The following is a 144,179-nucleotide window of genomic DNA, read 5'->3' as shown; positions in this document are numbered from 1 at the left end:
GTTGGAAGGATCATCAAATAAGGCCATATGGCTTGAATTGAAGAACAAAAAAGGAGCGATCACTGCTACTGTACTATAGACCCCCAAACAGTCAGCAGGAGATAGAAGAGCAAATATTTAGGCACATTTCTGAGATGTGCAAAAACAATAGGGCAGTAATAGTCGGGGAATTCAATTCATCATCATAGTGAGACCCTCGGAATCGAGGAGGACTTGCTTCCACTCCCAAAGTGAGTTCTTTAATGGCTGAACAGTCCGATATGAGAGCCACAGACCTTGTTACAGGTAGGACAGACAGTCGTCAAGGGATGGGGTGGGTGGGGCTGGTTTGCCATGCGCTCCTTCCGCTGCCTGCGCTTGACCTCTTCGTGCTCTTTGCGTTGAGACTCGCGCCCTCCCGGATGGACTTTCTCCACCACAGGCGGTCTGCGGCCAGGGTCTCCCAGGTGTCAGTGGTGATGTCGCACTTTACCACGAGGCTTTGAGGGTGTCCTTATAACGTTTCCGCTGTCCTCCTTTGGCTCGTTTACCATGAAGGAGCTCCGCATAAAGCATTTGCTTAGGGAATCTCGTATCTGGCATGCGTACTATGTGGCCTGCCCAGCGAAGCTGATCGAGTGTGATTAGTGCTTCAATACTGGGGATGTTAGCCTGGTCGAGGACACTGATGTTGGTGCACCTGTCGTCCCAAGAGATTTGTAGGATCTTGCGGAGACATCGTTGGTGATATATCTCCAGCGATTTGAGGTGCCTTCTATACATCGTCCATGCCTCAGATCCATACAGGAGGGCGGGTATTACTACAGCCTTGTAGACCATGAGTTTGGTGGTAGATTTGAGGGCCTGGTCTTTAAACACTTTTCCTCAGATGGCCGAAGGCTGCGCTGGCGCACTGGAGGCGATGCTGAATCTCCGCATCAATGTCTGTCTTTGTTGATAAGAGACTCCCGAGATGTGGGAAGTGGTCCACGTTGTCCAGGGCCGCGCCGTGGATCTTGACGATTGGAGGACAGTGCTGTGCGGCGATGACAGGCTGGTGGAGGACCTTTGTCTTACGGATGTTAAGCATAAGGCCCATGCTTTCATGTGCCTCAGTGAATATATCCTGGAGTTCAGCCTCTGAACTACACTAATAATAACTGGGATAAAATTAGTGGGAATGTTATAGACGGAGCGGAATTTCTAAATTGGATTCAGGAGAACTTTTTTAACCAGTATGTAACAAGGGAGGGGACGGTACTGGACTTAGTTATAGGGAATGAAGCTGGGCAGGTGGAAGGGGTATCAGTAGGAGAGCATTCTGGTGCTCATGATTATAATACAGTTAGATTTAGGGTAGTTATGGAAAAAGGCAAAGATCGATCAGGAATAAAAGTACTCAATTGGGGAAAAGCCAACTTTTCTAAGCTGGGATGGGATTTGGCCAAAGTGGACTGGAAACGGCTACTTGATGGTAAATCAGTGTCAGAATAGTGAGAGGCATTCAAGGAGGAGATCCTGAGGGTACATGGCAAGTATGTTCTCTGAAAGGAAAAGGATGGGATAACAAATCTGGAGCCCCTTGGATGTCAAGGGACATACAGAGTAGAATAAAGAAAAAAAGGGAGGCTTATGCCTGATACCGAGGGCTCAATACTGCAGAAACTCTAGAGGAGTATAGAAAGTGCAGGGGTGCAATTAAAAACGATATTAGGAAAGCAAAGAGAGAGCATGAAAAAATGTTGCAATTAAAATCAAGGAAAATCCAAAGATGTTTTATAAATACATTAAGAGTAAGAGGATAACTAGAGAAAGAGTGAGGGCTATTAGAAACCATTAGGTAATCTGTGTGTAGAGGAAGAAGACGTGGGTATGATTCTTAATGAATACTTTGCATCTGTTTTCACAAGAGAAGGGCGATGTAGACATTGTAATCAGGGAGGAGGAGTGTGAAATATTAAATTAAGTAAACATAGTGAGAGATGAAGTATTAAGGGGCTTAGAATCTTTTGAAAATGGATAAATCCCCAAGCCTGGATGAAATGTATCCGATGCTGTTAAGTGAAACAAAAGAGAAAATAGCAGAGGCTCAAACCATCATTTTCCAATCTTCTCTGGCTGCAGGTGTTGAGCCAGAGGACCGGATGACTGCCATTGTTGTACCTTTGTTTAACAAAGGCGAAATGGATAGACCAAGTAATTATAGGCCAGTCAGCCTAACCTCAGTGGTGGAAAATTATTGGAAAAAAATTCTGAGGCACGGGATAAATCTACATTTAGAAAGGCACGGTTTATTCAAGGACAGTCAGCATGGATTTGTTAAGGGAAGGTCGTGTCTGATTAACGTATTGAATTTTTTGAGGAGGAGTGTGTTTGATGTAGTGTATATAGATTTTAACAAGACTTTTGGTAAGGTCCCACATGGCAGACCGGTCACGAAAGCAAATGTCCATGGGATCCAGGGCAAAGTGGCAAGTTGGATCCAAAATTGTCTCAGAGCCAGGAAGCAAAGGGGAATGATTGATGGGTGTTTTTGTGACTGGAAAGCTGTTTCCAGTGGGGTTCCACAGGGCTCAGTCATAGCTCACTTGCTTTTTGTGCTATATATCAAGGATTTAGATTTGAATGTAGGGGGTATGATTAAGAAGTTTGCAGATGATACTAACGTCGGCTGTGTGGTTGATAATGAAGAAAAAAGCTGTAGTCTGCAGGAAGATATCAATGTACTGGTCAGGTGGGCAGAACAGTGGCAAATGGAATTTAATCTGGAGAAGTGTGAGGTAATGCAATTGGGGAGGGCTAACAAGGCAAGGGAATACACATTAAATGGTAAGACACAGAGTGTAGAGGAACAAAAGGACAATGGAGTGCAGGTCCACAGATTCCTGAAGGTAGCAGGCCAGGTAGATAAGGTGGTTAAGAAGGCATATGGAAAACTTTCCTTTATTAGCCGAGGCATAGAATACAAGAGCAGGGAGGTTATGCTTGAACTGTATAAAACACTAGTTAGACCACAGCTAGAGTATTGCATGCTGTTCTGGTCACCACTTTATAGGAAATATGTGATTACACTCGAGAGGGTACAGAGGAGATTTATGAGGATGTTGCCTGGACAGAAGAATTTTGGCTATGAGGAAAGATTGGATAGGCTGGGTTTGTTTTCTTTGGAACAGAGGAGGCTGAGGGAAGAACTTATTGAGGTGTATAAAATTATGAGGGGCCTAGTTGGAGTGGAAAGGAAGGACCTAGTTCCCTCAGCATAGGGGTCAGCAACCAGAGGGCATAGATTTAAAGTAATTGGTAGGAGGTTTAGAGGAGATATAAGGGGAAATGTCTTCATCCAGAGGGTGGTGGGGTTCTGGATTTCACTGCATGAAAGGGTGAAAGAGGCAGAAACTCTCACCACATTTAAAAAGTACTTGGATGTGCACTTGAAATGCCATAACCTATAGGGCTACGGACCAAGAGCTGGAAAGTGGGATTAGACTGGATAGCTCTTTGTCGGCCGGTGCAGATACGATGGGCCAAAATGGCCTCCTTCCGTTCTGTAAATTTCTATGATTCTATGATTGAAAAATTGGCGCTGGCAACTAATTAACTACCCCAGCGCTAAACTCACTGTGCAATGCCATCCTGGTGGTGTTCATCCTGACACAAGGCCCCAATATAGAGTAGCATCGCCATAGCCTCATTGCAGTTTGCTTTGAAAGTGAGGCAGTCATTTCAGAAGGCAGTTCGACCTCGTAAAGGGGAACTGTCTTCTGAAATGAAAAAAATTAAAATCATGTAAAAATAGGCAGTTTTTACCCCTTACAGCTCAACTGCCTTCAGAAAAAAATTCACAAATAGGAGTCTTCAGCTCTTAAAGCTGAATTGCCTTACGCACCTTTTAAAAAAAAAAATCAGAAAAGTACTTCAGCAATAGCACAAATGGCTCAACAAGCCAGGGGAGGGTTACCCACGGTCTCATACACAGCTTTGTGCAGAGGGTCAACACTGCAAGAGAGATTGTCTACTCACAGGGGCCAGAAGACCCTCCAGAAAGAAGGATGTGGAACCAGATCACTGAAGCCGCCACTGCTAATTGTGTCAGCCTCACGACCTGGCTCCAGTGCTCAAAGAAGCTTCATGACCTCAGACCGGTGGATGCATCTTCAAGAACCATCTCCTATGAACCACACCACTAGTTTGACACACTGCTCATGCATGACCATGCTGCGACCTCCCCCTCCCCCCACCCCGCCTCCCCCCCCCCAATCACTCACCTACCAACAACCTGTACGAAACACGAGGCTCATTTCCCATTCCTAGCTTTGTATCACCTCCATGGACAGAGCTGGCGATTCTTGGCAGGGGCATGGCAGAGCCCTTGGATAGTGGTGGGCTGAAAGGATAGAGGATACTGGTATCCTCGTACATTATCCTATTTATTGCATATTGTGTTCCTAACACAGATGAGGCTGCACACAGGGAGGTTAAAGTAACAGTGACCTCAGTTTTTAATAAGACACTCCAGAGTGAGGAACAGGCCTTCGGGGCCATCTTAGATACAGTCCTCCCAAGCGATGCTGGGATCCCTTGGGACTTCAGAGGATGAGCTCCCTGGTGGCGGAACATGGGAGTGCATGCTTTACAGATACACAACATTGCATGCACCTCTTGCTTTCCCACCCTCCCCTCACCACAACTCCACCCTTGTGTCTTCTTCATTTCACACACCCAAGAAATGGAGTTGCTCAGCCAATGGTTGACAAGTAAAGGAAGAGGAGAGTGAAGGAGAAGAAACACCGTCACTTGATTTCACACACCCAGCCACCAACTCCTCAATGTCGAGTAGCAAAGCCATTTGCAGTCAGCGGATGCTGTAAATCTGAAAATCAGTAGCCTTCCACCAGCCATGCTGCAGCCACTGGTATAGCACTGCATGACAACAGTAGGATAGGCAAAGTCACAGAGTACAGTCACTAAGGGAATGCATAAGGGTGATGAGCTGATTTCTTGATGTTATGTTGGATGGATAGATGTATAAAGTTGGATTGGAAAGTTTGCTTTGTGGTGGCTTTTATTTCAGCTTTGTGGCCAAGAGAACACTGAGATGGACAGTTAGAGAGAAGGTAAGGTGTGGGACAAATGCTGAAAGGGGAATTGGGGTTGTGGTCACTGGTACTGCAGGTGGATGATTCCATCCAAGATATCCTAGCCAGAAAAAGGCTGTCTGGGTTACATCCTCCCTTCTGCTTCCTCCTTTTCTGCTTTCTCTTCTATGTTTTCCTCTTCCCTCTGTAAGCGGATGTTGTAAATCTGAAATAAAAGCAGAAAATGCTGAAAATACTCAGCAGGTCAGGCAGCATATTGACCTCAGACATGAAGTATGTTTCTCTCTCCATGGATGGTGCCTGACCTGCTGAGTATTTCCAGCATTTTCTGTCTTCTCAGAGGCCTTTTTTGACCATGCAAGGCCTTGCAAGTGTCCAGCAGCAGTCCCTCCACTCCCTGCACACTTAAAAGCTTTTAACATGTATTGCACCAAGCTGCTAATTCAATCAAATAAAAACAAATCCAGTCCAAAATCTGAAATGCAAACTTACCTTTAAGAAATGTCTCTGCCACTCTGCTGAATGTTCGCTTTTCAGAGCAAGCTTAGGACCCAGACTACGACCGAAGTTCGCAGACTGGGCTACAAACCTTACGTCACGCTCTCCCCATTTGTATCTCCAGGACCAACGCTGCTATCGGTTGCACTAAGGCTCTCACCAAAATGATGGCTGCCGAGTCCCGTGCTAGAGAAGGGTGCTAAAGTGGTATCTGCCATTTTTCGCCAGTACAGTGGCACAAACGGGTGATGGTTAGCTGCCCAATTTCTCGGCCTAGGAATATAGTTAGTCAAACTATGGGGTAGGAATATAGTTCGTCAAATCATGTGGTAGGAATATGGTTAGTCAAACTATGGAGTAGGAATATAGTTAGTCAGGCAACAGAGTAGCAGTAGAGTCAAATCTTTAAGTACAGATACAAATTAAAAAACTGTATTGACTGTTCTCAAAGCACATAAACTGTGCAATATACATAGAAGCAAAATCCTTCGACACAGCAGCAAGTACTGTGGTCAAATATTGAGCGAAACCTTCAGTTATAAAGAATTTGATCAATCTTTACTTAATTAAAGGTTATCATTTATTCATGAAAAAAATTAAATAACCACCTTTTTAATCTAAGTAAAGACTAACTATTGCTTTCTTTTTCCTTACTCTCTCTTATCTTCCATTTAGAAGTTTTACTCATGCAACAACGTTCCTGGTTACAACATTAAAGTTATTTATTAGCTCCCTGTTTTCTGTTTTATTTCCCTAATCACAAACATTCTCTTTGGTCTTGGCTCGTTCTCAGGCACTCTCCTATAAAAGCTCATGTTTCCTTTAGGGCCTGGGGCTGGCTTCTTAACCTTTGTCTTTGATTTCTGGTTGTATGTGTTGGATTTTTGGTTCCCTTCTTCTGGTTTGTTTTATTTACTGCCTCCATGTCCTGATAATTCTGTTTAAGATTTTAGTATGTTTCCTTCATTTCTTTCTTTCTAACCTGTTCACTTAATGGGCCACTGTTAAGAAACTAAGACAGGAAAACATACCATCGAGCTTATTTCCTCAAGAGATCACCCACATACCTTATCACATACTCTACTCAAACCACTCATCCTATTCCTAAGCAAGGCCGTCAGTTACAAGAAAAAGTTTCAAGAAGATGAAGCTCAATGAAATTTCTCTCCAAAACCTAAAGGCCAACAACTGAGACTCCAAATGTTAATCCAATCGAACTGCCAATATTATTCAACTCATTAATCAGTTGCTTTCCACAAATGGTGCATTCAGCAAGAAATAAACCATTAGGACAATTTGAACTCCGTCCATCCAATGGGATTGGGATTGCAGCGCATCAAAAATCATGGCCATACACTTCCCGCCCTGTTTTTACTTCCCACCTGCCACCATTTTCCTGGTACCCACCGAATTCTAATATGCAAATCGAGATTTTATGATGTACAAAGGACCCCAACACAATTTTACGGTAAAAATAGGCGGAGCATGTGCCACTCATGGTGCATGTATTGGTATCAGGTGTTGAACAGCTTAATCTTCCTCAAAGGGACTGCTTCAGACCCCTCCAAATCCAGGTATCTCCTCCAGCCCCCACACAAATCATGACACCTGCTGCCAGCCAGTCTGAACCCCTCTTAGTGAGTGCTGTAAAGAAAAAAAGAAAGACTTCCATTTATATAGCACCTTTCACAACCACCAGACACCCCAAAGCGCTTTACAGCCAATGAAGTACTTTTTGAAGTGTAGTCACTGTTGTCATGTAGGAAATGTAACCGTCAATTTGCACACATCAAACTCCCACATACGGCAATGAGGTAATGACCTGATAATCTGCTTTAGTGATGTTGGTTGAGGAATAAATATTGGCCAGGACACCGGGGATAATTCCCCTGCTCTTCTTAGAAATAGTGCCATGTGTTATGTTACGTTCGCCTGCGCAGGCAGACAAATAACATCTCATCCAAACGATGGAAGCTCTGACCTCAGTACTGCACTAAAGTGTCAGCCTAGTTTTTTGTGTTCAAATCCTGGAGTGGGACTTGAACCCACAACCTTCTGACACAAAGGTGAGGGTGCTACTAATTGAGCCACTGACTAACACATGCCATTTCCCCTATCCCTTGCAAATGGGAACCCTTGAAAAACCGCTGGATTTCCCAACCAGCCCTATCACCAAGCTGCCCGGGATCACTGGTTCAGTTCACGGATCAATCATAAATGGGGCCAAGCTCTCAAAACGACTCAGGCCTCATGCTGAGAAGTCATGTGGGTGGCTTGATCACACCACCAGCTGCCTTCCTGATGTCCACTCAGGGTTAAAATCAACCCCATTGTATTCTGTGAAGATTCTGATTTTTTATTTCTGTCCTTTCAATCTACAATTCCATTCTTAATCAGATATCAGTTCATCACTTGTAGCATTACCCCTACATTAAAAGAAAATCTTCCTACTTTTTAATTTTTTCTGTGAATTGCTGTTTTTCTGTTTGTTTTCTATTTTTTTTCACTCTCTATATGGCTTTCACACAGTTATGTCTGTATCTCTCTTTGTCCCTGACTCATGCTCTTTTTCTCTCACTGAAAGTGTCTCCTTCCTTCTGTCTCCTCTCTCCTGTAAATCTCTGAAATGGGCCTGAGATCACTTGTTGAGATCTGGGGCTACTCAGATAGACTGGAGAAGCTGGGGTTGTTCTCCTTAGAGCAGAGAAGATTGAGAGGAGATTTAATTAGGTGTTCAAGATCATAAGGGGTCTGGATAGAGTAGATAGAAAGACATTGTTCCCATTGGCAGAAGGGTCGAGAACCAGAGGACACAGATTTAAGGTGATTGACAAAAGAACCCAAGGCAACATAAGAAAAAACTTTTTTATGCAGTAAGTGGTTATGATCTGGAATGCACTGCCCGAAAGGGTTGTGGAGGCAGACTCAATCACTGCCTTCGAAAGGGAGTTGGATAAGTACCTGAAGGAAAAAAAATTGCAGGGCTACGGGGAAAGGGTGGGGGAGTAGGACTAGCTGAGGTGCTCTTACAGAGAGCCGGCAGGGCTCGACGGGCCAAATGGCCTTCTTCCATGCAATAACCATTCTATGATTCTATCACTAGACTCTGGCCACACTGCAAGGGATGAAATCTGGGGAACCAGAGAAACTCTACTCTGGAAGAAATAGGGGTGGCTGAGGTTTGGGAGCACAGTGGGTCTGGATTAAGATAACTGGAAGCAGCTGTGATCAGAGAGCATGAGAGCAGTGGTGGAGCCAGTGGGTGGGGAGGGGAGGACAGCTGTGAGGTAATTACCAATCCTTTGACCTGTCCTTGCATGAGGGACTGGGGTCTGGGCACACTCGGAAGAGTTGAAGCCTAGGAATTGTCAATATGGTAGCTAGAGTACAGAGGATTTGTGTAGAGAACACAAAGAATGGTCAGTATCAGTGAGGGTAGCACAGAGGGCACCTGTGGCTGCCGAGCACTATACAAGAGACTGGCCATGAAGTTGGGATCACAGAAGGTGGTGCTAGCAACAGAGGGCAGTTGCTGTCATTGGTTACTGTTCCACATATCTATTACTCTGTGGGGAAAATATCTAATAAAAGGGGTTAATCATTTTGTACATGTCTTCTAGCTTGGAATTCACAGTTCAAGTTAAATACAATGCTTTTATTTACATTATCTAAATTGTGTGATGTATTTATGTGTTTATTAGTGATGATTCCACAATCTGGCACTTTGCAAGATACACTAGCTTGTGTTTTCCAAGAAGCACTTCCTGTGAGCATTGCTGACAGCACTGGATTGCAGAATCATCTCTATTGTATTCGGTTTACATTTCTGATGTTCTTTTCAGTTCATCAGCATGTTTACAGCTTCATCGAATTTGCTGTCATAGCCGTTCTATGGTTGTTTTTGTTCCAATTGAAGCACCTTTACACTTTTGATAAATTGACAAGATTAAAGAAATCAGCTTCAGAAGAATGTTGTTTTGTGTTTTTATATATATATATATATATAATATATATATATATATATATATAATATATAAAATATATATATATATATATATATATAAAATATATATAATATACTTCAACACTTCAATTATATATATATAATTGAAGTGTTGAAGTCACATATTGAAGTGGTAAAATTGAATAACTTTAACTAACATTTAGTTGCACATCTTACAGTTAGTTAGTGGTAAGTTCATGTAAGTGTACCTACTTACCTCTACATTTCTAAATTTCTCCCAGACCTCAGAGCCACAAGGGCCATAAGGGCCACATCTAACTCCCTTTTGAATATATCTAACGAACTGGCCTCAACAACTTCTGTGGTCGAGAATTCCACATGCTCACAGCTCTCTGAGCCATGATCATATTGAATGGCAATGCAGGCTCGAAGGGCCAAATGGCCCACAGCTGCACTTATTTTCTATGTTTTCCAGTGGTCTTGACCAGGATACCAAGACCATTCCCCTACTCCTCTTTGAATAGTACCATTGAATCTTTTACATTCACTTGAGAGTGCAAATGGGGCCTCAGTTTAATGTCTTGTCCAATAGATGGCACTTCCCACATTGCAGCACCCCTCAGCACTGTCCTTAAGTGTCCGCCTAGATTATGCATCCACATGTATGGAGTGGGATTTGAAACCATTCCCTCCTGTCTCGAATAATGGAGTACAGGCAACTCTCGATTATCCAGGTCCCTCGGGGATTGGGTTATTCCGGGTAAACGATTTTTCCGTTAGGGTGAGTCTACATTTTAAAGTTGAAACTTTAATGAATAAATACAATCGTTAGGGCGAGTTTAGATTTATAAGTTAAAACTTTAATGAATTAATACAAACAGTAACAAAAGATGGACATTACCAGCATGCATGTACAGGTTCTGTGCCTGGAACCCGGTGCCGGCACTGCCCCCGTTCCAAAAGTCAGCAGCGGCCTTGAGAGACCGCGGCTGCAACAGCGCACACACACACACACCAGCAAAGCAAGGGCAGAGGAGGGTGATTTTTATGGTGACAGTGAGAGAGTGTGAGAGAGAGAGAGAATGAGCAAATACAAATGAGAACTGTGTTTGGAAGGCAATTTTTCCAAATTATTTGGAGCTGTCTTTTCACTTGTTAGCAACAGAATTTTAAATCCCATTACAATGGTTTCCCATTGGATCTGTGTATGGATAATCGAGAGTTGCCTATGCTACTACTGTGCCAAGGCTCACATCTCTCAACTAAATAGGATCATTCTTCCATTTTATCAGTGTCACCATGAAAGTTCCAGGTCATTTATTGCTGTTAGGTTCAGAGCAAAACTGTCCTTTTTTGTTCACAACAAGGGTAAAATGGTGTGCTTTAGACCCAAGTTGAGAAGAGCATCCTCTACTGCACATCAAAAACATACCACAGAAATATATTTATTTTAAATATTTAAGTACTAAGCTATATTATAACATTTGCAGAAAAAATCTCTTCAACTACCCAAAGAAAAATGATCAACGTCATTTTTTTCCCCAAAATATTAACTTTTCTTCAACATAGAAACATAGAAAATAGGTGCAGGAGTAGGCCATTCGGCCCTTCGAGCTTGCACCACAAATCAATAAGATCATGGCTGATCATTCACCTATAAAAGGCACAGCTGGTGCAGGTGCAGCAGGGTGAGAAGGCAAAAAACGAAGTAGAAAGAAATTGAAAGGTAACGTCACAGCCAAGGGGGTAAGTGATTGGCTGGAGATTGGTAAGTAGTTTTTCTTTTTCTTTTCTTTATCAGTAATTAACATTTTGCATTGTTGTTGCCAAATTAAGTTTATCTAGGGATTAAGTCATGACAGGAGAGCTTAGACACGTGTGCTATGTGGGAAATCAGGGATGCTTCTGGTGTCCCTGACCACTATGTGTGCGGGAAGTGCATCCACCTGCAGCTCCTGACAGACCGTATTGTGGCACTGGAGCTGAGAATGCTGAGAATTACGTGAATAGCACATTTAGTGAGTTGATCTTACCGCAGGTAAAGGGTACTCAGCCAGATAGGGAATGGGTGACCAACAGGAAGAGCAGTGCAAGGAAGGTAGTGCAGGGGTCCCCTGCGGTCATCCCCCAACAAAACAGATACACTGCTTTGGGTACTGTTGGGGGGGATGATACATCAGGGAAGGAGCAGCAGCAGCCAAGTTCATGGCACCGTGGGTGGCTCTGCTGCACAGGAGGGTAAGAAAAAGAGTGGGAGAGCTATAGTGATAGAGGATTCAATTTTAAGGGGAAAAGATATACATTTCTGCGGCCGCAACCGAGACTCCAGGATGGTATGTTGCCTCCCTGGTGCAAGGGTCAAGGATGTCTTGGAGCGGTTGCAGGGCATTCTGAAAAGGGAGGGTGAACAGCCAGTTGTCATGGTGCATATAGGTACCAACGATATAGGTAAAAAAATGGGATGAGGTCCTACAAGGTGAATTTAGGGAGATAGGAGCTAAATTACAAAGTAGGACCTCAAAAGTAGTAATCTCAGGATTGCTACCAGTGCCACATGCTAGTCAGAGTAAGAATCGCAGGATAGCTCAGATGAATACGTGCCTTGAGGAGTGATGCAGAAGGGAGGGATTCAAATTCCTGGGACAATGGAACCGGTTCTGGGGGAGGTGGGACCAGTACAAACTGGACGGTCTGCACCTGGGCAGGACCAGAACCAATGTCCTCGGGGTAGTGTTTGCTAGTGCTGTTGGGGAGGAGTTAAACGAATATGGCAGGGGAACCTATGCAGGGAATCAGAGGGAAGTAGAATGGGGGCAGAAGCAAAAGATAGAAAGAAGAAAAGTAAAAGTGGAGGGCACAGAAACCTAAGGCAAAAAGCAAAAAGGGCCACATTACAGCAAAATTCTAAGGGGGCAAAGTGTGTTAGAAAGACAAGCCTGAGGGCTCTGTGCCTCAATGCGAGGAGTATTCAGAATAATAAGGTGGATGAATTAACTGCGCAAATAGCAGTTAACAGGTATGATGTGATTGGCATCACGGAGACATGGCTCCAGGGTGACCAAGGCTGGGAACTCAACGTCCAGGGTATTCAACATTTAGGAAGGATAGACAGAAAGGAAAAGGAGGCGGGGTGGCATTGCTGGTTAAAGAGGAAATTAATGGAATATTAAGAAAGGACATTAGCTTGGATGATGTGCAATTGGTATGGGTGGAGCTACGGAATGCCAAAGGCAGAAAACGCTAGTGGGAGTTGTGTACAGACCACCAAACAGTAGTAGTGAGTTTGGGGACAGCATCAAACAAGAAATTAGGGATGCATGCAATAAAGGTACAGCAGTTATCATGGGTGACTTTAATCTACATATTGATTGGGCTAACCAAACTGGTAGCAATGCGGTGGAGGAGGATTTCCTGGAGTATATTGGGGATGGTTTTCTAGATCAATATGTCGAGGAACCAACTAGAGAGCTGGCCATCCTAGACTGGGTGATGTGTAATGAGAAAGGACTAATTAGCAATTCTGTTGTGCGAGGCCCCTTGGGGAAGAGTGACCATAACATGGTAGAATTCTTTATTAAGATGGAGAGTGAAGCGGTTAATTCAGAAACTAAGATCCTGAACTTAAGGAACGGTAACGTCGATGGTTTGAGGCGTGATTTGGCTAGAATAGACCGGCAAATGATACTTAAAGAGTTGATGGTGGCTAGGCATTGGCAAACATTTAAAGATCACATGGATGAACTTCAGCAATTATACATTCCTGTCTGGAGTAAAAATAAAACGGGGAAGGTGGCTCAAGAAGGGAAATTAAGGAAATCCAAGGAAGAGGCATATAAATTGGCCAGAAAAAGCAGCAAACCTGAGGACTGGGAGAAATTTAGAATTCAGCAGAGGAGGACAAAGGGTTTAATTAGGTGGGGAAAAATAGAGTACGAGAAGAAGCTTGCCGGAAACATAAAACCTGACTGCAAAAGCTTCTATAGATATGTGAAGAGAAAAAGATTAGTGAAGACAAACGTAGGGCCCTTGCAGTCGGATTCAGGTGAATTTATAATGGGGAATAAAGAAATGGCAGACCAATTGAACAAATATTTTTGTTCTGTCTTCATGAAGGAAGACACAAATAACCTTCCGGAAGTACTAGGGAACTGAGGGTCTCGTGAAAAGGAGGAACTGAAGGATGTCCTTATTAGGTGGGAAATTGTGTTTGGGAAATTGATGGGATTGAAGGCCGATAAATCCCCGGGGCCTGATAGTCTGCATCCCAGAGTATTTAAGGAAGTGGCCCGAGAAATAGTGGATGCATTTGGTGATCATTTTCCAACAGTCTATCAACTCTGGATCAATTCCTATGGACTGGAGGGTAGTTAATGTAACACCACTTTTTAAAAAAGGAGGGAGAGAGAAAGCGGGTAATTATAGAATGGTTGGCCTGACATCAGTAGTGGGGAAAATGTTGGAAACAATTATTAAGGATGAAATAGCAGCGCATTTGGAAAGCAGTGACGGGATCGATCCAAGTCAGTATGGATTTATGAAGGGGAAATCATGCTTGACAAATCTTCTGAAATTTTTTGAGGATGTAACTAATAGAGTGGACAAGGGAAAACCAGTGGATGTAGTGTATTTGGACTTTCAAAAGGCTTTTGACAAGGTCCCACACAAGAGATTGGTGTGCAAAATCAAAGCACATGGTATTGGGGTAACATACTGAAGTAGATAGAGAACTGGTTGGCAGACAGGAAGCAGCGAGTCGGAATAAACGAGTCCTTTTCAGAATGGCAGGCAGTGACTTGTGGAGTACCGCAGGGCTCAGTACATGGACCCCACCTCTTTACAATATACATCAATGATTTAGATGAAGGAATTGAGTGTGATATCTCCAAGTATGCAGATGACACTAAACTGGGTGGTGGTGTGAGCTGTGAAGGGGACGCTAAGAGGCTGCAGGGTGACTTGGACAGGTTAGGTGAGTGGGCAAATGCATGGCAGATGCAGCATAATGTGGATAAATGAGAGGTTATCCACTTTGGGGGCAAAAATTCGAAGACAGAATATTATCTGAAAGGCGGCAGATTAGGAAAAGGGGAGGTGCAATGAGACCTGGGTGTCATGGTTCATCAGTCATTGAAAGTTGGCATGCAGGTACAGCAGGCGGTGAAGAAAGCAAATGGTATGTTGGCCTTCATAGCTAGGGGATTTGAATATAGGAGCAGGGAGGTCTTACTGCAGTTGTACAGGGCCTTGGTGCGACCTCACCTGGAATATTGTGTTCAGTTTTGGTCTCCTAATCTGAGGAATGACATTCTTGCTATTGAGGGAGTGCAGCGAAGGTTCATCAGACTGATTCCCGGGATGGCTGGACTGACATATGAGGAGAGACCGGATCAACTGGGCCTCTATACGTTGGAGTTTAGAAGAATGAGAGGGGATCTCATAGAAACATATAAGATTCTGACGGGACGGGACAGGTTAGATGCGGGTAGAACGTTCCCAATGTTGGGGAAGTCCAGAAACAGGGGACACAGTATTCGGATAAGGGGTCGGCCATTTAGGACTGAGATGAGGAGAAACTTCTTCACTCAGAGAGTTATTAACCTGTGGAATTCCCTGCCGCAGAGAGTTGTTGATACCAGTTTATTGGATATATTGAAGAGGGAGTTAGATATGGCCCTTACGGCTAAAGAGATCAAGGGGTATGGAGAGAAAGCAGGAAAGGTGTACTGAGGAATGATCAGCCATGATCTTATTCAATGGTGGTGCAGGCTCAAAGGGCCGAATGGCCTACTCCTGCACCTATTTTCTATGTTTCTCTGTTTCACCTCAGTATCCCTTTCCTGCTTTCTCTTCATACCCCTTGATCCCTTTAGCCGTAAGGTACAAAGGAAGCTGATGACAAGTGCAATTTTTAAAGCCTTTCTCAGATTAACAATGTTATGCCAATTTATAGGCAATTTTGTGCTGTGGTCTTGTACCTTGGCCCACACCCATGTCCAACCTCATGTTACATAGTGATCCTTCCCTGGATGAGAGAGGAAACCTTCACCCCATCGGTCTGAACTGGATTCAAACTTGGGACACAGAAGCAAAAGGGCAATGTACTGACCTATAGTCCCACTTAGTTCCCTGAATTTAATTTAAAATATCTACTAGGCACAAGTCAGGAGTGTGCTGGAATACTCTCCACTTGCTTGGATGAGTGCAGCTCCAACAACACTCAAGAAGCCCGACACCATCCAGGACAAAGCAGCCCGCTTGACTGGCACCCCATCCACCATCTTAAACATTCACTCCCTCCATTACAGGTGTACCGTGGCTGCAATGTGTAGCATCTACAAGATGCACTTCAGTAACTCCCAAACCCCTCTACTACCTATAAGGACAAGGGCAACACCTCTAACAGATCAGCATTCCCTCAGTACTGCTCTGAAGTGTCAGCTTTGGTCAGAATGGGAGCTGAACCCATAAATTTCTAACACACTAAACCAAGCTGATAGTTACACCAACATCCTAAACCAACTATACTTGTGGGATAGCTAAGTAAGACTGACAATGTAATAATAATTAGTGCTGAATCAAAGGTAATTTTGCACTATAGAATCCAGGATTATAGGAACTCAATTAGATTAAGGGGTCGAAATTGCCCCTTTGCGCAGGGCCAGTTAATGCCTATGCCTGGCACAAACGGAGTGGTAATGAGTTATCATGCTGGCGCAGTGGTCACATCAACTCGTGCAGAATTGTGCACCTCTTCGCCGATGGTGCTACGGCTTTGCGCCCCGCTCCGGCGTCCCTTGCGACGCTCCTCTGCGCACAACGATGATGAGGTAATCACTGTGCGCTTCGCCTCATGCCCGCCCGGAAGATTAAATCACCCCGCACTCTTCTACCTAGTGATAGGCACGCTGTTCGAAATATTTTTTGATCAGCCAAATTCTCCCCCAGGTTGCAGCTATTTTGTTTTTTGGTTCTGCCACCACCATCATTGATTGCTGGCCCGCAGTTTCCTTTGCCTTCCATCGGTCTCCCTGTTTTCGTCAGCTCCATTTGGAGAGAACAACATTCTTTTCCAATCATGGGCTCAGTGTTGGCAGTGGACCACCTCCTCCAACTTTACCATTGGAGGACGTTTCGCAGAAGATAACGATGCCGTCATTTAGCCAGGCAGAGGCATTGGGAGAGAGAAAACAAAAGGGTTCCCACTGGGAGAGGGACCTGCACTGGGAGAGGCCCATTCTCCGAGGATCAGGGAGATGAACAGGGAGAGGAAGAGGGACAGGGAGAGGCTGATGGAAAGGAGCAGCGAGAGGCAAAGGGAGCAAGAGCAGCAGGCAGAGGCACAGCAGCAGCAGGATGAAGAGGTCCATGAAGATGTGGGCAGAGGCAGACACTTACACAGATGTACGCACCCAGGGTGTTTCGCCAACAGTTTTCCTACGTGCACTTCTCTCAGGAGCAGTGTGTGTGAAGGCTGCACTTTACAAAAGACATGGTGACGGAGCTGTGCCATCTACTGCAGCCAAACCTTGAGCCTCAAACAAGGCTGAGGACGGCTCTCTCAGTGGCAGTGAAGGTCACCATCGCCCTCAATTTCTATGCAAATGGATTGTTTCAGGGAGCCACAGCAGACATCTCGAACATCTCCCACTTTTCCATCCATTACTCCATGCGTGACATCACAGACGCTTTGTACAGGAGGAGGATGGAATACATCTCATTTCCGATGAGACAGAAGCAGCTGGAGCAGTCAACTGGCTTTGTCACAGTGACACGCTTCCCCATGGTGCAGGGTGCCATAGACTGCACACACTTTGCCTTGAAGGCTCCACACCACAATCCTGAGATCTTTCAAAACCGAAAAGGACACCACTCACTCAATGTCCAGTTGGTGTGCAACCATAGATGCACAATACTGGTTATTCATGCCCACTATCCAGGCAGCAGCCACAATGCCTTCATCCTGCGTCAGACCTGTATGCCAGCACTGTTCCAGCCACACAATGCAGCTCCTGGCTGATTCCTTGAAGACAAAGGCTACCCGCTGTGCACCTGGTGCATGACTCCCCTCTGCAATCCCACCACTCCTGCCCAGCACTCTAACAATGACAGTCATGCAGCCACTAGGAGCACCATTGAACAGACCATCGGAGTGCTGAAGCAATGGTTCTGTTGCCTTGACCACTCAGGCGGAGTCCTGCAGTATTCACCTGACCAGGTGTCCCTCTTCATCATCGTTTGCTGCATGCTTCACAACCTGGTAATCATGAGGGCACTGCCGTTGCCCGAAGACATAGCCGTTGCACCTCGGGATGAGGAGGAGCAGGAGGAGGAGGCACAGCCAGCAGGCAGGACGCGCCAACACTGTCCCGAGACTGCAAGGGAGGTCTGACACCATCTCATAAGATCTCGGTTCCAATAGGGCCCTCGCAACTCACCACTTCCTTTGTACCTCCCTGTAAACACATCAATGGCCCCTTCCTTCCATACCACATGCCCAACACTGAAATGTGGTACAAGACCAAACAGTAAAGATGAGTATCAACATTTATGTGTAACAAGTGTAACATCAACATAACATATATCATTCACTCTTGTGCATCTCCTTACATCCCCTTTTATGTAAACCTACTCTACTACTAAGCCGCAGTATCTCTCCTATGGCTGCAGCATGGCTGGTGGAAGGCTGCTGTGTTTCCAAGCCAGAGACTACAGATGGTCTTCTAGGATGCCCTCGACCAGCTCTGGGCCTGGAAGGCCGGGTTGCAGACTGAAGTACCACAGGCTGGGCTGCGGCAGTCTGGACTGGCTGAGTGACAGCCGTGGATAATTGCAATGGCAGAGTAGCAGTGGTGGGATCAGAAATGCTGTTGTCCTGACAGAGAACAGCAGGTTCCTGCTCCACTGACCCAGTGCCACTCCCCTGGGGCAGCACCTCAGCCACAGCACCAATGTGATAGAGCACAGATTGCTGGGCTGCTGCGGCACTGTGTGATCCCCAGTGAACTGTGATGGACACAGCGGTGATGATAGCAGTCCCTCGCTGAGACCGCATGACATCACCAAGATGTTGCGTGGCATCATGCTGAGACTGCATGAGATCAGTCTGAGCATCCATGCAAGCAACCATTGACTATTGCAGCACCAAGATGTTGCGTTGCTTCCGCCTGTGCCCCAATAGTCGCTGCCACATCACCCATGAGACACCTCATGAGGTCTGGATCCGCAATGTCCGTCTGGGAGTCCACCATTGCCTTCACACTGGCAATGATGGGCTCTATGGTGTGCACAGAGCTGTCTATAATGCAGGAGGCAGACTCCTCCATGCTACTTACCACTTGTTACAGGCTCCCGAGCACATTTGCCACTGCCCCTATCCTGCCGGAGTGCAAGGCCACTGCCCTTTTTCAAACGCCTCACTAATGAGGTCCTCATCTGAGTCCTGTGGAGCAGAACTCCTGCTCCGGGGAACTGGCTCTCGAGCTTGTCTTACTTCTTGACCCTGCTGCAGCCCGCTAGGCCCCAGTGCATCACCCAGTGCAGACCTCTTTCCTAAGCTCAACTGCAATGACTGCATACTCTCAGTATCTGAGTTCGTGCGTGCGAGTGTGAGAAGCAGTGACTCAGTGTCCTCTTCCTCCTCCTCCTCCCCCTCCACCATTTCTTCTCCCTGCAGACTGGATTGCGGGGGCTCAGGCATTGTCTGAAAGCACAAATAGCATAAGAGTGGCGTTAAGGTGAGGGAAGGGGGGCAGGCATGCAAGAAGAAAGGTGGTCAGAATGTGGTGCGCCTAAATGATAAGGCCTTCTGCTTAAAATGAAAGGGTTTCACTTAACAATGTTCGGGCTCGACGGTCCCCACTGTCACAGGGATGGCCACCTGTGGGCCAGTAAGGCAAAGTACTCGCTCCTCCAGGTCTGTGAGCTGGCGCAGTTCAGGCTCCCCTCCTCCTGTTTGATGCTGCTGCAGCCTGTTATGTGCCATCTTGGCCTGCAAAAGAAAGGAAGCTTAGTGAGTAACTGCAGTTATGTATGTGGAAGAAATGCCTGGGCAGCTTAAGCAGCAGTGATTCTAAGCAAAGCATCAAATGAGGCATTAACTGAGTAGGCACACATCCTGAGTTAAATGCTGGTTTACTGTATCTGCACAGTGGCTGCCTTGTAAGAGTTATGGAAATAGACAGAGGCTCACAGGTACATAGGTACGGGTTGGGTGAGCATGTACTCACTTTGACCAGACGAGTGAGATTGCAGAACTTCTTGCGACACTGAGTGAGTGTGCACTGAGGTCTGAGAATCTGTGAGTGGACCTCCCAGCTGGAGAGAAAAGGATGCACCACCTGTCCTCCACTGCCCCCACCACTGTCTCCAACTTGGCATCTGAGAACCCCGCATCGCCCTTGTACTGCCTCTCCCAGCTGCCATGATGGCCCTCAAAAAGCAGCTTCTCAACTGTGAAGAAGACGAGAATTAGCAGAAAGAAGCCCAATGACCAGGTGACTTGTTATGAGTGAATGAAACTCACATGAAATTGACTACACATTTCCACCACTGCCCCTGCAGCGCCCTCCAGTGGGGTCCATTTAACGCTCCAACAACACTTCTCTCAGACTTGCGAAACAAAGTGTCGAATTTAAAAACTTCCTCGTGCCCATCTTGACAATGGCAATGCTTTTGGGGAACATGAGGGCTTGCAACAAATCAGATACTAGCTGTTTATGAGATATCTCATTCCCCTGTGAGGTTAGGAATCCCCTATTTTTCCATAATTGTCCGAAATCATGGGCCACCTCAAAGGCATACCTAGAGTCGGTATAGATATTGACTTTGAGATCTTTGGCCAAGATACAGGCTCGGGTGAGGGCGAATTGTTCAGCTTGTTGAGCAGAATAGGCAGTTTCAAAAAGCGGGAGATTCCAAGACCTGATTCTCCTGGTTTACTATGGCGTATCCTGAGATTCGTGTACCTTCTGGATTAATTCCGTCAACATACATAATACAGTCTGGATCTTCAATTGGTACATCAACAAAATCTTCCCTGACTGATGTGGCCTCTTAAATTAAAGATAAACAATCATGACTGGGTTCTTCCTCATCTTGGGGTGGCTCAGTAAGAAAACAGGCCGGATTAATTGCAGTACAGTGCCGAAAGGTCAGCTTAGGATTGTTTAGTAAGTAGATCTCATATCTGCTTTGCCTGGCCATGGTAAGGTGTTGAGTCTGCAGTTGGCCCAGGAGGGCAGCTACGGAGTGAGATGTGTTAAGACAACGGTAGCACAGTCTTTCAGAATTGTACAATACAGTTGAAAGGGCCGGTCATAGAGGGGCCGGCCCAAAGCCGGAGCTTGCAGCAGGGCTGTCTTTAGTTCCTTAAAGGCTTGGACATCTACGGTTTCTATTTGTATACGGGGTGAGGTGCTTAGTCATCAGGGCAACATTAGGGATCCAGGATCTGCAGTAATTGATCATCCTCAAACACTGTCGCATTTGTTTAGCCGTGCTAGGGACTGGAAACTGGCAAATTGGTTCGACTCGGCTAGCCTCCAAAGCTCGGTGGATACTCGTTATTGCCTGTGATAACCCACTTGGGAGGGGTCCTCTGCCCACACATGAGGATCCACATAGTCAGGTATGTCAGAGCCAGTATGATGCTGCAGAGACGTTAAGACCTTCTCGGGGTCCCCGTGGAATTTGCACATCCCGGCTGGTAGGGTCAGCCTCGTCTATAGCCTGGCGCACCATAACTCCCAAATCTTTAGCGTGGTGGGGAGGTAATAATTCACGAGTAATATGTGGTGCCACCGTTGGGGGCTGTCCATTTCCACAAAATCTGCCTTCCCTTCCGGTCCAGTCACTCTAGCCCTTAATAGAATTTCCTTCATTTCCCCTTCGTGATCCTGATAAAAGTTCTGCAGGTCCTGATTCTTTCCACTGGGATCGTATGCTAGGGTCACGTGATAGGGTGCCTGCGGCAGGTCCAGAGACCACCACTGAGGGGTTCTAGTGGTATAATACTGCCGCTTAAGGGTTCCCTGTTTTACAATAATCCCATCATCTCCACACTCCAAATGCAACTGGAATAATTTGCAGTGGAGGTCTCTAGCCATCAAGTTACAGTCCAGATTGGTTGTGATAACAACTCGATGTTCCACCGATTCTTCCTGGTAACCCATTTTAACCGGTTCTGACACTGGGAATGTCGAGATTTGTCCCAGGAATCCTGAAAGTTCCTGTGTTTCAGTAGAGGCAGGGAGTTTAAGCTTTGATTGTACAGAAGACATGAAGGCTCCCGTATCTATCAAAAAGGGTTGCCACTCATTCAGAATTTTTAACAATATCATTGGTTCGTCGTCCGGGGAGGATCCCTGCACACTCAAGCTGCATAGTCAATCGGGGGACAATTGACCAAAGGGGTTGTTCTGGGAGAAGTTAATATAAGATCCTCCTCTCCCCCCTTGCCCCCCTCCTCTTCCTCCTCTTCCTTTTCCATGCTGACGGTAGGGGCAATTTTTATTCCAATGTCCTTCCTGCCCACAATTAAAACAGTCAATTCCTCTTACCCAGTCCATGCCGGGGACAATAGGGAGGTTTATTAGCAGGGCTCGGGCCGTTTGGTTGTTTAGTATAACTGTATCCTTGCTTATCCATCCAATCCTGTATGCAACACTGCGGTTCTATTGATCCTTCCTCCCGAGATGGCTCTTCCTTTCTAGTCACGTATTCAGTCTTGACCCGGGTTGGGGGCGCACCTCCCCCCTCCCCTTTCTTTTCCTGCCAATAATATCTAACTGCCCTTTCAATAGCGTGAGCAATCGAATAGTTGTTCGAAGATCACACAGACATCTATAGTGGGGTGGTCTGCAGCTTGTTGTGCATCAGGGTTTGGCATTGGTCTGACAGGGAATTGGTGTCAGGATTTTGGGATCTTGGAAATCATTCCTAGGTCGGAGGATGTTTCGGAGCTGTCTGACTGCTTGACAGTTCTGCGTCTCGATTTGCTATGTCTTTCACAACTTGGACTGGTAGATTGACTAGAAGATTTACGGGACTGTCTGTGATATCGAGATATAGTTCTGCCCTTTCAAGTGTGAGATCTGGTCCTTTCGGCTATATTGCTTGTGAACTGGGGATCCGAATCGCTATCAGAGGATGAGGAGTCAGTTTGGGTTTGTTGCTTTGGTGGTATGGGGTTATTTTTAACTCCTTTCGCCGGAGTGTAAGGTGGAAGGTGTTGGGAAGAGGACTGGAGCAAGGGGCCAGGGGGTGCAGGAGGCGCCGTTGGGCGCTGAGTCAGTGACCACTCATCAATTTCATCATCAGCCTCGGTTAACACAAAGCCAGCCATTTTACTACGTAGTCGGTCAATACCTTTCTCAGAGGTCCCAGAGGATCTCTTAGTAAGTTTCTCGTGCGCACATTCTTTTTTTTTAAGACGTCTACAGTTTTAACATGTGTTCCCTCTGTCAATGAGAGTCCCAATTTAATAGCATTTATTTGCCAACTTGACAGAAGTGATGCATCTTTTAATTTTTGACAATCCCTGTGCTTTTTTGCTACCTCTACGCTTCTAGTGCCACCTAGAGGCCACTGGTCATCTCCTAATAATTTGTTCAGGGCTCCTGATAATTTTCTAAAGTCTTCAGCTCTTTCAGGGAATTCCTCACATAACTTTTGTAGCAGACTATCCGCATCCATTGTTTTATCCAACTGATTACCCATTTTCACGCTGTCCCTCGTATTACCGTGTCGTTACGCATTCACGTCGTCGTGCGATTTGAACAAACTTAAAACAAACAGACTTTACTAAAACTAACACAAAGCCGCGTCGCCCCGCAGCTTGCGTCGCCGCGCGATTCAAAACACTTGAAATAAACGGAATTTACTAAACTAACACAAAGCCGCGTCGCCCCGCGGCTCGTGTTGCCGCGCGATTCGAAACACTTGAAATAAACGGACTTTACTAAACTAACACAAAGCAGCGTCGCCCCGTGGCTCGCGTCGTCGCGCGATTCGAAACACTTGAAATAAACGGACTTTACTAAACTAACACAAAGCCGCGTCGCCCCATGGCTCACGTCGCCGCGCGATTCGAAATACTTGAAACCAATAGACTTACAATAAACAGACTTACTAAAATCAGCACTGACTTTGATATTACTTCACGGTTCGCGTCGCTGCGCGTTCGCGTCGGCCCACGTTCACTCGTTCGCGCGCTTGCGCCGCCGCACGTCCCACGTCACTACACGTTCATGCTGCCGTGCGTCTGCGTCAGCCCTCCTTCACTTGGCCGCACACTCGTGCCGCTGCACGTCTCGCGTCGCTACGCGTTCCACGCTGCTGCGCATCTGCATCAGCCCTCCTTCACTTGGCCGCACGCTCGCGCCGCTGCACGTCTCGCGTCGCTACGCGTTCCACGCTGCTGCGCGTCTGCGTCATCCCTCCTCTACTCGGCCGCACGCTCGCGCCGCCGCACGTCTCGCGTCGCTGCGCGTTCGCGTCGTTGCGCATCCGCATTGGCCCTACCTTTCGAGTTGCTGTGTGATTTAAATTCAATCAGTGCCTAGACGGGCCAAGTGATATACGAGGTCGACGTCACACCTGACTTGAACACCTATCCTCTATTTAATTTCCCATAAGCCTTATTTAATTCCCTGTGAGCCTAATTTTCTAAATTTAATTTCTTTTAGTCTCCAAATTTCCCTATCCTTTCGCGTCACTGCGCAGTTTAAATCCAATCAGTCAATGAAAGCCCTAATTTAATGGAGTTTTTCTGCCAACTGGACAGGAGTGATTTTTTTTCTTTTAGACTGCAGTGGAATTTTTCTCATAATTTAAAATCTCAGAACATTTTTTTTTAGCACCTATTTAGTACGTTACTTTTTTTTTCTTTTCCATAACTAGAGAGAAGTCTGGCACATAGGCTGTGGACTGCTTTTCGTTATCTCAATTGTTCCAGCCTCAAGGTCGTGTTATTTAATATAATATATTTTTTTGAATCCTTTTGAATCCATCTCAGTTGTTTTGCTGTGCCTTCTCTGAATGTTTTCTTTCGACAAGTAAGTGAGCATGTTAAATCCTTTTTTTTTAACCACCGGGACCATGTAATTTTTTCTTTTTTTTTAACAAACCTGTCTTTTGTGCATTTCCTGGCTCCGTAACTTATCATCCGAATATACGTAATTCAATAAGGTTCACACTCTTAAACTTCCCACATACAGGACAACACTACGAAGGGTTTAAAAAAAGCTTTCATTCTGTTTGAGATAAAACAAACCACAACTCCCCGGCTTTTTTTTTACAGTAAAAATCACAGAAGGATTTCTCATTTAAACAGACGTTCACAAGAGTCTCTTTTCTTTCCTATTAATTTTTGGATCCATGATTGATCATCTATCCCTATCCAGCTCTAACTATAACCTATCTTTCCAAGTCGCCGCTTGGTTTGCATCATCGCGCAATTTCCCTATCTCTATCCCTATTCTAAGTTTGAAAGGTATTCACCAGATTGTCCTGGATCTAGTTCAGACACTACCTGAGAACCAGCGAGTGGCTAAACTTTCCTCAGACTTTTGAAACCGGGGGAAACTGGAGCAGTATTGAAATCATACTCACTCCAGTGGCCACTTTCCCCTCGTCTCGTCCAAGGCTAGTCTGGCTCTTAATTCGCAAGTTTTCGGCAGTCGTCCGTTGAGATCCCACTTCTGACACCAAATGTTGATTCCTGGATTCTTTTACCTCAATCTGGTTCAGCAAAATTACTGAAACGAATACCGTTTGTGCTTTAAACAAAGCAAGCTTTTATTTAAAAAGCAAATCCCGATCGGGGACTTTATCAGACAGAAGGAATGCATGTCTGTTCGAACGCACTCACTTCCTACGGACAAAGTGACGTTACATTGTAAAGGGACGATGGTTATACATTTTCGGCAAAAGATAACAAGATAGGGCCAGAGTGACATCCCAGCTCAGCCCATCTCTTTTGATCCCTCCTTCTCTTTGTCCACTCATAAGCCGACCCAAGCATGGTCCGATTTTAAACAAAGACCTTCTGTCAATGTTTCAGGTTAATAACATGATTTAATAAGACCTTGAGGTTTTTCTGCAAGCTGTGGATTTTTTTTCAATATGTGTTAGTGTTGTAACATTTCGCAGTCTCGAGTCTGAGATGTCATGGCTATTCCTCCATGAATTGTTTGTTAGCTTATACTGTCCCTATACAATTCCCACGTTCTCAACTTCAATGTCTCTATACATTTTTAAACATTCACATTGTCGCGTACCATCATGGGTTGACAACAGACACCTAAAAGCCATGAGCACTTATGGCAATCTCATGAGCCCTTGTCAGTCATGGTTGGCCTCCGAAGCATACCCAGTCCCGATCGATTGTGATCATTACAACCAAACTATGATGGGGATAGTTCTCAGGATGCCAGTGATGGGTCAGTCACAGCGGCCAGTGCCAATATATTGGGTAGAAAATCTTGAGGTTATCTGAAATGGGGTATATGTGTGGTATCATGGGGCACCTCCATATGTGGTTAAGTGGGGAAACTCCATGACCAGCACTGATCTGAAGGGATGTCAGGAAAGAGGTGCACATGATGTTGTGTCCACATCACCTGAATGTGTTCGACCAACTGGTATGTGGATTTAAAGCGATCAACTGTACTATGGAGGTGATGGCTCAGAGCCACGTCCCGCCCCAGGTTGCTTATAGAAACATAGAAAATAAGTGCAGGAGTAAGCCATTCGGTTTTTCCTTTCAGTTCTGCGCGGAGGGGATTCCTGTACGGGCTGCTCTTACACATCCTCCACCTTGCCATCCTCGTCTGCTGTCCAGACACGCCATGGCGCACCATCTTGCCATCCGGAGGAGGCGAAGGTCCCCAATGGAGTGCTCTCCATGCAGGAGTCCTCACTTTATTTATTGGGGACTTGGCCTGGAGGGTGTTGCATGGAGCAATCCCGTGCAAAATGTTTTTAAGTCGATTCACAGACTCCCAGGCTGCCTGTATTTTCTGCAGTCTGGAAGACTCCCTGTTCCATGTTTATGTTGAATGTGCGAGATTGCAGCCTGTTTTGAAAGGGCTGCTCCTTAAATTTTGGTTGCATTTCAGTCCCACACTCCTGATCTTTGGGCACCCTGTGTGGAGGGGAGTGGGCATGTCGGAAGGCCTTCTCATAGGACTGCTCCTGGGCATGGCCAAGGTGGCTGTAGAATTTACTGATATTTCGCAAAGATTCCTTGTACTTTTTCCCCGGCAGAGAAGAATCCCTTTCTGGACTTTTAAAATGGAAGGAAAAACTTCGGGACACAAATGAGTTTAAAGGGACAGATAAGGCCTGCAGGGTATAAAAGGGGATGCATTCATGGAGACCACCCACCCCACCCCCCCCGCCCCCCGTCTCCCCCCATCTCCCCCCAGTGTTTGGACTCATAGGAAAGGGAATTTAATTTGGAACTTGATGAACATTTTGGTATCCTAGGAAAAACTCTGAGGAAGGTACCTAAGAGCATGACAAGTTTAAGATCTCTAAAGGAACATTTTGGAACAGACTGCCAGGACAGAGGGTGGGACTTCATTCAGGAATTGGGTATTGTAGCTAATTTAATTTGTCTGGGAGAATGAGTTGATCGATAACTAACAAGAACTGTGAGACATAAAAATTCGCTCCCTAGTGACAATAAATGCATCAAGAGCTATCAGGCTAATCACCGGAGACCATTAGTGGTATGCATGTGCAAATAGACCTATAGAAATCACGGGCCCAGCCCAACGGCCCAAGAGTTTAAACACTGCTCAAACAATGCCAATCGGTGATTTTCCACATTAACACATAGAAACATAGAAACATAGAAAATAGGTGCAGGAGTAGGCCATTCGGCCCTTCTAGCCTGCGCCACCATTCAATGAGTTCATGGCTGAACATGCAACTTCAGTACCCCATTCCTGCTTTCTCGCCATACCCCTTGATCCCCTGAGTAGTAAGGACTTCATCTAACTCCCTTTTGAATATATTTAGTGAATTGGCCTCAACTACTTTCTGTGGTAGAGAATTCCACAGGTTCACCACTCTCTGGGTGAAGAAGTTTCTCCTCATTTCGGTCCTAAATGGCTTACCCCTTATCCTTAGACTGTGACCCCTGGTTCTGGACTTCCCCAACATTGGGAACATTCTTCCTGCATCTAACCTGTCTAAACCCGTCAGAATTTTAAACGTTTCTATGAGGTCCCCTCTCATTCTTCTGAACTCCAGTGAATACAAGCCCAGTTGATCCAGTCTTTCTTGATAGGTCAGTCCCGCCATCCCGGGAATCAGTCTGGTGAACCTTCGCTGCACTCGCTCAATAGCAAGAATGTCCTTCCTCAGGTTAGGAGACCAAAACTGTACACAATACTCCAGGTGTGGCCTCACCAAGTCCCTGTACAACTGTAGCAACACCTCCCTACCCCTGTACTCAAATCCCCTCGCTATGAAGGCCAACATGCCATTTGCTTTCTTAACCGCCTGCTGTACCTGCATGTTAACCTTCAATGACTGATGTACCATGACACCCAGGTCTCGTTGCACCTCCCCTTTTCCTAATCTGTCACCATTCAGATAATAGTCTGTCTCTCTGTTTTTACCATTAAAGTGGATAACCTCACATTTATCCACATTATACTTCATCTGCCATGCATTTGCCCACTCACTTAACCTATCCAAGTCACTCTGCAGCCTCATAGCATCCTCCTCGCAGCTCACACTGCCACCCAACTTAGTGTCATCCGCAAATTTGGAGATACTACATTTAATCCCCTCGTCTAAATCATTAATGTACAATGTAAACAGCTGGGGCCCCAGCACAGAACCTTGCGGTACCCCACTAGTCATTCTGAAAAGTCCCCATTTACTCCTACTCTTTGCTTCCTGTCTGACAACCAGTTCTCAATCCACGTCAGCACACTACCCCCAATCCCATGTGCTTTAACTTTGCACATTAATCTCTTGTGTGGGACCTTGTCGAAAGCCTTCTGAAAGTCCAAATATACCACATCAACTGGTTCTCCCTTGTCCACTTTACTGGAAACATCCTCAAAAAATTCCAGAAGATTTGTCAAGCATGATTTCCCTTTCACAAATCCATGCTGACTTGGACCTATCATGTCACCATTTTCCAAATGCACTGCTATGACATCCTTAATAATTGATTCCATCATTTTACCCACTACTGAGGTCAGGCTGACTGGTCTATAATTCCCTGCTTTCTCTCTCCCTCCTTTTTTAAAAAGTGGGGTTACATTGGCTACCCTCCACTCGATAGGAACTGATCCAGAGTCAATGGAATGTTGGAAAATGACTGTCAATGCATCCGCTATTTCCAAGGCCACCTCCTTAAGTACTCTGGGATGCAGTCCATCAGGCCCTGGGGATTTATCAGCCTTCAATCCCATCAATTTCCCCAACACAATTTCCTGACATCATAATCAAATTACTGCCGAACGAGCCCGACAAATTCTGACTAAGAGAGCTCAAAACTAATGAGTAGTTCCCTTGAAACAAAGAGCTGGGCTAGATTTGGTGGGAGATAAGGAAGCCTGTTTGGGGTATATTCCCAGTTTTACAAGGAAAAGGACACTCAAGCAGCAGGAGGTGGGGAGTGAAGAAATGGAGTGGTGGAGAAAACTACAAGAAACCATCAAGGATCGACCGAGCTCGCCGACAGCAAGAGGCCCACGGAACGGAAGGTTGTCCGCAACCAAACTGACAACCCAGGCCACCACAACCAGCGAAACGACCAACCGAAACCAACTCAGCAAAAACCAAAGAATTGACATTTATTTCCACTCCACAATCTACTTCTGAACGACCAATGGGTGAGAAATTACCTAAAAGGACTAACTAAAACTATTCCTAACCAAAGAAAGTGGGTACTTACCCCATACATCCAAAACGCAACTTACCGCATCGACGGACGCACCACAACTGAAGACTACGCAGTCCAAAGTCCTCTCCTCCATCCGGGGTATGGCTCGCCTAGAAGGCCAAGTGCAGCGAACCCCAAATCCGCGGTTCACCGGCAACTGTCAAAAGGGATTGGTGAGCATAGCCCCTGAACCCCCAGAGCTATAACTTAGTTAGTTAGGGGAATTGGGAGGGGGAGGCTGGGATAACTTGTGTAAATGTATCTGCATTCTCCTCTTTACCCCATTTAGAGTTTAAGCTGTTTTCCTTTCCCCACAGGCTGTATGTTGACAATTTATTCAATGTGTTGTACCCCTCAGTGTGTATTGGTATTACTATTTTGTGTGTGTTATTAAAGGTGCGCCTTTTACTTCCTTTTAAACACAATAAAGCCATACCTGCTTCCTACCTTGAAACTGATTGTCTGTCCAAGTCTGTCACAGTCCTTTCATAATTCCAGAGTCTAGAACCAAGGGTGTGGGAGCGATTCGAAACCGCTCATATAAGGTCAGAAGGGAAAGCTGATTGCCTTCCCCTTACATGGCCATTAACTGGTGCATGCAGCAGGTGGTCGAGGGGGTCATTCAGCCCGACTGCCTGCCTCTCTTCCGTGTCACATCTGAGCCAGGGTGTCCCTGGAGATGGAGCACGCGGTGTCCACCGGTACGCTCGCGGCCTTCCGCGAGAGGTGGGAGCCGAAGGGACTGGAGTGCATCATTTCAACAGGGAACAGAATTTGAATTTGATTTGAGTTGATTTGCCAAAGGTTCCCTTAATGTTCAATTGTTAATTTATGGTTTTTGGTGCCTTCAAAAAAAAAGGGGCACTTGATTGAAAATTACTTTAAAATATTTGTACAGCTGTTGCATTGTGAGTGAGACCAGGACCCTGTGAGAGGAGAAGAGAAGCAAGTGCCCCGCCCTCCTCTTAAAGGGGCACAACCATTAACTGCACATTAAACAAAATTTAAATGAGACTTAAATCAAATTAAAATACGATTCTGGGGCCGGGGTGTGGTGATGTACTGCAGACTCTCAGGTGCCCACCGGTCACGGAAGGCATCAAGCGTACGTGTGGACACCATGTGCTCCATCTCCAGGGATATCCGTGCCCAAACGTAGTCACGGAAGAGAGGCCGGCAGTCGGTCTGAATGACCCCCTTGAACCGCCCGCTGCCTGGATCTGTTTATGGCCACCTTGGCCAGGCCCAGGAGCAGTCCTTCGAGGAGGTCCTTCGATTTACCCACCTCTCTGCACTGTGTGGCCAAAGATCAGGAGCTTACGACTAAAGTGCAGCCAAAAATTGAGGAGCAGCCCCTTCAAATATTGGAACAGGGGCTGCAACCTATCGCACTCTATATTAAAAATGAAACACAGACTCTTCCACACCGCAGAAATTTCAGGCGTCCCAGGAGTCCTGGACCTTGGTGATGTCCAATCCTGTCAACCTGTTTTGTAACAGTGCTGCAACTACATTGGGCCATAATTTTTTGCAGCAGGTCATTTAATGATGTCTGCCATTAGTTAGACTTGCCCTTGCACGTTGAGGTTTTCAAAAATCTTTTGCATGGTAAGTTGCTGAAAATGCAAGCTGATAACGTCGCAATGAGGTAAAAAGGGTATCGGGGACTTGAGTGAACAGAGCAATCAACTTTGTATCTCCTTAACTAATCAGATTGAAGGATTGTGAAATTAACAGCACAAGGACTGAGAAGGATGTGCGAATTAGAGAGGTGAATTCAATGTCAAATCAGGAACAGAAAGAGAAATAAAAGAAAGGAAAGATCAGTTTGAGGAAAAAAATGACAAAAGTAAAATCTCCAACAATAATTAATACCCGAAGGAATGAGACTCCACACTTGTAATAGTTAATTTTCTGTGCCAGAGATTCATTGGCAATAATGAACACATCACGTCATTAAAAGGGTACTTACACTTATAATGACAAGACTTATCTTTTGTGGCAAGTTTAGTTCGTATCTACCACGCAAATACAGCAGCTTCGCACCATTCAGTGCATTTCAATGGAGAGGCAGACGGTGAGATGCGGCTTTCATGAAGCTAACAGCAGAGTTGCGCAACTCGGACAGCAACTTTTGGATATTTGCATTTAACCTCGCATCTGTCCTTGCCTGAAGTTGCTGTCCCATTTTTGCATAAGTAACAGAGGAAGCCATTATTTTGACTTCCACCTCAATGTGTTTCGGTACTGGTACGGGAATTGCACGGCGTTTAGGTGTCATTCCATTCTCTCGCCAAGGCCCATCTCTCCCCCCAGTCTCTCTCTTTCTCCCCAGTCCATCTCCCCACCCCCCCACCCCCAGTTTCCTCTCTCTTTCCCACCCCCCAGTCTCTCTTTCCCGCCCCCCAGTCTCTCTCTTTCTCCCTCCATCTCCCCCCCCACCCCCAGTTTCCTCTCTCTCTGCCATAGTCTCTCTCTCCCTCCCCCCAAGTCTCTCTCTCTCCCACCCCCCAGTCTTTCTCTCCCGCCCCCCTCCCGCCCATGCCCAGTCGCTCTCCCCCAGTCTCTCTCTCTCTCCCTCGTCTCTCTCTTCCTCTTTCAGTCCCCCTCCCCCAGTCTCTCTCTCCCCCAGTCTCCCAGTCTCTCTCCTCCATCTCTCTCTCTCTCTTCGCCCAATATCTCTCTGCCCCAATCTCAAATTCCCTCTCTCTCTCTCCCTCAGTCCCTCTCTCTCTCCCTCAGTCTCTCTCTCCCCCACTAGTGTCTCGCTCTTTTTCTGCCCCAGTCGCCCTCTCTTTTCCAGTCGCTCTCTCCCCCCCCCGCACCTTCCACCCCTCTCCCCCACCCACACCCCTCCCGCCCAGTCCCCCTCTCTCTTCCCCAGTCCCTTTCTCTCTTCCCCAGTCCCTCTCTATCTTCCCCAGTCCCTCTCTCTCTTCCCCGGTCCCTCTCTTTCCTCCCCGATCCCTCTCCACCCAAGTTCCTCTCTCTGCCACAGTCTCTCTCTCTCTCTCTGCCCCAGTCTCTCTCTCCCTGTCCTCCAGTCTCTCTCTCCCTGTCCTCAAGCCTCTCTCTCTTTTCCCAGTCTCTCTCTTTCTCTCTCTCACTCTCCCCCCAGTCTCTCTCTGTCCCACATCTGATTTCCTCTCTCTCTCAGATAGTCACAAAAATGTTCGTGTAGATAACCTCAGCGATATTCTAGGCAAAAGTCCTGGAGCCTCCTTTAGTTTTTTCTTTGCTGTGAACATGTCATGAACTATCTCCAAGAAAAATACAATGATTCTGCGCATATAGTAACTTAGAAAATAGGTGCAGGAGTAGGTCATTCGGCCCTTTGAGCCTGCACCACCATTCAATAAGATCATGGCTGATCATCACCTCAGTACCCCTTTCCTGTTTTCTCTCCATACCCCTTGATCCCTTTAGCCGTAAGGAACATATCTAACTCCCTCTTGAATATATCCAATGAACTGGCATCAACAAATCTGCGGTAGAGAATTTCACAGGTGGCTCAACCATATTCTTTGCTTCAGTTAATTTTTGCATTTTCAGATCCCTTGGTGCCTTGCAGGTACACCGTTTAATATTACAGAGCATGCTGATTTAGATTTACCTTTTAATTGTAACCCACCTGAGAATGATGTTGGTCTGCTCTCTTGCTTTGTGTTTTCTGACCATTCCTGTGTACCTTGTTCCACAATCAGTTTATGGACATTTTCTCCTCGAAGCTTGTTCTTTTCCTCCTATGACTTACTATAGCCCAAATGCTTTAGAAAATGACATCCAGGCATAAATTTGTATCAGATTAGAAGTTGCAATGTGCTCCAGTCTCTACCGGTATAAAAACTATAGAAACATAGAAACATAAAAAATTGGTGCAGGAGTAGGCCATTCGGCCCTTCGAGCCTGCACCACCATTCAATAAGATCATGGCTGATCATTCCCTCTGTACCCCTTTCCTGTTTTCTCTCCATACCCCTTGATTCCTTTAGCCGTAAGGGCCATATCTAACTCCCTCTTGAATATATCCAATGAACTGGCATCAACAACTTCCTGCGGCAGGAAATTCCACAGGTTCTCTGAGTGAAGAAGTTTCTCCTCAACTCGGTCCTAAATGGCCTACTCCTTATCCTAAGATTGTGTCCCCTGGTTCTGGACTTTCCCAACATCGGGAACATTCTTCCTGCATCTAACCTGTCCAGTCCTGTCAGAATCGTATACGTTTCTATGAGATGCCCTCTCATCCTTCTAAACTCCAATGTATAAAGGCCCAGTTGATCCAGTCTCTCCTCATATGTCAGTCCAGCCATCCCTGGAATCAGTCTGGTGAACTTTCGCTGCACTCCCGCAATAGCAAGAACGTCCTTCCCCAGATTAGGAGACCAAAACTGAACACAATATTCCAGGTGAGGTCTCACCAAGGCCCTGTACAACTGGAGTAAGACCTCCCTGCTCCTCTACTCAAATCCCCTTGCTATGAAGGCCAACAGACCATTTGTCTTCTTCATCGCCTGCTGTACTGCATGCCAACTTTCAATGACTGATGTACCATGACACCCAGGTCTCAGTGCACCTCCCCTTTTCCTAAGCTGGCGCCATTCAGATAATAATCTGCCTGTGTGTTTTTGCCCCCAAAGTGGATAACCTCACATTTATCCACATTATATTGCATCTGCCATGCATTTGCCCACTCACTTAACCTGTCCAATTCACCCTGCAGCCTCTTAGCATCCTCCTCACAGCTCACACCACCACCCAGCTTAGTGTCATCTGAAAATTCAATTCCTTCATCAAAATCATTGATGTATGTTGTAAATAGCTGGAGTCCCAGCACTGAGCCCTGCGGCACCCCACTAGTCACTGCCTGCCATTCTGAAAAGGACCCGTTTATCCTGACTCTCTGCTTCTTGTCTGCCAACCAGTTCTCTATCCATGACAATACATTACCCCCAATACCATGAGCTTTGATTTTGCACACCAATCTCTTATGTGGGACCTTGTCAAAAGCCTTTTGAAAGTCCAAAAACACCACATCCACTGGTTCTCCCCTGTCCACCCTACTAGTTACATCCTCAAAAAATTCCAGAAGATTTGTCAAGCATGATTTCCCTTTCATAAATCCATGCTGACTTGGACCGATCCTGTCACTGCTTTCCAAATGCGCTGCTATTTCATCTTTAATAATTGATTCCAACATTTTCCCCACTACTGATGCCAGGCTAACCGGTCTATTATTATCAGTTTCTCTCTCCCTCCTTTCTTAAAAAGTGGTGTTACGTTAGCTACTCTCCAGTTCATAGGAACTGATGCAGAGTCGATAGACTGTTGGAAAATGATCACCAATGCATCCACCATTTCTAGGGCCACTTCCTTAAGTACTCTGGGATGCAGACTATCAGGCCCCAGGGATTTATCGGCCTTCAATCCCATTAATCTCCCTAACACAATTTCCTGACTAATAAGGATTTCCTTCAGTTCCTCCTTCTCACTAGACCTTCGGTCCCCGAGTATTTCCGTAAGGTTATTTGGGTCTTCCTTCATGAAGACAGAACCATAGTATTTGTTCAATTGGTCTGCCATTTCTTTGTTCCCCATTATAAATTCACCCGATTCTGACTGCAAGTGACCTACGTTTGTCTTCACTAATCTTTTTTTCTTCAAGCTTTTGCAGTCAGTTTTTATGTTCCCAGCAAGCTTCCTCTCATACTCTATTTTCCCCCTCCTAATTAAATCCTTTGTCCTCCTCTGCTGAATTCTAAATTTCTCCCAGTCCACAGTGCTCCCAGTGCTGCTTTATCTGGCCAATGTATATGCCTCTTCCTTGGATTTAACACTATCCTTAATTTCCCTTGTTAAGCCACCTTCCCCCTTTTATTTTTACTCCAGACCGGGATGTACAATTGTTGAAGTTCATCCATGTGATCTTTAACTGTTTGCCATTGCCTATCCACCATCAACCCTTTACGTATCATTCACCAGTCAATTCACGACTCATACCATCGAAATTACCTTTCCCTAAGCTTCCTAATATGGGAGGTAGGTAAACTTGTTAAACAAGAAATCAACCTGAATAGAAACGATGATAGTTGTGGTCATTTAAACAACTGGGTGAAGAACGCGCTGAACGTTTGTCCTTTTCAGTTGTCAAACTGTCGCTGTTTCAGGAGGCGATTGAAGAGAATTGAGTGACGTTGAGTGTATATTTGTGACTGAAAATTACAACCACAGTCCATGTGTGACGGTTCCTTTCTGTGGATTTTTGAAGGATCAGTATGAAATTGAAAACATTGTACTTCCTTGGAACACTTGTTTTATTATTTTGTGTCTGTTTCATCTTCTGGATAAGTAGAGTTAAGCCAAATTATTTCAGGTATGTTTTATTTTCTGTGGGGAAAGAGGAGTAATTTGAAACTAAAATCTAATACTAAGATATAACAATGAAACGGTTACATAGAAATCTATAGAAGTTATAACACAGAAATAAATTGTTCAGTTTAACCAGTCTGTGTCGGCATTTCCCCTACATGTGTGCAAATTGTTCTAATGATCTTTACCCACTCTGTTCCCATGTTCCTTCAACCCTTTCAATTCACCTTCTCGAAAGCTTCAATATGCTTCCTGTAGTGTGGAACCCAATACTTCATACAGTAATTTGAGGTCTTATTAAGGTTTTATATTGCCTCATCACTCCCTCTTGGATTTTATATTCTATATCTTGAGATAAAACCTAGAATTTTTTCTTGAAATGGCCTTTTGAACCTCAGGGGCTGCCTTTAATGTTCCGTGAACTTGTAAACCACCCCCCGGCCCCAACCCAAGTCCTTCTGCTCCTCCACAGCACCGACCCGAACTCCATTCGGAGTATAATTACTGCTGTTATTCATTTACCAAAATGCATTATCTCACACTTACTGACATTGAACTCCATTTGCTACTGTTCAGCTCATTGCCCATCTCACCAATATCCCGTTGCAGTTTCCTTTGGTCTTCTGAACAATGAACTATACCGATTTGGTATCACTTTCTGGTGGTTGAAAACGTTTGCTGGAAAACATTTCACAATAAGCCAAAGGTGGCCGATGGAAATGGCTACTGCCAGTGTGACAAGTATAAAGTTACTTGTGAAATGTTACATTGTTTGTTTACTTTTTATATATTTGGTTGGGCACTTAAAATTCTTCCATTTGAGTCTCCGAGAGAGCATGCAAAAACAAGAACGGCAGAGAAAGGGTTAACTTAAATGTGGCAAATGTAGGAAGACCTGCATCAACATTCAAATCAGATGGGAGTGTGTTCAGAAAAATGGCAGCATTCAGATCGAAGATGGTATTTCATAAAGTAAAAATAAATCTATTACGTCAGAACTTGCTTCTGCGAAGCCAATTTATTAATCACAATGAATCATCTCGACGTTAGAACATTTCGAAATATAATGCAGAATGTCTCCATCACAAACTAAGATTCAAATAAAGTGCCTCAGGGTTTTGGCCGGTGCTTTCAGTGTATGGTTTGTCTGCACCAGAATTGTGCTTGCTGTACTCAGTGTCTGATCTCTGCCCACATATCTGATTACATTTGCCTGATTTGCGCCTGGTTGTACAACCAATCCACCTGCTGTCTCAGGTGGGGAAAATATTAGCGCAAATTCGACTTATTTGCTGAAATACTCTCCGATGCTTTAAAATAAAACGCGATTTCCGGTCACACGAACACAGATAATTGACGATCCGGAAACGGAACAATTATTGCAGATCTGCAACTGTAATTTGAGAAGAGATTAAAATCCAGATTTCTGAAAGTCGGACAGTTTTCTGGCAGACAGGGCAGGAGGTGGACAGGGAGTGGGGATGCATGAGGCTGGATCTTACCCATTTTTGCACCCGTCCTATATCTACCTTCATTTCGAGTGGGCAGATGAAGCTGCCATCCTAAAATGGGCAGTGTAAGGGGTGGTTTTCAGGGGGTCAGCTTTCCCTTCAGACCTTATATGAGCGGTTTCGAATTGCTTCCACACCCTTGGTTCTAGACTCTGGAATTATGAAGGGACTGTGACAGACTTGGACAATCAATTTCAAGGTAGGAAACAGGTATGGCTTTATTGTGTTTAAAAAGGAGTAAAAGGCACACCTTTAGTAACACACATGGAATAGTGATACCAATACACACTGAGGGGTACAACACATTGAATAAATTGTCAAAATACAGCCTGTGGGGAAAATAATACAACTTAAACTCTCAATGGGGTAAAGAGGAGAATGCAGATACATTTACACAAGTTATCCCAGCCTCCCCCTCCCAATTCCCCTAACTAACTAAGTTATAGCTCTGGGGGTTCAGGGGCTATGCTCACCAATCCCTTTTGACAGTTGCCAGTGAATCGCGGTTTCGGGGTTCGCTGCACTTTGCCTTCTGGGCGCGCCATACCCCGGATGGAGGAGAGGACTTTGGACTGTGTAGTCTTTGGTTGGGGTGAGTTCGGCTGATGCGGTAAGACGTGTTTTGGATGTATAGGGTAAGTACCCACTTTCTTTGGTTAGGAATAGTTTTAGTTAGTCCTTTTAGGTAACTTCTCACCCATTGGTCGTTCAGAAGTAGATTGTGGAGTGGAAATAAATGTCGATTCTTTGGTTTATGCTGAGTTGCTTTCGGTTGGTCGTTTCGCTGGTTGTGGTGGCCCGGGTTGTCAATTTGGTTGCTGACAACCTTCCGTTTCATGGGCCTCTTGCTGTCGGCGAGCTCGGTCGATCCTTGATGGTTTCTTGTAGTTTTCTCCACTACTCCATTTCTTCACTCCCCATCTCCTGCTGCTTTTTTTTCCTTGTAAAACTGGGAATAGATTCACCCCAAAAAGCCTTCCTTATCTCCCACCAAATCTGGCCCAGCTCTTTGTTTCAAGGGAGCTGCTCATTAGTTTTGAACTCTCTTCTTTGTCAGAATTTGGCGGGCTCGTTCAGCAGTAATTTGATTATGATGTAGTAATGTGGAAATCACCAGTTGGCATTGTTGGCAGTGTGTAAACTCCTGAGCCGTTTGGCTGGCCCCGTGATTTCTATAGGCCTATTTGCACATGCATGCCAATAATGGTCTCCGGTGATTAGCCTGATAGCTCTTGATGCGTTTATTGTCACGAGGGAGCGAATTTTTATGCCTCACAGTTCTTGTTAGTTATCGATTGACTCATTCTCCCAGACAAATTGAATTAGCTCCAATAACAATTCCTGAGTGAAGTCCCACCCTCTGTTCTGGCAGTCTGTTCCAACATGTTCCTTTAGAGATCTTAAACTTGTAAAGCTCTTAGGTATCTTCTTCAGGGTTTTTCCTCGGATACCAAAATGTTCATTGAGTTCCAAATTAAATTCCCTTTCCTGTGAGTCCAAACACTGGGAGGGGCGGGTCTCCATGAATGTATCTCCGTTTATTCCCTGCAGGCCTCATCTGTCCTTTAAGCTCATTTGTGTCCCGAAGTTTTTCCTTCCATTTTCAAAGTCCAAAAAGGGATTCTTCTCCTCTGCAGGAGAAAGGTACAAGAAATCTTTGCGAAATATTGGTAAACTCTACAGCAGGCATGTTTGAATGAGGTGATAATGATTTGGGGACCATGTGTCCCATTTCATTACCACCTCATTTATGCTGAACACTAATCATGCCCATGCAAAATGGGCATGCAGCATTACGAGGCGCTACACAAGAGCTGGAAGTGGATTTAAAAGCTCCACCAGCTAATTTACAAGGATTCACAGAAAGCTTATTTCTCAACCGTTTTTGATTTTTGACAACGGCTTTATCATGTACTGTGGGCCGCCCATTCTTTCCCACTCCAACTTCTGTTTCAATGAATTTCCTGTTGAAATGCTCCTGCATCTGTGTCTCTTGGAGAAGAAGAGGAGGAACATTGGAGTGAAATCTGGTTTGCCTGTTAACACAGAAGGTGCCTGGCATCCACCTCTCACTACCCAAAGCAAGAATAGAAAGCTCGAGTGCTCCTACCTCTAGTTGACCTACAAAAGTCCTTGCAGACATTGCATTCAAAATAAGGAGTTCTGCCACTTGTGCTTCAAATCGACAAATATTTCAGTTCCACAATAGGCATTGTACTTCTAGTGAATAAAGTTCATAAACATACTACCTTTTTAAGCAGTTAGGGGGAGGAACTGAGGGAAATCCTTATTAGTCGGGAAATTGTGTTGGGGAAATTGATGGGATTGAAGGCCGATAAATCCCCAGGGCCTGATGGACTGCATCCCAGAGTACTTAAGGAGGTGGCCTTGGAGATAGCGGGTGCATTGACAATCATTTTCCAACATTCCATTGACTCTGGATCAGTTCCTATCGAGTGGAGGGTAGTCAATGTAACCCCACTTTTTAAAAAAGGAGGGAGAGAGAAAACAGGGAATTATAGACCGGTCAGCCTGACATCGGTAGTGGGTAAAATGATGGAATCAGTTATTAAGGATGTCATAGCAGCGCATTTGGAAAGAGGTGACATGATAGGTCCAAGTCAGCATGGATTTGTGAAAGGGAAATCATGCTTGACAAATCTTCTGGAATTTTTTGAGGATGTTTCCAGGAGAGTGGACAAGGGAGAACCAGTTGATGTGGTATATTTGGACTTTCAGAAGGCTTTCGACAAGGTCCCACACAAGAGATTAATGTGCAAAGTTAAAGCACATGGGATTGGGGGTAGTGTGCTGACATGGATTGAGAACTGGTTATCAGACAGGAAGCAAAGAGTAGGAGTAAATGGGTACTTTTCAGAATGGCAGGCGGTGACTAGTGGGGTACTGCAAGGTTCTGTGCTGGGGCCCCAGCTGTTTACATTGTACATTAATGATTTAGACGAGGGGATTAAATGTAGTATCTCCAAATTTGCGGATGACACTAAGTTGGGTGGCAGTGTGAGCTGTGAGGAGGATGCTATGAGGCTGCAGAGCGACTTGGATAGGTTAGGTGAGTGGGCAAATGCATGGCAGATGAAGTATAATGTGGATAAATATGAGGTTATTCACTTTGGTGGTAAAAACAGAGAGACAGACTATTATCTGAATGGTGACAGATTAGGAAAAGGGGAGGTGCAACGAGACCTGGGTGTCATGGTACATCAGTCATTGAAGGTTGGCATGCAGGTACAGCAGGTGGTTAAGAAAGCAAATGGCATGTTGGCCTTCATAGCGAGAGGATTTGAGTACAGGGGCAGGGAGGTGTTACTACAGTTGTACAGTGCCTTGGTGAGGCACCTGGAGTATTGTGTACAGTTTTGGTCTCCTAACCTGAGGAAGGACATTCTTGCTATTGAGGGAGTGCAGCAACGGTTCACCAGACTGATTCCCGGGATGGCGGGACTGACCTATCAAGACAGACTGGATCAACTGGGCTTGTATTCCCTGGAGTTCAGAAAAATGAGAGGGGACCTCATAGAAACGTTTAAAATTCTGATGGGTTTAAACAGGTTAGGTGCAGAAAGAATGTTCCCAATGTTGGGGAAGTCCAGAACCAGGGGTCACAGTCTAAGGATAAGGGGTAAGCCATTTAGGACCGAGATGAGGAGAAACTTCTTCACCCAGAGAGTGGTGAACCTGTGGAATTCTCTACCACAGAAAGTTGTTGAGGCCAATTCACTAAATATATTCAAAAAGGAGTTAGATGTAGTCCTTACTACTAGGGGGATCAAGGGGTATGGTGAGAAAGCAGGAATGGGGTACTGAAGATGCATGTTCAGCCATGAACTCATTGAATGGTGGTGCAGGCTAGAAGGGCTGAATGGCCTACTCCTGCACCTATTTTCTATGTTTCTATGTTTAGGAATGGGCAATAAATACTGGCCTTGCCAGCGATGCCCATGCCCAATAAAAAAAGGAGAGTCATTCTTGACAGGCACTGGAGGCACTCGTCGATCTGCTGTGCATTGGTGCATAGTTCGTCACAGACAAATTGTTTGTTATAGGAACGTAGGAACAGGAGTCCGCCATTCAGCCCCTTGAGCCTCTTCCACCATTCAATCAGATCATGGCTGATCTGTACCTCAACAAAATTACCCACCTTTGATCCATATCTATCAATTGCCTTTCTGAGGGAGAGAGTTCCAGATTCCACAACCCTTTGCGTGAACAAAAATGTACTCCTAAATGGCCTCGCTCTAATTTTAAAATTATGCCCTCTTGTTCCCCCACAAAAGGAAGCAGTTGCCCTGTATCTACCCTATTGAAACCCTTCATCATTTTAAACGTCTTGATTAGATTACCCTCAACCTCCTAAACTCAAGGGAACACAAGTCAAGTTTATGTAACCTGCCTTCATAATGTAACCCTTTAAGCCCGGGGTGTGAAACACAATTTCCATGGTTGATTTAATTAGATATCTTTTCACTTGGTGTGGCTCACACACAGCACATGTTATTTGGACAAACTGTGGTAAACATCAGATATGTGTTTCACCTGTTTTCAAATGTAAAACTGGCAGAATGTATTCTAATTTCTGGGTGCAAAGTGCTGCACCTAATATGTGCCGGCAGCTTGGCCACTGCCATATTGATCCTCACTGTTTTTTGGCATCCCTGGTGACTGCCTGAAATCAGCATTGGATTAATTTAAATATGTAAAAAAAATATTTTATTTTTAAATATGCAAAGAATGTTCCTGTTTCAGAACTGTTCTGCAAAATGCATGAAAAACTTGGTGGAGCATGAACTGTGCAAGGTCCCAGGCTGTAAGAAGCAGTGCCTAAGAGTATTGGTATAACACACTGAAGGTCGCAGGTCATATGTTTGACCTTCCTGTTTTAACAACTACTTGTGGGTAAATCGGCGTTGGAACAGTGGGAGGCATTCAAGGAGGCGATCCGAAAGGATCAGGCCAAACATGTGCCCTTAAAGAAAGAAGCTGGGGAAAATAATTCTAGAGGTCCCTGAATGTCTAGGGACTTACAGGGGAGGGTTAAGAAAAAAAGGGATGCTTATGTCACATATCAACAGCTAAATACTTTAGAATCTTTGGAGGAATATAGAAAGATAAGAGGTAAAATTAAAAAAGATATTAGGAATACTAAGAGAGAGCAAATTCTTGGTCAGTAAAACTAAGGAAAACCCTAAGATGTTCTATAAATATGTTAAGAGTAAGAGGGTAACTAAGGAAAGGGTCGGGCCTATTAGAGACCATGAGGGTAATCTTTGTGAGGAGGTGGAAGATGTTGGTAGGATTCTTAATGAATACTTTGCATCTGTTTTCACAAAGGAAAGAGGGAATGCAGATACTGCTATGGAGGAAGAGTGTGATATTCTGGATGAAATAAATATAGTGAGAGGAAGTATTAAGGGGCTGATCAGCTTTGAAAGTAGATGTCCCCAGGCCCAGGTGAAATGCATTCCAGGTTGTTGAGCGAAGTAAAAGAGGAAATAGCAGAGGCCTTGACCATCATTTTCCAGTCCTCTTTGGATATGGGCATGGTGCCGGAGGATTGGAGGACTGCTAATGTAGTAGTACCCTTGGTCAAGAAGGGGAAAAGGAATAGGCCGAGTAATTACAGGCCTGTCAGCCTAACGTCAGTGGTGGTAAAATTATTGGAAAAAATCCTGAAAAACAGGATAAATTTGCATTTGGATAGGCAAGGATTAATTAGTGACAGTCAGCATGGATTTATTAAGGGAAGATCGTGTTTGACTAAACTGATTGAATTTTTTGAGGAGATAACCAAGAGGTTCGATGAGGATAGTGCGTATGAAGTAGTATATATGGACTTTAGCAAGGCTTTTGATAAGGTCCCATATGGTAGAGTGGTCATGAAGGTCATGGGATCCAGGTCAAAATGGCAAGTTGGATCCAAAATTGGCTTGGAGGTCGGAAGCAAAGGGTAATGATTGATGGATGTTTTTGTGACTGGAAGGATGTTTCCAGTTGGATTCCGCAGGGCTCAGTACTGGGTCCCTTGCTTTTTGTGGTATATATCGGTGATTTAGATTTGAATATAGGAAGTATGATTGAGAAGTTTGCAGACGACACTAAAATTGGCTGTGTGGTTGATAATGAAGAGGAAAGTCATGAGCTGCAGGAGGGTATCAATCTACTGGTCAGGTGGGCAGAGCAATGGCAAATGGAATTCAGAGAAGTGTGAGATGATGCACTTTGGGAGGGCTAATAAGGAAAGGGTATACACATTAAGTGGTAGGCCACTTAATAGTGTAGATGAACAAAGGGACCCTGGAGTGCTTGTTCACAGATCCCTGAAAGTAGCAGGCCAGGTGGATAAGGTGAATAAGAAGGCATACAGAATGCTTGCCTTTATTGGCTGAGGCTAGAACATAAGAGCAGGGAGGTTATGCTTAAATTGTATAATACTTTTGTTAGGCCACAGTTGGAGTACTGCGTGCAGTTCTGTCACCGTATTATAGGAATTTCGTGATTGTACTCGAACGTGTGTAGAGGAGATTTACTCAGATGCTGCCTGGAATGGAGAATCTTAGTTATGAGGACAGATTGGATAGGCTGGGTTTGTTCTCATTGGAACAGAGAAGGTTGAGAGGTGACCTCATCGAGGTGTACAAAATATTAAGGGGCCTGGATATAATGGATAGTAAGGGTCTATTTCCATTGGTAGAGGAGGCTATTACGAGGGGGCATAGTTTTAAGGTGGTTGGTAGAAGGTTTACAGGGGATTTGAGAGGGAGCTTCTTTACGCAGAGGGTTGTGGGAATCTGGAACTCACTGCCTGGAAGAGTGGTGGATGCAGAAACCCTCACCACTTTTAAGAGATGGTTGGATGGACACTTAAAGTGCCGTAACCTGCAGGGTTACGGACCTAGAGCTGGTAATTGGGATTAGACTAGACGATCTTTTGTTGGTCGGTGCAGATATAACGGTAAGTACTGCAGGGAATAGAATACGGTCAGGGTGATCTCCTGGACTAGTTTCGATCACCTGGATGGGTCGGAGAGGAATTTTCCCAGATTTTTTCTCCCTAAATTGGCCTGGGTTTTTATCTGGTTTTTACCTCTTCCAGGAGATCACAAGGCTCCAGTTGGGGTGGAGTGTTGATGTTTTTAGTATAAGGGGGTTGCAGTGGAGTGGGGCAGACTGGTTGGGCTGGGTGCTCTTTGCCTTTCCGTTATTGTTCATGGGTTTGTATGTAACCTTTAGGGCTGCTGACGAAGGGCCGTGCGGCTCTTTGTCGGCCGGTGCAGACACAATGGGCTGAAATGGCCTCCTTCAGCACTGTAATTTTCTATGTTTCTATGTTTCTATGTTTAAGCCCTGGTATCATTCTAGTGAAACGGCGCTGTGCACCCTCGAAGGATAATCTATCCTGCCTGAGGTTTAGTGCCCAAAACTGAAGTTTACGGTAATATCTCAAAACAGCAAATTATTATTGGCTTACGAAACAGATGACAAGCTCAAGAACATATGAAGAATAAGATGCAATGTGCTTCTTTTATAATCAGTACAAGACAAAATTTAGATGTGAGTTGTCTCAATGCCACCGATAGAATTTCAATAAATAGAAGCCTTTGTTTTACAGTTAGGTTTAGAGTCAATGGAAATACCTTGAAATATAATCTAGTATTCTATGCAAATAGTGGTTCTATCTGCAAAGCCTTTATTTCAATTATTTTCATGAAACTACATTTTTACTCTATTATTATAGCATCGAGAAGAAGAAATGGAAGAGTCAGCTGGAGCTTAATTCATCAGAATGTGCCGAGCTGAGCAAAGTACTTACTCTTAAACCCAAGAGGTAACCCAACGTTTTCTGCTAAAGTCATTATGTAACAAGTCCAACACAGGAGGGGGCGGTTCTGGATTTAGTTTTGGGGAATGAAGCTGGGCAGGTGGAAGAGGTATCAATGGGAGAGCACTTGGGTGCCAGTGACCATAATTCAGTCAGATTCAAAGTAGTTATGGATAAGGACAAGGATAGACTAGGAGTAAAAGTCCAAAATTGGGGAAAAGCTAACTTTGCTAAGTTGAGAATTGATTTGGCAGTGGGAGGCATTCAAGGAGGAGATCCGGAGGGTTCAGGCCAAACATATACCCTTAAAGAAAAAGGGTGGTGTGATATATTCACAGAGCAGAGCACACACAGTTTTCTAACATGGCAAGCAGCTCTCTCGGAAGTCACCGGAACCTGCTGCTCTGTTTAATTATTAACTCTGTAGTTGCAGTACACAATACGTCCACATCCACAGTGTAGAGCTACAAACATTACAAGCTTACAGACATTACACTTCTCCCTCGTTAATGAAGAAGTTATTATAACAAACAGCATACGGAACTTGCATGTTTATACATAACAGGATATAGTCTTATTTTTTTCCCATAATTACAAATTTAACTTTACCATTTGTTTTCTGTTTCGAAGAGAATACTTTTGCTCTTGAACAGAACTTTCCAAACATGGTGTCGAATTTAAACTCATTCGAGACTCATCCTGAGGAACGTTTTCCTCCTTGGAATTTCCTTGATTTTCATTTGAACTCACTCTAACTTCAGGCTCTTTGTTTTCCTGACTCGGACTCAGACTTACATGCTGATTTTCTCTTGGATTTGTTTACATGTACATTAGATGTAGGATATGCTACTGGTATATCAAAACTATCTGATGAGTCAGAAATAATTGAATCATTCCCACCTTCAACTCCTTCCATGTCTGTCGGTAAAATATGATCAATATGAACAAACCTAACCTGTCCATTGTCAAACATCTTGACCAAATATGTGCGAGGACCACATCTCTACACTACTCTTCCGAGTAACCACTTTACCCATTTATGGTGATGGTTCTTCACTCTCACCTTCTGGTTTAATTTCACACTTCTCTCTTTTGCTCTACCTCTATCATGATTCTCTTTCAGTCTTAATTATGCCTCTTCTACGGACTGTGCCAAATTTGGATTTAATAACGAGAATCTGGTTCGTGGCTGTCGTTTGAGAAACAACTCTGCTGCTGTTCTACCAGTAGTTATGTGAGGAGTATTATGATATGTAATTTAAAAATTAGTCAATTTGTGATCCATTGACAACTGTTGTTTCCTTCGATTTGGATCTTACATTTGTTTTATGAGGGTACGTTTTACAATTTGTTGCTCTGCTGCACCATTCGAAGCAGTGTGGTATGGTGGAACCTTGGTATGTTTCACACCATTTTTGCTCATGAACTGTGCAAATTCTTCGGAACAAAATTGTGGTCCATGACACGAAACAATTTCTTCAGGGAGGCCAAATGAAGAAAATAATCTTCGCAAAATGTCCGATGTTTTACTTGTTATTTTCCACATTGGGTACACCTCAACCCACTTCCAATGGCTATCAATCACAATGCACAATTGTTGTCCTTCTAGCTCAGCAAAATCAATATGTAGCCTTTGCCACACCCTGGGAGGCCATTTCCATGGCTCTAATGGTGCTGATGGTGATTGCTTGCTTACCGATTGACATGTCGTACACTGACTCATGGTGTACTCTATATCTTTATCACGACCTGGCCACCATAAATAACTATGCGCAAAACTCTTGGTCAAGCACATTCCCAGGTGCTGGTCATGGAGGTCGCCTAATAATTTGGACCTAAATTTATTTGGTACAACCACTCTTGCATCCTACATGATAAAATCTTTATCAACTGATAATTAATTCCTTCGAATGAAGAATAGATGAATATCTTAGTCTGTTACATGGTTTGGCCATCCATTTGCAATATAATCATACACCTTTGACATCACTGGGTCACATTTGGTTGCTCTACCAATCTCTTCAGCTGTGACTGGCAGTTCATCAATGTATGAAAAATAGAACACTTCTTCCCTATCAGGTGTAACTTGTGATGGGGAAGGCAATCTAGACATTGCATCAGCACTACTGTGATTGGCTGATCATCTGTATTCAATATCATATGTGTATGCTGACAAAATCAAAGCTCATCTCTGCATTCGGGCTGCAGCTAATGTTGGATGGAGGATTGCTGTTCGGGGCTTATAGTCTGTAATGATGGTAAACTTATGACCATACAAGCATTTGTGGAACTTCTTGACCCCAAAAATGAATGCCAAAGCTTCCCTTTCAATTTGCGCATAATTACTCTCATTGGCACTGAGAGTGCATGAAGCAAAAGCAATTGGTTTCTCCTCCCCACTACTTAATACATGAGAGCTTACTGCCCCAACTCCATATGGAGAGGCATCACATGCTAGCTTAATCTCCTTCGATACGCCATCGTGAACTAACATAGTGCCCTCTACCAATTTGCTTTTACACTCCTTGAATGCTGTATCGCATTCTTTTGACCACTTCCAATGGAGCTGTTTTTTCAATAGTTCATTCAGTGGATGTAATACTGCAGCCAAATTTGATAGGAACTTCCCATAATAGTTCAAAAGACCCAAAAATGATCGAAGTTCAGTGACATTCTTGGGAGTGGGTGCATTTCTGATTGCAACCAGCTTTCCCATGGTTGGATGTAAACCATCTTTGTCTACTCTGTACCCTAAGTACTCCACTGAGTTTTTAAATAACTCACACTTACGAGCAGACACTTGTACTCTGTGCTTCTCTAGCCATTTGAGTACTTCATTCAATATGTTATGAATTTGCCTATATGGTGCTGAAATTAATATATCATCCAAATAATATGCTACCCCTTCAATACCTTGCAAAATCTGGTTCATCACCCCTTGGAATATGGCAGGGGCGGAAGACACTCCAAACGGTAGCCTATTAAATTAATACAGACCTAGAAGAGTATTTATAGTCAAGCATGACTTGGACTCCTCATCTAGTTCAAGCTGTAAGTAGGCATTTGTAAGATCCAGTTTTGAGAAGATCTGACCACCTGTCAGTGTTGTGAACAAATCTTCTATATTTGGCAATGTATTGGGGACATTACCCTCTAGAACCTGGTTTATGGTTACTTTATAATCACCACACAATCTTACCTTACCATCGGACTTAGGTACAACAACAATGGGTGTAGCCCAATTACATTGATCTATCTTACAAATAATGTTCTCAGTCTCTGGTCTTTTGAGTTCTTGCTCAACTTTCTCCTTGAGTGCAAATGGTATGGAACGTGGCTTGCATTAAACTGATCTAGCATCCTTCTGTACCCTGACACTCACCTTGAAGCCTTGGGTCGGACTGCCTGTTTCGCAGAGCACCTTCAGATAACTCTTGATAACCTCATCCGTTGATGAAAATCTCGCTTCCACATGGAAAATCTTACTCCAATCCAGCTTCAATGAGCTCAACCAATTTCTTCCAAGTAAAGCAGTCTTGTCTCCTTCCACTACTATTAGAGGGAAGTTCTGAAATTGATCTTTATATTTCACCGGTACGGTGCTAGTACAGGAATTTTCTCTCCCGAGTAGCCTCGCAGTTCTATCTTGGATTTCTCCAATTGAAAATTACGTAATTTGTCGCGGTACAGTGACTCTGGTACTACACTCACAGAGGCACCCGTGTCAATTTCTATTGGTATCTTGAATCCCGCAACATCTATGTGGATTTTGATGCTTTCTGAATCGCTGTCCGTTAACCTCGTGCTCCTGATGATGTGTAATTCTAACATCTCCTCGTCCTGTTGTTGTTCTTCCATGCTATGTAGTCTCTTTGAGTTACTACTCACAGCTTTGAACGCTGGACTCATAGCTTTAAAAACTGGTTTACCCTTCAGTTGGCATGCCTTCGCAAGATGCCCAGTCTTTCTGCAGAAGAAACACTCTGCCTTCACATATGGACAGCTTTGAGCAATGTGTTGTCCCAGGCACCTTCAGCACGACTTCGATGCTCTGTTAGAATTTCCAGTTTCTGAGACTTTCGGCCATGGCCGTCTTTTAATTTGAACCTACAGGTGATTTACCTCGGTAATATTGTTCAGCCATGCTCATCGACCTCGCTGTCTGACAAGCAATCTCAAAAGTTAAGTCATCTGTTGTCTATAACTTCCTTCTGATCGCATCATTTTGCACACCACAAACAAAACGATCCCGTAATGTTCAGTTTTGAAAGTTTCCAAAATGGCAGTGCATCGATAGCTTTTTTAATGCTATGATGTAATCAGTGATACTTTCATCCGCCTTTTGATTCTGAATCCAGAAACGATAGCTTTCAGCAATTACTAACGGTTTGGGGTTATAGTGCTGCTCCAGCTTCGTCAAAATCTCTTTAAGCATTGTGTCCTTTGGCTCGTCAGGCACAAGCAGATTTACAAGGGTTTCGTATAATGCCGGACCTGCCACTGATAAGAAGGTCGCTTTCTTATGTACCAACACAGCCTGGTTCTGGACTGCATTGTCTGGAACTTCAATTTTGTTATTTGCAGTGAAATACATTTCTTGCTGATCCACATATGCTTTAAAACGTTCCTGGTCATGTTTATATTCACCCAAATATCCAATTACACCTGCCATTTTAATCTCTAGCTGTTCACACTGTGTGCTGTTTTTTTTACCTCGGATTTTTGTAGCTTTTTTCAAAGACAGAAACTTCCTAAGTCTTCTGTCAGCTGGCTGAATCCTTCACCAACAAAATTTAAGCTTTAAACATCCGAAAAATCTCATTCTTGGTCGCCAACTGTGATATCTTCATAGAGCACAGCACACACAGCTTCCTAACATGCAGGCTGCTCTCTTGGAACTCTCTGGAAAGCCTGTTCTGTTTAATGATTAACTATACAGTTGCAGTACACAATACGTCCACATCCACAGTGTGGAGCTACAAACATTACAAGCTTACAGACATTACAATCATCATCATAGGCAGTTCCTCGGAATCGAGGAAGACTTGCTTCCATTCTAAAAATGAGTCCTTAGGTGACTGAACAGTCCACTATGAGAACCACAGTTCTTGTCACAGGTGGGACAGATAGTCGTTGAGGGAAAGGGTGGGTGGGACTGGTTTGCCGTACGCTCTTTCCGCTGCCTGCGTTTGATTTCTGCGTGCTCTTTTTTATCAATGAGAACACTGTACCATGATTGGTGGTCCAGGCCGACATGGCTCCAGCATTTCCGTACGTACGGGGAAGTCATCTCCCCATACACTGTGCAGTGAATGAAGGTTCCAACCGCAATCGTAGGTTCCTCCGTGACCACCAGGTATTTTCGTAAAAAAAGTTTGGGTCGGAGGTGTTCATCCAAATGAAGCCTCGGACTGTAATTTTCCCTCCAATACCTAACATTTATCTGTTTTGAAATTCATTTCCCAATCTTAGCCCATTCTGCAAGTTTATTAATGTCTTCTTGTAATTTGTTGCAGTATTGACCCCCCCTCCCCCAACAAGGAACAGTCGAAGTTGAACATAAGACATAATAATTAGGAGCAGGAGTAGACCATGTAGCCCATCAAACCTGCTCCAACATTCAATAAGATCATGGCTGATCTTCGACCTCAATTCCACTTTCCCGCCTGATCTTCATATTCTTTGTTTCCTTTACAATCCAAAAATCTATTTATCTCAGTCTTGAATATACTCAAAAATTTAGCATCCACAGCCCTTTGGGGTAGAGAACTCCAAAGATTCACAACCCGTTTGAGTGAAGAAATTCCTTGGCATCTCAGTTTTAAATGGCCAACCCCTTATCTGAGACTATGCCCCTTAGTTCTAGACTCTTCAGCCGGGGAAACAGCCTCTCAGCATTTACTCTGTCAATCCCGCTCAGAATCGTTTGGGCTGGATTTTTGACTTTGATGAATAAGGGGCGGTAATGGCAGCAGGGCGGTAAAGTTTGCGCCTCAGTCATCAAAATAGGGCAGCTGGGCCCTGAGTCTGGGGTGCAGCACTAAGGGAGGCATTGTACACCTCTCTTAGGGTGTTAGCGTGGGAAATAGCCCAAGTTAAACAGCCGGCCCGGGAGCAATCCGAGAGACGCCTGGGGAGAAATAAAAACCCTGAAAAAAACCCCACAAAACCATTCCCAATGCATAGCCCATGCCACCACAACATAAATCGCAAAAAAAAATAAAAGAAAAAGCAATCACAGTTACCTTAGGATGGCATTACTAACCTCTCTGCAATTGGTACAGGTTGGACCGCCCGTTTTCCCAGGTGGTCACTGTGGGGTGTGAAACGGGGCATACGGGTCGGGCGGAAGTCAAAAGGCACGCCGGTGTTACAACATGGAGCTCTTCCGGGCGATGATGCTCCGTGCCACCGCAAAACCGGCCCCGAAATCCCCCATGGGGCACTCGAGGCTGACCACCCGCCCAGAAGACCTCATCGCCGCCATTGTCAGCCCTCCAGGGCAAAAAACGGAATACAAAGGACCAGAAAATCCGCCCCTATATGTTTCAATGACATCATTTCTCATTCTTCTAAACTCCAGAGAGTATAGGCCCAATCTACTCAATTTCTCCTCAAAGGACAACCCTCTCATCCCAGGAATCAATCCAGTGAAACTTGCACCGCGCCTCAGATAAGTAGACCAAAGCTGTGCACAGTACTCCAGGTGTGGTCTCACCAAAGCCCTGTACAATTGTAGCAAGACATCCTTACTCTTGTGTTCCAACCCTCTTGTAATAGAGGCCAATATGCCATTTGCCTTCCTAATTGCTTGCTGTACCTGCATCTCTGTGTTTCCTGTACAAGGACAATTACATTTCTCTGAACATTGACATTTAATAGTTTCTCACCATTTAAAAAGTATTCTGTTTTTTTATTCTTCCTACCGAAATGAATAGCCTCACATTTCACCACATTACACGCCATCTGCTGCCTTATTTCCATTCACTTAACCTGTCTATGAGCTAGATTTTATGCTTTTATGCAGATCGCTTAAAAATGGGCGTTATTTCCAGCATGGGCAGTAAAAGTGGGTTTTTAGATCGCCGGCTTATCATCCATTCTCAAAGCCCCTAGTCTCCATTTTTGAAATTGGGCATTACCACGAGGGATATGAAATGGGCAGTGGCGGTAAATCTCTCTGACCTTCTGCCTTAAAGTGTCGCCATCCTTAGCAACGGCATGGCAACGTTCATTTCCTGCGATTCAGGAGGTCAGGGATCATCATTACATGCGCAGAAAAGGAGACAGAGAGAGAGGGAGCAGAGAAGGACTGAAAGCGTGTGTGGGTGTGGTGTGTGCTTGTTTGGCTGTTGAGGGAGGCACGAGGGAGATTCACCAGCAGCAAAAAGCCTACTAAGCACCAAGAACATAGTTGGCACTGATATTTTGTCCAACAAATAATATTTAATATGGAAGGGATGGAGGAGGCCCTGGAGCTGGTAGTGAGGAACACTGGTGGCAGAGGGCTCCCAGTGGTCCCAGAGCGTGGCACTGCACCCCAAGGTGCTGCACCTCCATTGCCAACGACACATGAGAGCCAGGAGCAACATCTTCCTCTCCGATATCCATCCAAGCAGCGGTTCTGCCATCATCCCCCCACCCCCCGCCCCCCCCACCAATGAAGCATCATCTGAGGACCTCCTCGGCCAGGCGGCTTGGAGTCAGGAGGGGAAGAGGTAGCGGTGAGGAGGAGAACTGGGCGGGGGGGTGGGCGGGGGTGGAGGTGTTTAGGGTTTGTTTTTACAGAAATACTTATGATTTCAGACAAATGTTCCATTTAAATGTTTCTTATTTACCAAAACCTTGTTGCGCATTGTCTCAGATAGCTGCACCATTACATGCTGGTGATTCCTTAACTTGAAAGGGTATAATTACACTTAACTTCAATCAACTTAAACTTTAACTGTCACCAAGGTGATGCCCTCCATTGATGTATGACCTGCACACCCAGCAGTGTGTCAGCCTTGTAAATACCACCAACATTCTTTCAGGCAAAGCGCTCTATTATGAGCTCCGACCAAAGAATCTTGCAAGTATCATGCCACTACGAGCCCTTTCATGCGGTCTACAGGGGGGCAATGGCATGGCTTCAGCGTCAGCCTGATTGTCTGAGCCGATGTCAGCATCCACCTCCTCGTCCTCCTCTTGCTCTCTCTGCTGAGGTGGACTGCCAGACTCTTCTGGCAATTCTTGTTCCCTCCTGATAGCCAAGTTGTGCAGCATGGAGCACATCACCACGAATTGAGCTACCTGCTCAGGGTGGTATTGGAGCTCGGCAATGGTTTTCTCCACGATATTGCAAGTGGCTCTGTGGCTCTCATTGTATCGCCTCTCAGCTTCGGTTTGGGTGTCATGCAGAGGGGTCATCAGCCAGGTGGCGAGACCATGTCCTTTGTCACCAACCATCCAGCATTGACCTTGTGGCTGATTGTTAAACAAGTCAGATACAGTACTCTCACGCAGGATGTGAGCATCATGGATGCTGCCCAGAATTTTAGCATTCACTGCCACAATAATTTGCTGGTGGTCGACAATGAGTTGCACATTCAGGGAGTGGAACGCTTGCGGTTCCTGAAAACCCCTGCATCCTGAAAAGGTGCCCGCATCGCTCCCTGCACTTTGGGGAAGTTAGCAATTCGGTAGAATCCTAAAGCCCTCTCAGTCTGAGCCTCCCTGGTCATAGGGAAGACAATTAAGTCCATCCTGCGTGCTTACAGGGTTTCAGTGACCTGTCTAATGCAGCAATGTGTGGCATGCTGAGACAGACTGCAAATGTCACCAGATGAGGAGGCCTGAAAAGAACCCGATACGTAGAACGACAGTGCCGTGATGACTTTGACCTCGACGGACAGTGCAGTACTGATGGTGCTGACAGGCTGCAGATCTCCCCTTATGAGCTGGCATACGTCAGTGATAACCTCTTTGTGGAAGCGCAGTTTCCAAAGGCAGGTGTTATCGGACTAGACTGACTCTCCCTGTACTTGCCGGGGGTGTAACATCTGGTCCTCCTCATCAGTCTGGCATTTCTTATATTGGGCACATAATGCTGTGGAGCGTACCTTCTGCCATCTTGTGTCTGCAGCATGTAATTGGTCATCAAGAGAGGATGAGAAAGGACAGGGCCCATTCAATAGCTATCTGTTTCCCACCGATTGGTCACAAAGAATGAATGTCCCGATGAAGACACCTATTAAATTCCAATCGTTCACAGTATGATAAAGGTGTTTGTTCAAATGTTCACATCACCTCCAAAGACCTCCAGAGTACATCTGAACTCCCCCGAGGTTGAAGCAGAGTAACCTTTCAAATGATGCGACATGTGATTTAGAACATGGCGTCCATACCGCTGTGAGTAGTTCCGGTTAGTTCCACTTTTTCCAGGCGTTTTTTTGGGCGAGCGATATTGTGGGCAAGATGTGTGCGAGGTGGCTGTTGGACCATCTCCTGGACATTAGTTTCGGCAAATGTGATCTTTACGATAAAATAAAGCGGGCAGTCGGTATTATTAAATCTCAGCGTTAATTACGTGCGGAAAGTAATGCTGGGTGATATTATGAGCATTGGTTTCGCCCATTCTGGTGATTCCGCCCCAAAAAGTAGGCAGGCGGTATTATTTTTTCCCAGCATTACACACATGGGGAAAGTAACGCTTGGCGATAAGTGTCCGAAAAATGGGCGTCAGTTTCCATTTTGTGGCTAAATGGGCGATATCTGGGCGTTATACGTCATTTCAGCAGTAAAATGGATGTTAAGTGGGCGTTATGCATGCAAGAAAGTGGAAAATCTAGCCTTATATCTCTTTGCAGACTTTATGGGCTGGAACCTCCACTTTTTTTGCATACTTAACACCCACTTAACGCCCATTTTCCTGCGAAATGACGTATAACGCTCATATATCTCCCATTTTGGCACAAAATGTAAACTGACAGGCATTTTTCGGAAACGTATCGGCGAGCATTACTTTCCCTATGTGCTTAACACCGAGAAAAAATATTACCACCTGCCCACTTTTTTGGGGCGGAATCAGCAGAATGTGCAAATTCAATGTCAATAATATTGGCCAGCATTACTTTCCGCATGGAATTAACGCCGAGATTCAATATTAATGCCCGCACACTGTTTTTTATCGTAAAGAGCATATTTACTGAAACTAACGGACATGGAGAACGCCCATCATCGATTTCACCACGTCGCACACATTTCGCCCACAATATCGCTCGCTCAAAAAACCGCCCACAAAAAGTGGAACGAACCGGAATGAATCACAGCGTTATGGACGCCATGTTGTAGATCACATGTCTCGTCCTTTCAAAGGCTGCTGTGCTTCAACCTCGGCGGAGTTCGGATGTACTCTGCAGGTTATTGGAATTGATTTGAACATCTCTAAAAACATCTTGACCACACTGTGGCCGATTGGAATTGAAGAGGTGTGTTCGTCGGGACATTCCTTATTTATGACCAATCGGTGGAAAACAGAGAGCTACTGCAATGGGGCCTGTCCTTTCTCACCCTCTCTTGGTGACCAAATACATGCAGCAGACTCGACATTGCCGAAGGAATGCTGCACTGCATTATGTGCCCATTGTATGAAGTGACAGACAGATGAGGAGGACCAGACGTTACACCCGTCGCAAGTACAAGGAGAAGCATTCTTACCTCGACTTGCCCGACATTACGGGCCTTCAGAGACTGCGCTTCCACAAAGAGGTTATTACTGAGGTATGCCAGCTGATAAGGGCAGATCTGCAGCCTGCCAGCACCATCAGTACTGCACTGTCCGTCGAAGTCAAAGTTACCGCGGCACTGTCATTCTTCCCCTCGGGTGCTTTTCAGGCCACAGTTGGTGACATTTGCAGACTTCCTCAGCATGCCACACATCGCTGCATTAGACAGGTCACTGAAACCCTGTACACATGCAGGAGGGACTTGCTCAGCTTCCCTATGACCAGGTGGCACAGAGTGAGAGGCTCTAGGATTCTCCAGAATTGCAAACTTCCCAAGGTGCAGGAAGCAATAGGCTGTACGCACATCACGATGCGGGCACCTTTTCAGGATGCTGAGGTTTTCAGGAACCGCAAGAGATTCCACTCTCTGAATGTCCAGCTGGTTGTCGACCACCAGCAAATTATAATGGCAGTGAATGCTCAATTTCCAGGCAGCATCCATGATGCTCACATCCTGCGTGAGAGCACTGTATCTGACTTGTTTAACAATGAGCCACAAGGTCAATGCTGGATGCTTGGTGACAAAGGATATTGCCTCACCACCTGGCTGATGATCCCCCTGCGTGACACCCACACCAAGGCCGAGAGGCGATACAACGAGAGCCACAGAGCAACTCGCAGTATCGTGGAGAAAACCATTGGAGTGCTGAAGCAACGCTTTAGATGCCTGGACCACTCAGGAGGCGACCTCCAATACCACACTGAGCAGGTAGCTCAATTCGTGGTGGTGTGCTCTGTTGTGTATCTGTAAAGCATGCACTCCCATGTTCCGCCACCAGGGAGCGCATCCCCTGAAGTCCCAAGAGATCCCAGCATCCCTTGGGAGCACTGTATATAAGCCGGCCCCAAAGGCCTGTTCCTCACTCTGAAGTGTCTGTTACTTTAACCTCCCTGTGTGCAGCCTCATCTGTGTTAGGAACACAATAACTGGCGACGAGAATACAAATCCAACGCAAAGATGCAACAAACTGTGGGCATCCTGGAGAAGTTCTCAGACGGTGAGGACTGGGAAGCCTATGCCAAATGGCTAAACCAGTACTTTGTAGCCAACGAGCTGGACGGAGAAGGAAGCCCTGCAAAAAGGAGAGCGGTCCTCCTCACAGTCTGCGGGGCACCGACCGACAACCTCATGAAGAATCTTCTGGCTCCAGTGAAACCCACAGATAAGTCATATGAGGAGCTGTGTACACTGGTTCTGGAGCATCTTAACCCGAGGGAGAGCATGCTGATGGCGAGGTATCGGTTCTACACGTGCCAGCGATCTGAAGGTCACAGAGCTAAGACGACTTGCAGGACAATGTGAGTGTGATGGCTACCTGGAGCAGATGCTCAGAGACTTTTTTGTACTGGGCATTGGCCACGAGACCATCCTACGAAAACTTTTGACTGTAGAGACATCGACCCTCAGTAAGGCCATTGCGATAGCATGGGCGTTTATGTCCACCAGTGATAACACCAAACAAATCTCTCAGCACACAAGTGCTAGCAATGTTCATAAATTAACTGGAACTGTGTTTGCGAGCAGAAATGTACAGGACAGAACCCATGAGTCTGCAACCTCCAGCAGGCCTCAGGTGACCCAGATGACTGAGTCCCCAACAAAGGATGAATGCAAGGCAACTCACACCTTGTTGGCGTTGTGGAGGCTTCCATTCAGCCTATTCATGCCGATTCAAAGGGTATGTTTGCAAGAGCTGTGGAACAATGGGGCGCCTCCAACGAGCTTGCAAACGAGCTGCAAGCTCTGCAAAACCTGCTAACCACCACGTGGCACAGGAAGATCGGTCCATGGTGAATCAAAGCAAATTTGAGCCTCAGAGAGAGGAGGCAAATGCTGAAGTTCACAGGGTGCATACATTTTCGACGAAATGTCCACCTCTAAAGTTAAACGTAAAATTGAATGGCTTACCCGTAGCCATGGAACGGGACACTGGCGCTAGCCAATCCATCATGAATAAAAAGATGTTTGAGAGACTGTGTTGCAACAAGGGATTTAGACCAGCCCTGAGCCCCATCCACACGAAACTGAGAACGTACACCAAAGAGCTTATCACTGTCCTGGGCAGCGCCATGGTCAAGGTCACCTACGAGGGCACAGTGCACGAACTGCCACTCTGGATTGTCCTGGGCGATGGCCCCACACTGCTTGGAAGAAGCTGGCTGGGCAAAATCCACTGGAACTGGGATGACATCCGAGCGCTATCACATGTCGATGAGGCCTCATGTACCCAGGTTCTTCATAAATCTCCTTCCCTTTTTGAGCCAGGCATTGGAAACTTTTCCGGGTCGAAGGTGTGGATCCACTTGGTCCTAGAGGCACGACCTATTCACCACAAGGCGTGAGCAGGACCTCACATGATGAGGGAAAGAGTGGAAATCGAGCTGGACAGGCTGCAATGCTAGGGCATCATCTCCCCAGTGGAATTCAGCGAGTGGGCCAGCCCGATTGTTCCAGTACTCAAAAGTGATGGCACGGTCAGAATTTTCGGTGATTATAAAGTAACTATTAATCGTTTCTCGCTACAGGACAAAGACCCGCTACCTAAGGCAGACGACCTATTTGTGACGCTGGCAGGAGGCAAGACGTTCACCAAGCTCGACCTGACTTCGGCCTACGTGACGCAGGAGCTGGAGAAGTCTTGGAAGGGCCTCACCTGCATCAACACGCACAAGTGCCTGTTCATCCACAACAGATGCCCGTTTGGAATTCGGTCGGCTACAGCGACCTTCCAGAGAAACATGGAGAGCCTACTCAAGTCGGTACCACACACGGTGGTCTTTCAGGACGACATATTGGTCACGGGTCGGGACACCGTCAAGCACCTATAAAACCTGGAGGAGGTCCTGCAGCGACTGGATCGCGTAGGGCTGCGGCTGAAGAGGTCGAAATGCGTCTTCATGGCAACAGAAGTGGAGTTTTTGGGGAGAAAGATCGCGGCGGACGGTATTCAGCCCACAGACCCCAAGACAGAGGCTATCAGGAACGCGCCCAGGCCTCAGAACGTCACGGAGCTGCGGTCATTCCTGGGACTCCTCAACTATTTTGGTAACTTCCTACCGGGGTTAAAAACCCTTTTAGAGCCCCTTCATGTGTTATTGCGCAAAGGTGAGAACTGAGTATGGGGGAAAAAAACCAAGTAATTGCTTTTGAGAAAGCCAAAAACATTTTATGCTCCAACAAGCTGCTTGTATTGTATAACCTATGTAAAAGACTTGTGCTTGCATGTGACGCATCGTCGTATGGAGCCGGGTGTGTATTACAACAAGCTAACGTTGCGGGGAAGTTGCAACCTGTCGCCTATGCTTCCAGGAGCTTGTCGAAGGCTGAGAGGACTTACAGCATGATTGAGAAAGCGTGTGTGTTCGGGGTAAAGAAAATGCATCAGTACCTGTTTGGCCTCAAATTTGAGCTGGAAACCGATCACAAGCCCCTCATATCGCTGTTCACTGAAAACAAGGGGATAAATACTAATGCCTCAGCCCGCATACAAAGGTGGGCACTTGTGCTATCAGAGTATAACTATACCATCCGCCACAGGCCAGGCACCGAGAACTGTGCAGATGCTCTCAGTCGGCTACCATTGCCCAGCACGGGGGTGGAAATGGCGCAGCCTGCAAACTTGTTGATGGTGGCGCAGCCCGCAGACTTATTGATGGTCATGGAAGCGTTTGAAAATGATAAATCACCTGTCACGGCCCGCCAGATTAGGACTTGGACCAGCCAAGATCCTCTGCTGTCCCTAGTAAAAAACTGTGTACTGCATGGGAGCTGGGCCAGCATCCCCGTTGAAATGCAATAGCCAATCAAGCCATTCCAGCGGCGAAAGGACGAGCTGTCCATTCAGGCAGACTGCCTGTTGTGGGGTAACCGCGTAATGCTACCAAAAAATGGCAGGGAGACGTTCATCTCGGATCTCCACAGCACACACCCGAGTATAATAATGATGAAAGCCATAGCCAGATCCCACGTGTGGTGGCCCGGTATCGACTCTGACTTAGAGTCCTGTGTACGGCAATGCAGCGTATGTGCTCAGTTGAGCAACGCGCCCGGAGAGGCACCACTAAGTTTGTGGTCCTGGCCCTCCAGACCATGTTTGCCACCCACGGCCTGCCTGACATACTGGTCAGTGACAATGGGCCATGTTTCACCAGTGCCGAATTTAAAGAATTCATGACCTGCAATGGGATCAAACATGTCACCTCGGTCCCATTTAAACTAACCTCCAATGGGCAAGCAGAGCGGGCAGTACAAACAATCAAACAGAGCCTTAAACGAGTCACAGAAGGCTCACTCCAAACCCGTCTGTCCCGGGTACTGCTCAGCTACCGCACAAGACCCCACTAGCTCACAGGTGTGCCCACGGCTGAGCTACTCATGAAAAGGACACTTAAAACCAGACTCTCGCTGGTTCACCCCAACCTGCATGATCAGCTAGAGAGCAGGCGGCAGCAACAAAATGTAAACGATGGTTGCGCCACTGTGTGACGGGAAATTGATCTGAATGACCCTGTGTATGTGCTCAACAATGGACATGGTCCCAAGTGGATCGCGGGCACGGTGATAGCTAAAGAAGGAAATAGCGTGTTTGTAGTCAAACTAGACAATGGACAAATTTGCAGAAAGCACCTGGACCAAACGAGGCTGCGGTTCACAGACTGCCCTGAACAACCCACAGCAGACACCACATTTTTCGAGCCCACAACACACCCAAAGGATCAATGACACCACGCCGGACCAGGAAATCAAACCCATCACGCCCAACAGCCCAGCAAGGCCAGGCTCACCCAGCAGCCCTGCAGGGCCAACAACACGCCAGCCCAGGGAGGGCACAGCCAACACACCAGAACAGACATTTGTACCGATGCGGTCCACCAGGGAAAGAAAGGCTCCCGACCGCCTCACCTTGTAAATAGTTTTCACTTTGACTTTGGGGTGGGAGTGATGTTGTGTATCTGTAAAGCATGCACTCCCATGTTCCGCCACCACGAAGCTCATGCCCTGAAGTCCCAAGGGATCCCAGCATCCCTTGGGAGCACTGTCTATAAGCTGGCCCCTAAGGCCTGTTCCTCACTCTGGAGTGTCTTATTAAAGACTGAGGTCACTGTTACTTTAACCTCCCTGTGTGCAGCCTCATCTGTGTTAGAAACACAATACTGAGAAAGTCCACAAATGTCACCAGCTGTTGCCTGAAAAGAACCCGAGGCGTAGAACGACAGTGCCGCGGTGACTTTGACCTCGATGGACAGACTGATGGTGCTGGCAGGCTGCAGATCAGCCCTTATCAGCTGGCATACCTCAGTAATAACCTCTTTGTGAAAGCGCAGTCTCCGAAGGCAGGTGGTGTCGGGCAAGTCAAGGTCAGAATGTTTCTCCTTGTACTTGCGGGGGTTGTAACGTCTGGTCCTCATCATCTGTCTGGCACTTCTTACATTGGGCACATAATGCAGTGGAGCGTTCCTCCAGCGATGTTGAGTCTGCTGCATGTATTTGGTCACCAAGAGAGGGTGAGAAAGGACAGGCCCCATTGCATTAGCTTTCTGTTTCCCATCGATTGGTTTTAAACAAGGAATGTCCCGACGAAGACACCTCTTCAATTCCAATCGGTCAATTCCAGTGTGGTCAAGATGTTTTTACAGATGTTCACATCAACTCTAATGACCTGTAGAGTACATCCGAACTCCGCCGAGGTTGAAACACAGCAGCCTTTTAAAGGACGCGACATGTGATCTGCAACATGGCGTCCATAACGCTGTGATTTGTTCCGGTTAGTTCCACTTTTTGTGGGTGTTTTTTTGGGCGAGCGATATTGTGGGCGACATGTGTGCGAGGTGGTGAAATTGACAATGGGTGATCTCCATGGCTGCTAGTTTGGGTAAATATGCACTTTATGACAAAAAAACAGCGCGCAGGCGTTTATATTGAATCTCGGCGTTAATTCCGTGTGGAAACGCTGGGTGATATTATGGGCGTTAAATTCGCCCATTCTGCTGATCCTGCCCCCAAAAAGTGGGCAGGCAGTAATATTTTTTCTCGCCGTTAAGCACATGGAGAAAGTAACGCTCGGTGATAAGTTTCCGAAAAATGCCGTCAGTTTCCATTTTGTGCCAAAATGTGTGATATATGGGCGTTCTACGTTATTTCAGTGGTAAAATGGACGTTAAGTGGGTGTTAAGCACACAAAAAAAGTGGAGGTTCTAGCCCAAAGTGATTGCAGCTAGGCAGGGGGAAAGAGTAGCACAGGTGACACCTCCCCGGAGGGTGAGGTTACACATGAGTTCTGCTGCACAGAATTTAGATGAAGACTTCGATGGGTCGGCCGACAGAAGAAGGCTGATGGGTATGCACAATTAAATGCATGATGCATTGGCAGCCTGCCAGAAAGCCTGAATACAATGTCAAGCAGCATGGAGGAATCCAGCTCCAGCCTTGCACAGGGCTTTGGGTAGAGCTTGGAGCCCATCCTTTCCAGCGTGGAAGCGGTGGGCAGATCCATTATTGCATTTGTGGACCCAACCATCATGCCATGTCTGATGGTCAAAGTCTCAGCTTCTACTGTAGCACAAGCAGAAGGCACCCAATGTCTGAGTGCTGCAATAGAAGCTGGGACTGAATATAAAGAAAGCAAGACTTGCATTTATATAGCGCCTTTCATGACCACCAGATGTCCCAAAGCACTTTACAGCCAATGAAGTACTTTTTGAAGCATAGTCATTGTTGTAGTGTAATAATTACGGCAGCCTATTTGCGCACAGCAAGCTCCCACATTAGCAGCAATGTAATAATGACCAGATAAACTGTTTTAGATGTTGATTGAGGGACAAATATTGGCTAGGACACCAGGGCCCCAAGATTGAAGGCCTCAAGATAGTGGATGGGATAGCAGCTCCCCAGGGAGCTTTCCCTAAACAAGCTTTCATCTGACCATCTGATGCCATCTTCCACCTCTCTCCCCCTCAGACCTTCCCTCTCCTCACTGTCTAAGCCCCCTCTGGTCCTAACTCAGACCCTCAAAGTACTCTACCTGCCCCTTAAACCTTGCTGCAAGGACCCACTGCCCATCCCCCACACCCCAACTGCAATCTATCTTCCAGGCCGACCTCCTCATTACCAAGTCCTTCCAGCTGGACCTTCACGTCTCGCTCCCCACGGACGATTCAGCTGCTCCAAGCGACCGCCGGCGATCTCAATGGTGGTGAGCCTGTGACCAGCTTCAAAAACAGGTTTGGTCCTACCTCATGCGCAAGCCTTCCCTCGAGCCACCACCATTGACGACCGGGCCTCCCTTCATCCATCGATGACCGGGCCTCCCTTTATCCATCGACGACCGGGCCTTCCTTCATCCTTCGACGACTGGGCCTCCCTTCATCCTTCGACGACTGGGCCTCCCTTCATCCATCAATGACTGGGCCTCCCTTCATCCATCAATGACTGGGCCTCCCTTCATCCATCAATGACTGGGCCTCCCTTTATCCATCGACGACCGGGCCTTCCTTCATCCTTCGACGACTGGGCCTCCCTTCATCCATCGATGACCGGGCCTCCCTTCATCCTTCGACGACCGGGCCTTCCTTCATCCATCGACGACTGGGCCTCCCTTCATCCATCGACGACTGGGCCTCCCTTCATCCATCGATGACCGGGCCTCCCTTCATCCTTCGATGACCGGGCCTTCCTTCATCCATCGACGACTGGGCCTCCCTTCATCCATCGATGACCGGGCCTTCCTTCATCCTTCGACGACTGGGCCTCCCTTCATCCATCGATGACCGGGCCTCCCTTCATCCTTCGACGACCGGGCCTTCCTTCATCCTTCGACGACTGGGACTCCCTTCATCCATCGATGACCGGGCCTCCCTTCATCCTTCGACGACCGGGCCTCCCTTTATCCATCGACGACTGGGCCTCCCTTCATCCATCGATGACTGGGCCTCCCTTCATCCATCGATGACCGGGCCTTCCTTCATCCATCGATGACCGGGCCTTCCTTCATCCTTCGACGACTGGGCCTCCCTTCATCCATCAATGACTGGGCCTCCCTTCATCCTTCGACGACTGGGCCTCCCTTCATCCATCAATGACTGGGCCTTCCTTCATCCATCGATGACCGGGCCTTCCTTCATCCTTCGACGACTGGGCCTCCCTTCATCCATCGATGACCGGGCCTCCCTTCATCCTTCGACGACCGGGCCTCCCTTTATCCATCGACGACCGGGCCTCCCTTCATCCTTCGACGACCGGGCCTCCCTTCATCCTTCGACGACCGGGCCTTCCTTCATCCTTCGACGACTGGGACTCCCTTCATCCATCGATGACCGGGCCTCCCTTCATCCTTCGACGACCGGGCCTCCCTTTATCCATCGACGACTGGGCCTCCCTTCATCCATCGATGACTGGGCCTCCCTTCATCCATCGATGACCGGGCCTCCCTTTATCCATCGATGACCGGGCCTTCCTTCATCCATCGACGACTGGGCCTCCCTTCATCCATCGACGACTGGGCCTCCCTTCATCCATCGATGACCGGGCCTCCCTTCATCCATCGATGACCGGGCCTCCCTTCATCCTTCGACGACCGGGCCTTCCTTCATCCTTCGACGACTGGGCCTCCCTTCATCCATCGATGACCGGGCCTCCCTTCATCCTTCGACGACCGGGCCTCCCTTTATCCATCGACGACTGGGCCTCCCTTCATCCATCGATGACTGGGCCTCCCTTCATCCATCGATGACCGGGCCTCCCTTTATCCATCGACGACCGGGCCTCCCTTTATCCATCGATGACTGGGCCTCCCTTTATCCATCGACGACTGGGCCTCCCTTCATCCATCGATGACTGGGCCTCCCTTCATCCATCGATGACCGGGCCTTCCTTCATCCATCGACGACCGGGCCTTCCTTCATCCTTCGACGACTGGGCCTCCCTTCATCCATCGATGACCGGGCCTCCCTTCATCCATCGATGACCGGGCCTCCCTTCATCCATCGACGACCGGGCCTTCCTTCATCCATCAATGACTGGGCCTCCCTTTATCCATCGACGACCGGGCCTTCCTTCATCCTTCGACGACTGGGCCTCCCTTCATCCATCGACGACCGGTTCTTCCTTCATCCTTCGACGACTGGGCCTCTCTTCATCCATCAATGACCGGGCCTCCCTTCATCCATTGATGACTGGGCCTCTCTTCATCCCTCGACAACTGGGCCTCACTTCATCCGTCGACAACTGGGCCTCTCTTCCTCACTTTTAGAGTGGAAGCAAGTCTTGCTCGATTTCGAGTGACTGCCTATTGTCATGTATTCAACTATCATTGTAACTCATGTATAAGCTGATCTAAGTTGTACACCTTGAGAACATTGACCAAAACGGGGTGAACTTGTGGGAGACACTCCTAACCTGGAGTCTCAGGTATAAAAGGGGAAGCTCCACCCACCTTCATCACTTGAGGTCTTGGTAAGAAAGGTAACTGGTCACAGAGTGGAGGACCTCTTTGCAACGCTATCCGGTGGAAAACTTTTTTCAAAATTGGACCCGAAGTCAGCTTACATGACCCAGGAGCTGGCGAGTGAGTCAAAAAAGCTGACCACCATCATGACACACAAGGGGTTGTTTGAGTATAACATATGTCCGTTCAAGATTCGTTCAGCCGCCGCGATCTTTCAGCGAAATATGGAAAGACTCCTCAAGTCGATTCCAAGGATAGTGCTTTTTCAAGACGACAACCTCATCACGGGTCTCGATATTGAAGAACACCTCCACAACCTGGAGGAAGTGCTACGCAGACTAGAACGGGTAGGGCTGCGACTGAAAAAGGCGAAATGCGTCTTCTTAGCTCCAGAGGTAGAATTCCTGGGGAGGAGGGTAGCAGCAGACAGGATCAGACCCACTGCGTACAAAACGGAAGTGATCCAGAAAGCACCCAGATCCCGTAACACGATGGAGCTGCGTTCGTTCCTGGGGCTCCTGAACTATTTTGGTAACTTTCTTCCCAAATTGAGCATGCTGTTAGATCCGCTACACGTGCTCCTGCACAAAGGTCGCGATTGGGTCTGGGGTGACAGCCAGGAAAGGGCTTTTGATAGAGCACGCAACTTGTTATGCTCCAACGAACTGTTAACGTTATATGACCCGTGTAAGAAACTTGTTTTAACGTGCGATACATCGTCCTATGGGGTCGGGTGTGTGTTGCCGCATGTGAATGCCAATGGTCAGTTACAGCCAGTAGCTTATGCCTCCAGAAGTCTGTCCCAGGCAGAAAGGGGCTACGGGATGGAAGAAAAGGAAGCGCTAACATGTGTATATGCAGTAAAAAAAATGCACCAATACCTGTTTGGCAGGAAATTTGAGCTGGAGACAGATCACAAACCCCTAATGTCCCTTTTAGCCGACAACAAGGCCATAAATGCGAATGCATCAGCCCGCATAGAGGTGGGCACTTACGTTAGCCGCCTATGACTACACAATTCGGCACAGACCGGGCTCTGAAAACTGCGCTGATGCACTCAGCAGGCTCCCACTAGCCACCACTGAGGGGGCAACTGGGCATGATGCTGAGATGGTCATGGCTGTTGAAGCTTTCGAAGGTGAAGGCTCACCTGTGACAGCCCGTCAGATTAAAGTCTGGACAAATAAAGACCCGCTGCAGTCTTTAGTTCAGAAATGTGACCTGAATGGGGACTGGGCAGCCACGTACGGGGCATGCCCTGAGGAATTTAAACCGTTTCATAGGCGCAAGGATGAACTCTTGATTCAGGCCGATTGCCTACCGTGAGGAAACCGAGTAGTCATGCCCCAGAGGGGCAGATAGGTGTTTATCAGAGAACTTCAAAATGAGCACCCGGGCATGGTCATGGTGAAGGCAATTGCCAGGTCACACATTTGGTGGCCAGGGATAGATGCTTTATGTTCGCAGGTGCAACGCGTGTGCTCAGCTGGGCAATGCACCCAGTGAAGCCCCCCTTAGCCCCGGTCCTGGCCTGCCAAGCCATGGTCACGCATCGATGTGGGCTACACAGGACCTTTCATGGGAAAAATGTTTTTGGTTGCAGTAGCCGCCTACTCCAAATGGATTGAGTGTACCATTTTAAATTCAAACACATCCTCTGCCACGGTAAAAAGTCTACGGGCAATGTTCAGCGCCCATGGTCTACCGGATGTCTTGGTCAGCGACAATGGCCCGTGCTTCACAAGCACTGAATTCCAAGACTTCATGGCAGACAATGGAATCAACTATGTCAGAACGGCACCATTCAAGCCGGCCTCAAACGGCCAGGCGGAACGAGCAGTACAGATAATCAAACAGGGGATGCTCAGAATCCAAGGGGGTTCCCTACAAAGCCACTTATCATGCCTCCTGTTGGCCAATAGATCCTGACCACACTCGCTCACAGGAGTTCCACCCGCAGAGCTGCTAATGAAAAGGATGCTCAAAACCAGATTATTCCTTATATACCTGACTATAAAAGAAATTGTTGAGAGCAGGCATCAGTCACAATGTGACTACCATGACAGGAATGCGAGGGCGTGATGTATTGATGCCAATGACGCTGTTTTTGTCCTTAATTATGCTGAAGGGCCTAAATGGCTTGCAGGCAGTGTGATTGCCAAAGAGGGGAATAGGGTTTTGGTAGTTAAACTTACCAATGGAAAAATCTGTCGCAAACACGTGGATGAAACAAAAAGGAGGTTCAGCAACCCCATAGAAGAAGCAGAGGAAGAACACGATGTAGAGTTTACTCCACCACATGTGATTGAACACCGGAACCAAGTGGAGGAGAGCCCAGTCACTGTGGGCAGTCCGGACAGGCCTGAAGCACCGCAAACAGCAGACACTCAGGCCAGCGCCCAACAACCGGAGCCCCAACTCAGGCGCTCTACAAGGGAGCGTAAACCACCAGAGAGATTTAACCTGTGATCCCAATAAGACTTTGGCGGGGAGGTGATGTCATGTATTCAACTATCATTGCAACCCATGTATAAGCTGACCTAAGTTGTACACCTTGAGAACATTGACCACTAGGGGGTGAACTTGTGGGAGACACTCCTAACCTGGACTCTCAGGTATAAAAGGGTCTTGGTAATAAAGGTAATTGCTCACAGAGTGACCTTCTCTCAAGTATGGGCCTCGTGTGCATTTATACTGTATGGTGAGGATATATTACTTATGATGGATGAGGACACCGTGGATAACTCCCTACTCTTCTTTGAAATAATGCCATTGGGTCCATTACATCCACCTGAGAGAGCAGCCTTGGTTTATCATCTCATCTGAAAGCCAGCACCTCAAACAGTGCTGCACTCCCTCAGTACTGCACTGGAGTGTCAGCCTAGATTTATGAGCTCAATTCTCTGGAGTGGGACTTGAACCCACAACCTTCTGACTCAGAAGCAAGACGGCTGCTAATTGAGCCACAGTTGATACTTATGACTGAACTCATACAAGCTCAGCTTGCTGCAACATACATCTGCCATCACGGCTGGGTTTACCAGTGTTAAAAGGGGCTTGCTGGGTGTCACATCAGTCCAGCAGTCTGCCCCAAGGGACTGGTAGATGCCGAACCTGCTGTCCTCTCTCAGGATTTGTACTCCCACCACTGCTGCTCTGCCAGTGCTCTTGCTGTTGCTTGTCAGCCAGCCAGCTAGCATCCACAGATTCATCGCCACTCCCTTGGGGCAGCGCCTCAGCAATCCTAGTAATCTGCTGGAGTACAGACTGCTGCCACCCATGCTGAGATGGTGCAGTCCAAAACTGGGTCTATTAGGCCCAGAATTCCACGAGGTCATCCTGCAAGGCCATTTGCAGTCTCCCCCTCTGAAAGTCAGCAGCTCACCAGCATGCTGCAGCCAGTGGGGTGGCACTTTGTAGGAGCACGAGGACAGGCAAAGGCACATCAGAGACAGGCACTAAGGGAATGCACAAGGGTGATTAGTTGATTTTTTTTTGTGTTATATTGGTTGTATATATGCATAAAGTTGGATTGGAATGTTTGATTCGTGGTGGCTATTAATTCAGCATTGTGGCGAAGAGAACACTGTGATGATCAGTAACAGAGGGAAGGTATGGTGTGAGACCAATGTTCCATCTAAGCATGCCACCCAGCTGTTTGCAGGTCCAGTGCAACCCAGGAGTGCTGTCGGGCTCCTCCAGAATGGTACAGACAGTGGAGCCAATGGTCGGAGGTGGGAGCTCGAGGCGCGGGTGAGGACTACATAAGGCCCAGCGGCTGTGAGAGGCGGCGGCAGATCGGAGGCGGGAGCTAGAGGTGCGGGGGAGGCTTACATAAGGCCCAGCGGCTGCGAGAGGCGGCGGCAGATCGGAGGCGGGAGCTCGAGGTGCGGGGGAGGCTTACATAAGGCCCAGCGGCTGCGAGAGGCGGCGGCAGATCGGAGGCGGGAGCTCGAGGTGCGGGGTAGGCTTACATAAGGCCCAGCGGCTGCGAGAGGCGGCGGCAGATCGGAGGCGGGAGCTAGAGGTGCGGGGGAGGCTTACATAAGGCCCAGCGGCTGCGAGAGGCGGCGGCAGATCGGAGGCGGGAGCTAGAGGTGCGGGAGAGGCCTACATAAGGCCCAGCGGCTGCGAGAGGCGGCGGCAGATCGGAGGCGGGAGCTCGAGGTGCGGGGGAGGACTACATAAGGCCCAGCGGCTGCGAGAGGCGGCGGCAGATCGGAGGCGGGAGCTCGAGGTGCGGGAGAGGCCTACATAAGGCCCAGCTTGTGCAGTTCCAGCCGGGAGAAAAAGCAAAAAAGAAGTAGAAAGAAATCAAAAGGTGACGTCACAGCCAAAGGGATATGTGATTGGCTGGTGATTGGTGAGTAGCTTTTCTTTTTCTTTTTTATATCACTAAGTAACCTGTTAACAGTGTTGTCGCCAAACTAATTTATCTAAGGGTTAAGTCATGGCAGGAGAGCTCGGTCATGTGATATGCTCCTCCTGTACCATGTGGGAACTCAGGGACACTTCCGGTGTCCCTGACGACTAGGTGTGCAGAAAGTGTATCCGCCTCCAGCTCCTGACGGACCGCGTTGCGGAGTTGGAGCTGAGAATGGATTCACTCTGGAGCATCCACGATGCTGAGAATGACGTGAGTAGCACGTGTAGCGAGTTGGTCTTACCGCAGGTGAAAGGTCCACAGCCAGATAGGGAATGGAAGACCAGCAGGAAGAGCAGTGCAAGGAAGGTATGCAGGGGTCCCCTGCGGTCATTCCCCTGCAAAATAGATACACCGCTTTGAGTACTGTTGAGGGGATGATTCATCAGGGGAGGGCAGCAGCAGCCAAGTTCATGGCACCGTGGCTGGTTCTGCTGCACAGGAGGGCAGGAAAAAGAGTGGGGGAGCGATAGTGATAGGGGATTCAATTGTAAGGGGAATAGATACGCGTTTCTGCGGCCGCAACCGAGACTCCAGGATGGTATGTTGCCTCCCTGGTGCAAGGGTCAAGGATGTCTCGGAGCAGGTGCAGGACATTCTGAAAAGGGAGGGTGTACAGCCAGTTGTCATGGTGCACACTGGTACCAAAAATATAGGTAAAAAAAGAAATGAGGTCCTACGAGATGAATTTAAGGAGCTAGGAGCTAAATTAAAAAGTAGGACGTCAAAAGTAGTAATCTCAGGATTGCTACCAGTGCCACGTGCGAGTCAGAGTAAGAATCGCAGGATAGCTCAGATGAATACGTGGCTTGAGCAGTGGTGCAACAGGGAGGGATTCAAATTCCTGGGGCATTGGAACCGGTTCTGGGGGAGGTGGGACCAGTACAAACCGGACGGTCTGCACCTGGGCAGGACCGGTACCAATGTCCTCGGGGGAGTGTTTGCTAGTGCTGTTGGGGAGGAGTTAAACTAATATGGCAGGGGGATGGGAACCAATGCAGGGAGACAGAGGGAAACAAAATGGAGACAGAAGCAAAAGACAAAAAGGAGATGAGTAAAAGTAGAGGGCAGAGAAACCCAAGGCAAAAAAAAAAGGGCCACTGTACAGCAAAATTCTAAAGGGTCAAAGTGTAATAAAAAGGCAAGCCTGAAAGCTCGGTGCCTCAATGCGAGGAGTATTCGGAACCCAGGAGAGGGCTCTGAGCTAGTTAGAGTTGGTGAGAGCTCAGATGAACAGGACCCCAAGAAAGAATGCAAAAGGCAGGAGGCAACAGAGCAGAGTAGCACTGGGGTAAGTGTAAACCACAAGGTGATAGGAAGGGACAATATGTATGAATATAAAGGGGCTGCAGGAGGGGTCAAAACTAAAAATCATGGTTTAAAAACTAGTTTTAAAACACTCGACCTAAACGCGCGCAGCATTCGAAATTAAGTAAATCTGTTGACGGCACAAATCATTACAAATGGGTATGATTTGGTGGCCATTACAGAAACGTGGTTGCAGGGTGGCCAAAACTGGGAATTAAACATACAGGGGTATCTGACAATTCGGAAAGATAGACAAGAAGGGAAAGGAGGTGGGGTAGCCAATTCACTAAATATATTCAAAAAGGAGTCAGATGAAGTCCTTACTACTAGGGGGATCAAGGGGTATGGCGAGAAAGCAGGAATGGGGTACTGAAGTTGCATGTTCAGCCATGAACTCATTGATTGGCGGTGCAGGCTAGAAGGGCCGAATGGCCTACTCCTGCACCTATTTTCTATGTCTATGTTTCTTAGCTCTGTTAATAAAGGATGATATCAGGGCAGTTGTGAGACGATATTGGCTCCAATGAACAAAATGTTGAATCATTGTGGCTGGAGATTACAGATAGTAAGGGGTAAAAGTCACTGGTGTGCGTAGTTTATAGGCCCCCAAATAATAACTTCATGCTGGGGCGGACAATAATCAAGGGAATAATGGAGGCATGTGAAAAAGGAACGGCAGTAATCATGGGGGATTTTAACCTACATATCGATTGGTCAAATCAAATCGCACGGGGTAGCCTTGAGGAGGAATTCATAGAATGCATACGGGATTGTTTCTTAGAACAGTATGTTACAGAACCTACAAGGGAGCAAGCTATCTTAGATCTGGTCCTGTGTAATGAGACAGGAATAATAAACAATCTCCTGGTAAAAGATCCTCTCGGAATGAGTGATCACAGTATGGTTGAATTTGTAATACAGATTGAGGGTGAGGAACTAGTGTCTCAAACGAGCGTACTATGCTTAAACAAAGGGGACTACAGTGGTGAGGGCAGAGGTGGCTAAAGTAGACTGGGAACACAGACTAAACAGTGGCACTATTGAGGAACAGTGGAGGACTTTTAAGGAGCTCTTTCAGAATGCTCAACAAAAATATATTCCAATGAAAAAGAAGGGCGGTAAGAGAAGGGATAACGAGTCATGGATAACCAAGGAAATAAAGGAGAGTATCAAATTAAAAACCAATGCGTATAAGGTGGCCAAGGTTAGTGGGAAACTAGAAGATTGGGAAAATTTTAAACGACAGCAAAGAATGACTAAGAAAGCAATAAAGAAAAGAAAGCTAGATTACGAAAGTAAACTTGCGCAAAACATAAAAACAGATAGTAAAAGATTTTACCGATATATAAAACGGAAAAGAGTGACTAAGGTAAATGTTGGTCCCTTAGAAGATGAGAAGGGGGATTTAATAATGGGAAATGTGGAAATGGCTGAGACCTTAAACAATTATTTTGCTTCGGTCTTCACAGTGGAAGACACAAAAACCATGCCAAAAATTGCTGGCACTGGAATGTGGGAAGGGAGGACCTTGAGATAATCACGATCACTAGGGGGGTAGTGCTGGACAGGATAATGGGACTCAAGGTAGACAAGTCCCCTGGTCCTGATGAAATGCATCCCAGGGTATTAAAAGAGATGGCGGAAGTTATAGCAGATGCATTCGTTATAATCTACCAAAATTCTCTGGACTCTGGGGAGGTACCAGCGGATTGGAAAGCAGCTAATGTAACACCTCTGTTTAAAAAAGAGGGCAGACAAAAGGCAGGTAACTATAGGCCGGTTAGTTTAATATCTGCAGTGAGGAAAATGCTTGAAGCTATCATTAAGGAAGAAATAGCGGGACATCTAGATAGGAATAGTGCAATCAAGCAGATGCAACATGGATTCATGAAGGGGAAATCATGTTTAACTAATTTACTGGAATTCTTTGAGGCTATAACGAGCATGGTGGATAGAGGTGTACCGATGGATGTGGTGTATTTAGATTTCCAAAAGGCATTCGATAAGGTGCCACACAAAAGTTTACTGCAGAAGATAAAGGTATGCGGAATCAGAGGAAATGTATTAGCATGGATCGAGAATTGGCTGGCGAACAGAAAGCAGAGAGTTGGGATAAATGGGTCCTTTTCGGGTTGGAAATTGGTGGTTAGTGGTGTGCCACAGGGATCGGTGCTGGGACCACAACTGTTTACAATATACATAGATGACCTGGAAGAGGGGACAGAATGTAGTGTAACAAAATTTGCAGATGACACAAAGATTAGTGGGAAAGCGGGTTGTGTAGAGGACACAGAGAGGCTGCAAAGAGATTTAGATAGGTTAAGCGAATGGGCTAAGGTTTGGCAGATGGAATACAATGTCGGAAAATGTGAGGTCATCCACCTTGGAAAAAAAAACAGTGAAAGGGAATATTATTTGAATGGGGAGAAATTACAACATGCTGCGGTGCAGAGGGACCTGGGGGTCCTTGTGCATGAATCCCAAAAAGTTAGTTTGCAGGTGCAGCAGGTAATCAGGAAGGTGAAAGGAATGTTGGTCTTCATTGCGAGAGGGATGGAGTACAAAAGCAGGGAGGTCCTGCTGCAACTGTATAGGGTATTGGTGAGGCCGCATCTGGAGTACTGTGTGCAGTTTTGGTCACCTTACTTAAGGAAGGATATACTAGCTTTGGAGGGGGTACAGAGACGATTCACAAGGCTGATTCCGGAGATGAGGGGATTACCTTATGATGATAGATTGAGTAGACTGGGTTTTTATTCATTGGAGTTCAGAAGGATGAGGGGTGATCTTATAGAAACATTTAAAATAATGAAAGGGATAGACAAGATAGAGGCAGAGAGGTTGTTTCCACTAGTCGGGGAGACTAGAACTAGGGGTCACAGCCTCAAAATACGGGGGAGACAATTTAAAACCGAGTTGAGAAGGAATTTCTTCTCCCAGAGGGTTGTGAATCCGTGGAATTCTCTGCCCAAGGAAGCAGTTGAGGCTAGCTCATTGAATGTATTCAAATCACAGATAGATAGGTTTTTAACCAATAAGGGAATTAAGGGTTATGGGGAGCGGGCGGGTAAGTGGAGCTGAGTCCACGGCCAGATCAGCCATGATCTTGTTGAATGGCGGAGCAGGCACGAGGGGCTAGATGGCCTACTCCTGTTCCTAATTCTTATGTCATTATGTTCTTATGTATGATGTTTCGTGTGGCAGTATGGCTCTCGTTGTACACATGCTGGCCACATGTGGTTGGGTTGTGGAGCGGAGTCATGAGCCAGGTGGTCGAGGGATAGCCCTTGTCTCCCAGCAGTCAGCCTCTGTTTGACAATGTGACTCAAAGACTGAGGGAACAGCAGACTGGCACATAATAAAAGCATGATGACGGCTGCCAGGATACCGGGCATTCACCATCATGATGTGCTGAGCATGGTCGCATAGCAAATGCACAGCTGATGCTGGCAGACGTGCTTCCTGTTTGCAGCCTTGAGAAGTTTTGCATTGGTGATGTATAGAGGTAGACTTTATCTTACAGACTGAGGGCTTATCAGACTCCTGGGAAATTTTACCCACACTCAGTATTGTGTCTGTAAGCACTCAAGTAATGACTCCATGAGGTAAGGTATTGCACTTGAACTGTTGTGACCTTAGTCCATTTATTGCAGCTCCTGAATGAGGGTACAGTAAGGTGAGCTCCCTTTTATACTTGGTTACCTTCTTTGTGCAGGTGACCCCCTAGGTCTCCACCAGTTGCACCCTCTGGTGGTACAGGCATAGTGTATACAATGTGACGATACATTCAGTGGTCTTCTGTAACTGTACATTGAGTGTACAGGGTATATACATATATTATACATACGCAACATTCAGATTAAGGGGTTCTTATTTATCATTGTTCATTCTATTAATGAGGAAAAGGTGGTAAAGAGGTTAGGGGAAAGGAGAATGAAGCATATTCTGAGGAAGATGCAGCCCAGTAGATACTAACTCGTCCAATTAGAGTCATAGTCCATGAGTGAGGAGCTCTGTGTGAGAAGTAAATTAATCCATCTGATGGCATAAGGCATCAGAACTGATGCCCATTTAGAACTGAGATGAGGAGGAATTTCTTCTCTCAAAGGGTCGTAAATCTATGGAATTCTCTGCCCTAGAGAGCTGTGGAGGCTGGGTGATTGAATATATTTAAGGTGGAGATAGACAGATTTTTGAAAGATAAGGGAGTGAAGGGTTATGGGGAGCGGGCAGGGAAGTGGAGCTGAGCCCAAGATCAGATCAGCCATGATCTTATAGAATGGCAGAGAAGGCTCGAGGGACTGAATGGCCTACTCCTGTTCCTATATTCCACCCCAACCTGGAGCAGAAATTTCATTGGCAACAAACCTAACAGAAATTGGTCCTGCCTTAAAATCTAACCTTCAAAATTGAGAAGCCCCTGCATTACGCCTGTATTTTGCCAACATCAACATGGATGTTCAGCCTTGTCTTCCTTACTTTTTAGTTCCTGATTATCTGACTTTATGCTTTTAGGTTTTCTGAAGATGATTTTATTAAACTAGTCAAGGAAATTCAGAAATGTGAGTGGAAAAAGAATCCTGAAGAGCACACAATTTTAAGGTAATTTTCCGATGTCAAACTTAAGTAGTGCTGTACAGTTACAATATTGTAGTTCCTTAGAATTTGCTCAGGGAGAACAATTTTTGAAAATGAAGTGGTTGTAATCTAGTCTAAAACAATTTGTGTTTCTATCTGTGTGTTATACAAATATTATTTTGTAATGCTTCTTTTAAGGAGAAAGAATGCTGTGTATACGCTATAATTTTAATCTCTATAATTATAGTTTGCCAAATCTCTTTTCACACTTTTAAGCTGACTGGGTTTAAGGAAATTCGTTATAATGCTGTCCCAAGGGTTGCAGATCCATAGGTGTTTATTGGGTGTGTATATGACATAGCTTTCTTTAGTCTGAACTTGAAACTAAATTAGTATCTATCCATATTCTATCTATCAACAGTTCCATAGAGGTTACTAATTATGTGTATCATCTACTTGTAGACCTTTCCAATTATGCCTTTTCTATCCTGTATTTTGCAACACACTTATCAGTCATGCATATGTGCAATGCCTGTCTCATTTAACATGTTGGGCCAGATCTACTCACCTGTGAGCCCAGTAATCTGGGCAGCTGGAGGTTGCTGTTCCACAAGTTTTCCTGTTTACAGTCATTTATCCCATTGCTGCTTGTGGCACTTACTGTGCACAAATTTGCTGCCACAGTTGTCTACATAACAACAGTGACTATGCTTTAAATTGGCTGTAAAGTGCTTTGAGGCATCCGGAGGATGTGAATGGGGCTATGTAAATACAAATATTTCCTTCTTCTGCTTTCTTAAAATTAGAAACATGGTCAAAATGCTACCATTGCAGATTCACCTCAATTTATCCAATTAAACTCATCTGGGAACTTATATTTCATGCCTCTCCACTGTTCGTGCTATGGACCTCCCTGCTTCCCATAGGTTTCTGCTCACAGTGCACCTGCTGGCTTCCAAATTGATTGCTGTAGATCAGCTTTACTTGTAAGGTTCTTAGACTTGACACCAATTTCTTACTGGCAAATAATCGACCGAGTCTTGATACACTCAAATGCCTTATGCAGAGAAATAAACAATATTACCTGATTTAATTGTGGATTCGTAACCTTCGATGATTCTTTTGTTCTTATCTCTCTCTATGAATTGTAAAGGAAAGATTAAGATCTGTATTGGGCTCTAGTCACGTATACCATCCTTGTAACCTTGATGATTCATTTTGATGTGATTGGAGTTTTTCAGTTTTTTGAACTGATCTGTTTATCATTGCCTTGTTTGTGTGTGATATAGGCTATCTCTTAGCTGGGAGACCATTGGCCCCTTATTCATCATTCCTTGCTAACAAAAGATCTCTTCTTGCTGACAAAATGTTTTCTTGCTAACTGTAATCCGTACCCTGAAAGATTCTGGGAATGAGCAACTTTGACGACTATATTATTTCTACCTATAGTACAAGGGCCGCTGGAAAGCTGGTGCTCCCCCTACCTTTTTGGGGCCTTTAGCGCCAAAATGTTTTTGTGGTTGGGCTACCCCACATCATCTCCAAAAGTGAATAAATGGGTTCCAGCACTAATGAACCCTTCCAAAGTGGATTTTTCAGCGGTATGGCTGTCTTAATTTGAGCATTATCACCACTGAGAAATTCAGCATGCAGATAAGGATTTCTAATGAGCCAGCTGCTCCCTAGTCTTTTTGAAGGCCAGTGTTTGCAGCAAGGCCCTGAGGGGTGGAAGGAGTTTGGAAGGATGGCTGGTATAAGAGGTGCAAGGAGAGTCAACAGGTTCACTGATATAGAGCTGGAGACACTGATGGACGGTGTTGAGGACAGAAGAAGAAAACTGGTTCCTGACGTGGGGAGACCTGGCAGACCGCCAGTACATAATGCATGGAAGGAGTTTGCAAGGGAGGTGTCAGGCACCTCCATATATGTGAGGGAGTACCCGCCCAGGAGGTTGCTGGCCAGTCTGCACCCAGCCCTTGTAGGGGGTGGTGTGTGGGGTCAGGTTCACCTCTGACCTTCTGAGCAATTCGAATCGCACCCAATCCCTGGGTTCTAGACTCTGGATTTATTTGGGGGATGTGATAAAGTGCAAGAGACTACTGGTTTTGTGCAAAAGAACTTCAATTTTATTAAAGACAAGAAAGTACAATGTCAAACTTATAATCATTCAAGTAAAGAACAGTACACCACACATTCAAAGGGGTTACAGTAAGTAATACACCTCCCACCTCCCAATGCCTAACACTGACTAGGTTAAACTACAGGGTAAACAGGGATTATGCTCAACCATCCTTTACTGGTAATTGGCAGTCATTCGCGATTTCGGGGTTCGCTGGATTCTGTAGGTTCTGCTTGCCGTACCCCGAATGTCGTAGAAGACTTCTTGCTGTACAATCTTAAGTTGGGTGGTGTCCGCTGATGCGGTAGGGGGCGTTTTGGACTTATGGGGTAAGTACCCACTTTCTTTCATTAGAAATAGGTTTCAAAGTCTCTTTAGGTAGCGTTTTCACCTGTTGGTAGTTAGGCCTAGGTTGTAGAGTGGAAACTTTCGATTCTTCAGTTTCTTCCTTGCGGAGTTTTGTTTCAAAGTTGATGATTGCGGTATTTTTGGTGGTACCACGTTGGCTGTGGTCAGTTGATGCCGCGATGGTGATGTTCTTCCTTCCTTTTCGATTGCAGAACATCGAGGCTGGAGAAGCTAGTTAAAACTGCTGCGGTGGTCTCTCTCCCTTCTTGATGCTCTATGATGCTATGCTGCTGTATGCATACCTTCTGCTAAGCGTCCCGAGCAGTGCCTTCTGAAGCGAAGCATAAGCATACCCTTTGTAAAAGCAGGGCCCAGTTATACCTTTGGACCTGTTCTAATCTTCGCGCCAAATCAGCCCTGAGTATTTGTTTAATTTTTGGCCGGCTTGATATTTCTTTGTCATGTTTTGGCGGGCCCATTAAATGTTTAACCTGTCTCGGATGTGTCGATCTTTTAAATCTGATTCTTGATGGAAATATTAGCTTTGGTATTTGCAGTGTCTGTCTGTGCTTGGGTTTTTCATGCGGCCTGGATGCGCCAAAGTTATTATGTATGTGCTGGAATGGTTCTCCAGATCGGGATGATGGCCAGCTATCTCTGGGTCAATTGTTGCTATGCTAATTCTCCTGGGGAGAAGGGTTTTTGAGTATACACAATTCTCCAGACAATTTGCTTTAGTTTCAATACGCCAGACAGCTTCAATACTCAAAACTGGCTTCTTTGACGGATAGTTATCCTTTAGTTCTTTAGCCCTTCCCAGACCCAATCTGCCTTGTAAAATCCCAAATTCGATTAAAGTTCGTAGTTTCTTCCATGCGCAATTTAGGATCTCAAACTTTCTGGTAGATAGTTCCAAATTAAATTTCCTTTCCAATGAGTCCAAACACTGGGGAGGGGGGTGGGGAGGGGGTGCTGAATTGTTCACATGAATTTTGCAACCCTTCAGTCCCCCTTGTGACACTTTACATACTTGAGTGTCATGCTAGGTGAGCAAAATTCCTCATCTCCCGAGAGTCAACCTTCCCTGTATTTACCTAGCTAAAACTTTAACGTGAATCCCCCTTTGAAATGCAATGTAGTTTACAGACAAATACAGTCATTTCAATTCTGTTCTAGAGGAGGTCCAACACCCCTCCATCATTCTGTTTTTACAATAAAATAAAAGTACATAGTCAAACACAATTTTAATTACTGTAAAATAAAGGTACATAGTCAAACACATTTTTAAGTAACATTCTTACAACACCCGATTTCTGTGGTTTTACAGCAGGTAAATATTAAAACAAATCAAACATGGTAGTATGGTATCACCCCTCCCTGTGCGATCCCCAAGTTTGGCCAGGGAGCGTACAGCACCCCTTGGTGCCTGACCTGACGACCTCTGCGTTTCACTTGGCAAATGAGACACTAAGTAAAGAATAATCGCAAGCTGGCAGATAACTAAAACGTGGGAATCTATTCTGATCCCGGCAGGAACTTCTATATTTCTGAAAATGTCCCACCAAAGCGGAATTGTGATCTCTAGAATTTTTCTCCCTATCTCAATTGTTTTCTGTTCCAGCGTATAGAAATGTTTTTGTGAGATTACCACAGCATCTAGCAGAGCGGTAAGCTGTTCGGGTAGAGGGGGAATTTCATAGCCAAAGTGTGCAACATAATCCTGCAGGTTTGTGATGTTTTCTCTCACAGTGAGGTGAACAGTGGAGGGTTCAGGAATGGGGACAATCTGTTCCTGGGCCACTTAAACTGCTGCCTCAGGTTTAAGGTCAAAACTGCTGTCACTCACTGGACACCAGAAGTGTCCATGCTGGTAGTGGGGCGCACTGGTGCTGACACAATGGACCCAAGTTTCCACATGATTTGCGCCTGATTTTTAGGAGCAACTAGTGGAGAACGGACTATCTTAGAAATCGCAATTCTCCACATTTTTTTTTCTGCAGTTCTAGTCAGTTAGAACAGTTTCACTTTGGAACAGAATTTTTTCTTCAAAAGGGGGCGTGTCCGGCCACTGACGCCTGATTTGAAAGTTTCCACAGTGAAAACGTACTCCAAACTAACTTAGAATGGAGCAAGTGAAGATTTTTGTAGAACTGAAAAAACCTTGTCTAAACATTAAAAAATCAGGCGCAGGTTACAAATTAGGCGTCCAGAACGAGGTGGGGGGGGAAGCGAAGTCATTAAATTCTACAATAAATCCTTATTTATACTTATACAAATATTATACAAATAAATCCAACCTGAATAAAAATTTATAAGCAAAGAAAAGATTAAATAAACCATCTTCCTACCTGTGTGAAAGTGCTTCAGGCAGGGAGAATGCTGCAGGAAGCCTCACAAGTTGAGGCAGCCGTTCGTTCCCACGGGGGGGGGGGGGGAAGAGGCAGCCGTTCGTTCCCACGGGGGGGAGGAAGGAGGCAGCCATTCGTTCCCGCGGGGGGGAGGAAGGAGGCAGCCATTCGTTCCCGCGGGGGGGAGGAAGGAGGCAGCCATTCGTTCCCGCGGGGCGGGGGGAAGCAGGCAGCCGTTAATTCCTGCGGGGGGGGAGGGGAAGGAGGAAGCCGTTCGTTCCCACGGGGGGGGGGGGGGGAAGAGGCAGCCGTTCGTTCCCACGGGGGGGGGGGGGGAAGAGGCAGCCGTTCGTTCCCGCGGGGGGGGGGGGAAGAGTCAGCCGTTCGTTCCCGCGGGGGGGGGGGAGGAGGCAGCCGTTCGTTCCCGCGGGGGGGGGGAAGAGGCAGCCGTTCGTTCCCGCGGGGGGGGGGGAGGAGGAAGCCGTTCGTTCCCGCGGGGGGGGGGAAGAGGCAGCCGTTCGTTCCCGCGGGGGGGGGGGGAAGAGTCAGCCGTTCGTTCCCGCGGGGGGGGGGGAGGAGGAAGCCGTTCGTTCCCGCGGGGGGGGGGGGGAGGAGGAAGCCGTTCGTTCCCGCGGGGGGGGGGGGAGGAGGAAGCCGTTCGTTCCCGCGGGGGGGGGGGGGAGGAGGAAGCCGTTCGTTCCCGCGGGGGGGGGGGGGGAAGAGGAAGCCGTTCGTTCCCGCGGGGGGGGGGGGGGAGGGAAACGGCTGCCTCAACTTTCTGAGGCTTCCTGCAGCCTTCTCACTGCTGCAAGAAGCCTCAGTGCTGATGTGCTGATGGCAATGTGCTTTTATTAAAAAATGTTCAAAAATTAAACAGCTACAAAGAACTACAAAAATGGCCGAGTGCCAATGTTTCCTTCACACTGCGCGTGCGCGAACGCTCCAACGCGCACGCGCAGGGTTGCCGGCAGGAAAAAAACTAATTTAAATGGTACCCGCCCCCTCCCACTTACAAAATCGGCGCGAGTGGTGGCTCCGCCCCCCTGGGCGCCGCGCCAAGCAGACATGGAGCTGCAGGGCGCTCCAGAATCGCGCGTTTTTTTCCGGCGCCGTTTTCGGCGCGAAAAACGGGTGCCCAGCTCGGAGGGGCGCCCGTTTTTTATCGTGTGGAAACTTGGGGCCAATATGTCCCAGCCCCTATGTATGTTACCTGTGGAGGGACTTGGTCTTGTGCCATTACCTCCATGGTACAGTTAATAGGCTGTGCGCCAGCAGCTTTAAACCCACACTGTGATTTAGAATAGGCATTTAAATGCTGGGGACACAGTATTATGGGCCCAAGTTTCCACATGATTTGATCCTGATTTTTAGGAGCAACTGGTGCAGAACGGAATATCTTAGAAATCGGAATTCTCCACACTTTTATTTCTGCAGTTCTACTCAGGTAGAGCAGTTTCACTTTGGAACAGAATTTTTTCTTCAAAAGGAGGCGTGTCCGGCCACTGACGCCTGATTTGAAAGTTTCCACAGTGAAAACGTACTCCAAACTAACTTAGAATGGAGCAAGTGAAGATTTTTGTAGGCTTGAACAAACCTTGTCTGCACATTAAAAAATCAGGCGCAGGTTACAAATTAGGCGTCGGGAACAAGGTGGAGGGGGGGGAGGGGGGGAAGGGAAGTCATTAAATTCTACAATAAATCCTTAGTTATACTTATACAAATATTATTCAAATAAATCCAACCTGAAGAAAAATTTATAAGCAAAGAAAAGATTAAATAAACCATCTTCCTACCTGTGTGAAAGTGCTTCAGGCAGGCCTTTCAGTCAGCTCAGCAGTGTGGCGTCGTTCCCGACAACGGGAGGGAGGGAGGGAGGGCCAGGCAGGCAGCAAGCAGCCTTCCACTTGAGCTGCAGGCATTTCAGTCAGCTCAGCGGTGTGGCGTCGTTCCCGACAACGGGAGGGAGGGGCAGGCAGGCAGCCAAAGATACAGCAGCAGCCTTCGAGCTGTGAGGGGGACTGAGACTATTTGGACAGGGAGAGGCAGCCACATCGACAGTTTTATATTTACATTTGCAGAATGGGTGCTGCATGGACATGTTTATTCTTTGCAGTTGTTCCTACGTTATGTTGTGTTAATGGAACATGAAACAGTTTTAATGAAAAAATATTTTATTGAAAAGTTAACGTCACTCTAATAAAATATTTGTTGTATCAAACTATACTTTTTAATATGACTCTTGAAGATCACTTAAAAACTTTAAGATCACTTATAAACTTGTAAAGTTACAAAAGTTACAAAACACTTTCTATGTGAAAAATGTTACACTCTAAGATCACTTACACTTCAAGATCACTTATTAGATGCAAAATTAAATAATTTACAGAATGTGCGAGCATTTACACTATAAGATCACTTGAAAACCCTGAGATCACTTATAAGTTGTAAAGTTACAAAACTTACAAAACAATTTCAATTTGAAAAATCTTACACTCTGAAGAACACTTAAACTTCAGGATCACTTTTTAGGTGCAAAATTAAATAAGATACAAAAAAAAGTGAGAGCATTTACACTATAAGATCACTTAAAAACCATAAGATCCCTTATAAGTTGCAACGTAACAAAACTTACAAAACAATTTCAATTTGAAAAACGCTACTACAGCTACATCAAGAACAAGAACAAAAGCAGCAAAGAAAGGCTGCAACCATCTCTCATCCATATCTCAGTGAATGTTCACTTCCTCATGGGGGTGTCATTTGATTGGCTGGGCTGTGTGCCCTTATTGCAGCAGCTACCTCAACCAGGCCCATCCTGACGACTTGTGCCGACACTTGCATGCCCTCCCTGATGGCCTGTGCCGACACTTGCATGCCCTCCCTGATGGCCTGTGCCGTCGATTGCACTCCCTCAGACATTCTCTCCCTAAGTTCCCGTGTCATTACTGCTATTTCTCCTGTCAGGGCCGTCAACTCTTCACCTACTGCATTGACGCCACCGATGAGTGATCGGGTAAGCTCATTGGTCTCCATACCCAATGCCACAACCTCAGCCGCATCTGTTGCACGCTGCATCTCAGGAGAGCGTGTCTCCAATCTTCTGCTCCTCTGCCTGGGTCTGCCTCGTGGCACCACTTCACTGGGAGGCGCGGGCACGGACGGTGGGATGCTCGGTGTTGCAAGCGGCACCACTACACAGGGAGGCGCAGGCTGGGACTGTAGGACACTCTGTGTTCCAGACGGCTGAACTGGAGGGAGAGGCTCGGGCTGGAATGGTGGGATGCTCTGTGTTGTAGACGGCAGCACTCGAGTGCGAGCCGTGGGCTGGGATGTTGGACGAATGGGTGTAAACTGCTCCATGATATCAGCAGTAACACTGGGACCCGAAGCGTCGGAATCTAAACCATAGTAGGTGGAACCAGAACCTATGCGAGAGGGAGGCGCAGGCTCGGACGGTAGTGCACTGACTGTAGAAAGCTGCATTATACCAGCAGCACCACTGGGACCCGCAACATCGGAAGCGAAACCATGGATGGTGGGACCAAGATCTATGCTAGGGGTTGAAACTCTGATGCCCCTTGAATGGGGGCTCATAAACATTAAATTGGAAGCTCCCCCCTGCAGACATTTCAGTCATCGCTGCCATCATCCAGTCTGGATCGTCCGTAGCTGGTTGTACTGGTCCTTGTTCTGTACCCTCAGGATCCTCAGGGTTGGCAGCAGCAGCATCGTCATCATCATCATCAGCATCATCATGTTCTGCAAAATACATCAGATCAGTCAAATGCTTAACAGCAAGGGAGGGGGCCGGGTGGGTGGCATGAGTACTCTCACACATAGCAGGCCAGGCAGCAGGTTGATTTAAAGGGCCATGATGCATTTTCAGGACTTACCCTCTTCCTCGCTTGCGGGCCCAACTTGTGCTGTACCGATTGCTTTACTCCATGTCCGACTCATCATAGCAGCTACCCTCTGTTCCAAGGGTGTCAGTGGATGCAGATTGGGCATGCCTCCTCCTGTATGAGTTGCCTCCCTTTTGTTGTGGGCCAATTTCTTCTGCAAAGAGTAAAATATAACTTTTTACAGAGTGTGTCAGTCTGCAAGGTGGGCCATACAGATAGCCAGCTTAAAATTACGATTAAATAAAAAATGGGAAATATTACTTACACTAACTACTTGACCAAGGTCGTGCCATTTCTTTTTACACTGGCTTCCAGATCTCCTGGTATGCACCACTGCGCAGTAATCTTCTGCAACTTGGTTCCAGCGTTTCTTCATTTCTTTTGGTGGCACTTTTATGCGACCTCTGTTGCTGGTATCTAGCTCCTGCCATCTCTGCTCAATTACATTCACTAATATCTCAACTTCCTCATGGAAGAAATTCTTTGTTCTTGGTGGACGTTGATCCATTGCAAAGTTGAATTGGCACTTTTTTTTCTCCAAACACAGTCCTTAATTTGCATGCACCAATGCAGCATGGGCTCTGCAAGTTTAGCAGTGAAAAGCTGAACTCACTGATTTCAGCAGGTGATTTATTCAGCAGTGCTGCTAAAAGCACTCCCTCACACACAGAAATATCAAGAAAATTAAAATACAAGCCTTTGCAGGGGTCCAAGAACAAATCTTCACGTTTTCTGCAGCACTTTCTAAAATGGCCGAGTGCCAATGTTTCCTTCACACTGCGCGTGCGCGAACGCTCCAACGCACACGCGCAGGGTTGCCGGCACGAAAAAAACTAATTTAAATGGTACCAGCCCCCTCCCACTTACAAAATCGGCGCGAGTGGTAGGCTCCGCCCCCTCTGCGCCACGCCAAGCAGACATTGAGCTGCAGGGCGCTCCAGAATAGCGCGGTTTTTTTCAGGCGCCATTTTCGGCGCGAAAAACGGGCGCCCAGCTCGGAAGGGCGCCCGTTTTGCTGTGTGTGGAAACTTGGGGCCTATGTGTGCACCCCGGCTCCGACACCCGGAGGTCAGTACCCGTCATAGTGTGCTCCCACTTTATGACATAGGGTGGGACCGCTGCGAAACGAATGTGGGCACCTCTTTGAATGACTCCAATGTTCTCCACCCTGTATACCGGTGCGGGTCGGGCTGTCCCACCCATGACCAGCATCCTTAGTACTATCCCCATGATAGTGTGATTAGATCGCCCACAATCTACTGGGACAGGGTAGGCTTCAGAAGCTAGGCGGAGCTGGCACGGGCTTAGTGAATTACTGTATGGGTGGAGGGCTGCGAGGTGCTTGTTACTGATCCAGGAGGGGACTAAACCTTATTTTAAATCCTCCAGATTGTTGCGGCTCTTGCCCAACAACCATGCCCCATACAGCACGCACACCTCGTTCTGTGCAGCCTGGTCTGAAGCATTTCTCTCCTCCCGTATGAGTGCATTCACTGTCTGTGCATGTTTTTCCAGCTCAGCCACATTCTCTTTTAAATGGACTGTCATAGCCTGGTCCTCGTGTAGTTCTGAGCCCACTACTGTGTTTTCCTCTTTCAGGATCTTTCTCAATTGGTTCTTTAAACCATTTATCTGAGTTTGCAGTTCTATATCATCCAGGCTATTTATCACAGAGGACCCTGTTTTATGTGCAATAAAAATGTCGTTCAAAGTTCCCCTTCTAGGTCTCCCCATGCCCATGGTGTCCCTAGTGTGCAGGGTGTATAAATCTGCTTTGTCTACGTTCCCAAAATCTAACTCGTAAAATTGCTTGAACATTTCTCTCAGTAGAGCCTGGTATAGCAGCTCTGTTTCCTTCAGGCACCATGCAGGTAAGTGCACCTCAGTAAGGTTTAAAATAACTGAACCTACTGCATAGTGTACCCCCTGGTATAACACCTTTTCGGTCAGCACCAAATACTAATCCATTCCCTGGTCCCTTGGTGGTGGTAGGACACCTTTCTATTATTGTTCGCATTGGCGGGGTCATAGGCAGGGGTTTCTTAATGCGTGTTGTAAGTTCGGTGGTGTTAATTGGGAGTGGGGAGTGTGGGACCGTACATGCGTGTAGGCTGGAGTCCCACCCCATCCCTTCCCCATCATTTTGCCATTGCCTGGCGAAGGCAATTGATAGGCCTGTGGGACAGATCTTCTCTGAACCCCACATGCAAACGTAAATTCCCTGTTCAGATTCCCACCACTTATTCCAACACACCTTTACTCCTCCCCATGTCCCCATGGATGGTGCAGTACGTATCATTACCGAGTCTTTCCCAGTCAGATTCCTGGTCCCACGTGTCCTTGCTCAGCTTTCTGAGCCACCACCATCTACCCAGGGGAATCCTTCCTTTACAAGTCAAACACACACATTTTCCCTCCGTAACACTGACCCGCACAGCAACAACCCATATCCTGGGACATGGAACTGAGGCTTCCCCATAGGTAAACCCTTCCTGGCTGGAGTAGCGGGTGGAGTTAGATCCCATCCACCTCGGCCAACTTCCCTTGTGGGCGTAAACGCCGAGTTCTTCCACAACCGGGGTGCCACCCCCGGTGATTACGATCGGTACTCTCTCTCCTGAGCATCCATAAATGAAGGATTCTTCCACGTCTTCACGGCCGCCCCTGTTCATCCTTATCAAGGCGAGCAGGAACAGGACCCTTTTCATATTGTTCTCCTTCCTGTAGGGGCACATAAAACAGATAGTCCAGCCCTGAGAAAAGTTCTCTGGCTTGACAAAAGGTGATCGAATTCCAATTTGGGCTCATCTCTTCTCAGAAACATAATAAAGTCTTTAATCGACTAGCTATCTTATACAGTTCCTGTCGGAACTAATGCCTGCTTTTAACTTTTGTCTCACAGTCGTTTTACTCTTATCTTACCGGTGCTTCCTTTAATAGCTATACCGGTAGATTCTTCCTACTCCCGGGTGTTACCCGGCCTGTGCCTCTTTTTATAGCTGCACAGGTGGATTCTTTTTCATTATACTCCTGGGTGGGCTCTTACATGTTTTCCCCAAATACTACCAGGTATATGTCACTAGTTAGTCACTGGCTGTCGGCCGAAACTCTTACATTTTGTATTCATTTAAACATTCTTATCCTATTATACTCCTACTCTTCTACTATGCTAGATTCTTACTAGACATACTTAAACTTCATGTTGTCCTATTTATGTACATCTGCCACCCGTTTCTGGGTGGCCCGCTTAATTCCCGTTGTTCTCCTTTCTTCTCTGGCCTGTGGGTTTCCAGCGGGGCCAGTAGTAAGTCGGCCTGTACCGCAGGATGTGGAGTGTCCTGACCAGAGGTGGGTCTGAGTCCCACACTATTGAGGAAACGTTTCCTCCGGTGCTACAGCACACCGTTCCTTTGGGGGTGGCTGCATGGTTCATTTCGTCACCTCGGGGTTCTACCTGGTCGAGGGTCACGGGCTGGGGACTCCCAATTGGTGGCTGGCCCACCCCTATCTCATCCGTAGGTCCTCATTGCCTGAGGCTACCGGCTGGGGGTCCCTGCTCGCAGGCTGGTCCCTGATCTTAGGTACTCCTTCACGGATGGTCCCTTTCCCGGGGCTGAACCACTTAAATTGGGGCGCTGGTGACCACGGTGTCTTTAGCCGTGGCGTACGGGGAGTCCTTCTTAAGGCTCCGGCTACTGGGGGTGCGTCCAAGTCCCAAATGATTGGGGGGGAAAGACCCTCCAGTAACAAAGTTCACCACCCCTCTAGATGCAGTCTGTGGATCTGCCACGTCCCCTCTGGGATTTCCACAATCTGGGGCTGCTGGCTGGGGATCCCTGCCTTTAGTACGGTTCACTGTTTCTGGCTGTCCCTTATGTTTAGCTGCTATCCCAGGGTTGAAAAGTTTGCACTGGTTTATGTGGAACCACTTTGTAAGGCGAGGCATTTTCACAGCATAGACCATGGGGCTTCCCTTGTTGACAATGTGGTACGGACCCATGTTCAGTGCCTCAAAAACCCCTACTCGAGCGTAGTTCCGTACCATGACCTGGTCCCCTATCTCCCATTCACGGTGTTTGCGGGGTTCTAGCAACAGTCAATTGCTCCGATGCTGTTTTCCCATGTTGTTAGCAGCCTGCCAGTGAATCTGTTTAAGGTGTTCAAACAGATTCCTGACAGAGCTGTTCCGGCTCGCTTCCCTAAGCTGACCTTCCGTGAGTACCGGGGCTAATACATGGGTGGAGGTTCGCATGCTCTGCCGGTCATGAGCTTGTATGGAGAGTACCCCGTGGTCTTTGACTGGCTGGCCCGGATCCCCATGAGGACCAGTGATAGGACCTCTAACCACCTCTTGGGTGAGTCCCCTGTCTCTTTATGCAACCTCTTTTTGATAGTGCGGTTTAAATGCTCCATAGGCCCGGATGACTGCGGGTTGTGGATGACATGCCATTTCCCCTTGATGCTGAGCACCATAAGGGTCTCCTGCATCACCTGCCCGGTGAAGTTACTCCCTTGGTCGGACTCCATGTACTGGGGTAGTCCCCATCGGGAGAACACCTCCCTCACCAGGATCCAAGCTGTTCCCAAGGCAGTGGCTGTTCGGCATGGGAAGGCTTCCACACATTTGGTAAATACGTCCACCAACACGAGGCAGTACTTGTAGCCTCCCTGGGCAGTGGGTAGGGGCCCGATGTAATCGACCTGGATTGACTGCCAGGGTCCCTCTACCCTCTTGATACATCCCATAGACACCTTCCTTTTCTGGGGGTCAGGGTTATGGCAGCGCACAGCAGACAGCTGGCGCAGAACTCGCGGACATCTTCCCTGAGTCCCGGTCACCACCCTGCCTGTTCCACCCGTTGCCAAGTGGTCTCAGGTCCGGGGTGTCCTGCTCCTGGACCCTCGTGGGCCAGCTGGAGGAATTCTCTACGGTGTTGTTGCGGCACTACTCATTGCTCCCTCCTGAACAGCATGCCTTCTTTAATGGCAATCGCTGCGGTGCCGTCTACCTTTTCCCCTTTAGCTAGCGTGTTTAGGACAGTTTTGAGGACAGGGTCTTGGGTCTGAATCGTTTTTAGGTCCACAGGCAATGCTACCCTTTCCCTCCCTGTCGTCCCAATCCTGCCCCTGACTGCTGCGATGGGGCCTGGGTTGTACTGATCCCAGAGCCTGCCCGTGCGGGTACCCTGCTTGGCCAGCATGTCAGCCTGCTGGTTTCCTTCGCTACAGGGTTCAGTGGTGGAATGTGCCTTCACTTTATGTATATAGATCTTCCCTTCCTCCCCCACGGCTGCCATGATCTTTTCCAGGAAAGGCTTAAAAATTGCCAGGGTTCTCCCGTCTGCCGCGACGGGACCAGATAGCCAGGTTCTCCGTACACAAATTGCTTGTGAACATACTGTCCGAGCAAATCGTGCACGGGGTAGGGAATTCTTCGGGATGTGTGACCACGTACACCACCGCTGACAGTTCAGTGTGCTGGCCGCTCATAATACTGCGGAGTTTAATCGCCAGGGCAATGCCTGTCTCTGGGTCATACACTCCGTAGCCTGTGAGTCGTTTGCCCGCAGATACCATGCTTGATCCGTCCACATAGATCTCACGGCCTGTGAGGTGTAACCCGGCCCGAAAGCCTATGTTAATTTCCCATACTCCTTCTACGGAACACCGGTGGGCTGTCCCTGGATAGATAATGCTGGCTGCGAGCCTTGCGTGCAATGCTCCCTGTCCCGTCCTTGATTTTCCCGTCCAGGAGCATTTGGGTGGGCGTATGGTGGGTAAGGAGTGTGATCGGGGACCCCTCTGTGAAGATCAGTGACTTTTCACAGCCAAGTGAGTGGCTGGAAGGTGCCGCTCACAGTTGGAGTATCCCTTCTCCACATCCGTAAGTATCCTGGAGGAATAGACCACTGGTCTCAGCCGGCCGTGCCGCTCCTGGAGCAGTACTGCACTCAGGTTGTCCCCGCTAGCTGCTACCTCCAGGAAAAACTCTTTACACCCATCAATGGCCCCTGGAGCTGGCGCGGTCTGCAGGTCTTTCTTGAGTTGGATAAATGCTGCCTCACAACCTTCGTCTTAATCCCACTCCACCCTCTTGTGTCGGAGTCGGAGCAGAGAGGCTGCTGCAGCCGCATAATCCTCAATGAAATCTCTGCAGTACCCGGTTAGCCCTAAAAAAGATCTTACTCCTGATACTTTGTTGGGGGCTGGTAACTTCTGCGCTGCTTCCCTTCTAGCTTTGTCAATGGCTCTTTCCCCAGCGCGCACAGCCAGTCCCAGGAATTTTACTTCCTTCTGTGCCTTCTTGGGATTCACTTTAAACCCTTCTTCTTTCAGCAGCTCCAGCAGTTCAGCCAGCAGTGGGCCATGCTCCTCCTCCTCATCGGTGAATAGGAGCAGGTCGTCCACATACTGTACCAACTGCTGGGGTCTGCTGAAGCTCTTTAAACAGTTGGCCATACATTGGTGGAAAATGCTAGGGCTGTTGTGGAAGCCCTGAGGGAGATGGTTCCAAGTGTATTGTTGTCCTTTAAAGGTAAAAGCAAACTTGTACTGATCTTCCCTTCTTAAAGGTATGGACCAGAACCCATTGGAAATATCCAGCACCGTGAAGGTGGTCGCAGAGGCTGAGATACTTCCAATGAGGTCGGCGACGGCAGCAACCGTGGGTGCACAAGCGGGAATGTTACGGTTGAGTACTTGATAGTCCACCGTGGCTCTCCAGGAGTTGCCCGGTTTCTTAACCGGCCACAATGGAGAGTTCACATGGATAGCAATTGGTCTCAATACCCTCTGTTTAACCAAAGAACCCAAGGCTGTTTCCATGTCTGCCTCTGCCTCCCTGGGGAAATTGTACTGTTTCTGGGTGGGGTCATGGGGTCTCCATCTATGCTGACCTCAACCCTGTTTATCCTTCCACAGTCGTGTTTGTGAGTGGCAAAAGCTGCAAGGTTTGTTCTCACATACTCTTGGTACTCTATCGGAGTGTTACTGACCAGTGATTCAAGGTCGTAACCCTCCTTTGGCTTCATGGTGCACACCGTCCCTTTTCCCCGATTTTCTGGGATAACCACCACCTCACTCTTCTGTCCCGTACATACTGCCCCGCAAAGAGAGTGGTTTCTTAAATCCACTTGGATCCTGTGGCCTAGAATGAAGTCAGCCCCCAGGATCCCTCTCCCTTCCTGTTCCCACTTCATCAGGACACAAGTCCACTTGGTGTGGAGTGTTCCTAAATGAATAGAGAGCGGAACAGAGAATGAACCAGCCTGCTCAGCACCTGTGAAACCCACCAAGCTGTAGGCTAGACAGAGGTGAGGCAGCAGGGTTAGCTGCATAGACAAGGGTGCTTGATGCACTGGTATCCAGCAGATAAGTCCCTTTCACCTTTTCCACTACCATCCTCCACACATCATACTCGAGGGAACACAGGTGGACAGGCTGCGCTTGACCTAGTCGCGGTTTTGGTTGCGATGGGGCAGATGGGATTTCGGTACCAGTGACGGTGGCTACCCTCCTAGCATTGTACGTAGCGCAGTTAGGAAGGTATCAAACACGTGCAGAAGGACTGGCTTCTCGGTATTGGTCGTTTGGGCAAGGGCTGGAGAACTCTTCCCTGCGCTACTCTTCCATGGATTTCTACGATCCTTTCTCCAGTGCCCACTCTTTCCGCACCCGAAGCAGGAACATTTTGTATCGGAGGGGTTGCTCCCTTCCTGATGCCATTCCTTCTTATCCTGACTAGGCCTGACCTCGTGGACCCTTCCCTTGGGTGGGTGCTCTTCCGTCCCCCTGCCGTTCCGGTAGGCTAGGGTCAGTTGCCTGACCACTCCCTGCTCGGTGGCCTGGGGATCCCTTGGGTCAAACCAGGCCTCAGCCTTGGTTCTTATTCGTGGTAAACTGTTTGCCACCAGGCTTCGGAGCCAATGGGCTCTCTCGTCCCGGTTTAGGTGACTCCGCTTGAGGTCCTCTGCACAGGCGCTCTTGTACACAGGCCACAGTCTGTCTGCGAAAGCCTGTGGGGTTTCCCCTGTGAGCTGCACTGTTTTCGCTACTCTGGAGAAGGGACTCCCGTCATTACAACCCATGACTTCGAGAATGTCTTCCTGGACAGCGGCACATGTCCTCTGCCCCCTTTTGCTCTCGGCAGAGAGGGACTGCTACAGCTTGCCGTCCAGTGAGAGGAGGAGCATCTTTGCTATCGCGGCATCATAACACCCGTTAATATCCCCTGCCTGTTCCACTTCCATAAAGTGAACCGAGGAATCTCCCTTTGGAGTGAGCTTTCCCAGGTGACTTATCATAGCCCTAAGCTGTTGGGTAGTGTGGGAAACCACAAATTGACTTTCCAGGGGCCCCAGACCCCCAGCACCGGTGGGCGGGCCAAACTTCTGTTGCCGGACCGGGCACATTGGCCCTGACTCTGGCTCTTCCTGCTCTGGCTCGCCTACCCCTCCTCCCTGCGACCAGGCCGAGCTGAAACTCGGCGCCACAGGTGGTGGTGATCCGCTATCCCTGTCCACCCCACAACTTGTTCACCCCTCCTGTTGCTGAACAGTTTCCTCCTTCTCTTCCAGGTTTACCTGGGCCGTACCCGGGCTTATTAGGCATTTTGCCTTGGACAGAGCAAGGGTTAAACTTTTGATTTGTTGCTGGTAGGGACCGTGCTCTCCTGACTCAAACCCACTAGTGCTGGCTACTTTATATGCTGCCTGTACGTCTCTTAATTTCTCCTCCAGCTATTTTACTTGAAGGGAGAGGCGAGTGCTTTCCTCCCGCAGTATCTTTTCATTATTTTTAGCCTCGGTAACCTGACACTGAAAATAGTCCTGGCTGTTTTGAAATCTTTCCATTAGCTGGGCCTTTCCATGTTTTAACTTACGGAGTTCTCCCCCTCTCCTTTCTTCAGCCATAGTCCTTTCATGTGATGTCTCTACAGGCAGAACTATGAGAATGCACAGTGACTCAATGGTTTTGTCTAGGAGTTAGACCTGTTGCTGTAGACAGACCAACCAAATTGCCTTTTGTACCGATTCTTTATGGTCCTTGCTTGTTGTCCACTGGGCTGCAGTGTCTCCCGGATGCTCAGTGCGCAATAGACCAAGCACCCATTCCTTTGTGACATTCACTTTCTTATACACATTGGAGGAAATCCTCTCTTCCATCTTGGTTCTTTCTTCCAAAACAGCGCTCTCTGCATCACATCCCTGAGACCAAAGTCCTTCTGCGGTCGCCATTTCTGTAGGGGGTGATGTGTGGGGTCAGGTTCACCTCTGACCTTCTGAGCGGTTTGAATCGCTCCCACTCTATGGGCCCAAGTTTCAGGCCGCACCGAGAATGGCACAGCCCCGACCTGGACGCCCGGTTCTCGCGCCACAAAGTGCGCCTAAAAAAAACATCCAGATTCTCCGGCTCCCTGCTGGTCCTCTGGCCCTCGGCGCGGCGCAGCATGAGCTGTAGGGGGCAGAGCTAGGTTCCTTCGCTGAAAACATTGCAGCGCGCATGTGCAGTAGCTCCAGGTGCCTAAAACTGTGTGGGAGGGGCCCGAAGCACACAGCCCCTAGCCCTGGCCAAATGGCCTCACTGGGGCTGCGTGAATAAGGCTCCTCCCACGCCCAGCTCCTGCTTCCTCCCGACCTGACTCGACTCCTGCTCCACCGTTCCCGGACCGGACCTGACCCGACTTGACTCCCGCTCCCACCCCCCTCACCGGACCGCCCCCCGCCCCGACCTCCGCTTCCCCCGCTCCCGACCTTCCCCCCCGCCGCCTCCCCGACCGACCTCCGCTCCCGACCGATCTCCCCCCCCACCCGAGCTGCGATACAGACCCCCCCGGACCCTGGACCCGACGCCACCTACCTGTCAATCCGGTAAGTCTAAGCTCGAAGTCTTGGGCCCGGCCGGGCCCGGCCCGTTCAGCCTCCCTCTCCGTTCTCTCTCTCTCTCTCTCTCTCTCTCTCCCTTCTCTCTCTCTTTCCCCTTCTCACCCTCCCTTTTCTTCACCCCCTCCCTCCCTCCCTTCTCTCACCTCCCCTCCTCTCCCCTCCCCTCCCTTCCCTCCTCCTACCTCTCCTCCCCCCTCCCCTCCCTCCTTTCTCAACCCCCCTCCCCTCCCTCCCTTCTCAAACCCCTCCCCCCCACCCCTCTCCCCCACTACACCCCCTCTCCACCACCCCTCCTCCCCCTCCCCTCCACCCCTCCACCCCCCCTCCCCATCCTCCCCCTGCTGTCAGAAACACAGACACTGACAGACAGAGAGTGAGAGACACACGCACCCAGACAGACAGAGAGATAGAGACACTGACAGAGACACACTGCGGAGTGCGGGGGGGGAGCATCCCAGCACGCTGTTGGAGGGCTCCCGGTGCTGCAGTCGGTAAGTAGAAAATGTTTTATTTATTGATTAAAAAAAAAAAAAATTCTTATTAATTTTTTTGATTGATTTATTGGTTGATTTATTGATGTTTTTATCATTTATTATTGATGATGGCTCTTTATTTGTAAAACTGAAGTGTTTAATGTTTGTAAACTTCCCTTCAAACCCCCCTCCCCCTATTCCATACGCCTGAATTGTAACCTACGCCTCATTTTCTAAAGTGTAGACAAGGCGACGAGGCGGGAGCTCGGAGCAGCGCGAGTCCGGGGTCGGCGAGAGGCCTATAAAGGCCAGCGGGAGTCGAGCAGTTCGAGCAGTCAGTCGAGGAGGCGGGAGCTCGGAGCAGCGCGAGTCCGGGGTCGGCGAGAGGCGTACCGGTGCAGCTACAGGGGAGGGCAGCAGCAGCAAGTTCATGGCACCGTGGCTGGCTCTGCTGCACAGGAGGGCAAGAAAAAGAGTGGGAGAGCGATAGTGATAGGGGATTCAATTGTGAGGGGAATAGATAGGCGTTTCTGCGGCCGCAACCGAGACTCCAGGATGGTATGTTGCCTCCCTGGTGCAAGGGTCAAGGATGTCTCGGAGCGGGTGCAGGACATTCTGAAATGGGAGGGAGAACAGCCAGTTGTCGTGGTGCACATTGGTACCAACGACATAGGTAAAAAAAGGGATGAGGTCCTACGAAACGAATTTAAGGAGCTAGGTGCTAAATTAAAAAGTAGGACCTCAAAAGTAGTAATCTCGGGATTGCTACCAGTGCCACGTGATAGTCAGAGTAGGAATCGCAGGATAGCGCAGGATAGCGCAGATGAATAAGTGGCTTGAGCAGTGGTGCAGCAGGGAGGGATTCAAATTCCTGGGGCATTGGGACCGGTTCTGGGGGAGGTGGGACCAGTACAAACCGGACGGTCTGCACCTGGGCAGGACCGGAACCAATGTCCTAGGGGGAGTGTTTGCTAGTGCTGTTGGGGAGGATTTAAACTAATATGGCAGGGGGATGGGAACCAATGCAGGGAGACAGAGGGAAACAAAAAGGAGACAAAAGCAAAAGACAGAAAGGAGATGAGGAAAAGTGGAGGGCAGAGAAACCCAAGGCAAAAAACAAAAAGGGCCACTGTACAGCAACATTCTAAAAGGACAAAGGGTGTTAATAAAACAAGCCTGAAGGCTTTGTGTCTTAATGCAAGGAGTATCCGCAATAAGGTGGATGAATTAATTGTGCAAATAGATGTTAACAAATATGATGTGATTGGGATTACGGAGACGTGGCTCCAGGATGATCAGGGCTGGGAACTCAACATTCAGGGGTATTCAACATTCAGGAAGGATAGAATAAAAGGAAAAGGAGGTGGGGTAGCATTGCTGGTTAAAGAGGAGATTAATGCAATAGTTAGGAAAGACATTAGCTTGGATGATGTGGAATCTATATGGGTAGAGCTGCAGAACACCAAAGGGCAAAAAACGTTAGTAGGAGTTGTGTACAGACCTCCAAACAGTAATAGGGATGTTGGGGAGGGCATCAAACAGGAAATTAGGGGTGCATGCAATAAAGGTGTAGCAGTTATAATGGGTGACTTTAATATGCACATAGATTGGGCTAGCCAAACTGGAAGCAATACGGTGGAGGAGGATTTCCTGGAGTGCATAAGGGATGGTTTTCTAGACCAATATGTTGAGGAACCAACTAGGGGGGAGGCCATCTTAGACTGGGTGTTGTGTAATGAGAGAGGATTAATTAGCAATCTCATTGTGCGAGGCCCCTTGGGGAAGAGTGACCATAATATGGTGGAATTCTGCATTAGGATGGAGAATGAAACAGTAATTTCAGAGTCCATGGTCCAGAACTTAAAGAAGGGTAACTTTGAAGGTATGAGGCGTGAATTGGCTAGGATAGATTGGCGAATGATACTTAGGGGGTTGACTGTGGATGGGCAATGGCAGACATTTAGAGACCGCATGGATGAATTACAACAATTGTACATTCCTGTCTGGCGTAAAAATAAAAAAGGGAAGGTGGCTCAACCGTGGCTATCAAGGGAAATCAGGGATAGTATTAAAGCCAAGGAAGTGGCATACAAATTGGCCAGAAATAGCAGCGAACCTGGGGACTGGGAGAAATTTAGAACTTAGCAGAGGAGGACAAAGGGTTTGATTAGGGCAGGGAAAATGGAGTACGAGAAGAAGCTTGCAGGGAACATTAAGGCGGATTGCAAAAGTTTCTATAGGTATGTAAAGAGAAAAAGGTTGGTGAAGACAAACGTAGGTCCCCTGCAGTCAGAATCAGGGGAAGTCATAACGGGGAACAAAGAAATGGCAGACCAATTGAACAAGTACTTTGGTTCGGTATTCACTAAGGAGGATACAAACAACCTTCCAGATATAAAAGGGGTCAGAGGGTCTAGTAAGGAGGGGGAACTGAGGGAAATCTTTATTAGTCGGGAAATTGTGCTGGGGAAATTGATGGGATTGAAGGCCGATAAATCCCCAGGGCCTGATGGACTGCATCCTAGAGTACTTAAGGAGGTGGCCTTGGAAATAGCGGATGCATTGACAGTCATTTTCCAACATTCCATTGACTCTGGATCAGTTCCTATGGAGTGGAGGGTAGCCTATGTAACCCCACTTTTTAAAAAAGGAGGGAGAGAGAAAACAGGGAATTATAGACCGGTCAGCCTGACCTCAGTAGTGGGTAAAATGATGGAATCAATTATTAAGGATGTCATAGCAGTGCATCTGGAAAATGGTGACATGATAGGTCCAAGTCAGCATGGATTTGTGAAAGGGAAATCATGCTTGACAAATCTTCTGGAATTTTTTGAGGATGTTTCCAGTAAAGTGGACAAAGGAGAACCAGTTGATGTGGTATATTTGGACTTTCAGAAGGCTTTCGACAAGGTCCCACACAAGAGATTAATGTGCAAAGTTAAAGCACATGGGATTGGGGGGTAGTGTGCTGACGTGGATTGAGAACTGGTTGTCAGACAGGAAGCAAAGAGTAGGAGTAAACGGGTACTTTTCAGAATGGCAGGCAGTGACTAGTGGAGTGCCGCAAGGTTCTGTGCTGGGGCCCCAGCTGTTTACATTGTACATTAATGATTTAGACGAGGGGATTAAATGCAGTATCTCCAAATTTGCGGATGATACTAAGTTGGGTGGCAGTGTGAGCTGCGAGGAGGATGCTATTAGGCTGCAGAGTGACTTGGATAGGTTAGGTGAGTGGGCAAATGCATGGCAGATGAAGTATGTGGATAAATGTGAGGTTATCCACTTTGGTGGTAAAAACAGAGAGACAGACTATTATCTGAATGGTGACAGATTAGGAAAAGGGAAGGTGCAACGAGACCTGGGTGTCATGGTACATCAGTCATTGAAGGTTAGCATGCAGGTACAGCAGGCGGTTAAGAAAGCAAATGGCATGTTGGCCTTCATAGCGAGGGGATTTGAATACAGGGGCAGGGAGGTGTTGCTACAGTTGTACAGGGCCTTGGTGAGGCCACACCTGGAGTATTGTATACAGTTTTGGTCTCCTAACTTGAGGAAGGACATTCTTGCTATTGAGGGAGTGCAGCGAAGGTTCACCAGACTGATTCCCGGGATGGCGGGACTGACCTATCAAGAAAGATTGGATCAACTGGGCTTGTATTCACTGGAGTTCAGAAGAATGAGAGGGGACCTCATAGAAACGTTTAAAATTCTGACGGGTTTAGACAGGTTAGATGCAGAAAGAATGTTCCCAATGTTGGGGAAGTCCAGAACCAGGGGTCACAGTCTGAGGATAAGGAGTAAGCCATTTAGGACCGAGATGAGGAGAAACTTCTTCACCCAGAGAGTGGTGAACCTGTGGAATTCTCTACCACAGAAAGTAGTTGAGGCCAATTCACTAAATATATTCAAAAGGGAGTTAGATGAAGTCCTTACTACTCGGGGGATCAAGGGTTATGGCGAGAAAGCAGGAAGGGGGTACTGAAGTTTCATGTTCAGCCATGAACTCATTGAATGGCGGTGCAGGCTAGAAGGGCTGAATGGCCTGCTCCTGCACCTATTTTCTATGTTTCTATGTTTCTATGTTTTTTCGAGCGTACAAAAATCTTCACTTACTCCATTCTAAGTTTGTTTGGAGTAAGTTTTCACTGCCGAAACTTTGAAAACAGGCGTAAGTGGCCAGACACGCCCCCTTTTGAAAAAGAAATTCTGTTCCAAAGTGAAACTGTTCTAACTGACTAGAACTGGAGCAAACTAAATGCCGAGAATTTGAATTTCTAAGATACTCCGTTCTACACCAGCTGCTCCACAAAATCAGGAGCAACTGAGGCCAAAACTTTGGCCCATTGGGACCTAGACTCTGGATTTATTTGGGGGATGTGATGAAGTGCAAGAGACAACTGGTTTGATGCAAAAGAACTTCGACTTTGTTAAGGAGAAGAAAATACAATGTCAAACTTGTAATCACTCAAGTAAAGAACAGTGCACCACACATTCAAAGGGGTTACTGTGAATAATACACGTCCCACCTCCCAGTGCCTAACACTAGCTAGGTTAAACTCCAGGGCAAACAGGCACTATGCTTACCAATCCTTTACTGGTAGTTGGCGGTGGTTCATGACTTCAGGGTTCGCTGGATTCTGTAGGTTCTGCTTGCCGTACCCCGAAAGTCGTAGAAGACTTCTTACTGCGCAATCTTAAGTTGGGTGGTGTCCGCTGATGCGGTAGGGTGTGTTTTGGATTTATGGGGTAAGTACCCATTTTCTTTCATTAGAAATAGGTTTCAAAGTCTCTTTAGGTAATGTTTTCACCTGTTGGTAGTCAGGCCTAGGTTGTAGAGTGGAAACTTTCGATTTTAAGTTTTCTTCCTTGCGGAGTTTTGTTTCGAAGCTGGTCGATCGCGGTGTTTTTGGTGGTACCATGTTGGCTGTGGCCGGTTGTTCTTCCTTCCTTTTCTATTGCAGGATGTCGAGGCTGGAGAAGCTAGTTAAAACTGCTGCGGTGGTCTCTATTCCTTCTTGATGCTCTATGATGCTATGCTGCTGTGTGCATACCTTCTGCTAAGCATCCCTAGAAATGTCTTCTGAAGCAAAGCATAAGCATACCCTTTGTAAAAGCAGTTATACCTTTGGAGCAGTTCTATTCTTCACGCCAAATCAGCCCTGAGTCTTTGTTTAATTTTTGGCAGGCTTGATATTTCTTTGTCATATTTTGGCAGGCTCATTAAATGTTTACCTGCCTGGGATATGTCGATCTTTTAAATCTGTTTCTTGATGGAAATATTAGCTTTGGTATTTGCAGTGTCTGTCTGTGCTTGGGTTTTTCATGCGGGCTGGATGCGCCATTGTTATTATGTATGTGCTGGAATGGTTCTCCAGATCGGGATGATGGCCAGCTATCTCTGGGTCAATCGTTGCTATGTTAATGTCTCCTGGGGGGAAGGGTTTTTGAGTATACACAATTCTCCAGACAATTTGCTTTAGTTTCAATACGCCAGACAGCTTCAATACTCAAAACTGGCTTCTTTGACGGATAGTTATCCTTTAGTTCTTTAGTCCTTCCCAGACCCAATTGCCTTGTAAAATCCCAAATTCGATGAAAGTTTGTAGTTTCTTCCATATGCACTTTCGGATTTCAAATTTTCTGGTCGATGGTTCCAAATTAAATTTCCTTTCCAATGAGTCCAAACACTGGGGGGGGGGGGGGGGGTTCCCACTAATTTTGCAACCCTTCACCTTCCAGGGTGGCAATGGGTCGACACCTCCTAGCTCCAGGGCGGCAGGGATCCTCCTCCTCCTGCTGCTCCTGCACCTCCTCCACCTCAGATGGTACTGCTGGCTTGACCTCCAGCGGCTGTCCCCTCATGATGACCAGGTTGTGCAGCATGCAGCAGAGCCTGGCGATTATGGAGACCCGTTGAGGAGAGTACTGCAAGGTGCCACCAGAGCGCTGCAGGCACCAGAACCTCTGCTTATGGATGCTTATGCACTGCTTGATGATGCACTTGGTGGCACAATGAGCATCATTGTATGCATGCTCTGGCGCTGTCCTCAGGTTCCGCAGTGGAGTGAGCAGCCAAGTTGACAAGGGATAGCCCTTGTCCCCAAGCAGCCAACCGCAATCTTGATTGGGGCCGGTCAAGATGGCGGGCACACTGGTCTGCTGCAGAATGAACGAATCATGGCTGCTGCCTCCCTTGCCCACTGCCTGTCTGCACGGTGCAGATGCCTTCTCCTGTGTGCCACCCTGCTTCAAACCAGGTGTACCAGGCGCGCCCTCCCAACACTCCTCCCATCCTCAGGGTGAACCCTACCAAGCAGGCCTCTGCAGCCCACAAGCCTCCACTGAAGAGTCAGACCTGAAAGTTGTACAAAAGTATGTGCAACCTGTGAGCAGAACTCAGCAGGTTTAATGGAGTCAAAACAATTAATAAAAATGATATGAAAAGCTAAATACTGCGGATGATGGAATCTGACATAAAAACACTAAAATTAATAAAACTATTTCCCTACCAAAGGGCACGGATTGCGGCAAAACTCCAGTGGTGTCGCGATCAAGCACCAATTTGGCACTGCCTGAAGAAGCCCTACCTTTTTTAGCTGAAAATCCCTGCCTTGGCCACTTTCCAGCGGCCCGCATCTGCTGCTGAGCTCAACGCTGGAAACTTACCTTTGCAGCCGCTTCACCCTGCCGTTTCCAGCAGAAGTGAGCGCCAGTCAAATCCCCCCCGAACTGAATAAGGCTCGGGAATGGAAAAGCACCCGACAGCGGCAGCCGCCCAGACCCCGAAGCAGCCTTCCCTTCAGGGATGGTGAATTTCGGCCCCCAAGTCTACAAGCAATTCATAAGTGAAAAGAAAGCCAAAATCGTAATCATATGAGAATAAACAAAATCCTAGTTCTACATATCTATGTATATAAGAATGGGGTACCTTACATACTGTTATAAAATGCCAGCTCATGACTGTAATTCCCATTTAGCCAGGACTACAACTCTAAGCAAGTCGCACACCCTTTTAATGTGTGGTTCTCTGAAGCCACATAGCCTGTGGATTTTAGTGAGCAACAGCAGCAGAACTTATGGCCGCGATTTTGCCAACCGTGGCGAGTCGGGGGCAGCCGGCATTGGTGGCGTTTGGGGAAGCCGCTCCTGGCTCCAGCCCGCCCTCTCACAACAATCATCCCCAGATTGGGCTAGTTGAGCCCGCCCTGTGAGGATCTCGGCAAATTAACAAGAAGTGGGTCTGATGACGTCATTTGATGACACGTCATCAGCTGGTTTCCTTAAAGGGAGCGTGGACAACTTTTTTTGACATTTGATCTGTCAGTGTTTTGCTGAATTGAGGTGCTACAAACACTGACGAACACTGCACAAAGGTGCAGGGCTGCACCCAGGCTCTCCCATGACTTATGCTTATGGAGAGAGTCACAGGACGCAGAGGGGTCCAGCCCACTTCCAATGGGCAGAAGAGACCTCCCCAGGACATCAATCCAGCCTGGTTGCACATTGCACAGGAGGGCACAACCAGGGATGTTGTCAGGAGGAACTGGCAGCAGTGGCGCAAACCTTTTAATGATCTCAGTAGATCACGAAACGTTACTGCAAAGCCACACTCAACCTTATCCTGCTGTGCCACTTATCACATCCCCATCATTCTGCCTTCCCTACCCAATTCTGCAAATCCTTACTCACACCAACTTACCTTGCACCTCCACCCATCCCTCTCACCCTATCTACATTATCACAACCCCATCTCACTAGCCACCCATCACACTCACCCTCATCCTCGTGCAAACACACCAACTAACAACACACAAGGGTAACCACCTGTGTGTTTTTGCTAATGTTCATGTAAAGTTTCTGTTAATGTGTTGTCAAACATTGAAATTTTTATTTTCAACACTTTTTTTCTTGGAAAGATTTGTGTCCACCTTTGGAAGTGGCTTAGTGAGTTGTAGTGAATGGTCAGACATAAGGGTACCCCGCACAACAGTGAAGAGTGTGAAAGGAATGGCTTGGGCATTGCAAGGCTGCTTTATGGTGCTGGTGTGGGGTGGTGCCAACCTGGCACATCATGTGACAGGCACTTACCATTTTACGAAATTTTTAATGAGTTTGCCATCCTTCGGGTTTCACGCCAGGTAAGTGTGTCGGGTTCTCAGTGATTCTCCATTGCTTTGACTAGTTGACAACTTCAGAAGTGGTATAAAAGCATGAAGTGAAGTAAATCTGGCCATGGTGAGTCCATCCCTGGCATCTCAGGTTGGGTGTTGATGCCCTGTGCCCTGTGCAGCATCAGGTGATTGCGGATAAGGTTGGTGTTGTTGTTGATGATGTTGGTGTGTTTAGTGATTTTAGTGTTGGGGTTGATCATGGTGGGATTCTGAGGACCAAGGTGAGATTTTATCAAGGGCACCGATGCTGTTGGAATAGTTGGCAGCTGAATTGAGATAGAAGCACAGAAACATAGAAATTTATAGAAGGAGGCCATTTTGGCCCATCGTGTCCACACCGGCCGACAAAGAGCCGCATGGCCCTTGGTCAGCAGCACTGAAGGTTACATATAAACCTATGAACAATGACGGAAAGACGAAGAGCACCCAGCCCAACCAATCCATCTCACTACAACTGTGAGACCCCTTATACTGAAACATTCTACACTCCACCCCAACTGGAGCCATGTGATCTCCTGGGAAAGGCAAAAAAACAGATAATAACCCAGGCCAATTTAGGGAGAAAAAAAATCTGGGAAAATTGCTCTCCGACCCATCTAGGCAATCGAAACTAGTCCAGGAGATGGCCCTGGCCATATTCAATTCCCTGCAGTAATTACCATTATATCTGCGCCGGCCAACAAAAGGTCATCCAGTCTAATCCCAATTACCAGCTCTAGGTCCGTAACCCTGCAGGTTACGACACTTTAAGTGCCCATCCAAGCCGCTCTTAAAAGTGGTGAGGGTTTCTGCATCCACCACTCTTCCAGGCAGCAAGTTCCAGATCCCAACAACCCTCTGTGTAAAAAAGCCCCCCCTCAAATCTCCTGTAAAACTTCCACCAACCACCTTAAAACTATGCCCCCTCATAATAGACCCCTCCACCAATGGAAATAGACCCTTACTATCCACTATGTCTAGGCCCCTCAATATTTTGTACACCTCGATGATGTCTCCTCTCAACCTCCTCTGTTCCAATGAGAACAAACCCAGCCTATCCAATCTGTCCTCATAGCTAACATTCTCAATTCCAGGCATCTTAGTAAATCTCCTCTGCACCCTCTCCAGTGCAATCATGTCCTTCCTATAATACGGCGACCAGAACTGCACGCAGTACGCCAGCCGTGGCCTAACCAAAGTATTATACAATTTAAAGATAACCTCCCTGCTCTTATATTCTATGCCTCGGCCAATAAAGGCAAGCCTTCCGTATGCCTTCTTAATCACCTTATCCACCTGGCCTGCTACTTTCAGGGCAAGCACTCCAAGGTCCCTTTGTTCATCTACACTATTAAGTCGCCTACCATTTAATGTGTATAGCCTTTCCCTATTAGCCCTCCCAAAGTGCATCATTTCATACTTCTCTGAATTAAATTCCATTTGCCACTGCTCTGCCCACCTGACCAGTAGATTGATATCCTCCTGCAGCCCATGACTTTCCTCTTCATTATCAACCACACAGCCAATTTTAGTGTCGTCTGCAAACTTCTTAATCATACTCCCTATATTCAAATCTAAATCGTTGAAATACAACAAAAAAAGCAAGGGACCCAATACAGAGCACTGCGGAACCACACTAGAAACATCCTTCCAATCACAAAAACATCCATCAACCATTACCCTTTGCTTCCTACCTCCAAGCCAATTTTGGATCCAACTTGCCACTTTGCCCTGGATCACATAAGCTTTAACCTTCGTGACCAGTCTACCATGTGGGACCTTATCAAAAGCTTTGCTAAAGTCCATATACACTACATCATACGCAATACCTTCATTCATCCTCATGGTTACCTCCTCAAAAATTTCAATCAGGTTAGTCAAACACGATCTTCCCTGAAAAAATCTGTGCTGGCTGTCCCGAATTAATCATTGCCATTCCAAATGTAGATTTATCCTGTCTTTCAGCATTTAAAAAAATAATTTTCCCACCACTGAGGTTCGGCTGACAGGCCTGCAATTACTCGGTCTATCCCTTTCTCCCTTCTTAAACAAGGGTACTACATTAGCAATACTGCAATGCCCGAATCCAAAGAGGACTGGAAAATGATGGTCAAGGCCTCTGCTATTTCCTCTTTTACTTCGCTCAACAGCCTGGGATGCATTTCATCCAAGCCTGGGGACTTATCTACTTTCAAAGCTGCTAAACCCCTTAATACTTCCTTTCTCACTTTATTTATTTTATCCAGAATATCACACTCCTCCTCGATAGCAGTATCTACATTGCCCTGTCCTTTGTAAAAACAGATGCAAAATATTCGTTAAGAACCATATCAACATCTTCCGCCTCCACACAAAGATTATCCTCATGGTCTTTAATAGGCCCTACCCTTTCTTTAGTTACCCTCTTACTCAATATATTAATGGAACATCTTAGGGTTTTCTTTACTTTTACTAGCCAAGAATTTCTCGTGCTCTCCGGAGTACAAACCGGACGGTCTGCACCTGGGCAGGACCGTAACCAATGTCCTAGGGGGAGTGTTTACTAGTACTGTTGGGGAGGAGTTAACCTAATATGACAGGGGGGTGGGAACCAATGCAGGGAGACAGAGGGAAACAAAATGGAGACAGAAGCAAAAGACAGAAAGGAGATGAGTAAAAGTGGAAGGCAGAGAAACCCAAGGCAAAAAACAAAAAGGGCCAATGTACAGCAAAATTCTAAAGGGTCAAAGTGTAATAAAAAGGCAAGCCTGAAAGCTCGGTGCCTCAATGCGAGGAGTATTCAGAACCCAGGAGAGGGCTCTGAGCTAGTTAGAGTGTGTGAGAGCGCAGATGAACAGGACCCCAAAAAAGACAGGAGCAACAGAGCAGAGTAGCACTGGGGTAAGTGTAAACCACAAGGTGATAGGAAGGGACAATATGTATGAATATAAAGAGGCTGCAGGAGGGGTCAAAACTAAAAATCATGGTTTAAAAACTAGTATTAAAATACTTTACCTAAACGCACACAGCATTCGAAATAAAGTAAATGAGTTGACGGCACAAATCATTACAAATGGGTATGATTTGGTGGCCATTACAGAAACGTGGTTGCAGGGTGGCCAAGACTGGGAATTAAACATACAGGGGTATCTGACAATTCGGAAGGACAGACAAGAAGGGAAAGGAGGTGGGGTAGCTCTGTTAATAAAGGATGATATCAGGGCAGTTGTGAGAGATGATATTGGCTCGAATGAACAAAATGTTGAATCATTGTGGGTGGAGATAAGAGATAGTAAGGGGAAAAAGTCACTGGTGGGCGTAGTTTATAGGCCCCCAAATAATAGCTTCACGGTGGGGCGAACAATAATCAAAGGAATAATAGAGGCATGTGAAAAAGGAACGTCCGAAATCATGGGGGATTTTAACCTACATATCGATTGGACAAATCAAATCGCATGGGGTAGCCTGGAGGAGGAATTCATAGAATGCATATGGGATTGTTTCTTAGAATAGTATGTTACAGAACCTACAAGGGAGCAAGCTATCTTAGATCTGGTCCTGTGTAATGAGACAGGAATAATAAACGATCTCCTAGTAAAAGATCCTCTCGGAATGAGTGATCACAGTATGGTTGAATTTGTAATACAGATTGAGGGTGAGGAAGTAGTGTCTCAAACGAGCATACTATGTTTAAACAAAGGGGACTACAGTGGGATGAGGGCAGAGTTAGCTAAAGTAGACTGGGAACACAGACTAAACGGTGGCACAATTGAGGAACAGTGGAGGATGTTTAAGGAGCTCTTTCATATGGCTCAACAAAAATATATTCCAGTGAAAAAGAAGGGCGGTAAGAGAAGGGATAACCAGCCGTGGATAACCAAGGAAATAAAGGAGAGTATCAAATTAAAAAACAATAAGTTGTAAGGTGGCCAAGGTTAGTAGGAAACAAAGATTAGTGGGAATGAGGGTTGTGTAGAGGACACAGAGAGGCTGCAAAGAGCTTTAGATAGGTTAAGCGAATGGGCTAAGGTTTGGCAGATAGAATACAATGTCGGAAAATGTGAGGTCATCCACCTTGGAAAAAAAAACAGTAAAAGGGAATATTATTTGAATGGGGAGAAATTACAACATGCTGTGGTGCAGAGGGACCTGGGGGTCCTTGTGCATGAATCCCAAAAAGTTAGTTTGCAGGTGCAGCAGGTAATCAGGAAGGTGAATGGAATGTTGGCCTTCATTGCGAGAGGGATGGAGTACAAAAGCAGGGAGGTCCTGCAGCAACTGTTCAGAGTATTGGTGAGGCCGCACCTGGAGTACTGCATGCAGTTTTGGTCACCTTACTTAAGGAAGGATATACTAGCTTTGGAGTGGGTACAGAGACGATTTACTAGGCTGATTCCATAGATGAGGGGGTTACCTTATGATGATAGATCGAGTAGACTGGGTCTTTACTCGTTGGAGTTCAGAAGGATGAGGGGTGATCTTATAGAAGCATTTAAAATAATGAAAGGGATAGACAAGATAGAGGCAGAGAGGTTGTTTTCACTGGTCGGGGAGACTAGAACTAGGGGGCACAGCCTCAAAATACGGGGGAGCCAATTTAAAACTGAGTTGAGAAGGAATTTCTTCTCCCAGAGGGTTGTGAATCTGTGGATTTCTCTGCCCAAGGAAGCAGTTGAGGCTAGCTCATTGAATGTATTCAAATCACAGATAGATAGATTTTTAACCAATAAGGGAATTAAGGGTTATGGGGAACGGGCAGGTAAGTGGAGCTGAGTCCACGGCCAGATCAGCCATGATCTTTTTGAATGGCGAAGCAGGCTCAAGGGGCTAGATGGCCTACTCCTGTTCCTAATTCTTATGTTCTTATGTTCTCTCTCAGCATTCCTAATATCTTTTTTCATTTTTCTTCTTAACTTTCTAAATTCCTCTTAAGATTCTATAATATTTCGCCATTGGTGTATGACTTAAACGTCCTTTTTTTTTCCTTAATCCTACCCTGTAAGTCCGTTGACATCCAGGGGCTCTAGAATTATTATTCCCAATCTTTTTCTTTAAGGGCACATGTTTGGCCTCAGCCTTCTGGATCTCCTCCTTCAATGCCTCCCACTGTTCCGACACTGATTTACCCACGAGTAGCTGTTTCCAGTCCACTGTGGCCAAATCACTACTTAACTTCGCAAAATTAGCTTTTTCCCAATTCGGGACTTTTATTCCATTCCTATCCTTGTCATTATCCATAACCAACTTGAATCATGGTCACTGGCACCCAAGTGCACTCCCACTACATTGACTATATCCTGGAGTTCAGCCTCTGTCTTTGTATTCACTGAGGCATACAAAAGCATGGGGCTTACGCTTAACATCCGTAAGACAAATTTCCTCCACCAGCCTGTCACCGCCACACAGCACTGCCCTCCAGTCATCAAGATCCCCGGGGCGGCCCTGGACAACGTGGACCATTTCCCACATCTCGGGAGCCTCTTATCAACAAAGGCAGACATTGATGTGGAGATTCAGCACCGCCTCCAGTGCGCCAATGCAGCATTCGGCCTTCTGAGGAAAAGAGTGTTTGAAGCACAGGCACCTCAAATCTACCAGAAACTCATGGTCTACAGGGCTGTAGTAATACCCGCCCTCCTGTACGGATCTGAGACATGGACGATGTACAGAAGGCACCTCAAGTCGCTGGAGATATATCACTAACGATGTCTCCGCAAGATCCTGCAAATCCCTGGGAGAACAGGCACACCAACATCAGTGTCCTCAACCAGGCAAACATCCCCAGTATTGATGCACTGACCACACTCGATCAGCTTCGCTGGGCAGGCCACAGAGTACACATGCCAGATACAAGACTCCCAAAGCAAATGCTTTATGTGGAATTCCTTCATGGTAAACGAGCCAAAGGAGGACAGCGGAAACATTATAAGGACACCCTCAAAGCCTCCCTGGTAAAGTGCGACATCACCACTGATACCTGGGAGACCCTGGCCGCAGACCGCCCGAGGTGGAAAAAGTCCATCCGGGAGGGCGTTGAGCTCTTCGAGTCTCAACGCAAAGAGCATGAAGAGGCCAAGCGCAGGCAGTGGAAGGAGCGCATGGCAAACCACCCTACCGACCCCCTCCCCCGACGAATGTCTGTCCCACCTGTAACAGGGTCTGTGGCTCTCGTATCGGACTGTTCAGCCATCAACGAACTCACTTTGGGAGTGGAAGCAAGTCTTCCTCGATTCTGAGGGACTGCCTATGATGATAATGCTCTCCCACTATGATGCTGATGCTCTCTCCCTTCAACCCGCCCAGCTTCATTCCCCAAAACTAAATCCAAGACCGTGTTGGGCTTGTTACATACTGATGAAAAAAGTTCTCTTGAATGCATTTCAAGAATTCCGCACCCTCGAAACCCTTCACACTACATTTGTCCCAATAAATATTTGGATAGTTAAAATCCCCTACTATTACTACCCTATGGTTTCTGGACTTAACAGCAATTTGCCTACATATTTTCTCCTTTATCTCCCTCCCACTGTTTGGGGGGTCGATAATACACAGTGTTTGGGGGGTCTATAATACCAGCAGTGTGATCGCCCCTTTTTTATTTTTCATTTCGACTCATATGGCCCCATTTGTTGATCCCTCTAACATATCTTCCCTGCTCATTGCTGTAATAGTTTTTTTAATCACTGCAAACTGTTCCAAATTGCATACAGCTCAAAAATGTCTTCCAAATCCTGAAGGCTTCAGCTTCTGAGATTGGAAAGTGAACCGTGAAAGTGACAGTGGGGCCGCCTCCAAACCCGCACTCGCAGGGCTGGGAAGATTCCGGCCTGTGTCCAACCAGCGCCTTTGAGTGGAGCCATAGTAAGCATCAGAAGCCAGGCTATAGTCTGGAGACTATCCATGACCAATGTCACAGGAGATGTGTTATTTCTAAAATAACATTCCAGGAATCTAAAGACCAATCAATTAGATCAGATCAAAGATGGTGCATTGAAAAGCATTACTTTGCTTCATGTGATTTTGTAAAAGTGAATGACTTTGGAAATTAAACTACAGTGTGTTTTTCCTCATTGTTAACTGTTCAGTTCTGCCATTGTCTGAGCAGTTCTACTGCCAACAGCTTTATCTTCAACAGTAGGTTATATTAAAGTCCCTATTTAGTTCTAGGAACATTACAAAGGAACCATATTGGCAAGAGAAGACAGGTGCATCAGATATGGGTTGTAAAATTTAACTACTGCATTCCTGCTTGTATAATAAAGAAAGAAGAAAGATTTGCATTTATATAGTGCGTTTCACAACTCAGGATGTCCCAAAGCACTTTACAGTCAATTAAGTACTTTTTGAAGTGGAGTAACTGTTGTAATGTATGAAATGCGGCAGTCAATGTGTGCACAGCAAGCTCCCACAAACAGCAATGTAATAATGGCCAAATAATCTATTTTTTAGTGATGTTGGTTGAGGGATAAATATTGGCCAGGACACCAGGTGTAACTCCCCTACTCTTCTTCAAGTAGTGCCATGGGATCTTTTACATCCACCTGAGAGGGCAGACAGAGCCTCAGTTTAACGTCTCATCCAAAAGATGGCACCTCCTACAGTGCAGCACACCACTCGGAGTGTCAGCCTAGACTTTTGTCCTCAAGTCTCGCATAGAAATTGAACTCAAAACCTGCTGACTCATAGGTGAGAGTGCTCCCAACTGAGCCACAGCTGACACTCAATGACACACAAAATGGTTTATCTTTCAGGTCAGAGTTGGAGAAATGTTGTAATGCAACTCAAAATTTTGTTGTTACACAAGTTAATACGCCACTGGGAACAAATCTGAGCTTTGATGCAGAACCTAAAAGAATAATGAGGATTACAGAAGATATTCTTAAACTGATTCCTAAGGTAAGCTGTGATTTGTGCTCAGGTATAAATACAAGAATAAGTCAAATTTCAGTAACAGAAAAAATGTTCTAACAGGAATTCATATTTTCACTAAAAATATTGATTCAGATATTTTCACGTTGCAGTGTATTACCCATGCTATTTTCTTTTAGGATTAAAATACAGTACAGGGGGTCTCTTCAACTGTTAGTGCCAAACGCACCTAAGAGAGCAGTATGGAGAATGGAAGAATGCTTGCACCAGTGTGAGTGTATTGCACAAAGTCCCAAAGGCAGTACGGAGAATGGAAGAATGCTTGCACCAGTGTGAGTGTATTGCACAAAGTCCCAAATTCCCAGAATCAATGCAGGAAGATGATTAAGAACATAAGAACATAAGAAATAGGAGCAGGAGTAGGCCATTGGGCCCCTCAAACCTGCTCTGCCATTTGACAAGCTCATGGCTGATCTGATCTTACTCTCAACTCCACTTTCCTGCCTGTTCCTTACAATCCTTGATTCCACTATAGTTCAAGAATTTCTCTATCTCAGCCTTGAATGTATTCAATGACTCAGCTTCCACAGCTCTCTGGGGTAGAGAATTCCAAAAATTCATGACCCTCTGAGAGAAGAAATTCCTCCTTATCTCTGTCTTAAATGGTCGACCCCTTGTTCTGAAACTATGCCCCTTAGTGCTAGATTCCTCCATGAGTGGAAACATCCCCTCAGCATCTACCCTGTCAAGCTCCCTCAGAATTTTATATGTTTCAATAAGATCACCTCTCATTCTTCGAAACTCCAATGAATACAATGAACCTTTCCTCATAAGATAACCCCTTCATCCCAGGAATCAACCTAGTGAACCTTCTCTGAACTGCCTCCAATGCAAGTATATCGCTCCTTAAATAAGGAGACCAAAGCTGTATGTAGTACTTAATGGGTGGTCTCACCAATGCCCTGTACAGTTGTAGCAAGACTTCCCCATGTTTGTACTCCATCCCCCTTGCAATAAAGGCCAACATTGCATTGTGGGTGCAGTCTATGGCACCCTGTACTATGGGGAAGCCCACTATCCTGGCAAATCACATGTACACTCGTGCTGCTTCTCTTTGGTCATGAGGAAGAAAATGTAGTCCCTTCACCTTCTGCAGAGAGCATCTGTGACCTCGCGAATGCAACAATGGACAGCGAACTGAGATATGTTAGACATGTTGCCTGTTGCATACTGGAAGGATCTGCTGGCATAGAAATTGAGGGCGATGGTGACCTTGACTGCCACTGAAAGAGTCGTGCTCACCCTGGTCTGAGGCTCAAGATCTGGTTGCAGGAGGTAGAACAGCTCTGTGACCACATCCTTGGTGAAGGGAAGCCTTCTAAGACACTGTTCCTCAGTGAAATTGATGTAGGAGAACTGCTGCCGGAATACCCTGGGAGGATAAAGTCTCCTGTTGAGAGCTCTGTTGGTCCTTCTCCCTTTTACAATCATTCTCTCTACCTCTGCTGCCTCCGATGTTGATGCTAGAGGGAGAGGTCCAGTGCTAGTACAGCCCCCATTAACATATGGAAATGTTGCACTTTTGAATCTCACCTAAATTAAAGTGATTAATTTTCTGAAATCGCTCAAAACACCTGTTTACCTATGTGAAACTGACATGGCAGCATTCTTTGCCGAGTAAAAATAAACCGGATGTTGATGCCTTTAATTACCGGTCCTCCAACGGCCATATATATATCCAAAGGGATCAAGAGGTATGGAGAGAAAGCAGGAAAGGGGTACTGAGGTGAATGATCAGCCATGATCTTATTGAATGGTGGTGCAGGCTCGAAGGGCCGAATGGCCTAATTCTGCACCTATTTTCTATGTTTCTATCTCCTCTACCTGCCATTGCTAACGGCAGGTGCTGAGGCAGGGGACAAGAGTGAAGTTCTGATCCAAGGCGCCAACTGGCGCACCGCCTGACATCATGATAACCGGGGTGCTAGGAACTGAGGTGCTAAGTCTTCGTGCTAGTGCAAAAGCAACAGGGAATTTCATGGGCATTCAATTCACCCATTTGCGCCCCATTATTTCCCGTGGAGGCGTTAATAGAAGGAGCAAAGGAGGCCCATTTCTCTCCCAGTATCTCTAAGTCATGCAGAAAAATAAAAGCAATTACCCTGTTTTTCACCTACAAATTGTGAAGGAAAGCACAAGATGTTTTTAGGCCTCTAGTCACGCATACTGTCCTGGATGTTTCATTATGGCATGACAAGTGTTATTGTGAACAAGACCCCCAGAAATGAAGTATTTCATTTCTTCAAGATGGCCAATCAGTTTATCATTAATCATCTTGGGCCCAGTGTCCATTTCCTTGTTTCAAGACTATCTTGGCTATCTCGTTTTACAATGTCGACATCTCACAAGCATTGTCAGCTAAATTGTGCCATGATATATTAAACCCCAAAGCACAATGACAACAACAACAACTTGTATTTATATAGCACCTTTACCGTAATGAAATGTCCCAAGGCGCTTCACAGGAGTATTATGAGATAAGTAATTTGGCACCGAGCCGCATAAATAGAAATTAGCGCAGGTGACCAAAAGGGTCAAAGAGGTATGTTTTAAGGAGCGTCTTCAAGGAGGAAAGAAAGATAGGGAGGCAGAAAGATTTAGGCAGGGACTTCCAGAGCTTAGGGTCTAGGCAACAGAAGGCACGGCTACAAATAGTTGAGCGATTATAATCAGGGATGCTCACGAGGACAGAATTAGAGTAGCGCAGACATCTCGAGGGGTTGTGGGGCTGGAGGAGATTACAGGGATAGGGAAGGGTGAGGCCATGGAGGGATTTGAAAATAAGGATGAGAATTTTGAAATCGAGGCATTGCTTAACCGGAAGCCAATGTAGGTCAGCGAGCACAGGGCTGGATGGGTGTGCGGGACTTGGTGCAAGTTAGGACACAGGCAGCCAAGTTTTGGATCACTTCTAGTTTACATAGGGTAGAATGTGGGAAGCCAGCCAAGAGTCCATTGGAATAGTCAAGTCCAGAGGTAACAAAGGCATGGATAAGGGCTTCAGATGCGGAGACAGGCAATATTATAGAGGTGGCCAGTGGAGATACTGGAAGAGATAAAAATTGATAAAGAGGAGTTACTAGAAAGGCTGTCTGTATTTAAAGTTGTAAGTCACCAGGACCAGATGGAATTCACCTTAGGATGTTGAGGGAAGTTAAGGAGGAAATCGCGGAGGCACTGGCCATAGTCTTCCAATTCTCCTTAGATACGGTGGTGGGGGATTGGAGAATTGCAAATCTCAAAAAGGGTGTAAGGATAAACCCAGCAACTACAGGCCAGTCAGTTTAACCTCAGTAGTGGAGAAGCTTTGAGAAACGATAATCAGGGACAAAGTTAACAGTCACTTTGAGAAGTGTGGATTAATTAAGGTAGCCAGCATGGATTTGTTAAAAACATGTTTAACTAACTTGCTCAAGTTTTTTGATGAGTCAACAAAGAGGGTTGATGAGGGCAATGTGACTGACATGGTGTACATGGACTTCCAAAAGGAGTTTGATAAAGTGCCACATAATAGGCTTGCCAGCAAGTTCAAGCCCATGGAATAAAAGGGAGAGTGGTAGCACGAAAACAAAATTGACTAAGTGACAGGAAACAGAGCAGAGGTGAATAGTTGTTTTTTGGATTGGAGGAAGGTATACAGTGGTGTTCCCCAGGGGTCGGTCTCAGGACCACTGCTTTTCTTCACATATATTAATGACTTGGACTTGGGTGTACAGGGCACAATTTCAAAATTTGTAGATGACAAAAAACTTGGAAGTATAGTGAACAGTGAGGAAGATAGTGATAGACTACAAGAGGACATAGACAGGCTGGTGAAATGGGCTGACATGTGGCAGATGAAATTTAATGCAGAAAAGTGCAAAGTGATGCATTTTGGTCGGAAGAATGAGGAGCGGCAAAATAAACTAAAGGGTACAATCCTAAAGGAGGTGCATGAACAGAGAGACCTGGGGTATATGTACGCAAATCATTGAAGATGGCAGGGCAGGTTGAGAAAACAGTTAAAAATGCATACAGGATCCTGGGCTTAATAAATAGAGTGGAAAAACAAGGAAGTTATGATGAACCTTTATAAAACACTGGTTCAGCCACAACCAGAGTATTGTGTCCAATTTTGGGCACTGCACTTTCATCATCATCATCATAGGCAGTCCTTCGAATCGAGGATAACTTGCTTCCACATCAAAAAGTTCACAGGTGTTTCAATGAAGGACCTAATATTCCTGGTCCCGAACTAAATCTTGAAGGGTGGAAGATGCCTGTGCGTGGATTTTTTTTAATGTGTGGTGGCTGTTGCACACCAGCCACCACACGGGCTTAACAGAGCTAGGTCTTGGTCCAGTGGCTGGATTAAACAGACGACTGAAGACCAGCTCTGCTGCACGGATCTAGTGCGCACACATATCCACTCCAGGGAACAGCACTTGTTGGAGAAGGAGAGTGACGGCAGTGAAAAGGGCAACTGGATTGGATGTCACCACAATCCAGGTCGATGATTGGAGCGTGGGCAGGTACAGCAGGAGCTACGAGGTTGGGGCAAAGTGAGAGCGAGAGATTGTAGAGAGATGTGATCAGGGCCCAGGAGAGGTTTGAAATCGGGGCCCAGGACCACATGAGGAGAGAGGGGAGGAGGAGGAAGAGGAGGAGGATAAGGAGCCCGGCGATGAACCCATGCCACCACTCCCCCCCAACACCACAGGGGAAGCCTCATGGAGCTTTCGCTACTGCAAAAGTGTTACATCAGTAGCTCATAAATCAATGCTTTGCTTGAACAGCGAGAGTTACGTTTCACCTTTGCCTGCTCACTCTATTGAACCATGTTGACTATTATCCCTCATTTTCTAAAAGTACAAGAATGGTTAAGTTGAACAAAAAGATTTTTAAAAATTTTATATTTTGAAAACTTTAACAGCAAATAAATAATTTCTCCTCCTCAACAAATTTGTAAATGGTAAATTTTTTGAAAGAATATTAACAATAATAAGAAAAGTAATGATATAACAACACAACAACAAAAACAGCAGCAACAGCAGCAAGAACAACAACAAACAATCAACCAACCAACACCCCACACCTTGCACCAATTTTAACTGCAGTCAACATTCCCACCACCTCTGCCCCCACCCCGCCCACCCCCCCGATCTTTACCTGCAATTGCTTCCTCCCAATACCCCTACCCACGTTGGGACCAGGAAGTTGTGCAGCAAGGTATCTGGAGCGTTGCTGTTGTTGGGGGATAGACAATGGCGATGACATGTGTGGATCCACTGGAGAAGCTCAGGGTGTGGAAGACCCGGCCTCTGAGTCAGAAGACTGTTCTAGCTCCCCACCCTCAGGGGCTGTCGGTCTGGGTGGTGTGACACTGGGGGATGCAGTGCCAAATGCCGAGACCATCAATTGCCACATGGCATTGACAGATTCGGTGTTTTCCCGCACCGCCGCAATCAGCTGCGACATGTCCGCCGATTGTCGGGCAGATTGTGTGGCGATGTTGCCAGAAATACTACCCAGGGCCCGGAAGAGTTCTCAACCTAAATCAACGCTCGCTCTTGACAGTCCCACCATGTCCAGGTTTGCACCTGCCTGTCTCTGAGCTTACCGGCTTTGGCGACTCAACCTCCGTGGAGGCGGCATACGGGCTTGTACACTCGGGGTGCATTGCTGCACACCACTTGATCCCGCTGACTCTGAGGTGAACCCATGAAAGTTGAATCCCTCTGAGGGACTGCTGGCCGCAGCTAAAATATGTGCTGATTCGTCCAACCACACCATCCCCACCTCTGCCTCCACCATCAACTCCTCCTCCACCTCCACCACCACTGACTCTAACATCAATCCCTCCCACAACAGCTGTTTCTATAAGGTCCTCTGGGCACTCCTCTTCTTCCTCCTCATCGACCTCGTCCTCGTCGACCCATGTATGACAGGATGAGGCGGAGGTGGAGGCTTCCATGGTGGGATGGTGCACATGCGACTCCTCATCTGGAAATAGAAAATAACATGAATGCTTAGCAGCAGGGGAGGGGGTAGGCTGACATGACTATGGTCACATCGCGCAGGCTTATTTGAAGGACCACCACTACTGTATTATATGTCGTCGAGAGGCACTACATGAAATTACCCTAACCCAAATCCACAGACACTACATGACATTACATTACATGACCCCAACATTACATTATATGACCCCAACACAGCCTGGGGATTTTGCAGGACTTACCCTCAGCTGAAGTTGTTGAATCAGCACTACCACAGGTAGCTGTTCCATTGTGGGCACCCACCAGGGCTGCCGCACATTCCTCCACCTCTGTTAATTGCTGGATATTGGGTGGACCACACCCTCTGCAAAAATGCCAATAGCACTGATTCATGCAGCAACTGGCTGATCTTACCAACTTAGTTGAGGAAAAGGAAGCATTAATATTCCAAAATACTTGTCAAACAAACAACTATTTTGAACTGACAGCATTCATATAATCTGTGAGTGTAAGATTGAATTCCTTGTCCTGTTAACTTTTCTTTTTGGCTCTGAAATGCACTTTGGAACCAAGCACAAAAACAATCATTTTGTTACTATTTCCACATTGAGTATCTCCTTATCTAAATATACTTTAAAGTAATTCTATTTATTTGATTAGGTGTAGATTAAAAACTGATTTTTGTATAATTATAGGAACTTCTGAATTGTAATAGTGATGGTAATTGCATATTGTTTATTTTTTTTTAGACAGATCCTTTCAAAGACCATGTATTTAAACGTTGCTCTGTTGTTGGAAATGGAGGAGTTCTAACTAACAGCAGCTGTGGAATGGAAATAAATCAGGCTGACTTTGTATTCAGGTATGAACCAAAGCAGCTGCAGGAGTATGTCTCTGGTTGTTCCTGCTAATAAATGTGAGGGGAATACCAGACGCAGGTAAAATCTTTTTTTAAATATTCATCCTGTAAGGTGCTATCATTGCAACAATCTTTTTAGCTGCTGGCCAGAGGTATGTATATAACCCACTATTTCTTCAGTGATATGCTGGTTTAGTCAGAGTTAAAATATAAATAGAGTGAAGTTGAAGGAAATGTTTCAGTGATTCTCATTTATATTACCATTCTCACACCGACCACTCGCTTGACTTCGGCCACAAGGCTTATGATAATAGGTAATGTAAGAGTAGGGGAGCACCCAGGAAACAATGATGGTAGCATAATTAGGTTGGATGTAAAAATGGAAAAGATGAGGAAACAGTGAAATATAAAGGTACTTGAAAAAAAGCTAATTGCAATGAGATAAAAAGAGAACTAGCCCAGATAATTTGGAAAAAAACATTGCTAATAAGATGCTAATTGCATAAAGAATGTTCATACAGGAGATAATTAGGTCCAGACTAGACATATTCAGACAAGAGGTAAAAGTGGGAGTTCCTTGAATGAGTACAGAAATTAAAATGCGACTTTAAAAAGAGGCATGTGACAAATCTAGGGCCAATAATTCAAAACAAAAGCAATCCAAATATAGAAACTAGAGAGGGGAAGCAAACACAGTGATTAGAAAGGCCAAGAGAAGGCATTAAAAAAGCTAATATAAAGGGGAAATAATAAAGGATTTTACAAACAAAAATAAATAAAAGAAGAATTAAAGAAAAGTTAGGGCCAATTGGAAATGAAAAAGGAACTCTTCTTTTGGAGAATGAAGGGATGACAGAGATAGCAGATGAGTGCTATGCCTTTGCTTTCACAGAAGACCGAGTAATATTAATGAATGGGTAGAAGAGGAAGATGTGAGCAATTAGATAGGATAACAATAGATCAGGAAGTATTACTGAAAACATTGCTAGAACTTAAAGTGAAAAAGGCACCAGGTCCTCATGACATGCATTCCAGAATACTAAGGGAAGTCCGAGAAGAAATAGGTTCTGCCGATATTCTGCCAAAAATCTTTAGATATGGAAGTTATTCCAGAGCATTGAAGGATTGCGAATGAAACATCATTGTTCAAAAGGGAGAAATGAATAAACCAGGTAACTATAGCCAGGTGGTGTATAGGAGGCTTGTTGATAAAATTAAGGAACATGGTATGATCTTATGTTTACTCTTCTTATAGCACTGGTAGATGGGAATTACCATCATCAAATTTAGAGGTAAGCATATGCCCCTTTCTTAAAGTGCATAACCAATAAAGACTGTAAATTAACCAAAATTAAAAGGAAACTTCACAAATTAAATTAGAATTCTATTTCCCAAGGTAATGATGCACTCCAGTCCCTCCGGTGCCATGATCCTATCCTCATGCCTCCAATAACACACAGTCCATTAGGTGTTATTACTGATGCTCTGTAATCACCCATGTAAATAGAATACATCATCAACAGCCTCAGAACATTGCAGAATCACTGCAAGCGGATTAACAAAATAAATGCGATATGAAAGGTTAAAATTTGCACCACTGGCAGGGCCTTAGATGTAACCAGCATTCGTTGCAAAACACCTATGATCTTCTGACATGCACTGGCTGCGTGCAAGTTCTTTTGGTGGTATAAGACCATGCAAAATTTACCCTAAGATGTTGTGCTCAAGAATGTGTGAAACAGGGCATTAAAAGTGCTAGTGAATCAGTCGAATAATTTGTTAAATCAAGATATTAAGGGAACATGTCCTTGGGAGAATAGTAATCTGAAAGGGAATATATAAATAAGAGAGAATATACATGTGATAATGAAAGAACAACACTTGTCAGAGGACAGCCAGGTGCTGAGGGCTTCTCTGAAACCATTGGTGCCCTGGAGGTGACACTCCAACTCTTTTTAAATACTGGCAATTAGAACATAAGAACATAAGAAATAGGAGCAGGAGTAGGCCATTTGGCCCCTCGAGCCTGCTCCGCCATTTAATAAGATCATGGCTGATCTGATCTTGGGCTCAGCTTCACTTCACTGCCTGCACACCATAACCTTTCACTCCTGTATCATTCAAAAAACTGTCCTTCTCCACCTTAAATATATTCAATGACCCAGCCTCCACAGCTCTCTGGGGCAGAGAATTCCACAGATTAACGACCCTCTGAGAGAAGAAATTCCTCCTCATCTCAGTTCTGAATGGGCGACTCCTTATTCTTAAACTATGCCCTCTAGTTCTAGAGTCCCCCACAAGAGGAAACATCCTCTCTGCATCTACCTTGTCAAGCTCCCTCAGTATCTGATATGTTTCAATAAGATCATCTCTCGTTCTTCTAAACTCCAATGAGTATAGGCCCAACCTGCTCAACCTTTCTTCATAAATCAACCCCTTCATCTCAGGAATCAACCTCGTGAACCTTCTCTGAACTGCCTCCTTAAATAAGGAGACTAAAACTGTACGCAATACTCTAGGTGTGGTCTCGCCAATACCCTATGCATTTGTAGCAGGACTTCCCTGCTTTTATACTTAAGTCAGCAACCAAAAAGCCTGTAAAATAACAAAAAAATCTTTTGAAGAAACCTTCATAAATCAAATTAAAATGTTGTTCCCGTTTGTGATGATGCACTCCAGTCCTTCCGTTATCGACCAGTCGCGGAAGGCATCGAGCGTATCGGTGGACATCACGTGCTCCATCTCCAGGGACACCCGGGCGCATACGTAGCCGCGGAAGAGAGGCAGGCATTGAAATGACACTACAGGTTGGAAACTGCCTCCACGTGTTGCAATCTAAGGATTAAAGTGGTGGGGTGATGTGAATGATGATGATGATTTTAATATCCAACAATGTTAGTTTATTGTAGAATAATTGTAATAGTGATCTACATGAGTTATCTTTACTGATCTGATGAACAAGGTGTGCTTTCGAATTTGTTCTGGTCATTTACTGCCTTGCACTGATGTCTGTCACAGTAGTGATATATTCATGTTATACATTATTAGTTTAAAAAGACAATATAATTGTTTACTTAATTATTACAGGTGTAATCTTCCCCCTATCATGGATTATATGGATGATGTGGGAATGAAAACAGATATTGTGACAGCCAATCCAAGTATCATTTCAAGGAGGTAATTATAAGAACATAAGAATATAAGAAATAGGAACAGGAGTAGGCCATATGGCCCCTCGAGCCTGATCCGCCATTTAATAAGATCACGGCTGATCTGATCATGGACTCAGGTCCATTTCCCTGCCTGCTCCCCATAACCCCTTATTGCCTTATCGTTTAAGAAACTGTCTATTTCTGTCTTAAATTTATTCAATGTCCCAACTTCCACAGCTCTCTGAGTCTGCGAATTCCACAGATTTACAACCCTCTGAGAGAATAAATTTCTCCTCATCTCAATTTTACATGGGCGGCCCCTTATTCTAAGATTATGCCCCCGAGCTCCAGTCTCCTCTATCAGTGGAAACATCCTCTCTGCATCCATCTCTTCAAGCCCCCTCATAATCTTATATGTTTCGATAAGGTTACCTCTCATTCTTCTGAATTCCAATGAGTAGAGGCCCAAACTACTCAACCTTTCCTCATAAGTCAACCCCCTCATCTCTGGAATCAACCTCGTGAACCTTCTCTGAACTGCCTCCAAAGCAAGTATATCCTTTTGTAAATATGGAAACCAAAACTGCACGCAGTATTCCAGGTGTGGTCTTCCCAATACTCTGTGTAACTGTAGCAAGACTTTCCTGCTTTTATACTCCATCCCCTTTGGAATAAAGGCCAAGATTCCATTGGCCTTCCTGATCACTTGCTGTACCTACATACTAACCTTTTGTGTTTCATGCACAAGTGCCCCCAGGTCTATTTGTATTTAATAACAAACCAGAAATAGGAGAGAGTAAAAGAAAAACTTGCATTTATATAGTGCCTTTCATGACAACCGGGTGTCTCAAAGCGCTTTATTGCCAATGAAGTACTTTTTGGAGTGTTGTTACTGTTGTAATGTAGGAATTTGCGCACAGCAAGCTCCCACACACAGCAATATGATAATGACCAGATAATCTATTTTTGTTATGTTGATTCATGGATAAATATTGGTAAGGACACCGGGGAAAACTACCCTGCTCTTCTTCAAAATAGTGCCATGGGATCTTTTATGTTCACCTGAGATAACAGGCAGGGCCTCGGTTTTATGACTCATCTGAAAGATGTCACCTCTGACAGCACAGTGCTCCCTCAGTACTGCACTGGAGTGTCAGCCTAGATTTTTGAGCTCAAATCCCTGGAGTGGGACTTAAGCCCACAAATTGTCTGACTCAGAGGGGAGAGGGCTACCCACTGAGCCACAGCTGACACTGCAGAGACAGAAAATGGGAAGAAGATAGGATAGGAGAAAAGAAGGTCTGTGTGAGAAGAAGTGAGCATAAGGTATGCTTTGCCGCTGAGATATCGCTTCATTTTCAGCAATTTTCCTTTTCCAATTTTCTCTTCAGCCTTTGCCTCCTGAAGGTATTGGGTGGGATTTTCCACTTTGGGGTCGAGTAACAATGGTGCAGGTCTTCTACCTACCCTTCTGACCTCTCTTTGACCCTGATCTACTTATTTGGTTTGTGGCTTGTTTGGCATGTAGGCCGGAATTTTACCAGCGCTGAGAGGGGGGGATCGAAGACTGGACAGGTGTTAAAATAGAAATATTGACAGTGAGTTGGGAGCCCACTGTCAACACCACCTGCACTCGTGTTTCCCATGTGTCAGGTCTGTCAGTGCTCAACAGACCCGACACCAAGCAGTGGGGGAGGTAATTTAGATTATAGTTAAAAGCCAATTAAACACCATTTGCCCAACACTTACCATTTTTTCATCCCTTTCACGAAGTTCACAGCGCTGAGGGATCACGTCAGATAAGTAGGTCGGGTGTTCCATCAGATTCCATTCTTCTGAACAGTTGACTGCTGCAAATATGGTATAAACGCTACCATTTCATAGATGTTCACTTTCTAATCTTCGAATCTGTAGCCTTGGAAGACACATTTGAGCTTTATGCAGGTTGGAAGTGTTTGGAGTAAACTTTCTATACACTGTCACATCCTTGGAATAACCTCTCTCACCATTGACAGATCGCTGCTGTCATCTCAACCTCACCTGCCAGCTACTGCATCAGTATCGATACCCTTGAAAATAATGCCTCCGATGTTGTGGTGGATCTGGAGGAAAGGAAAATAGAAACTAAAAGTATTACTTGTTGGGATTATGGAGATAGGGAACAGAGTGGAACGCTGTGTCTATATGGTCCTTTACAGAGATGCCAAAGTGACAGTGCTTGTTTTCAGTCTGGTACTGGCCATATGCAGCCAGCCTCGCCTTCTCCTATGTCAAGAGCAAAGTGTCTCCCAATGAGCTCCACGGCCTTCTCTGTGTGAGGAGTATAAAGTTGGGAATGTTGCCACCCCCTACCGACCAGAATCCCAGTCCTACCTCACCTGTGACATCGGCCCCGCCCAGCCATGAGCCCACCCCACCTGCCCACGATCCTGGCCCAGCTGCCCACGGCCCTCGCCTGGTGCTGCCGGACCCCAACCACAATCCAAACCGGCCCTGATAGAATCCCTGAATTTCAGGGTCTAAATGTAAAGAATATTGTTTATTTTACAGGTACCAAAGTCTGAATTTAAGGAGAAAACCTTTTGTGGACTATATATCTGCCTATAAAAATGCATTTATTCTGCTGCCTGCATTTTCTTATTCAATTAACACGTCACCTTCATTTAAAGTTTCTTACACTCTGCAAGATTTTGGAATGAAACAGAAGGCAATATTTTTAAATCCATCATACATGAAAACTGTCAGTCCATTCTGGAAAGGTAAAGGTGTTAAAGAGAAACGTCTTTCTAGCGGTTTCATTATATTAAGCGCAGCAATGGAGCTGTGTGAGGAAGTATGGGTGTATGGATTCTGGCCCTTCTCTAAAGATGTGCATGGAAACCAGTTCCACCATCATTACTATGACAATATGATGCCAGGTAAAATTCACTCAATGCCGAATGAATTCTACAAACTTCTGCAGCTTCACATGAAAGGCATTGTGAAACTGCACACCGATAAATGTGAATAAATATACGATTGATATACTGCAGGAGACAAACTTTATTAGTTTGTGAATCATAGTACAAAATGTATTTTTATTAATTGATGCATGTTATAAATTGTGTTATTGTGGTGATAATTGTGGAGAATGTTTTTGGATGATTCCGGTGAGACGAGGCTTGAGATGCTGATTCAGTTTTCACTGATGTCGGGAAGGATGTGAGAAAGGCCACAAATGAGGCCAGGACCCAGATATGCTGAGTCTCTGCCTTACGGCTGAATTCCACAATAGTCTTTTGGAGCCATAAACAAGGATTAAACAGGGTCACGGCTGGGGGCATGGACTCACTATGTTAAGGGACCTGGCATTGGGTAACCAGAGATACGCCTAGTGAGACATATCTTGTCAATACCTTTGAATGTGGGGCACATCTGGGGGTTCAAGGCTGTTATCGTGTTCTGAGTTCCTGAAGAGAAACCAAATTTTATTTTTTAATTAAATGCAGCCCCTTATAAATGGGACCACTGAGAGCCTTCTGTTTCCGAGGTGGAGACTCTTGACACCTCCCCCAGCCTGATACTTCCCAGCTACATCCATCCACCTTGGCTCCATATCCCTTAATACCTTTGTCTAGCAAAATCTATTGATCTCAGATTTATAATTATTATTTGAGCTAACATCTACTGCTTTTTGTGTGAGAGAGTTCCACACTTCTAGCACCCTTTGTGTGACGGAGTATTTCCTAACCTCTTCTGGCTGGCCTGACTCTGATTTTAAGGTTATGTTCCCTTGTCCCAGGCTTCCCCACCAGCAGAAAAGGTTTTTTATCTGCCGTAACAATTCCTCTCAAATCCTAAAAATTTCAATCAAGTCATCTTCTATATTCCAGGGAAAACAAGCCTAGTTTATGTAATCTCTCCTCATAATTTAACTGTTGGTGCCCTGGTAACATTCTGGTACAGCTATGGAGAGAACCCAAGCATGGGATTCGTTTCGGATTGTTCTAGCAAATGAAATGTGCCGAATGGCTAACTTGTCTCAGGGACTGGAAAAGTTAGATGCGGGAAGAATGTTTCCGATGTTGGAGAAGTCCAGAACCAGGGGATATAGTCTTAGGATAAGGGGTAGGCCATTTAAGACTGAGATGAAGAGAAACTTCTTCACTCAGAGAGTTGTTAACCTGTGGAATTCCCTGCCGCAGAGAGTTGATGATGCCAGTTCATTGGATATATTCAAGAGGGAGTTAGATATGGCCCTTACTGCTAAAGGGGTATGGAGAGAAAGCAGGAATGGGGTACTGAGGGAATGATCAGCCATGATCTTATTGAATGGCGGTGCAGGCTCGAAGGGCCGAATGGCCTACTCATGCACCTATTTTCTATGTTTCTATGTTTCTGCAATGTAACCTTCTGCTACTATGGTTTTATGGAGTGAGCAGAACCAACTGGATGGAGTGAGGGACATTGGATTGTGATGCCCAAACAAATGAAATGAAAAGGTGATCATATATTTGGTTACTGAACAATTTGATCTTGGTGTTTAATGTTAAAATGAAAAGAATTGTAAATATTATAAAATGGTAATTAAGAAGGTGCTAATTTATTGTTGGTTTTAGCAGACCTTGGTGAGGTATATGTAAACATTAAATTCCAAGTTATTTGAAGCCTATGTTTTATATTATCTTGTATATGGACCTAATATTCTCACTAAAAGTGTGAAAAGACAAAATTTAATGTAATTGCATCAGGACAATGTGCATAATAATCCCAGTGCATCAATACAACTCTGGACTGTGCAAATTGGAGAATTTTCCGTGGTCCAGATCCATGGGATCACTCTCGCCTGGTCCTATTCCGAGCTGACACAGGGTAGCCAACACATTCCTAGAAATTGCATTTCACCCACCTTGCGTTGTTACTTCAATGTTCCATTCTTGGTTTTCTCCTTTAGTGTCACTCCTCAATGACATTGGCCCCAAAATTCCCCCAGTATCCCACCAATCTCCTGCCATATCTCTGGAAGGAATCCCAGCGGAACCCCCCCAGGAAAACGGTGAATAATAGCTTGTGCTGAGTCTCTATAGATTCCAGGAGCTTCCTAACTGCTTTGTAAGCAGTGGAGCCCCTTACAAAGCTAATGGAAGAGCGAGAGGCTGGGACTCCTGCTCCTGAGCCTCAGTCAGGACTCAGTATAGTCATGGCAGGGAATATGTCGTGTGATTGGAGGCATAATGGCTGCAACAGGGTTTATGTGGACCCTATCTGTGGAGTCCTGGCCATGCACCCCAGAGGTGGTAAAGAAAATAATACAACACAACATTTAGGAACAGCTCCAAAAAATAAATATGTCCCTGTGGAATATTTGTCGCTGAGCCGTCAGGCATCAGTAAAGCGTTCACAGATGAGCTGCTGGCGCAAGGCTTGAGCAATCATTAAAGGAGCACGATGGCCCGCCCTCCTCTGACGTCGTGCTCTGGCCTCAGGCACTTGCATGGCTTCCTCATCCTCATCATTCTCCTCCTCCTCCTGCTCGTCACCTGCATCTTCCAAATCATTATCATCAGTCACTCCCACCACAGCTGGGTCTTCTTCTTCCACTATCAGCTGCTGCTGCCTCATGATGGCTACATTATGCAGCATGTAGCACACAACAGTGAACTGACCGACAATCTCAGGGGAGTATTGCAAGTAGTCTCCAGAATGGTCCAGGCATTGGAAATGCTGTCTCAAGATGGCAATGGTCCTCTCTATGATGCTGCGCGTCGCAATGTGCGACAGGTTGTACTGATGATCAGCTTCCATCCAGGTTACGCGTATGAGTGTCATGAGCCAGGTGGTGAGGCCGTACCCTTTGTCTCCCAGTAGCCAGCTCTGCCCTTCTGGCTGCTGCTCAAACATGGCAGATATAACGCTCTCGCATAGGATGAACGCATCATGGGTGCTGCCAGGGTATCTTGCATCGACTGACATGATGCAATGCATGTTGTCACACACATTCAAAGAGTGGAAGCCTTTTCTATTCCTGAACAGCTCAGCATCCTTCAAAGGTGCTCGCAATGCGATGTGGGTACAATCAATGCAGCCCTGTACCTTTGGGAAGCCAGCAATCCTTGAGAATCCCACAGCCCTGTCATAGATTTCTTGGGTGGTCATTGGGAACTTGATGACATCATTCCTCCGTGCATACAGTGCAGCCATGACCTGATGAATGGAGACATGTATTGCATGTTGAGAGATGGCGCACATATCCCCAGTTGTAGCTTGAAACAATCCCGAGGCATAGAAGGAACGTGCAGCTCTAACCTTCACTTCAACTGACAAAGCATTCCACCTGCCGCTTCTCAGCTGTAAGTCTGGTCTCAGCAACTCACAAATTTCACGGACAACTTCTCTGCGGAAACGCCACCTTCTGACACACTCTGCATCACTCATGTCCAGGTACGAATGCCTGACTCAAAATTGCCGAGGTGGGTAAGGCCTCCTGCCCAGCAGCCTATGGGCTCTGATGTTCCTGATGTGACGAGCTCTAATCAATTGTCTCCTATGTAGCACAATGATGCAGAACGCTCGCAAAAAATATAGCATTGATATTATTGCCCCCATAGTTAAAGTTAAACTTTCAAAGAAGGTCAAAATGGCAGGAAAGCAGGCAGCACAGCACAGGTTCGCAGTTCTCTCTCTCTCTCTCCCCCCCCAAGGTATGTATATGGACCGCACCCAAAGGTCTTTTCTCCTCCTCCCCCCCCTTGAGTCTTGTGACCTCCCTCTACTCTCTCCTCACCCCCCTTGAGTCTTGTGACCTCTCGCCCTCTCTCTCCCTCCCCGCTGCCCCGTCCTCCCCCCAACCTCTTTGTTTGCTTGCTGCAGCCTGTTGTAGACTGTCTGGTGATTTTGCTTCCTGCAGCCGCTGTGTGTGCTCTGCTGTCGGTAATTCAATCGTTCCTATCCCTATCCCTGGCCGAATGGTCTCCCGGTTCATTTTCATCCTGCACCTATCCCAGGCCGAGTGGCCTCCCGCACCGGCTGGCCCGCTGCCTTCCCTGGCCAAGTTTTCAGATGGAGGTAGGAATAAGTTCTATTTTTTATTTGTTATTGAATGCTTATTACTTTTTATATTTTGTTTAGTGCTTTGTAAGTCTTGGTGCTTTAGGTGCAGGTCCTCTCCACTTCCCTTCCCGCCCCTATCCCAGGCCGAATGGCCTCCGATGTACCTACCTGTGCTGATTTTTTAACTTTCTGCAAGGGTTTTCTGAAGTGGCCACATACGCTGGCCGAAGTAGATTTGGAGTAACTATTAGCTGGCCAAAGTGGCCTAAATGGCCAAAACTGGCATAGGTGGCTGGTCATGCCCTCGCTTGAGAAAAAAAACTAAACTAAAAAAAATCGTAACTAACCGGTGCAAATTGAATATGCAAAATGGGGATTTTTAAGATACTCCAGAAAAATCAAGTTGCTCCAAAAAAAATGGAGCAACGCCTGGCCAAAATTGAGCCCATAGTAAACATTGCTGATACTAGTTTTTTTAATCCAGATTTATTTAATTAACTGAATTTAAATTCAGCTGATATAGTGGCATTTCAACTTGTGTCTGCAGGCCATTAGTCCGGACCTCTGGCTTACTAGTCCAGTAAGATAACCTCCATGCCACCATTCCCAGTTGATATTCTAAGTGACTTGTTAACAGATTCTGGAATTTTCCCTACTACTGATCTCCGACAAACTGGTCGATAGTTCTCTGTTTCTCTCACCCTCTTTTGTTGAATAGCAGGGGTACAATTGCTAGCTTCCAGTCCGCAGGGACCATTTTAGAATCTGGGAAATTCTTGGAGATCAAAGCCAATCTCTATAGCCACCTCTTTTAAAACCCTAGGATGTAGGCCATCAGGTCCAGGGGATTTGTTGGCTTTTAGTCTCATTAATTTCTCCAGTACTATTTATTTACTAATATTAATTTCTTTATGTTTCTATTCTCACAAGGCCCTTGGTTCACCACTATTTCCAGAATATTCCAGAATTCCCTTCTTTTCGGATTTTGTACTCCACCTAAGCAGACAGACATTGATTTAACATTTTGTCTGAAAGACAGCATCTCTGACAATGTAGCACTCCTTTGGTGTCGGTGGACTTGAATCCAGAACCTTCTGATTCATGGGCAAGAGTGTTTTCAACTGTGCCAAGCTGCCAATTCATGCCATGTTAAAGGCCAAGCATTAGAAACTCGTGCAGAATTACAAGAGGGAGAGAATAAAATCTAAAAGTGAGTCCTAAACACTCGTTCATAACTGCTGTTAGTTCACAAAGATTTTAAAGTATCACTACAGAACTAGCTGGTACAGAGGAGTTTTCAGCTCCGCAGGCTGTGAGCAGCAGTCATTGTCAGGCATTTAGTAATTTGGCAGTAGATGGCTCAGGAGAGAGCATGACATGCAGAAAAAGTTAACCTTAGATTTTGGATCAACCAGAACTGAGTCTGCTACATTAGCATGATGGAGGACGAGTTTCTGATCAGACTTAGCACGGAGGCTTTGTCACATGATCTATGAAGATCTGCAAGAAGAATCAATGATCTGCACTTCAGATATGCAAACTGGATAGAGAGTTGACTGCATTTATTATGTTAAAGGTATTTAAAAAAAAACGAATTGGGGAACATTGCTTAGCTTTGATATCTGAAATTTCACACAATGGGAGTGACTGGGTGTGGTTTATCAGAAATGTGCTTAAAAACAAATTGAAATCGAGATATCAGTGTAAAAGAAAACTGGTGAGAATCATGCCAGCTATTTCAATTGTAATAATTAACATCCTAATCCAATAGTCTGATTAAAACTAGTAGAATTCTTTAATCGATGATAACAAAAATTGCAGAACAGTGACAACTCATGATAGCTTTTGCTCAGATCATTTCCATGAGTATCATTACTTAACCATAAAATCTGATTGACAACAAGCTGTTGTAGATTGAAGAATTTGAACATTAATTTAGTGTAAGCTGCTGAATGAATAGAACTAGTCTATAGGCATGATCATGCAGAAGGGGATACTTTTGATGAGACTTTATCTCCCAGCTCTGATTACATAAGTTAAATTGTTTCTTTAAAATGGTCGTAAATGAGAGTCTCCCAGCCAAAACCTGCAATGGCAGTGGTTCCCACAGAAAATCTGTTAGAATATCTTCTGGCTGTACTGAAGGTGACACTATTTTTAGTGGATTCGTGGAGCTGTGGTTGGTTCTTTTACTGACTGAAGCAGTATTCATGAGACTGTTCCTGAAAGGTCACTGGAGAGTGCTTTCTAATGCAGATTGGACAGATGACATAACTTCCTACCTGACTGAGATAGGTACAAATATGGTTGTGACTGCATGCATGAGACGCACCCACCCCATCAACTGAGATTACATAGGTAATGATGGAAGTGGATTTTGAGGTCAGGGGTGAATGAACGGTGCCAGCTGTTCATTATACTTGCACATATCCACAGGAATTCGACAGTTTAATTAAAACAAAGCATCGAGGCGGGTGTTGACTCAATGTGATTTCTGCCCAGTGCTCTGATTGTCAAAGTGAAGACATATCTATGGGGTTTTGCACAGGAACTTGAGAGCCAAAAATTGCAGCCCATTCTACAGAGTGTAAACAGGGCAAGCAACTGTGTATCTCAACCAATCAGATTAAAAAATCAGAACTAGGACGTGTAAGTTGGAATATGGAATTTAATGTCAAATCACATACACCAAGCAAAATAAAAAGAGGGAAAGATGAGATAAAAGACAATATAAAAAATTATTTGCTCTCTTTTAAATCTCCCAATAATTAAAATCTGAAGGATTGAGTCTGCACAGTTGTAAAAGTTAATTTTCAGTGCCAGAAAAGTTGGTTGGCAGTAATTAAGACCGTTAAAAGGGTACTTAGACTGGAATGGACAAGCCCTAACTTTCTGGCGCGTTTAGTCCGTATCTGAGGCAAGTACAGCAACTTCACTCAGTTCAATGTATTTCAATAGTGAGTCAGACAGCAAGATGCCATTTTTGGAAAGCTTTTGGAGGAGCAGGGCATCTCGGACAGCAACTTCCTGATTTCTGCATTTAACTGCGCATGTGCAGTTATTAAGTTGCTGCCCGATTTCCACGAAAATAACGGTGAGAACTGTTGTTTCTACAGCAAAATCCAGCACATTATCTTTCAATAAGGTAAAGTAGTAGATGTCAGGATCTACTTGCTTTGGTTTTACTGGCTTGATGATCTCCTGTCTAAAGAAATGAAGGAAACAGTCTTCAGTTACAGGAACTCCCTTATCCTTTTGACCGAAGTTCCTCTTTTCCGTTTGCATAAAGTGCTTACAACTTTAATGGAATCACCATATGTAGGGTAATAATAGATTCAAATGTTTTATGGTAACATTGTACTTAAGTTTGATATTTGACATGCCTCTCTGGGGAGCAAGTACAGTATTGATCTGTTGGCTACTTTTGTCGAATTGTGCCCCCTACAGTCTGTTTTATAGAACGGGCTTCTGCAATGTTTTATAGAACCGAACCAATCTGAACCTATCAGAATAGCAGATGGCGCTGCAGGTGAACAGCATGTCTTCCTTCATTGAACAAATACTGAGCGTGGCGTTTATATATGGTGTACATCTGAAAATAAAAAAGAATTCTGAAGATAAACACAACTAAAGTGGAAGCAACACCTCTTTGCACGATCAGTAGAGTTTCCACGAGTTGTATCTGCGCAATTTGGCGGAATCGAAAGTACCAGTGCAAAACATCGAGGAATTTTAAAAGGAATTTTAAAAGTTTGTGTTGTCTGCAATCTTTTAAACAGTTCAGGCACCGCGCATAAAACATGCCACACCTTCAAGTCAATTTGTGAGTTTCCACCGATTGCACTAGTTCAGGAAGGCTTTTCAAATTGCATTCATTTTCTTGGGTGTACAGACACTAGTAGGCAAGATGTAAACATTTCGTTTCATATCAAAATATATTTAATTTTACTAAAACCAACTAGTGTACACTAATGAAATTATTAAATGGTTCAGTATAGTTTTTAAGTCATTTTCATCTCTGGTTACTCACAGGTGGAGGACTGGACACCATTATTAAACCAACAACAACTTGTATTTATATAGCGCCTTTAATGTAGTGAAGCATCCCAAGGCACTTCACAGGAGTATTATGAGAAATTAAGGCATGTGACTAAAAGCTTGGTCGAAGAGGTAAGTTTTAAGGAGTGTCTTGAAGAAGGAAAGGGAGGCAAAGAGGCAGAAAGGTTTAGGCAGGGAATTCCAGAGCTCAAGGCCTAGGTAACAGAAGACATGGCCACCAACGGTTGAGCGATTTAAAATCAGGGATGCTCAAGAGGGCCGAATTAGAGGAGCGCAGACAACTCCATGGGGTGGGGTTGGGGTGCGGCGGGGAGGATTGTGGGGCTGGAGGAGATTAGAGATAGGAAAGGGCTTTGAAAACCAGGATGAGAATTTTGAAATCAAGGCACTGCTTAACCAGGAGCCAATGCAGGTCAGCGAGCACAGGGGGCCCAGAAGAGCCGAGGGCCCAGGGGCAGCATGGGCCAGCCCACACTGCGAAATGTGTGCGCACTAGGTCCGTGCAGCAGAGCAGGTCTCCAGTCGTCCTGGTTAACTCTTGACACTTGTAAGGGGAGCTTGGGGTATGGGTTCGAATCCACACTCCCCTGGGGTTCTGTACATGCGACTTATGAGGATGGGTGAGTGATGAGGCACCAGACACAGTGGGTAAGTGTATAAAATTGCTAATGTTGTTTATTTAGAATAGTAAATAGGAAGAGGTCATAAATAGCAGTAATGGCACAATCTCACTCAACGCACGAAAAATCTCGCAACAGGGAAGGGGAAAATAAGAGGTTAAAACATTTCACTCACACACAACCACACCTCCCACTTTCACCCTTCTTACCAATTCCTATCCTAAATTGAGTCTGTGAGGAGGTTTGGGCTATACGCACAATCCTATCATCTCCGGAGTTCTGGGGGCACTTATTTCAGCTCGGGGTCCCTCTGAGGTGGGTTTTACGTTGTTGGTCGGTTCCTCCTCGATGTTGCGTTGGTTTCTTCTCTTTGCATTTCGGTTGGCTCCTAAGCAAAAAGCTGCTGGAGTTAAGCACACCTTCCCCAGAGCGAGGGCCCTGTGAAAAGCTGACTCCACTCCCAAAAGCTGACTCCAACCTCCAACCTCTGGTTGGTTTCCTTGCTCAGCTCAGCTGTGGGAAGTCACTGCCACTGCCTGCTGGTTTTCAGTCTCGGTGGCTTCATCTGCGGAACTGCTGCTTCTTCCTCTGGTGGAGTGAGAGCGAGAGGGAGAGAGAGCTCTTTCTGGATACAAGCTGCAAGCTACCAGCTGCAAGCTCCAAGCTCTCCAACTGCTTCCACACCCTGCTGCTTCTACACTCCCGGTGGTTCTGTAGGTCCTATAACCAATTTAGTTCTGGCCTTTTCGCGCAAAAACTCAGTTGGTGGTCCATTGTGTAAGTTTGGGCAGGGAGATAGCTTTGAATATTTAATCAGAAGATGTCACAGGTACAGATAGGTGTGAGGACAGGGGTATTGTTTCAGTGCACATTGGTGCCTAAAAGTCTGCTGGTCCTTTGTTACAGTCCTGGGAGTCAATTGGTTTGGGCCTCCCCTTTAATGGGCCATTACTGCAGTGATTGTCCACTGTCCATATTAATTAGGTAGATGATGGTCCACATTCATTAGGGGTGAGTCATATTTTCAAACTGGGCCGGGTAGTCCCTATTGGTTGAGGATTTCCCCGCTTCAGGCCCAACTCGACCCCTGATTGACCTGCCAGAATGCACTTTTCCTCCATTGGCCAGTGCCAGACTCCACAATATCTGTATCTGCCCACACGTTTCCCAGCCTGCCTGGTCTGAGGGTTTGGTGGCCAAAAATGTTCATTTAAAATGAATAGAACGATCCCATGTTAGTTTTCTTGTCCTTAGGGTGTTTCAATAAAATGCGGCCGTGGATTTTAGAACCTTACACACTGGATAAAGGCCTAGCTCTGTCAAGCCCGTGTGGTGGCTGATGTGCTACGGTCACCACATGTTAAAAAAAATCCACGCGCAGGCATCTTCCACCCCTGGAGTTCAGGACTAGAATATCTGGTCCTTTATTGAAACATCTGCGAACTCATCCCTATTTGTGTGGAAGCAAGTCATCCTCATTTGAAGGACCGCCTACAATGACTATCAGAGGTAATGAACATCACCATTGCCCTCAACAATTCTGTTGCAAGGACTTTCTAGGCACCTAAAAGGAACATGTAGCAGCATCGCAGCTGCTGAGACATAAGACAAGGTTGGACAGTTTTACCACTTGATAACTTCCACAAGGTACAGGGCCTCTCGAACATTGCCTGGCATTCGTGCACCTGTCAACAACCCTAAGGTAAATGTAAATAAGGAGAGATATTGTTCGATCACTAAAATTTATGAGCCTAACCTAAAGATAATGCGCGACAATGCACACTTCCTGAGAAGGTCTGAAGCAATTCTCTTTCATGGAGAATGTAAGACAGAAGGCTTAATTCTGAGGGTTATGGGCCGGAATCTTTACCTTGGAGTCAGGTTGTTTGAATACGGGCTGCGAAGTAAAAAAAGAGTAATCTTGGAGGGGCGGCAACAATTGCATGAGGCTCTGACAGCTGTTGCAGCTGCGATGTGTGCAACTGTACAGCAAATGGAGAAGTCCATCTCCAACATGAGCACCACCATCTCGCAGACGATGGTGACAATGTGCTGCTCCATGGAAAGGATGGCCATCTGCATGGAGCAGCAAATGTGCCAGTCACATGAGAACATGCTTGCTGTGAACAACAGATTGAAGACATTCATTGACCTCATCTTGAGGAGGGATATCAATGTACACTTGGGCGTTCATCGCCATACTGATGTTCACCAAGGTGCTCTCCAGCTCCATGCTAGCAGGGAAGTGCAGGTGGCCCTTGAGAGGGATGAGGGTGAGAGGGAACATGGAAGTGGGGGCTCTTTTCAAAGCACCCCCGCTTCTCCCCCATTGCCTCCCACTTAGTCAGAGCCCCATGTGCTTCCTCGGATCCCAATGGATGAGTCTGCCCTTGCTCAGTTGTAGGAGGAGTAGTCTTTGGTGCCCTCACAGGCTCCAAAACCCAAAGGACATCTGCCAAAGGCGTCTAAGCAGTCGCCACAGGAATGTGAGCAGCCTCCTCTACCTCTGCTGAAACCACAGTGGTTGCACCTTGTAGAAGCACGCGTGAATGAAAAAAGACATAAGGGTGGTAAATTGTGGTTCTAATGCTATCCGTTAATGCTGGAGAGGGGCGACTAATGGGCGACTAAGTGCTTACCATCGGCGGGGATCGGGTTCCTTGGCTCCCGGGAAATTTAGTTGTGGGGGCGGAAGCAAGAGGTACCGCTGCACGCTCTGCCACCACCCACGTGGTGATATCATTGAGCATGCAATGCCCCCTTGCCACCATGGCTGCGAAAGTAGGTAAGTACTTGGAAAAGCTGTCGGGACATCGGGGATCCCGGGGCGGTAACATCCAGAGATCAAGTTAAGTGGTTATTGATACACTCATAATAAAGGATGAAACTGAGTACTATGAACAATGAGCAAGTGTGACCTTAGCTCCTTTAATAAGACTCCAGAGTGCAGGTACCTCGTGGGTGGCCTGCTTATATACCATGCTCCCAAGGGATGCTGAGATCCCTTGGGACTCCAACAGGTGGGCCCTCTGGTGGTGGTGTGATACAGGTTGAAAAGGGTTAAATACATAACATCACTCCCTCGTAAAGTTAATCGTACACTTATTTACAGGGTGAGACAATCTGGGGCTTTTCACTCCCTTGTCGATCGTCTCGGTACAAATGTGGGCTGCTGGGCAGCCGGCCTTGCCAGGCTGCTGGGGATGGTGAGTTCGTCTTTGTGGTCAGCCATGATGTCAGTTGTGTGTGTGTTGGAGGGTCAAAGTTGGTGGTGTCTTCTTCGGGTTGTTCATAGCTGTTGGTGAACCGCAATTTGATTTGGTCCAAATGTTTTCTGCACGTTAGTCCAAATTGGCCAATTTGACCTGAAACACCCTACTCCCCTCTTTGGCTATGACCGTGCCAGCGAGCCATTAGGGACCATGTCCATAATTGAGTACAAACACAGGGTCATTGACCTCAATATCGCGTGACAAATTTGCACGGTCATGGTACATACATTGTTGATGCCGCATGCCCTCCACGTGATCATGGAGATCAGGGTGAACAAGAGAGAGCCTTGTTTTGAGCACCCTTTTCATGAGCAGCTCGGTTTGGGGAACCCCGGTGAGTGAGTGGGGTCTGGTGCGGTAGCTGAGCAGCACTCGGGACAGTTGGGTCTACAAGGAGCCTTCCGTATGCATTTCAAGCTTTGCTTGATGGTCTGAACTGCCCGTTCTGCCTGGCCATTGGATGCGGGCCTGAACGGGGCAGATGTGACGTGCTTGATCCCATTGCGGGTCATGAATTCCTTCAAGTTAGCACTGGTGAAGCACGGCCCATTGTCACTGACTAGAACATCTGGCAGACTGTGCATGGCAAACATGGCCCATAGGCTTTCGATGGTGGCCGTGGACGTGCTTACAGACATTATTGCACATTCAATCCATTTTGAATAAGCATCCATGACAACCAAGAACATTTTGCCTTGAAATGGGCCCGCATAGTCCACGTGGATCCTCGACCACGACCACAAACTTAGCGGTGCCTCTCTGGGTGCATTACTCAGCTGAGAGCAAGTATTGCACTGGCGCACGAATGACTAAATCTGAGTCAATGCCGGGTCACCACACATGGGATCTGGCTATGGCTTTCATCATTACAATGCCTGGGTGGGTGCTGTGCAACTCACAAATGAGCGTATCTCTGCCTTTCTCTGGCAAGACCATGTGATTACCCCACAACAGGGAGTCCGCCTGCAAGGACATTTCATCTTTGCACCTGTGGAACGGCTTAATCGCCTCCTGCATCTCCGCTGGGACGCTGAACCAGCTCCCATGGAGGACACAGTTTTTTACCAAGGACAGCAAAGGATTCTGGCTGGTCCAGGTCCTGATTGGGCGAGCCGTAACGGGTGACTTTTCGTTTTCGAATGCCTCCATTACCATGAGCTAGTCCGCAGGCTGTGCCATTTCCACCCCGGTGGTGGGCAATGGTAGCCGACTGAGAGCATCTGCGCAGTTCTCTGTGCCCGGTCTGTGGCGGATTACATAGTTGTATGCCAACAGCGTGACTGCCCATCTTTGGATGCGGGCAGAGGCATTGGTGTTAATCCCTTTGCTCTCAGAGAACAGCGATATGAGCGGCTTGTGGTCAGTTTCAAGCTCAAACTTGAGGCCAAATAAGTACTGGTGCATTTTTTTACCCCATAAATGCACACGAGAGCCTCTTTTTCAATCATGCTGTAGGCCCTTCGGCCTTGGACAAACTCCTGGACGCATAAGCGACCGGTTGCAAAATCTCCGATTCGTTAGCCTGTTGTAACACACACCTGACCCCGTATGATGACGCATCGCAAGCTAGCACTAATCGTTGACACGGGTTATACAGGACAAGCAGTTTGTTTGAACGCAGCAGATTTCTGGCTTTCTCAAAAGCAGCCTCTTGTGAATTACCCCAGACCCAGTCGTCTCCCTTGCGCAGTAGCACATGTAGCGGTTCCAGCAGGGTGATTAACCCAGGTAGGAAATTACCAAAATAGTTAAGAAGTCCCAGGAATGACCGCAACTCCGTCACATTCTGTGGTCTCAGCGCATTCTTGCTGGCCTCCGTCTTGGCGTCGATGGGTCTGATGCCGTCTGCTGCGATTGTTCTTCCCAAGAACTCGACCTCCGGCGCCAGGAAAACACACTTCGAGCGTTTCAACCTGAGTCCTAAGCGATCCAACCGACTCAGAACTTCTTCCAGATTCTTCAAGTGCTCAGTGGTGCTCGACCTGTAACCAGTATGTCATCCTGGAAAACCACGGTGCGAGGAACCGGCTTTAGCAGACTCTCCATGTTCCGTTGGAAGATTGCCGCGGCTGACCAAATCCCGAACGGGCATCTGTTATAGATGAACAGACCTTTGTGTGTGTTGATGCAGGTGAGGCCTTTCGAAGACTCCGCCAGCTCCTGCGTCATGGAGGCCGAGGTCAGGTCCAACTTGGTGAACGTCTTCCCTCCAGCCAGGGTCACAAATAGGTCGTCTGCCTTGGGTAGCGGGTACTGGTCCTGTAGCGAAAAACGGTTAATCGTTATTTATAATCCCCACAAATTCTTACTGTGCCGTCCTCTTTAAGTACCGGGACAATCGGGCTGGCCCACTCATTGAATTCCACTAGCGCAATGATGCCTTCTCACTGCAGCCTGTCCAGCTCAATTTCCACTTTCACAGGCATCATATATGGTACTGGCCGTGCCTTGTGGTGGATGGGTCGCGTAACGGGAACCAAATGGATCTGCACTTTCACCCCCAAGAAGCTTCCAATGTCTGGCTCAAACAACGATGGAAATCTGATCAAAACCTGGGCACAAGAGGTGTTGTCGATGGACAAAAGCGCTTGGATGTCGTCCCAGTTCCAGCGGATTTTTCCCAGCCAGCTTCTGCCAAACAGTGTGGGGCCATTCCCTGGCACAATTCACAGCGGGAGTTCGTGTACTGCTCCATCATAGGAGACTTCTGCACTGCCAATTACAGGGATTAGTTCTTTGGTGTAGGTCCTTAGATGGTGTGAATGGGGCTGAGCTTGGGCCTGTGTGCCTTGTTGCACCACAGCCTGCCGAAGGCCTTTTTATTGATTATGGACTGACTCGCACCCGTGTCCAGTTCCATCGATACTGGAATTCCGTTCAGTTTAACTTTCAACATTATTGGTGGACATTTTGTGGTGAATGTGTGTACCCCGTACACTTCTGCCTCCTCGGTACGAGTCGCCAATTCAGCGTGATCTTCCTCTGCAACGTGGTGGTTTGCAGGGTTTGCAGCTCGCCTGCACATTCACTGGAGGTGCCCCATTGTTCTGCAGCCGTTGCACGCATAGTGCTTGAAGCGGCATTGATGGGGCCGATGATCACCTCCACAACACCAACAAGGTGTTAACTGCCTCGAATTAACGATTAATGCTGGACTCTTGAGTCATCTGAGGTCGTGCAGCAGCAGCCGGCGTGTACTTTCTGCCATGTATATGCCTGCTCGAAAATGATGTTACTTTGTGCACTGGCCGAAACCTCTTTACTCTGCGAAATCTGTTTGGTGTTGTCGCTGGTGGACATAAATGCCTGGGCTATGGTTATGGCTTTGCTTAGATTCGGAGTTTCAACAGTCAACAGTTTGCGAAGGATTACCTCAAGGCCAATGCTCAGTACAAAAAAGTCTCTCACCATTTGTTATAGAAATCCCTCAAATTTGCAATGTCCTGCGAGGCGCCTTAGTTCAGCAACATAGCTCGCCACTTCCTGGCCCTCCAATCGTTGACACGTATAGAACCAATGCCTCGCCATCAAAACACTTTCCTTAGGATTTAGATGCTCCCGGACCAGCGAACACAATTCTTCATAGGATTTAGTTGTTGGTTTTACTGGAGCTAGACGATTCTTCATGAGGCCATAGGTTGTTGCCCCACAGACAGTAAGGAGGATCGCCCTTCGTTTGGCAGCATTCTCGAGCTCTTCCAGCTCGTTGGCCACAAAGTATTGGTCGAGTCTCTCGACGGAAGCCTCCCAATCATCCCCTTCTGGGAACTTCTCCATTTTTGCGCGGTTGTTCGTTACCTCATCGCCAATTGATGCACCCATAATAAAGGATGAAACTGAGTACTGTGAACAATGAGCAAGTGTGACCTTAGCTCCTTAATAAGACTCCAGAGTGCAGGTACCTCGTGGGTGGCCTGCTTATATACAGTGCTCCCAAGGAATGCTGGGATCCCTCTGGACTCCTCTGGTGGTGGTGTGATACAGGTTGTAAAGGGTTAAATACATAAACAGTTATTTTTTTTATTGCATTTATATATTAATGGGACCAATGGGGAAGTCTGGGTGAGGGTGAGGGAAATTGGCGGAATTTGTTTTCCATTTATTTCATCTCGCTTGCCAGCAGCTTACCGTCGGGAAATTCAGTCGGCCTCCTGAGATACCGCTCCATTGGTGTCCAAGGATGAGTGTGCAATGCCACTTTTAGCGCTGCTCTCTTATCTTTGGCTGGGAAAACTGAATTTTGCAGTTTGAGGTGGCACATACCGTCAGGTGTTAAAATCGGCACTCAGCCGGTGTCACTGCCTCTAAAAGGGCGATACCGAATTTCAATTCCATAACCCTAGATGTACAAGGGTATGCACATGAAAAAATGTTAATGTTAAGTTTCCGGTACAATTGTAATGCACATAAATGTATTTTATTGCATAGCTTTCCTGTGTTGTCCATTTTTGCCTGCTACGTGGGAAGTGGCTTTGCCACTTGGAGTGAATGGTGAATAATTACATAAACTCGAACAATGGAGGTTTGGGTGATAGGAATGGCTTGGTCATTGTCAGACTGCTTTGTGGTGTTGTGGTGGTGGGGGGGAGGTGGAGTTAGTACAGCATCTGGCAGCCATATGGCTGCACTGGTGGAAGTTAAGTAAATCTGGCGATTATGAGGCCACGTCGGGCCTCCCAGGCAGCAATCTGCACCACTGCTGGTCCCATCTCCACCTCAGGTTCCTCCTCCTCTTCATGTTCCACCTGTTCGTTCTTCTCCTCCGCCTGTTCCACCTGTTCCTCTCCCTCTTCCTCATAAGAGGCTGTGTGCTCTGTGCCTTGCTCCACCTGCAGCTCCCAACCTCGCATCTGCACTATGTTGTGCAGCGCGCAGCATACAATTGTCATGTATCTTACATTACTATATATAACTGTATCCTAACATGCTATACATGACTGTAATAAGATATGACCTATAACCACCAGCATACCTTACCACCTGGGGTGCACTTGCAAGAGACAGGTATATAAGGACAGGTCTCAGGCAAGTGCAGCATTCCAGAGCTGTGAAATAAAGGTGCAGGTCCAGAGTGACCTTGACTTCACTACATGCCTCGTGTGAATCTGTACTGAGGGGACAGGACTTTACAGTGGCGACGAGTTACGGGATTACAGAATCCACAGAATGGCGAACAACGGATCAGTTGAAAAGTACAATGCTGGAGACAATTGGGAGGACTTTATAGAAAGGCTCCAGCAAAGCTTTGTAACCAAAGACTGGTTAGGAGATGACAAAGCAGACAAGAGAAGAGCCCATCTCTTGACCAACTGTGGCTCGAAAACATACGCTTTAATGAAGGATCTGTTGGCACCCGAGAAACCAGCAAGCAAGTCGTTTGAAGAATTGAGCACACTGGTAAGAGACCACCTGAAGCCAGCGAGCAGCCTACACATGGCCAGACACAGGTTCTACAACTACAGACACTGTGTGGGCCAGAGCATACCCGACTTCGTGGCGCAACTTCGGAGGTTGGCTAGTTTATGTGAGTTCTCCGATGAACTGAGGAGAGAAATGCTGAGAGACTTTATCATTGAAGGAATAGGCCACGCAGGCATATTCCGAAAGCTCATAGAGACCAAAAACCTGACCTTAGAGGCAGCAGCACCGGTTGCGCAGACATTCTTGGTAGGGGAAGAAGAAACGAGGTTGATTTACAATGCAGGTATGACAACTAATGAAATATTGGAACAAGAAGTTCACAGCATCAAACAAGCTGCTACCCCCACACACAGACAAAACCGGGAAAACAGGCTCTCGACAGCAGGCAGTGGAGCCAGAAGCCATCAAGGGCCACAGGAACGGCCGTTCACACCTCATCAACCCACAATGCGAGCAATCAACTACAAACTGAGAGAAGCTCAAGAGAGATCAGCCAGACGCAGCTCATTCTTTGGGAACAAACGAAGCAGTCTGTGCTGGAGGTGTGGGGGTGGGCACTCATCAAGGGGATGTCGATTTCAGCAGGCTGTTTGCAGGAACTGTGAATATACAGGGCATTTGGCCCGCATGTGCAAAAAAAGGGCAGCTCGGCTGGTATATGAATCGGATGGGTTGGAAAGAGGACCAGAGGACGGTGGGGACAGTACCCGGGACACCGATGTACATCGGGTCAACATGATCAATGGCTACTGCTCCTACAACAGGATGCCTCCTATAATGATGAGGGTCCTACTCAACGGGATATCTGTCAACATGGAGCTGGATACGAGCGAGTCAATCTCTCATGGGCGCTCAACAATTTGAACAACTGTGGCCGCATAAAAGAGACAGACCAAAACTCACAAGGGTCGACTTGAAACTAAGGACCAATACCAAAGAAATCGTACCAGTCCTCGGCAGTGCCATGCTCTCTGTCACACACAAAGAGACAGTGAACCGACTTCCCCTGTGGATTGTCCCCGGAGACCCCACCACACTGCTGGGGAGAAGCTGGCTGGCAAAACTAAACTGGAAATGGGATGATGTCCATGCCATGTCATTAGAGGAACGGACCTCCTGCTCAACAGTTATAAAGCAATTTGAACATCTCTTTCAGCCAGGTGTGGGCACTTTCAAAGGGGCCAAAGTCAAAATCTACATCACACAGGATGCTAGACCGGTCCATCACAAGGCCAGAGCTGTACCCTATATGATGAGGGAAAAGATTGAACACGAACTAGACAGGCTTCTGCAGGAAGGCATTATATCACCTGTGGAATTTAGCGACTGGGCAAGTCCCATCATCCCAGTCATGAAGCCTGATGGATCCGTACGAATCTGTGGGGACTACAAATCTACCATAAACAGAGTCTCCCTACAGGACCAGTACCCGCTGCCCAGAGCGGAGGACTTATTTGCCACATTGGATGGAGGTAAACTTTTCTCAAAACTAGACCTCACATCTGCGTATATGATGCAAGAATTGACCGAAGAATCCAAGCTACTCACCACCATCAACACACATCGAGGCCTTTTCATGTACAATCGATGCCAATTCGGCATCAGGTCGGCAGCTGCCACATTCCAGCGCAACATAGAGAGTCTGCTCAAGTCCATCCCAGGGACGGTTGTATTTCAAGACGACGTACTTATCACGGGCAGGGACACCGACTCCCATCTCCATAATTTGGAGGAAGTACTAAAGCGGTTGGATCGGGTAGGCCTAAGAGTCAAGAACTCAAAGTGCCTGTTTCTTGCACCCGAGGTTGAATTTTTGGGCAGCAGGATCGCCGCTGATGGAATCCGCTCAACAGAGTCCAAAACAGAAGCAATTCGCCTGGCACCCAGGCCCCGGAATGTCTCAGAACTGCGCGCCTTTCTCGGGCTACTCAATTACTTTAGGAACTTTATGCAGAACTTAAGCACACTGCTGGAGCCTCTCCACATGCTACTCAGAAAGGGGTGCGATTGGTTTTGGGAGGACGCCCAGGAACGCGCCTTCAATAAGGCACGCAACCTTCTGTGTTCCAACAGTGTTTTGACTTTCTATGATCCAGGTAAAAAGCTAGTTCTCACATGCGATGTGCCAGCGTATAGGGTCGGGTGCGTTTTACAACATATCAATAATGCCGCCAAATTACAACCCATAGCTTATGCCTCCAGGTCACTTTCGCGGGCAGAGCGCGGGTACGGAATGGTGGAGAAGGAGGCGCTCGCGTGCGTGTACGGTGTCAAAAAGATGCACCAATAACTTTTCGGGGCCAAGTTCGCGTTAGAAACCAACCACAAGCCCCTCACATCCCTCCTATCTGAGAGCAAGACAATAAACGCCAACGCCTCAGCGCGAATTCAACGGTGGGCACTCATGCTGGCGTCCTACGACTATACCATAAGGCACAGACCAGGCACAGACAACTGTGCCGACGTGCTCAGCAGGCTGCCCCTGGCGACCACGGAAGGGTCTGACGAACAGGACTGTGAGATATTCATGGCATTCAATGCCTTTGAGTCCACAGGTTTGCCCATGACGGCTCACCAAATCAGAGCCTGGACGGCCAGCGACCCCACATTATCCTTAGTAAAAAGATGTGTCCTAACCAGTGACTGGGCAGAGCCTCACGATGCCTGCCCCGAGGAATTAAAACCCTTTCACAGGCGCATGCATGAGCTGTCCCTACAAGCAGACTGCCTGATGTGGGGCAGCCGAGTAGTCATGCCTCTGCGAGGCAGAGAGGCATTTGTCCGGGAACTCCACCGCGAGCACCCGGGGATCGTTCTCATGAAGGCCATAGCTAGATCCCACGTCTCGTGGCCTGGTATTGACGTGGACTTGGAGCTCTGCGTCCGTAGGTGCACCATTTGTGCCCAACTCAGCAATGCCCCCAGGGAGGCTCCACTGAGCCCCTGGCCCTGGCCTACCAAACCGTGGTCGTGGGTGCA

The 144,179-nt window shown here is 46.5% G+C and overlaps 1 protein-coding gene across 1 annotated transcript; it reads left to right on the top strand.

The window, feature by feature from the left end:
* The first annotated feature begins 23,600 nt into the window (after positions 1-23,600).
* On the top strand, positions 23,601-124,542 carry LOC139264148 (alpha-2,8-sialyltransferase 8F-like). The gene is made up of 7 exons (XM_070880234.1): positions 23,601-23,791; positions 45,077-45,166; positions 75,616-75,702; positions 110,633-110,777; positions 117,538-117,650; positions 120,735-120,824; positions 123,350-124,542. The coding sequence occupies exons 1-7, from the start codon at positions 23,601-23,603 to the stop codon at positions 123,807-123,809; spliced, it is 1,176 nt and encodes a 391-aa protein (XP_070736335.1). The 3' UTR covers positions 123,810-124,542.
* Positions 124,543-144,179: the final 19,637 nt, after the last annotated feature.

Source organism: Pristiophorus japonicus, chromosome 5 (genome assembly GCF_044704955.1).
Source record: "Pristiophorus japonicus isolate sPriJap1 chromosome 5, sPriJap1.hap1, whole genome shotgun sequence".
Lineage (NCBI taxonomy): Eukaryota > Metazoa > Chordata > Chondrichthyes > Pristiophoridae > Pristiophorus > Pristiophorus japonicus.
Note: the sequence above shows the minus strand (reverse complement) of the source record. Positions and strands in the feature narration are given on the sequence as shown.

What these genes read in the sequence shown, in the direction of transcription:
- LOC139264148 (XM_070880234.1), top strand. Translation starts at nt 23,601, where the DNA reads ATGGCTCACGTCGCCGCGCGATTCGAAATACTTGAAACCAATAGACTT. An exon ending in CAGGCTGACTTTGTATTCAG is followed by an intron (nt 117,651 to 120,734) that starts GTATGAACCAAA and finishes TAATTATTACAG; the next exon opens with GTGTAATCTTCCCCCTATCA. An exon ending in CCAAGTATCATTTCAAGGAG is followed by an intron (nt 120,825 to 123,349) that starts GTAATTATAAGA and finishes TTTATTTTACAG; the next exon opens with GTACCAAAGTCTGAATTTAA.